This window comes from Schistocerca cancellata, chromosome 2 (assembly GCF_023864275.1).
Source record: "Schistocerca cancellata isolate TAMUIC-IGC-003103 chromosome 2, iqSchCanc2.1, whole genome shotgun sequence".
NCBI classification, from domain to species: domain Eukaryota; kingdom Metazoa; phylum Arthropoda; class Insecta; order Orthoptera; family Acrididae; genus Schistocerca; species Schistocerca cancellata.
The window spans coordinates 1038933401-1039055296 of record NC_064627.1 but is presented as its reverse complement, the minus strand read 5'-3'; the positions used below and the strand labels follow the sequence as shown (position 1 = coordinate 1039055296).

Genomic DNA, 121896 nt, shown 5'->3' with positions numbered 1-121896 from the left:
TAATGAAATACATATGTATTATTTCTTTTACACACGTAAAAAGTACAGGCCTTTCACTTATTCTCATAACCAAAACTGCTACAGCCAATTACGCTCTAAATTAACGTGTGTCTACCTTTGTTCAATAAGAGAGAGCGAATCCTTCTTCTTACTGAGGAACGGGAAAAACATCTTACGTTTTTTAACATTTGAAAATCAAAAATACATGACGGTAGGTGCAGGCTCTATGCTGGGCTACCGCTTCACCTTTTTTTCTTTGCCTTCAAGGGAAACGGAAACACAAAGAAAGCCATGCAACAGATACATCACATGGGGTACGGTCAAATGCTGGATGCCCCAGGGATCAGTTTTGGGGCCACAACTGTTCCTTATTTATATAAATGATATGCCCTCTAATATTAAGGATAACTCTAAACCATTTCAATTTGCTGATGACACTAGCTTATTAGTAGAGGATGTTGTGTGCAACTTTGGCTCAGTTTCATGACGTAAGTTCATAGCTTGTAGAATATAAACAAACTCTAAATCACATTAAGACTCTGTTTTTACTGTTTCTAACAGACAATTCAACAAAAGTCGACGTTTTAATTTCATGGAATGGGCATATGATTAGCGAAACTGAACAGTTCAAATTTCTAGGTGTTCAGATATATAGTAAAGTGTCGTGGAAAGCCCACCTTCAAGATCTTGTTCAAAGACTTAACGCTGCCATTTTTACTATTTGAACAGTATCTGAAGTAAGTGATTGTTCAACACGAAAATTAGTCTACCTTCTTTATTTTCATTCGTTTATGTCATATGGTATTATATTTTGGGATAACTCTTCCCATTTTAAAAGGATTTTCTTGGCTCAGAACCGAGTGGTTTGGGCAATAAGTGGTGTAAGTTCAAGAACCTCTTGTCGACCCTGTTCACTAATCTGGGTATTTTGACAATGGCCTCTCAATATGCTTAATATGTACATTCTTTACTGTTGTTTCTTGTTAACAATATCAGCTTTTCCCCAAGAATAAGCAGCTTTCACTCAGTTACTACTCGTCAGAAGTCCAACTTACATTTGGATTGGACTTCCTTAACTCTTGTGCAGAAAGGCGTACAGTATACTGCTGCATCGATTTTCAATAATCTACCACAAGAATTCAAAACTCTTAACAGTAATCCACACGCTTTCAAATCCAAACTGAAGAGTTTCCTCATGAGTCTTATCATCTATTCTATTGAGGAGTTCCTTGAAAAATTAATCTGATTGTTGTGTTGTATTGTTGATTGCGCTATCTTAAACTTATAGATTGACATGTTTTGGGTTCATAAACGTTTTATTTTTATTATTTGTTACTTTCTTGTTGTAAATTCATCTACTGACATGTTCCATGACCTTGGAGATTTGCTCCTCAATTTGGTACTATGGAACTTGACATGTAAATAAAATAAAAAGTGATCTCCTCCCCTCGTACTGTTACAGATTTATGGACAACCCTTCAGGATTCAAGGTGTCAGGTCCCTCCAGCACTACTTCAGACATTCGTCGAGTTCATGGCTGATTCAAAATGGCTCTGAACACTATGTGACTTAACTTCTGAGGTCATCAGTCGCCTAGAACTTAGAACAAATTAAACCTAACTAACCTAAGGACATCACACACATCCATTCAGGATTAGAACCTGCGACCGTAGCGGTCGCTCGGTTCCAGACTGTAGCGCCTAGAACCGCACAGCCACTCCGGCTGGCTACTTGAGTTCATGCCATGTCATGTTGCGGCACTTCTATATGATTGTGGGGGCCCTACACTATATTGGGCAGGTGTATCAGTTTCTTTGGCTCTTCAGTGTAGTATAGAAGAATTTCAATATTTGTTAGCAAACTTGTGCTAGTCTGCTTTGATGTTGATCTAAAAATAAACTATGCTGAAACCAAGATCATGATGAGTGAATGGAGACCAGAGGGAAATGTACTTGGTGGAATTATGTATCTGCAAAGAGACACAGAATATGTCTATGACATGTTAAATTAGGCAAGTCAGCATAGGGAAGATACTCTTACCTTGAAAATCTTGTGGGCTGGTCATGTTGCTCGAAGAAAAGATAGCAGGCAGTCAATACAAGAAGTAGATTGGAGACCAGTTTATCAAAAACCCAAAGGGAAGACCACTGGACAGATATAAGCAGAGATTTAAGAAAGACAGCTGGATTGAATTGGCAGCAGTCAGCTAAGTATAAGTAGTAATGGAAGAACATGCAGGGATCCTATGTTACATGCTCACTCAAAGTGATTGATCTGTATGATGACAAATACTGACGATGATGGATATTGAAATAGTTGCTAAAATAACCATTTTTTATGAAACCTATGCAGGATGGTCATAAATTTGCACCAGATATAATTCTCATAACACACATATGTATTCTGAAAATACTATCCCTTTGACACGAATTTCCCCAGAAAATGATATCATAACTCATTAGTGAATGGAAATCGCAAAACGAACTAGTTCCTTCATTTTTAACCAAGGTACTTCATTAGTTCTAGGTAGTGTGCGAACTAGCTGAAAATGTGATCTGCCTTTAGTCATAAAAACTTTCTTGTGTTTCATTGTTTCAGAAACATTTTTATAACATGTGGAGATCTCTAAGAAATACTAAACTGTGCGTACTGTGTCTTATCAGAATTCAGTAATCCAATTGCCTTGAACTATATGGACATTTTTCAATATTTTATTTGCTGCTTAACCCTGTGCTTGTGTCGTTTGTAAAAAATACAAAATTTATATCTTCTGAAATCACAAATACAGGATCATTTACGTATATCAGAATCAACAAAGGACCGAAATTCGATCTTTGTGATACACAGTTTCTGATTGCTTCAAATTCTGAGTGCCTGTCATCATGTGATTGACATGACACTGATACACATTGCTTTTCGTGTTTCAAGTCAGATAAAAAACACAAACCATGGTGCCTAGTGTTTGGCAATATTATAACTTTTGCATTAGGATGCCATGGTTAACACAATCAAAAGCCTTAGCCAAGTCACATATCTTCCCATTAGTAGTAAATTCTGATTTACTGATTCTATTATATCAGCTGTCAAGGTCAATATAGCCTGTTCCCTTAGCAGTCCTTTTTAAAATCGAGATTATTTGCTACTGAATATAGGATGAGTCAGGAGGAAAGTTACTCGCTTTGAGGGTGATAGTATAGAGATTCCAGAAAGGACACATCATAAGCTTTATATCGAATGGTTTCCAAGACAGAACACCCTTTCTGTGCATTGTTATTTACTTTCTGTATTATCCAAAATTTGTCATTGTTTAAAATGTGCCACAGTGGTGTAGAGGAAGTTGAGATAAACAATTTGATAAAGGACACTTGTGCATTGTCAAGTCAGGATATCAACTCAAAGTGACCAAGAAAAACTATCTAAGCTGCTGTAATTTTAAACTGCTCTCACGCTGTCTTCACGCAAACTGTTAGTCCTACAGAAAAAAATGAATAGGATCTTTTTTGTAGAAAATTTCATGTTGTTTAATTAAGTAGTGGTATGCGTTTTCACTGGACGGTACGAATTTCGAGTTATTCAAGAAAAATGTACAGAGGTGATATTAAATGTGTTCTACTTCAGTAACCATTTGGGAAAGGGTATATGCCCATATGACGGTTTTGTTCAGAATCACGGATATTATCACTCCTCACAGCATGTACCTTTCCTCTGACTCACTCTGAATGTTTTCTTGTACTAAGAGCGTATAAAATCTGTTGAATATTATCTTTTCTAATTGTTTTTGGAAATACTAACAGTAACAAGATGGGTCAGTAATTATGTAATAATATAATAATTATTACTATATCGCCTCTAAAGCTATTGTTAGAATACCTACAGCCAAGTTTACACAAGCCAGAGTCATGATTAGTGGCAACCCTGTCAAGTCAGTCTACTACCAATGTATAGCATTATGTTCAGGGAAATACAAATTGCAAAGATTTTGACTTCGATTGTTGAGAGCTATGCAACATCTGATAAACTATTTTCCCAAACGTCCAAAGACTGCTGATCTGTCTGTGGAAGATAGATAACTTCCTGTTATAGAAACAATACTTAAAGGTAGCGAGACACTATGAAGCCAAACAATGTAGTGTATAGCGACAATATGTTAGTAAAAATGGCATGTTGTTAACAGTTAATGTGTATTATTATTAAGTAAATAACATTTTTCAGATGCCAGACAAATACTGTGTTGCAGGATGTGCAAGCAGTTATTGTTATGTAGCTGGTAACAGCTACAGCATGGTGTTTCCCTACAAATGCAGACAAGCATTGAGCAATTCCGTGGAAAGGCTGGATAAATTCAACGAGATACATGGTCTATGGGAAACATTTTGAAGAAGAGGACATAAAAACAATTGATGCATTATATATTTGCAAAAGAATGGGCAGAAATACTCACGAGCTCGACAAAAATTATATGAAAATGCGATTCCGATAAATTTTCCCAGTCTGTTACATTATTTAACTGAACCGAATGACTGGAAAACTTTCAGATGAAGAAACACTGAAGCAAGAGGAAGACCTTCACAAGAAAAACAAAGAATGGCTTGTAGAAACAGTCGCTAAAAGCTGAACAAATGTGCATGAAAATGTAGGTGGGATTTTAGGAAATGAGTTCCGTTCAGTGGTAAAATACTGTGATAAACGACTCATTGTGTTTCTGCAGGTTGTCAATGAAAGGAATGTTAAAAAAATCTTACTCATATATCTGATTCTCTAGTTTTTAGCAGCTACTTTTGAAGATTAAGATAAAAGAACACTATGCAAAGCCTTACCCTGACACAAAACTTCTCACACTGTTTCTTAAAGAAAAGTTGTGTTTATGTTTCGTATTTTTTCCTGCATTCCCTGGTTTTTTACTTTCCCTTGCATTAATTTTGTTTGAATGTACAGACACCATGAAAGAATTTATGAAAATAGGTCATTAGAAGTGCGCTGTTTGTCGAACCAGATGTCTTATTGTATCTTATTGTATATACTGACAAAACTGATTATGAAATTCCTAGAAGTTAATCGACCATATAAGAACGTTATAAATCACTTGCCGAGTGAGGTGATAAAGACATACCGTCAAACAACCGACCTGTTTCACTTTTGCAACTTTTCCAGAAATATTTGAAGAGGTTGTTTTCAAACATCTCCTTAAATATTTAACTGCAAAAAATGGATTCTCCAAGTCACAGTTTGGGTTCCTTAAGGGTTCCAATGTAGAGAAAGCTATTTAGACGTACAGTAAGAATGTACTTAATTCATTAGGTAACAAAATGGAGGCTACTGGCATTTTCTGTGACCTGTCAAAAGCCTTTGACTGTGTGAATCACAGCCTTCTCTTAAGTAAATTTGAATATTATGGTGTCACCGACAGTGCTACGGAATGGTCCGAGTCTTACCTAACTAACAGCAAACAAAGGGTGTCGTTGTGATATATCTGAGAAGTAAACAATGAGTCCTCATCTGTTGGAGATTTTCTTGCAGAGTGTGTATAATGTATAAAGACAGGTAGATCGAAGAGGTTGACAGTGTTACATTTCTGGGATTACTATTTGACAACAAATTCACTTGGGCAGGGCATATCACAGAATTGCTGAAGTGCCAAAACAAAGCTGTACTTGCAGTGAGAATGATGTCAGGTGTAGGAGATGTTGTTGTTGTGGTCTTCAGTCCTGAGACTGGTTTGATGCAGCTCTCCATGCTACTCTATCCTGTGCGAGCTTCTTCATCTCCCAGTGCCTACTGCAACCTACATCCTTCTGTATCTGTATGGTGTATTCATCTCTTGGTCTCCCTCTACGATTTTTCTCCTCCACACTGTCCTCCAATACTAAATTGGTGACCCCTTGATGCCTCATAATATGTCCTACTAACCGATCCCTTCTTCTAGTCAAGTTGCGCCACAAATTTCGCTTCTCCCCAATTCTATTCAATACCTCCTCATTAGTTATGTGATATACCCATCTAATCTTCAGCATTCTTCTGTAGCACCACATTTCGAAAGCTTCTTTCTCTTCTTGTCTAAACTATTAATCGTCCACATTTCACTTCCATACATAGCAACACTCCATACAAATACTTTCAGAAACAACTTCCTGACACATAATCTATTCTTGACGTTAAAAAATTTCTGTTCTTTAGAAACGCTTTTCCTTGCCATTGCCAGTCTACATTTTATATGCTCTCTACTTCGACCATCATCAGTTATTTTGCACCCCAAATAGCAAAACTCATTTACTACTTTAAGCGTCTCATTTCCTAATCTAATTCCCGCAGCATCACCCTATTTAATTCGACTACTTTCCATTATCCTCGTTTTGCTTTTGTTGATAGTCATCTTATATCCTCCTTTCAGACACTGTCCATTCCATTCAACTGTTCTTCCAAGTCCTTTGGCGTCTCTGACAGAATCACAATGTCATTGGCGAACCTCAAAGTTTTTATTTCTTCTCCAAGTCTACAAATGCTAGAAATGTAGGTTTGTCTTTCTTTAATCTTTCTTCTAAGATAAGTCGTAAGGTCAGTATTGCCTCACGTGTTCCAACATTTCTACGGAATCCAAACTGATCTTCCCCAAGGTGGGCTTCTAACAGTTTTTCCATTTGTCTGTAAAGAATTCGTGTTAGTATTTTGCAGCAGGGGCTTATTAAACTGATAGATCGGTAATTTTTTACATGTGTCAACGCCTGCTTTCTTTGCGATTGGAACTATTATATTCTTTTTGAAGTCTGAGGGTATTTCGCCTGTCTCATACATCTTGTTAGCCAGATGGTAGAATTTTCTCAGGGCTGGCTGTCCCAAGGCTATCAGTAGTTCTAATGGAATGTTGTCTTCTACCAGGGCCTTGTTTTGACTTAAATCTTTCAGTGCTCTGTCAATCTCTTCACGCAGTATCGTATCTCCCATTTCATCTTCATCTACATCCTCTTCATTTCCATAATATACTCCTCAAGATCATCGCCCTTGTATAGACTCTGTATATACTCCTTCCGCCTTTCTGCTTTCCTTTCTTTGCTTAGAACTGGATAGCTATCTGAGCTCTTGATATTCATGCAAATGGTTCTCTTTTCTCGAAAAGTTTCTTTAATTTTCCTGTAGGCAGTATCTATCATACCTCTAGTGATATACGCCTCTGCATCCTTACATTTGTTCTCTAGTCATCCCTGCTTAGCCATTTTGCACTTCCTGTCGATCTCATTTTTGAGACGTTTGTATTCCTTTTTGCCTGCTTCATTTACTGCATTTTTGTATTTTCTCCTTTCATCAATTAAATTCAATATCTCTTGTGTTAACCAGGGATTTCTATTTGTTCTCGCCTTTTTACCTACTTGATCCTTTGCTGCTTTCACTATTTCATCCCTCAAACCTACCCATTCTTCTTCTACTGTATTTCTTTCTCCCATTCCTGCCATTTGTTCCCTTACGCTCTCCCTGAAACTCTGTACAACCTGTGGTTTAGTCAGTTTATCCAGGTCCCAACACATCTCCTTAAATTTCCACGTTTTTGCAGTTTCTTCATTTTTAATCTACATTTCATAACCAATAGATCGGGGTCAGAGTCCACATCTGCCCCTGGAAATGTCTTAGAATTTAAAACCTGGTTCCTAAATCTCTGTATTACCATTATATAGTATCTCCAGGCTTCTTCCATGTATACAACCTTCTTACATGATTCTTGAACCAAGTGTTAGCTATGATTAAGCAAAATTCTACCAGGTGGCATCCTCTTCCATTCCTTACATCCCCTCTTTCCATATTCACCTACTACGTTTCCTTCTCTTCCTTTTCCTACTATAGAATTCCAATCACCAATGACTATTAAATTTTCGTCTCCCTTCACTATCTGAATAATTTCTTTTATCTCATCATGCATTTCATCAATCTCTTCATCATCTGCGGAGCTAGTTGGCATATAAACTTGTACTACTGTGGTAGGCAAGGGCTTCGTATCTATCTTGGCCACAATAATGTGTTCATTATGCTGTTTGTAGTAGCTTACCCACAGTCCAATTTTCTTATTCATTATTATACCTACTCCTGCATTACCCCTATTTGATTTTGTATTTATAACCCTGTATTCGCCTGACCAAAAGTCTTGTTCCTCCTGCCACCGAACTTCACTATTTCCCACTATATCTAACTTTAACCTATCGATTTCCTTTTTTAAATTTTGTAACCTACCTACTCGATTAAGGGATCTGACAGTTTTCTTTCTCCTGATAACAACGTTCTCCTGTGTAGTCCCCACCTGGAGATCTGAACGGGGGACTATTGTACCTCCAGAATATTTTACCCATAAGGACGCCATCATCAGTTAACCATACAGTAAAGCTGCATGTCCTCGGGAAAAATGACAGCTGTAGTTTTACCTTGCTTTCAGCCGTTCACAGTACCAGCACAGCAAGGTCGTATTCGTTAGTGCTACAAGGCCAGATCAGTCAATCCTCAGGACTGTTGCCCCTGCAACTACTGAAAAGGCTGCTGCCCCCATTCAGGAAACACATGTTTGTCTGGCCTCTCAACAGATACCCCTCCATTGTGGTTGCAGCAATGGTACAGCTGTCTGTATCGCTGAGGCACGTAAGCTTTCCCACCAACTCCAAGGCCATGGTTCATGGGGGGGGGGGGGAGGGTTAGAGATATAAATATAAGAAAAACTTGTGTATTTTGCTGCCTAATGGCATCATATTCTGGGGTTACTTGTCAAACTGATCAGACGTTTTTATCAGTCAAAAGCGTGTAATAAGACCCGTTTGTGGCGTATATTCAAAAACATCATGTAGAAACCTGTTCAAGGAACTTTGTAGTCTAACCACTGCTCAGTATATTTAATCCTTAGTGGAATGTGTTGCAAGTAATATGTCTCTATTTCCAGCCAATAGCTCAATACATAGTATCAATACAAAAGTAAGAACAATCTACATAAAAACCTAAAATCACTTACACTGGGCCAAAAAAGGGTCCAATATTCAGAAACACACATTTTTCAATAAATTTCCAGCAGCAATTAAAAACTTGATTTCAGATAAATAACAGTTTAAACAGAGTTTGAAAGACTTTTTAATATGCTAGTCCTTCTTATCTAGAGATAAATATATTGACAGGGAGTGTTAGACAGGCTTAAGTAAAAAGGTATGCTAGATTTCAGTTTTGACAGCACTTGGTCACAACAGTCAAATTTAAGTATTTTGTGTATGATAAATTTATTAAACGTGCATAATCAAGTTTCCTTCTGACACTGCATTAATTCTGTACATATTAACAGTTCCAGTTTACTGTAATGTATTCACATATTTTGACAATCTCCTGACAAATGACGAGGGTAGTGAGTCTTATACTCTAATGTTTTATGTTTTATATGTTATACTTCCTGCCTTTTTCCATACCCACAGGAATCTTCTCATTTTTGGGCCTATCGAGCGAAAACTGAATGTAATCTAAATCATGTTACATTCGATACATGATAGCAAGTTTTCGTCATCGTGTAGATTTGCTTGGGTTGGAAATTTGTTTTTAATGTGACTTGTATGTGCATACCGTACATACTGCCGTTCATCGTTTTATTTTCGTGTATCATAATTTGAGTCACTTGTAAAAATTGTTAATTTGTTATATATATGGGAATAGTATTACTATTTCTATCATGTGCAAGTGCATAGCATTGCGCTTATGTACCCGTGACACGTCCTTCCATGTGCCTGACTTGTGCAGAAAGGTCCATTCTTCGTTTTCAATGAATTTCGGAAGTGGTTAAATTTCTAATTCTTGCTTAGTAAATAGGAAGGTATCAGTGATTTGTTCTTCTACTGCATGTGTTAAAATTACAACTGCATGTTTTAGAGAATAAAACAGATTTATTTTTAACGTGCAATGAGACGCCATTATGCAAGTTCGGATATTTATTTAACAGCTCCTAATTTTGTCTTACTGAAGGTTCTGGCTTGTGTAGTGTGGCCTACCATGGTTGTTCAAGCTCGTTATTCGTTGCATCTTTCGATACTATCGTCAGTAACACCAAAGTTGATGTAAGAACGTGTAATCGCGTTACTCATATCTCTGAGTCTTATTTATAATGTGATAAGTTAGTTGTCGTCTGCTAATGTTTTGGTTCCACCTTGAAAATTGCTTTTAACAGTGATTTAGCCATGGTTTTCGTATTGTGGAAGAAGGTATGTTTCCCCTATCAAAAGAGATACCAACTGTATGTTCAACGGTAATGGATTCTACGTGTAAGCTAGCTTGGTAGCTAGCTCTTATATGTAGGAGTAATTAGCGTATCGTATTTGTTTGTCTGTTTCACATCAACAATTTAAATGTCTGAGCAGAGTTAAGAAACATCGTAATATCCAAAAGACTGTCAGTGATAATGTTTCCGTTATTACAAAGATTGTAGAATGGAGGAGTACGATGATGGAGAGGAAGAGGTGCGAAAATCTTCCGAAAGCAACAAAACGAAAAAGAAATCGTTGTGTCGTGTGTTGATGCAGAAGAAAACGAAAGTTGGCTGTCTGTCAACAAATTCGGAAGAATTTTTCCACAAGAAATCTATGTGTGAAGAAGGAAAACTTGAGGAAAGGAAAGGTAGTCCAGTGAAAGTTATTACGCCGAGGGACTCGGGTGACTCATTGGAAAACTTCCAGACTAAGGCGAAATTACAAAAGAATTATCAGTGTTCTGAATCCTCGAGTGATTTAAATAATAGCACAAAAGTGGCACTGTGTTGTGCAATGACAGAGCGTTCCAGATCATCAAGCAGCAACCAGCGGTCTGATTATCAGTGTGTTGCCGAAGATAAATCAAGTATAAAAACCGTCGCTCAGTTGGGGACATCGGCTGAAGAAAATACTACCAAAAAAGCCTTCAGCGACAAGAAGTCGGCGTCGTTGGAGGAAACCTTTAGTATAAATTCCGACATTGCGAGTAATAGAAAGCAAAATGAATCAAGTTCTGGAGATAGAGAAGAAACGTCATCTGTGCATCACGAGTTGTCCCTATCACCATCGGCAAGCGAAATTTCTTCTTGTGAATCTTGCTCACCTAAAAATTCTGTTTCACAAGCCCGCCTGAGAAGGCAACTACTCTCTCAGAGGAGATCGGCAGATAACCTTGTATCTTGTGCGGCACAACATTCCTCTCCTGTTTCGAACAGGAGTGCACCAGAACAACGTCGTTTTAAAAAGAGATCATCGTCACATGACGCTGCAGCAGTTCAAGATGATGACAAAAAAGAGAAGGCAGTTCTTACAGTAAATAATGAGAATTCTGTGTCTGGAAATTCATCTTCCACAAGAGGACAGAAATTTGTGGCTTCAATGGATAGTTTGGCAAGGAATTCCTTACTTGCAGCACAAGTTCTGCATTTGATACCAACAATCAAAGCTAGGGAAAGGTTTGTTACTTACATAATGTAAACTGGCTTGTTTTCGTCAATATTTTTCAACTGCATCTGTGCACAACATTTTTTTTTTTTGCCAAGTCTCACTTAACTATAGCAGCTCATTCTCTAATTGATCATTTGTGTTTCTAGATTATATGTAGTATGCACAGGATGCACTCCATGTGTACTAACATTTCTGTTTCATTCTGCATTCTCAGATTGTCACTGCCCACAAATTATCATATTGTCCCATAATATTAGGAATCCCACTAATGGTAGTGTTAGCAGTTTTAGCTGAAGTAGAAATAGCTGTAATTGTGTGCTGGTAGTTTGTCATATGAGTTATTAATATTAATAATATTGCATAAAAACCACTTGTGTGATTGATTCTCGAATATCGCTAAAGTACATTGAACCCATATCAAACATGTCTCAAGGGCTGTATTGAGTGGAGGACAGCATCAATGATGCTATGTTTGTTAGACCCATAGGAAAATTTAAAAAACCTGAACTGGCAGGTGCTTGAAGATAGACACCATATAAGCCTACCTGTGAATTTTTAAGAAACAGTACTAAGTGAGGAATCTAGTAGAATACTACAGGCCTCCTACATATTGCTCCTGTGGTGAATACAAGACTAGACTAATTACTGTGTGCACAGAGGCATTTAAGCGATCGTACTTCTCACGTGATATATGTGTATAGGAAAGGAAGATGGGAAATACATTCTGTCATGCATTTCAATATACCTTATAGTGTATGTATGCAGATGTAGAGTATTTTCATTAAGCTACTGCGATATGTTTTGTTATCTTTCTGGTGGTTACTGAATTTAGCACACACCATGTATGTTGTAGTGGGGCTACGGAAGTTTGGTAATCTGGGGTTCCAGCTCAGTGATACACAACATATACTCTGACAGAAGTAAAGTAATTTCATTTCAGTAACATCACTGAGGCTATGGTCAAGTCACACTCTCAATTATGTCATGACAGGACCTCTGTGCCATTTGTTAGAAATAGAGAGAAGCTATGATAAAGCAGGCACAACATCTCTGGATGAATCAATTATCGGAAGTAACATGTTCTGTTTGCGATTATTGACTGTAAGTTAAACTGTTTAGTTGTTGGTTTCAGTCAGTCAGTGACAAATTCTAAAGTGACTCGATTAGAAGAGCACTGCTTTTGGAAAGCAGATATCCAATTTTCAGGCCCTCACTGTCATAAAATTTTAACTTATTCCTTACAGTATGTTATTTCTTTCACCAGTGTAATACTGCCTAAACTCTTGTGACATCAGTTCAATTTTAGCCCCTAATTCTGCAATTGACTCACGTTTAGCTCACAGTGCCCTTCTTTCTTGTTACCTTTCAGCTGTTTTGTTTCCATGGTCTTTTTGATGCCTGAATGTTTGGAACTAAAATATTCTTTTTAGTGCATTTGTCAAGTGTTTCTCATAACACATGTGGTAGCCTATGTTTATTTTGTACATTGTATTAACTATTCGCCTGAAATATACATCAATACTCTGCAAACCTCTGCGAAGTGCATGGCAGAAGGTACATCCCATTGTACCAGTAGTTAGCAATTCTTCCCATATCATTCACATATGGCACAAGAGAAGAATGATGGTTTGATTGCCTCTGTGTGTGCAGTAGTTATTCTGCTCTTGCCCTCACAATCCCTAATGGGGGGGCACACAGAGGGTTTTACTATATTCCTAGGGTTGTCATTTAAAGCTAGTTCGTGAAACTTTGTTAATAGGCTTTCTTGGAATCTTCAAGAGTCTTCCAGTTCAGTTTCTTCAGTATCTCAGTGACACTAACCCATGGAACAAACAAACCTGTGAACATTTGTGCTGTGTGCTGCCCTTCTGTATATACGTTGAATATCCCCTGGTAGTCCTATCTCATGTGGGTCCAACACACTTGAGCAGTATTCTAGGATGGGTCACATGAGTAATTTGTATGCAACCTCCTGTGCAGACTCATTGCACTTCCCTAGTATTCTACCAATAAACCGAAGTCTACCACCTACTTCACCTATGACTGAGCCTATGCGATCATTCATTCCATTTCACATCCCTACAAAATGTTACACCCAGGTATTCATATGAGTTGCTCAATTTTGACTGTGACTCATTGGTATTATAGTCATAGGATACTATGTTGTTTTGTTTGTTTTTGTTTTGTGAAGTGCACAAATTTACATTTCTGAATGTTTAAAGCTAGTTGCCAATATCTGCACCACTTTGAAATCTTATCGAGATCTGACTGAGTATTTATCCAGTTTCTTTCAGCCAGTACCTTAATATACACTACTGGCCATTAAAATTGCTACACCAAGAAGAAATGCAGATGATAAATGGGTATTAATTGGACAAATATATTATACTAGAACTGACATGTGATTACATTTTCACGCAATTTAGGTGTATAGATCCTGAGAAATCAGTACCCAGAACAACCACCTCTGGCCGTAATAACGACCTTGATACGCCTGGGCATTGAGTCAAACAGAGATTGGATGGCATGTACAGGTACAGCTGCCCATGCAGCTTCAACATGATACCAAGGTCCATCAAGAGTAGTGACTGGCGTATTGTGACAAGCCAGTTGCTCGGCCACCATTGACCAGACGTTTTCAATTGGTGAGAGATCTGGAGAATGTGCTGACCAGGGCAGCAGTTGAACATTTTCTGTATCCAGAAAGGCCCGTACAGGACCTGCAACATGCTGTCGTGCATTATCCTGCTGAAATGTAGGGTTTCGCAGGGACCGAATGAAGGATAGAGCTACCGAGCATAACACATCTCAAATGTAACGTCCACTGTTCAATATCGTCCACTGTTCAAAGTGCCGTCAATGCGAACAAGAGGTGACGGAGACTTGTAACCAATGGCACCCCATACCATCACGTCGGGTGATACGCCAGTATGGTGATGACGAATACAGGCTTCCAATGTGCGTTCACCGCGATGTCGCTAAACACTATGTGACCATCACACTGCCGTGAACAGAACTGGATTCATCAGAAAAAATGACGTTTTTCCATTCATGGACCCAGGTTCGTCGTTGAGTGCACCATCGCACACGCTCCTGTTTGTGATGCAGCATCAAGGGTAACCGCAGCCATGGTCTCTGAGCTGATAGTCCATGCTGCTGCAAACGTCGTCGAACTGTTCATGCAGATGGTTGTTATCTTGCAAACGTCCCCATCTGTTGACTCAAGGATTGAGACATGGCTGCATGATCCATTACAGCCATGTGGATAAGATGCCAGTCATCTCGACTGCTAGTGATACGAGGCCGTTGGGATCCAGCACGGCGTTCCTTATTACCCTCCTGAACCCAACGATTCCATATTCTGCTAACAGTCATTTGATCTCGACCAATGCGAGCAGCAATGTCACGATACGGTAAACCACAATCGCGATAGGCTACAATCCGACCTATATCAAAGTCGGAAACGTGATGGTACGCATTTCTCTTCCTTACACGAGGCATCACGACGACGTTTCACCAGGTAACGCCAGTCAACTGCTGTTTGTGTATGAGAAATCGGTTGGAAACGTTGTAGGTGTTGCTACTGGCGCCAACCTTGTGTGAATGCTCTTAAAAGCTAATCATTTGCATATCACAGCATCTTCTTCCTGTCGGTTAAATTTCGAGTCTGTAGCACGTCATATTCATGGTGTAGAAGTTTTAATGGCCAGTAGTGTAGATAATTACATCATCTGCAAAAAGTCTTAGGTTAGCATTAATACTGTCTGCAAAGTCTTTAATCTACAACATGAACAGCAAGGGTCCCAATACGTATCCCTGGGGCACACCTGAAGTTACTTTTACATCTGACAATGACTCTCCAAACCTCCCTATCAAAAAGTCCTCAGTCCAGTCACAAATTTCACTTGATACCCCATATGTAACATACTTCTGACAATAAGCATAGGTGTGGTACTGCGTACAATAAGCATAGGTGTGGTACTGAGTCAAATGCTTTTCGGAAATGAAGAAATACAGCCTTCAGTATGTCATGTGGGAAAAGTGTGTGTTGGGTTTCACATGTTTGATGTTTTCAGAATCAATCCAGGGTGGAACTGAGGAAGTCATTCTGTTCAAGATACCTCATTGTGTTTGAGCTCAATACGTATCCCTGGGGCACACCTGAAGTTACTTTTACATCTGACAATGACTCTCCAAACCTCCCTATCAAAAAGTCCTCAGTCCAGTCACAAATTTCACTTGATACCCCATATGTAACATACTTCTGACAATAAGCATAGGTGTGGTACTGCGTACAATAAGCATAGGTGTGGTACTGAGTCAAATGCTTTTCGGAAATGAAGAAATACAGCCTTCAGTATGTCATGTGGGAAAAGTGTGTGTTGGGTTTCACATGTTTGATGTTTTCAGAATCAATCCAGGGTGGAACTGAGGAAGTCATTCTGTTCAAGATACCTCATTGTGTTTGAGCTCAGAATATGTTCAAAGATAGTGGACAGTAGGTTGTGGAGATGTTCCACTATCCTTCTTGTAGATGGGTGTGACCTGTGCTTTTTTCCAAGAAGTGGACATGATTTTTTGTTCAAGGGATCTACAACAGATCATAGTTAGAAAAGGGGATAACTCAGCTGCAAATTCAGTATAGAATCTAACAGGGATTCTATCAGGTCCTGGACCTTTGTTCAGTTTTAACAATTTCAGTTGTTTCTCATCACCACTGATACTAATGCTTCTTCCATTCGTCTTTTCAGTGCTGTGAGGATTAAATTGGGGCAGTTCTCTTGGGTTTTCCTTTGTGAAGGAACATTTAAAAATGGAATTGAATATTTAAGCTTTTGCTTTTCTGTCATTCCATTCCTTGCTTGCTGTCTGAGTTTTGGGTTGGTAGTAGTGGACCCAAATTTTATTAGAAATGCCATAGCCTAATACAATTCCTTTTGTTGTAAATGTACCTGTACCGTGAACATATTTATGTGTCTCATCTTGTTTCTCTACTCTCTCTTGTGCTGTCTGTGACTAATCTGTATAGGCTACTACCAATGCACCAAACACACACATCTGTTCGCAATTCTGTCTTATGCCACATAGTTCAGTTATGCGCTCAGTTTATCAGCCAAATTTCCTCTTAAATCAGTTTCCATTACTTCTTGAAGCTCTTACAACTCTGCACAGGTTTTAACCATCATAACAGAAAAATGAGTCTCCAAAGAGTGTGGAAGACCTGCCACATACCATACGAAAACTGATATATGTATATAATGTTAGTCTTCATGTTTATTGATAACATTTCTGGTATGTACTATCCTCAGTACCATTCTCCTTTCGCACATGCATCCATCCTATTCTGCCTCCCATTCTGCTACTTTTTACCTGTTGTTGAAGCTAAAGATGTGACCCTCTTAACATCCAGTTGTAAATGTAACCTACAAAACTCCATGACAATAAGACATTTTCAAAAACTGGGCATTACTCTTCAGATTTTTTTGTTTGATATGATATTCGTATTAAGGATACCTTATCTATTTCACCGAGCCTAATCTGGGAGTATCATATTGCCATTCACAGTTAGCACTATGTAAATCTGATATTGAACACTGCATCTATCAGTTTCATCTGTCATTGCTCCTTTGCTTCATGACAACTCTAAACTGACAGCTATTTAGTAATTCCCAGCATAATCAGGATGTAGCTTTCTGTGTTTGTCGCACGGTTACAAAATATATAAATTACTAAGTGACTATCCTGGAACCAGGTACAAGTTACAAGTTTCGTATGCGATAGTTCTTGCTGACACTCCCACAAAATGATGAAAGTAAAAAAGCTTACCACTTGCTACACTTTTGCTGTTCATGCAGTTAAACTTCAGCATCAGAAATGATGTTTTAATTTATTGCTTCTTTAGTACCAACTCTACTTCCAACTAGTGTGCAGGCAACATTCAGATACACCACTGAATGTATCTGCAAAATTATATGATTGTACGGCACATAGTTCAGGAGATGCTGAGTCGCAGAGAGGCACAACAAAAAGATTATCAAATGAAACTTTCTGCCAAACAGGTCTTCATCAGAATTAGACAGTATACTCTCTCTCTCTCTCTCTCTCTCTCTCTCTCTCTCTCACACACACACACACACACACACACACACACACACACACTCACACATGACCAAAGTTTTTGGCTACCAACGTCGTTACTGAGTCGCCGTAATATCTTTATTTTGGAGATAAGTAAAAAAATTTCTCTTTGTAAGGCACTTAAGTAATACATAGTTAAATAATAATAACTGCATTATTATTTAATTAATAATATTGATTGACATTCATGTATTTGGAAAATGAAGGTATAATTAAATAAATTCTTCATAGTCTCTTTTGAGCATCTGTTGTCACTGTGTATGAAAAAATCTTCACAGTTGACGTGAGAAATCCAGACCTGAATTTAAATGTAAATGTGTAATTCTAATAATGTAATAAATTTATTGTCACTAAATAAAAAATGATTTGTCAGCCTTATTTGGTTTTTGACTTATTACGTCTTAGTAACGTATCCAGAGCCATAAAGACTATGCACTAGGTGCTGCACTTAGCAGTAAAATAAAATGTATTTTAACATATTCCCACTCGTGCACCATCATGAAATTTGGCACACACATTAACAAATAGTGTATGACTAACATAACAATATTGTGAAAATGAAAGTTGCTTCTCACCATACAACAGAGCTGCTGAGTCCCAGATAGGCACAACAAAAAGACAATCACCAATATAGCTTTCGGCCAGTAAGGCCTTTGTCAGAATTAGACGGAAAACACACACATACATACTCGCACAAACGCAATTCACACACACGACTGCATTCTCAGGCAACTGAGGCCACACTCCAAGCAGCAGCACCAGTGCATGATGGGAGTGGTGATTGGGTGGAGGTAAGGAGGAGACTGGGATGGGGAGGGACAGCAGGATAGGGGTGGGGGACAGTGACTTGCTGTTGGGGAGCGCGCAGGGACGAGGTGGAAAGAGGGTAGGGCAGCTATGTGCAGTCGGGAGGTTAGACAAAGTAAGTGGAGAGATGGGGAGGGGGGGGGGATTAGCGGAAAAGGTGAGAAGTAAACAGACTGGGTGCCATGGAGGAATGAGGGTGGTGTAGTGCTGGAATGGAAACAGAGAAGGGGCTGGATGGAAGAGGACAATGACTAGCAAAGGTTGAGACCAGGACTGTTATTGGAATGCAGGATATATTGCAAGGAAAGTTCCCACCTGTGCAATTCAGGAGAGCTGGTGTTGGTGGGAAGGATCCATATGGCACAGGCTGTGAAGCAGTCATTGAAATGAAGGATGTCATGTTTGGCAGCGTGCTCAGCAACAGGGTGGACCACTTGTTTCATGGCCACAGTTTATCGGTGGCCATTCAAGCAGACAGACAGCTTGTTGGTTGTCGTGGCCACATAGACTGCAGCACAGTGGGTGCAGCTTAGCCTGTAGATCACTTGGCTGGTTTTACAGATAGCCCTGCCTTTGATAGGATACATGGTGTTCGTGACCAGATTGGAGTAAGTGGTGATTGGAGCATGTGTAGGACAGGTCTTGCATCTAGGTCTATTACTAGGGTGTGAGCCATGAGTTAAGGGGTTGGAAGCAAGGGTTGTGTAGGGATGGACGAGTATATTGTGTAGGTTCGGTGGACAGTGGAATACCACTGTGGGAGGGGTGGGAAAGATAGTGGGTAGGACATTTCTCTTTTCAGGGCATGACAAGAAGTAGTTAAAACCCTGGCAGAGAATGTAATTCAGTTGCTCCAGTCAGGAGTGGTACTGAGTTATGAGGAGAATGCTCCTCTGTAGCCAGACAGTGGAACTTTGAGATGGTGGGAGACTAGGAAGAAGGAGATTTGTTTTCGTACAAGGTTGGGAGGATAACAATGGTTTACCAGAACCTCAACAACTTCTCCCCCATTTGCTTCACCTGGTCCTACTCAACCCAACAAACCACCTTCCTAGTTGTTGACCTCCACCTCAAAGATGGCTGCGTAAGTACCTCCGTCCATATCAAACTTACAACCACCAGCAATGCCTCCACTTGGACAGCTGCCACCCATTCCATACCAAGAAGTCCTTTCTGTGCCTGATGTTTCTTGTCTCCCACCACTTAACAAAGTCCCACTGCCAGCCACAGAGAAGCATTGCCCTCGTAACTCAGTAGCACCCAGGATTGGAGCAACTGAATTACATTCTTCACCAGGGTTTTGACTACCTCTCAGTGTGCCCTGAAATGAGAAATGTCCTGCCCACTATCCTTCCCATCACTCCCATAGTGGTATTTCGCCGTCCAACAAACCTACATGATATATTCACCCATCCCTACACAACCCCTGCTCCCAACCCCTTACCTCATGGCTCATACCCATTTAATAGACCTAGATGCAAGACCTGCCCTGCACATCCTCTCATCACCACCTACTCCAGTCCAAATGTCAGCTATCAAATCAAAGTCATGTGATCTACAAGTTAAGCTGCAACCACTATGGTGCATTCTGTGTGGGCATGACAACCAACAAGCTGTCTGTCTGCATGAATGGCCACCAACAAACTGTGGCCAAGAAACAAGTGGACCACCCTGATGCTGAGCATGCTGCCAAACATGGCATTCTCCTGGCCTCAACCTTCGTTAGTCATTGTCCTCTCCCATCCAGCCCCTTCTCTGTTTCATCTACATCTACATACATACTCCGCAATCCACCATACGATGCATGGTGGAGGGTACCTCGTACCACAACTAGCATCTTCTCTTCCTGTTCCACTCCCAAACAGAACGAGGGAAAAATGACTGCCTATATGCATCTGTACGAGCCCTAATCTCTCTTATCTTATCTTTCTGGTCTTTCCGCAAAATGTAAGTTGGTGGCAGTAAAATTGTACTTCAATCAGCCTCAAATGCCGGTTTTCTAAATTTCCTCATTAGCGATTCACGAAAAGAATGCCTCCTTTCCTCTAGAGACTCCCACCCGAGTTCCTGATGCATTTCCGTAACACTCGCCTGATGATCGAACCTACCAGAAACAAGTCTAGCAGCCCGCCTCTGAATTGCTTCTATGTCCTCCCTCAATCCGACCTGATAGGGATCCCAAACGCTCGAGCAGTACTCAAGAATAGGTCGTATTAGTGTTTTATAAGCAGTCTCCTTTACAGATGAATCACATCTTCCCAAAATTCTACCAATGAACTGAGGACAACTATCCGCCTTCCCCACAACTGCTATTACATCCTTGTCCCACTTCATATCGCTCTGCAATGTTACGCCCAAATATTTAATCGACGTGACTGCGTCAAGTGCTACACTACTAGTGGAGTATTCAAACTCCATTCCAGCACTACACTGCTCTCATTCCTCCATGGCACCCAGTCTCTTTACTTTTCTCCTTTTGTGCCACCCCACCTCCCCATCTCTCCGCTTCCTTTGTCTAACCTCCCGACTGCACATAGCTGCCCTACCCTCTTTCCACCTCGTCCCTGTGTGCTCCCCAACAGCAAGTCGCTGTCCCCCACCCCTATCCTGCTGTCCCTCCCCACCCCAGCCTCCTTCTTACCTCCACCCAGTCACCATTCCCATCATGCACCGTTGCTGTTGCTTGCAGCGTGGTCTCAGTTGCCTGAGGCTGTAGTTGTGTGTGTGAATTGCGTTTGCGTGAATGTGTATATGTGTGTTTGCTGTCTAATTCTGATGAAGGCCTTACTGGCCAAAAGCTATATTTGTGACCGTCTTTTTGTTGTGCCTATATGCAACTCAGCATCTCCACTATATAGTGACTAGCAACTTACCTTTCCATAATATTGTTACATTCCATCCTGGATTTTCCATTTTTGTGTGACTAACATACATTTTTTAAACAAAAAATTTTGATTTTGAAATTTTTAAAATTAAAAAATAATTTAATATTAGAAAAAAATGATAATTGTTATTAATAGAGTTAATTAGCACATACTTTTAAAGCTTATAAGAAACTGAATGAAATGGTACAAATATTAGGTCTGTAAGTCAAATAGCTTTTTAGATATGGTGATTTTAAGATTTAAAAGCATAACTTTGGAAGTTTTAAAAATTAATAACTCTAAAATGAAAGGCCCAAACAAATTTTAATGTGGGATTTTTCGTGCAGATTACTACCACAAATGTACAAAAAATTATCAAAATCTGAGATTTCAAGAACCAGACCATCGGTTGATTTCACATGGACTGACCCTAGTTTCTAACCAACCTTTTTTATATTCTGTGTTCTTGTTTGCAAGTAATTAATTGCCAAACAGTGCACCATAACAGTAGTTTATAACCAGGGGGAAGATGGAAGATTTGGCAGGGTCTCAGTTATGAGAAAAAAGTGTAGCTTGTGTTCTCTCCCCTCTTCCTCTCTCTCTCTCACTCCCCCCTCCTCCCCCCCCCCCCCTCCCCCAAACACACTCTCAAAGAAAGCACTAAGTATCATATACTTCTAGTTTGAACTTGTATATTTTTTGTGATTGTTATTCACAGCTGAAGCATGTGATTGTGGAAAATAACAATTTGCCAGTATTGTTGAATTAACTTTCTATTATTTAGCTGTATGAGCATGACTTTTTGTAGAATAATGCATTCAGTTTTGATGAACTTTTATTGTATGGATTGCAGAGTGAATTAATTTCTTACACTTCTTGTTTTCTCTAATTTTGAGACTCATTTATTCTTTATATTGTTATGGATTTTTTCACAGATATTATGTGGACTGCATGTTTCATTTATCTGTTTACAATTATTTGGCTGCCTTCTTGTGTACTTGCTCACATGTTATTTAAAAAAAATAATGTAATAGAAAATATGTCATTTGTACATGTTACTTCATGCTAAAAGCTACTATGTGTGCCTAGTTACTTGCTAACCATTAAGCTTTTGTTAGCTATGGTATATAATTGAACAATTATGTCTAATACCTTGTTCATTGATGTGTCCACAAATAAAGGTATTTTATTTGCTTTTAAAATTATGTTTGCTGTCTGCTAGGCATTTTACATCCTTGGGTAGGCTATGAAAGAGCTTGATAGCCGCTACTGAACTTCACTCCTAAGCCAGAGTCATATTCAGTATAGAGTTGTGAAGCTGTTTTCTTTTTACTGCCTATGTTAATCTCATTTTCTAAGTGGAGTGACAGATTTCAACAACAATAAATTTATTGTGACATTATTTTTGGTTCACTTGCTTGTTTAAATGGAAGACACTTAAATATATATGCATGTGAATCTGACACCTAATATCAATTTCTTTGTTTTATGCAATAAATACTTTCTGTTTAAATGGTGACCTGTCCCAAAATTGTACTATAGGAACAATGAAATAGGGAGTATTTTTGAGAAAGAGAACCAAAGATTGTGTCTTATTGGCAGAACACTAAGAAGATGCGACAAATTTATCAGACTGTCTACACTATGCTTACCCATCCTCTTCTGGAGTATTGCTGTGTGATATGAGATCCTTGCCAGATAGATTAATAGGTGACGTTAAATAAGTACAAAGGAGGACAGCTCGTTTTGTATTACTGCGAAATAGAGGAGCGAGAGACACAGGGGTGATAAATGAATTGGGGTGCCAATCATTAAAACAGAGGAATTTTTGTTGCAGTGAGATGTTTTCATGAACGTGCTATTAACCAACTTTCTTCCCTGAATGCCAAAATATTTGTTAACTCCCACCTTCTGAGGGAGAAAGGTCTATCATAATAAAATATGACAAATTAGAGCTTGTTTGGAAAGATTTAGGTATTCATCTTCCCACATGCTATTTGAGAGTGAGTGAGTGAGCTAGTTAGTTAGTTAGTGACATGTTCGATAAATCATTTGAAAAAATCTTATATGACTCCCTCTCCCCTCTTTTTTTATTTCATTTATTTGTTTTATAAACAGGTGACCAGATTTTAAATAGAAATTCGTCCATGGGATAGGAGGAATTGTACAGGAGAAATGATTTTAGGTTAGATTTTAAACTTGGTTTGCTACATGTCAGATATATTATCTTACAAGATAAATGATCAAAAAGTTTTATTGCCACATATTTAACTCCTTTCTGAGCCATTGACAGCTTTAATAATGGGCAATCCTTTGTTCTAGTGTTATATGTGTGGTCAATTGTGATGGTTTGTATCTGACAAATTTCATTAGTGAATGCATGTATTGTGATGGTGTAGTTAAAATGTCTAACTCTTGGAAGAAGTACCTGCTTGACATCTGTGGGTGAGCACCACACCACATATTATTCTTATTGCTCACTTTTATACAGTAAATACTTTCATTCTAAATGATGATTTACCCGAGAAAGTTCTTCCATATGACATTATTGAGCGGAAATACGCAAAATATGTCAGGAGGTTGGTTCATTTGTTTCTAAGGTTAGCACTTATACAAAGAGCACAAGTAGCTGGTTTTTTGGCAACTCAGTAATATGTGTCTTCCAGTGCAAGTTTTCATCATTATGTACACCAAAAAATTTGGAGCAATCTGCCCTGTTTACTGATTCATATGGAACCATCTACCTTATTTGCTGACTCATGCTCATATTCTACATCAGTTGTTGGCATGACTCTATTTGTTGGGTAGAACTGAATATGGTGTGTTTTCTCAAGATTAAGGGAGAGTCCATTTTCAGAAAACCACCATAAATCTGTGAGAAACATCATTAGCAAACTCTTGCATTTCTTTCTCTCTAGTGGTATTTATTGTAAAACTAATATTGTCTGCAGAAAGTACCAGTTCTATTTGTTGAATGTTAAGCAGAATGCCATTGACATGTGCAAAGAATAGGAGTGGACCCAAAATTGAACCCTTTCTGACTCTCTTCCTGATGAGACCATTATGCAGCTCATATTAAGAAATTGTGCTTCATGGGAATTTCATTGCTGTCTCAAGTCTATCAATAGGCATGCGAAGTATCCATCATGCATTTATAGACATTGTTGCAGAAAACGGTTATAATATTTCAGTTTCTAATCTTAGCAAGCTGGCTTGTCAAGGTGACTGATAGTTGGGAGGGAGGCAGAGGTACATGGGACAGGAATGGGACATGGACACTGGTGAATTCACACTGTGGAAAATGACAGAAGCTCTCCAGTGAACCTAGCAGAACTAGCACTCCTGAAAGAAATGATATGCAGAGACATGGCTTAGCCACAGCCTGGGGGATGTTTCCAGAATGAGATTTTCACTCTGCAGCAGTGTGTGCGCTGATAGGTTCGCAGGAGAGCTTCTGTAAAGTTTGGAAGGTAGGAGACGAGGTACTGGCAGAAGTAAGGCTGTGAGGACGGAGTGTGAGTCGTGCTTGGGTAGCTCAGTTGGTAGAGCACTTGCCCGTGAAAGGCAAAGATCCCGAGTTTGAGTCTCGGTCCGGCACACAGTTTTAATCTGCCAGGAAGTTTCATATCAGTGCACAGTCCACTGGAGAGTGAACATCTCATTCTGGAAATATAAAATGTTTATGAACCCGAAAAAAGTCAGTCCATAAGTTTAAGTAAATGCAATCAGCAATACAACAAGAACCAGCTTAATTTTTCAAGGACCTCCTCGGCAAAATAGGAGTGACCCATGAGGAAAATCTTCAGTTTCATATGGAAAGTGTGTAGATTACTGCTAATATTTTTGAATTCAAGTGGTAGCTTATTGAAAATGTATGCAGCACTATACTGCACACCTTGCTGCACAAGAGTTATGAAAGTCTGATCCAAATGCAGCTTTGATTTCTGCCGATTATTAACTGAGTGAAAGCTGCTTATTCTTGGGAATAAGCTAATATTGTTAACAAGAAAAGACACCTAAAAACAAAGATGATGTGACTTACCAAATGAAGGTGCTGGCAGGTCGACAGACACACAAACGAACACAAACATACACACAAAATTCACGCTTTCGCAACAAACTGTTGCCTCATCAGGAAAGAGGGAAGGAGAGGGAAAGATGAAAGGATGTGGGTTTTAAGGGAGAGGGTAAGGAGTCATTCCAGTCCCGGGAGCGGAAAGACTTACCTTGGGGGAAAAAAGGACTGGTATACACTCGCGCACACACACACATATCCATACACACATATACAGACACAAGCAGACATATTTAAATATGTCTGTATATGTGTGGATGGATATGTGTGTGTGCGCGAGTGTATACCCGTCCTTTTTTCCCCCTAAGGTAAGTCTTTCCGCTTCCGGGATTGGAATGACTCCTTACCCTCTCCCTTAAAACTCAAATCCTTTTGTCTTTCCCTCTCCTTCCCTCTTTCCTGACGAGGCAACCGTTGGTTGCGAAAGCTAGAATTTTGTGTGTATGTTTGTGTTTGTTTGTGTGTGTATCGACCTGCCAGCGCTTTTGTTTGGTAAGTCTCATCATCTTTCTTTACTGAGCCAAAAATCCACAAATATCCTCTTAGAATGGGAAGAGTTACCCCAAAATTAATTCTGCATAACATAAGTGAATGAAAAGAAGCAAGGTAGACTAATTTTCGTGTCGAATGATCACTCACTTCAGATACCATTTGAATAGCAAAAATGGCAGCATTAAGTCTCTGATAAAGATCTTGAATGTGGACTTTCCACTACAGTTTACTATCTATTTGAACACTAGAAATTTGAACTGTTCAATTTCACTAATCATATGCCCATTCTGTGAAATTAAAATTTCTGGTTTTGTTGAATTGTGTGTTAGAAACTGTAAAAACAGAGTCATACTGTGATTTAGCATTAATTTATTTTCTACAGGTCACGAACTTAGCTCATCAACCACACTATTTGAAACTAGGTCAATGTTGCACACAACTTCCTTTACTACCAAGCTAGTGTCATCAGCAAACAGAAATATTTTAGAGGTACCCATAATAGTAGAAGGTATATCATTTATATAAATAAGGTACAAGAGTGGCTCTAACACTTATCCCTGGGGCACCCCCCCCCCCCCCCCCCACCACACACACACACACACTTGACTGTACCCCACTCAGACCCCTCATCACAGCCATTCTCAACATGGTGAATAATGACCTTTTGCTGCCTGTTGCTTAAAGTAAGAGGTGAACCAACTGTGAGCTACTCCCTGTATTCTGTAATGGTCCAACTTCTGGAGTAAAATGTTGTGATCAAGTGAGAATATAGCAGTTTCAGTTGTTAAACGACTTCTAAATCCGAACTGTACGTTTAATACAAATTGTGTGATATAAAATGATCAATTATCCTTACACACGCAGCCTTTTCAATAACTTTAGCAAACACTGATGGCATAGAAATAAGTCTAAAATTGCCTACATTATCCTTTTCTCCCTTATTAGAAAGTGGCTTTACTACTGAGTACTTTAATTGTTCAGGGAACTGACCATTCCTAAAGGAGAAATTAAAAATATGGCTAAATACAGGGCTAACATGGGCAGCACAGTACTTCAGTATTATGCTAGACATTCCATCATATTCATGAGAGTCCTTAGTCTTCAGCGATTTAATAATTGGAAGCTTTCTCTCACAGTTTTTTGTTGTGCCTATCTGCAACTCGGCATCTCTGATGTTTGGGGAGGAGCGACTATCCTTTTTATAATATTGTCATTATTCCATTCTGCATTTTCCGTTGTTTAATTGTATGTATGATATGACCAAGTGAGGATTTGAGCATCAATCATGCCAATGTGTGAACATCCCTCTCCCTTGAGCAGTTTTCCAAGTTGTGCATTAACATACTTCACAGAACGCTTTATCCAGAGCTTATCATGCTGCTTACAGAGTGACACAACTTTTGCAGTAGTGTAAAGAGAGCGCTCACCAATGTTCTGAATGTTGTCCTCAGTTGTGTAGTTAAGATTATGGTGCATACTGTAAACTGCACCTCCAGTTATTGTTACAATATCTCCTTTTCCAAGATCCTTCCACAAAGTCCCTGAATCACAGGTGGCATTACTGTGATATGCTTTTAGCTTAAAGATAATTGTTACCTGGTAGACACTGCCTTAAAATTTCTATATCACTTCTGACATTCCACCTCCCTCCCTCCCCCAATTAATGTTGTTTGTTGTTGTGGTCTTCAGTCCTGAGACTGGTTTGATGCAGCTCTCCATGCTACTCTATCCTGTGCAAGCTTCTTCATCTCCCAGTACCTACTGCAACCTACATCCTTCTGTATCTGTTTAGTGTAATCATCTCTTGGTCTCCCTCTATGATTTTTACCCTCCACACTGCCCTCCAATACTAAATTGGTGATCCCTTTGTAATGTCTCTTGCAGCGGTCTCTCCGCGACATTTTCAGAAATTTTATAAATTATATAACTCAGTACATATCTCGAAATATCTCTTCTTATCTTACCGATTATCAATGCAAAGTAGTTTCAAGCCCAATTATTCCTTGGAGCGTCCATTTACTCCATGGAATAGCTTTTCTGCTATCTATGTTTTCTCTTATGGAAAAGGAGGAGGACTTCTTGCCGATTAGTCGTGAAAGGAGGATGTATATGTATGTATTGTTGGGCTAGTCACCATCTTGATGAGATTCTGTATGAGAAGGAATTTAATACATGAACTAAAGTAAGTGTGTTCGCGTATTATTTAACTGTTTATTATTGACAGTGTCTGCTTACTACGCTGTGTTGCACGGGATCAGTGGGGAACGTCTGATTTACACTGGAGAAACCTGCCGTTTTGTATGCTCAAGATATCCAGTTACTTCAAATAAATAGGCTAACATGGTCTTACCAGCAGATCTCCGGTTTTCCCCATGTGATCACCGAAAGTTAATAATTATTACAAATGTTTCCAGGACATCGACTGACAATTTTCGTCGCACCGAGACTTCGAAATTGCTTCACTGCCTTATGGAATTTAAGTTAAGCTCAATTTCGTCAGGATAGAACAGTATTGAACTGTGTGAATGTGATAAGCCTGCTTTGTCAATGAAACTTCCCTTAATATACGCATGTTTTTACTATCCTGATCAGTGAAGCTAAATCAGGCCGGTGTGAGAGAGGTTTTTAAATTTTAGATCCCACAAAAAAAAAAATATTAAACCTTGATGCCTCAGAACATGTCCTTACCAACCTATCCCTTCTTCTACTCAAGTTGTGCCACAAGCTCCTCTTCTCCCCAATTCTATTCAATACCTCCTCATTAGTTATGTGATCTACCCATCTAATCTTCAGCATTCTTCTGTAGCACCACATTTCGAAAGCTTCTATTCTCTTCTTGTCCAAGCTATTTATCGTCCATGTTTCACTTCCATACATGGCTACACTCCATACAAATACTTTCAAAAACGACTTACTGACACTTAAATCTAAACTCGATGTTAACAAATTTCTCTTCTTCAGAAACACTTTCCTTGCCATTGCCAGTCTACATTTTATATCCTCTCTACTTCGACCATCATCAGTTATTTTGCTCCCCAAATAGCAAAACTCCTTTACTACTTTAAGTGTCTCATTTCCTAATCTAATTCCCTCAGCATCACCCGACTTAGTTCGATTACATTCCATTATCCTCGTTTTGCTTTTGTTGATGTTGATCTTATATCCTCCTTTCAATACACTATCCATTCCGTTCAACTGCTCTTCCAAGTCCTTTGCTGTCTCTGACAGAATTACAGTATCATCAGTGAACCTCAAAGTTTTTATTTCTTCTCCATGGGTTTTAATACCTACTCCGAATTTTTCTTTTGTTTCCTTCACTGCTTGCTCAATATACAGATTGAATAACATTGGGGAGAGGCTACAACCCTGTCTCACTCCCTTCCCAACCACTGCTTCCCTGTCATGTCCCTCGACTCTTATAATTGCCATCTGGTTTCTGTACAAATTGTAAATAGCCTTTCGCTCCCTGTATTTTACTCCTGCCACCTTTAGAATTTGAAAGAGAGTATTCCAGTCAACATTGTCAAAAGCTTTCTCTAAGTCTACAAATGCTTGAAACGTAGGTTTGCCTTTCCTTAATCTAGCTTCTAAGATAAGTCGTACAGTCAGTATTGCCTCATGTGCCCCTATTAGTATTAAACGCCAATAAGCTTCTGACTTTCATAGGTTGTGTGATGCTTCTGTCCTCTGTCTCCAAAGCGTAGAAGCTATTGGAGACAGCTAGAGTGAAGCTATTGGACATGCAGCATCTCCTGGATCTTTTCACTGATCTGATGATCTGAAAGGCTTTGCTGTTGTCTTCCAGTCTAGCTTTAACATTAATGGTGTAGACAGCAACTCGGAAAACTGCTAACTCGTCTAGTGTTACTAGCAAATCAGCTTAAAGTTGCAAGATAAGCTGCCCCCTCCCCCTTTCTTCTTCAATATTGTGTAGCAGTAGTGATTCTGTGACCAGCTTCATTCCTCATGTGGATTTTATTGCAATATCCACATGAAAATAATGCTGACATTTACCACACAAATCTTATGTTTTATTATTGAAAAATCATTCTGTTGTATCAGTGTGTTACGAAACAGTCATCTGTTATGGTTTCTGCTGACAACTGAATTTGAATGTGAATACTTATAAACATGAGTAAGGAAAAGTTCCATCTAAACCTAAATTACTGCTAAATAAAATAAGTTATCATACCTTGTGGTAACAGTTTGACATACAAAAATTGGCATTCACTTTCATCTGGCTCACTGGGCTTCTTTTGTGGACAAGGTGATACAAAAAGGTTGCAACAAATGAGGCTTCACAAACATTAAGTAATAATATAGGGCATATCAGTAGGATGAGAGAGACTGCAGGGCAAGACAAAAAGTACACAACACTGAGATGCCAGTAGAAGATGAGATTTGAAAGGTGAGAAGTGGATGAATGGGCAGTTAACTAGTCACAGCAAGGGGAAGGAGAGGCTTATAGTAAAAGTGTAGATGAAATTAATCCGATCAGAGAGATTTCTACTCTTTATTGTTTCCTCCTCCTTGTATTCTCAGTCCGTCTTACCTTAACCTGTGAGTACCTTCTCTACCACTTCTTGCTATTTAGGTTTTGAGATATCATCTCATGCTGGCATTGCATTTTTATTTTCTTGCATCCTTTCCTGCAGTCTCTTGATCTAGTGTTTTACTTGACTTCCCTGTCTGATTAGAGTAATCTCTTTTTTCATGCAAATTATTTCTCTCATTTTGGTTTCAAGAAGATTTTGAATGCTTGTGTGTACTTCAGTTTTTTTTTGTGTGTGTCAATAAATTGTCACTTATTAAGTGGACATTTTCCCCATAAATTTCCATGATTATTTATTTGCAGGGCACATTGTCTGATGTTTCTAATATTTACTTTGTGTGACTGTTTTGCACATTTTGCTTTTATGTAGGAACTTTTTACACGGCCGTATTGCCGCCAATTCACTTCTTGGATCAGTGGAACTGGAACGCACACTGCCCCACCGTGAACTGCGGATCTTTGTGGGAACATGGAATATGAATGGACAGGTAAAAAAAAAAAAAAAAAAAAAAAAACACCATTTTATTTTTACTTTGTGATCACTAATGCTGTACAGTTACTTCTGTGAAGAATAAGTGGAGGGTTATCTTGAAAAACTTACCGTTGTATTACTGTTAATAATTGGTACAGAATGTAAAAGTATTTTTATAGCTATACCATTGTGTTAATATGTATCTTGAAGATTCTCATTTATGCTGATATATCTGGATCATAACATGCCATGTGGGTCCAAGAACTTCCTGGCTTGACTTTCAGAAATTATGCCAAAGTAGTTAGCGGTGGATAGAATACAGCAATAATTGCAGGGATCTGTTGCTTCACAGAAGGAAGTTAATTGAAGAGGTTGTTTCGTGTGTGTGTGTGTGTGTGTGTGGTTTTTTTTTTTTTTTAATAGAGACTTTCTTCAACTGTTATCAAAGAGCAGTTAGATGCCGGTTATGGGGAAGTCCCTGAGTCATATTAAGTGAATGGGCTGAACAGTACAACTTAGGAAAAGCTTATGTTGAGTAATACAGCCTTTTGATGTACAACCACTGGCAATAATTAAGAAACCATGTTCTTTGTTGAAGAACAACAGCATTATTATTAGGGAGCTGAAGCTAAATGAATTTTACTAAGCTTGAGATTTTCTGTAACAATTGTTTATGGACCACGTATGATAAACTTCTAAGAGGAAACATGAATGTAAGAAGGTGCAGAGACTTCTCTGTAGAGATGATGAGAAGGAATTCCGGAGAGATTCTCCCAGTTTTTAGAGCTGTGTCCAGAAAATGAGCAAGAAATTTTTAAACTCGGTATTGTATATGTGCAAATGAGGTGAAGCCCTTCTAAGAGACAATCTTCTGGAATTATGGTGATGGTAAGATTTTGTGGATGCATGACAGTAACATCTTTAGTGCCTGTTTTGGAATTAGAAGGGAACTCTCAGTTGACTTCAGGAACAGAAATATCATCATAAATGCCAACTATTATGATTGAAGTTTGCACAAATTGCAATAAAAAGGCAAGGAGAACTGAGTGGTGGTACTTGCTTAAAGCAAGACAATACTCCATTCCATACATCTGCTGTTCTTAAGGTTGCAGTGAAGAACTTTTTTTCCCTGGAGTTATATCATTTGCTTTACAGTCCAGATATAGTGTGCAGATATAGTGTGAGAAAGAAAATATGTGAACAGAGTTGAGATAAAATTGTAAACAAGGAGACAGACAGAGGATTCTTGCTATATCAGATGTTTGAAAAATGTATTAAAGTAAGTGGAGATAATGTTTAATAGTGGCACTGTTGTTTACTTTGTGTCAGGTCAGAAATTTTTTGAGATACTCTCATGTGAATTAATGAATGAATAACAGAGGTAAAAGATGTTAAAGGATAAGAGAATTCACTGCCCTACATCATGAAGGATATCAACACAGAGGAAAATATACAGTAGAGTAGTTCAAATTAATATGAAATGTGGTAACTGGCATCTAGTTGAATGTAATACGAGGTTTGTTCAAAAAATTTTGGAACTTTGTCCACAAAATTTTTGTACATGTACCTTTTACTTATTGTGTGTGGTCTCCTTCAAAATACTCTCCTCCATAATTGGCACACTGCTCCCAAAGCTGTTTACACTTCTGGAAGCAATATTGCTACACCTTTTGCTGGATCGTGCTAAGTGCTGTCTGCGAATTTTCTTTTATCTTGTCGATTGTTGCAAATCTCAGTCCTTTCAATCTATCATTATCATCATCATTGTAGACCCACATCTCATTACCAGTTACCATTCTCTTAAGGAACACCTCATTCTCATTTGTGCAATCCGGAAGCTCTTCACAGGTTGCGAGGCGAAGGTCTTTCTTGTCTTGACTCATGAGCCGTGGGACCAAATTGGCAACAACACAGTGCATTCCAAGATGTTGTGTGTGAATTTCATGACATGATGCAACTGAAATGTTACATTCTTCTGCAATCTCTCAGTCAGTCAGTCTTCAGTTGACATGCACAAGTTCATTGACATTCTGGACACGAGTGTTGTCAGTAGACGTCAGGACGTCCTGAACGAGGATCATTTAACTTCCATCTGGCCATTTTTAAACCATGTGAAACAACATTTGTAACACTGAGTATGGCTTAAGCACTCATCACTTGAGGCTTTCTGCATAATTTTGTGTGTCTATGTAAAGGTTTTCGTGAATTTCACATGAAATTTAATGAAAACATGTTGCTCCTCTAACTCTGCCATTTCAAAATTTGCAAACTGTGTGGCACAACATTCTGCTCAATACAGCACTGAACAATAACTAACAAACATACTACAATGAAACTTCTGGCAGTTACACAATAAACAAAGAAGTGTGCAGGGGAGCCAACTGCATTTAGCTCCAGCAAACCATCGGCACGAAATTACGTATGTTCCAGAATTTTTTGAACAGACCTCATACAGTATTAGGGGTAACTGTTCTTCCTTTCTGCCACTTGGAAGTTTTCCCTCTACTTTTTCTGTATCCTGTTTGCCTTTCCCTGAACACAGTATCACATATCTCAATCCATAATTAGCTCCAGTTCCTTACTTCGCCAGTGGCATTATGTTTTGTACTCTCCATCATCTTAATGTTTCCTTTATCAAACAATGGAAAATCCGGGATTGAATGTAACAATATTAGAGAAGTAAAGTTGCTACTCACCATATAGCGGAGATACTGAGTCACGATAGGCACAACAAAAAGATTCACACAATTAAAGCTTTCGGCTGTTAAGCAGTCAAGGTGTCAGTTGTCTGGGACTACAGACATGTGTGCAAGTTGTGTGTGTGTGTGTGTGTGTGTGTGTGTGTGTGTGTGTGTGTGTGTCTTGCTGACAGAGGCCTTTATGGCCAAAAGCTTTAATTGTGTGAATCTTTTTGTTGTGTCTATCGCGACACAACATCTCCGCTATTTGGTGAGTAGCAACTTTCCTTCTCTAATATAATTTTTCCCTTACATTCACTACTTCGTATAAACCTTTTCCTCATGAAGGAGGACTGTTCTAAATCAATACAAATTTAACTTGTATTTATCCAATTTTTTTTTTTTCAAATCCTCCCCTCCATTTCATTCGTAGGTGCTCCTCACATGCTCCACAAGGGGATAATGTAAATAAGTGCGAGTTGATACAGCAGAGATATCATGTTCTTTCAAAAAGAAATTATTTTGCTGTGAAAAAGTATATTTGGATTGATTAGGAAGCTTATGGGAAGCTTCACTTGCGTTACTCATAAAGAAATGCCATGAATTATACAGGGAAAAGGGGGAATTACCCAGGAAAAAAGGGGAAAACAAGGCATTTAAAGCCACATATTTCAACTTTGCCTTCTTCTCTCTCTCTCTCTCTCTCACACACACACACACACACACACACACACAGTCACGCAAACACAACTCTCACACACATGACCCTTGTCTCTGGCTTTTGACAGCCAGCATAAGAAAAAGGAGAAGAAACAGAAAAATGCTCTGATAGGAAACAATACTTGTTACAGTGAGATGCAGGCTACTATGCAGAGACATGTTATTTAGTTCACACACTGAGGGCTGTTGTCCAAATGCTCACGTTTAGCTGCGCAACAATGCATGTGGGATGGAGCCACCAGTACTCAGGGTATTGCTTCAGAACTTTCTTTTGAGTCAGCATAAACTACAATATACTGTCCCCATTTGATCCTGTTAGACACTAATCTATATGTGTGTTTCTCTTGAAGGAGCTCTACAAGAATATGCATCAGTACTCAGTTGGAAATACTGTTTTTCCTCTGCCAGTGTAAAAACAATATTGTTTCAAAAAGAGGATAATTAAGCTGCTTGCAGTTTTGATACATTAATCAAAATTCCATAGTGGAAACAAGAAGCAAATATAAGGAAAGCAAATTAAGTACACATGTGAACAGTGGCATTTATATAAATTCAACTTCTCGGAAAATGTGAATAAATTTTGACAATACTATCACTCTTCTCTTCCCTCAGCCATAGTGGTACGCAATATGTTGGCCAAATACATGGCTCTTGAAAGAGAAGAAATGATTGTGGCAGTTGGGGAAGTGGGTAGGAGTGTTAAAAGTCAGGAGGGGGAAAATTGTAAGCTTTCAGGGGTAGTAGCAAAACTGTCATTAATTATAGCATCAAATGCAAAACTGAGGGACTGGAATCGAAAATCGAAGATCAAAAGAGAGAGAGAGAGAGAGAGAGAGAGAGAGAGAGAGAGAGGAAGGAAGGAAAACTCAGCTCAGTGTAATGACAGGGAAGTGGCTGTGGTGCTGAATGACACAAGAAGAAATGCAGAGGTGTAGGGAGTAGGATAATAGGAATGCTTATGTGTAGCATCCTCAGTTGCCACCATTTCATTCCCTTTCCATCATCCATATCTCTGCTGTATTTTTCCATGCTACTCCTTTTCCATGTCCCAACAATGACTCTCTCTCTCTCTCTCTCTCTCTCTCTCTCTCTCTCTCTCTCTCTCTCGCTCCACTCCACCAGTTCTATGACTGCTATCATAATTAATCCTCATTTTGCCCTAGTGCCACTGAGAGCCACATGTCTATCATCCTTCTCTTGGGTGCAACTAACTTTGGTATCTCCTCCTTACCTTGAGTACCTCTCTCCCCTTCTTCCCAATCCCTGTAATCCCTTACTCTCCCCTCACACCTACCTCCTGAAGCAGTTTTTCATATACAGCTAGAGTGGAGAGCAGCTACGAAGGTGGGTCAGGACTGTGTGCGCAGAAGCATGTGGAAGTGTACCACATGACTCACAACCAATTGCGCGCCAGTGACATTTTTGTCCTCGTTCTGTGCAGGTCGTGCTGTGTTCGGAAGTTCTAACTGTTTATTTCAGTTACGTTCTGTGCTGTGTGCTGACTGCCTTCATAGTGTTCATTGTGAGTGATGGTAAGCAATCACACCAAGTGCTACACAAACAGGCAAGAGGAATAGTGTTCCTTGTGTACCAATACTTTCAGAGACAATCTTCTGCTGAATCCATGCTGGCACAAGGCACGGGTCGCGCCATTGCCAAATGCCAGGAGCAGACAGCTGAAGCCTGTGGTGTCGGTTTGAGGATCGTTCAGACTATATCTGGCGAAGCTAAGATGTCTATGCAAGCCTGCGGCTCAGCTGTTTTCAAATCACCAGGGAAGCAACACAACCACAAAAAAGAATTGGGTGAGCTAGACGATTTCGCAAAAAATGTTTTGTGGCGCATAGTGTTTAGCAAGAATGCTGAAGGCGAGTATCCGACAGCAGAGAAACTAGTTTTGTGTATGAAAAAAACTGAAAATTTTAACGGAAACAAATGGACCATGTTGAGGATATTGAAAGACATGGGGTTCAGGTATCAGAAAACGAACAATGGTAGGGAATTATTAATGGAATGAAGCAGTATTGTAGCTGCAAGGACTGTGCTTTTGAGAACAATGCAAGAGATCAGAGGAGCTGGCACATCTTGAATTTATTATGGAGATGAAACTTTCATTAATCAGAACCAAGCAAGGGCTATGTCCTGGAAAATGAGCGATGGGTACGATGGATCAAAAGTTCCTGTTGGTATGGGTAATGATGATGATGATGATGATGATGATGTTGTTTTGGTTTGTGGGGCGCTCAACTGGGTGGTTATCAGCGCCTGTACAAATTCCCAACCCTTGCTCAGTCCAAACTCGCCACTTTCATGAATGATGATGAAATGATGAGGGCAACACACACACACACCCAGTCATCTCGAGGCAGGTGAAAATCCCTGACCCCGCTGGGAATCGAATCCGAGACCCCGTGCCCGGGAAGCGAGAACGCGACCGTGAGACCATGAGATGCGGATGTAAGGGTAATAGAATTATAGTGCCCCATGTCGGATCAGCAGATACTGGCTTTATTCCCCAGGGTAAGCCAATTTTTAAGGCATCAAAGGCTAAGAATTCTGAAGATTACCATTCTGAAATGATGTACAGTGTCTTCAAAAGGTGGTTTACACAACAATTATTGCCACATATTCCCGCATCTTCAGTTATAGTCATGGACAATGCAAGCATCCACACAGTGCAAGTGAACAAAGCTCCAAATATGAACTCCAAAAAGGCAGACATTATTGCATGGCTGTCATATAATGGAATACCTCATAACTCGTTGCATACCAGAGCAGAATTGCTGGTTCTTGTCAATCAACAAGAGCCTGCATACAGAGTTTATGAGATAGATGAAATTGCAAAGCGGTATGGACATGGACACTGTATCATTAGATTACCCCCATACCATTGCCATTACAACCCAATTGAATTGGTATGGGCTCCAGTGAAAGCATGTATTGCGGAAAGGAACAATACAGTCTTAATTGCAGATGTTGAGAGACTTGCACATGAGGCAATAGGCAGCATCTCAACATCTGCATGGGCAGCTTGTGTAAGATATGCAGAAAAACTGCAAGCTGAAGATTACAGCAGGGAAATTCGCAGGGACATGGTTATGGAACCATTCTGTGTCAGACAGTGAAGACGATGCTGTGAATTTCTTGGTGTGAAGTATGTAAGTACCAGTTACTGATACTTATGACTTTATTTGTATGACTGTGCCTACAGAAGCAGCATAAAAAATTATTAGTAGCTTAAGTTTCATCTTTGACCTCATAACAATGCCGTTTTCTTTGTAAAACATATTTTGTTCAATTAAGTACACGTACTATAACGCTGTCGCAGGTTGCTCAGTGAAAGAAAACTAGCTCTTAGTAACACATTAAACGATCTGTTTCTGATATTCTTTTGGTCATAAATGATTAAAACTTGTAAATGCTTTAAAAGTATTCAATTGCTATGGGTGCTAATGTAAGCAATGCAAAAATTCCTTTGATTAACAAAACAAATCGTTGTCATTCAGAAGATGGAACATTAAACGTTGACAGTATTTCGAGAAAGAATGAAGCTACATCATGATTACTGACAAAATAGCGTGTGTATCGTCTTCAGGTTGAAGTCTTCTGTCTGTATTTGCATTACAAATAAACTGGTCTTCTGGAAGGGATCCACCTTTAGCAAAACACAATTGTTTCTTTGCTATCAGCCAGAGATGTTTCGTTGATGTTTCAGCATCATTGCTGGGCTTTCATTTGCTATCTGTTATACAATAGGAAAAAATATTTGTTACTATAAATTAGAGTTTTTAAGAAATTTTTTACAAACCTGAAAGCTTCATAAAGTATTGCATATATACCTTGTTACCACATGCAGTGGTTTTCCTGGTTTTTTATGTTTTTCTTTACTTCAAACATATAGAACTTAATGTAGAGAAATTATTTATCTTGATATTTTATGTGATTGGGAATGTTGTGATTGAGTTCAACATTAATTAATTCGATGTGGAAGGTTGTGTGTGCTCGCACATAAGGATTCTCATTACTAAGAATGCAGTTCTTAAAGTTCACTGTGGAACAATGTGTATGCTACCGCACTGTCAGCTTTCTGAACTGAAATAAGGATATTGGCAGTGTCGCGACTTATCTTCCCTCTCTCTGTGTGCAGAATGCATGATGCACCCGCCTTTGTAGCTGCTCTCCATTCTAGTGTTATCTGTGCATGTGTGTGCACATAGCAATATCCTGAGCTATTGCATGTGTCCACGTGTCACTCATCGATCAACTCCGTGTGTGTGTGTGTGTGTGTGTGTGTGTGTGTGTGTTCCCTGGTTTTTGTTTTTATTTGTGTTTTTATGTATTTATTTACATTGTTATGTCTGTTTATTTTTCTTTAACGTGCATTATGTGGTGGACAGCACATTTCCGTTTATTGATTCACAATTGTTACATATTAACCAATTCTGAAACAAATACACTGAAGTTTGTTGTTTTTGGTTGCCAGTTTTTGTGATTTGCCATTGTTTAATATTTGTGCAGGGTACAGGGTCATTTCAAATGATTCATCAGTTTTCATTATTTTCTTTCTTTTCTTTCATTCTACTGATCATGAGAAGGAATGGAACTTCTAAAATTGTAAGATTCACACTTGCAATCTTCCTCTTCAAGTGTTAGAAGCTGGCAAGTGCTTTATTTGCAAAATTGTGACTCTTAAGTGGAAATTGTAGCTAGGTACTATTAAGCTGATGCTGTAATTTGCCTGACTTAAGGTTTGTCAGTATGTGCATGTCCGTACTTGTTGAAGGATGTGCGTATGTTGTGAATTATTCTACTACAAAATAAATGTCTTCATGTCTGAAGGAAGCATAATAACAAAGCTGTACAGTAACGAAAGTGTAAAATATATTTTAAAAGTTTGAGATAGAAAGTGTGAAGAAAATGTCTAATTATTTACCACAGCAAGTGAGGTAGCAACAAGCACCAAAAGTGTCAAGAACAGTTAAAATGATATTGAAAGTTGTGGGTTGAGTAGTCTATTACTCCAAGATATAAAAAGATGAGACAGCAAAATATATAAAATACTGGCAATAGAAGCTGAAGGAAACTTGCTTCATCCCAAATTCTGAGTTAAGAGAAAAACACATTATTTACAGTATGAACAGAAAGTAAAAGAACAATTCAAAGAGCAAAGCAATATACTAAGTACTGGAGTTAGTTGACAGATTAGCAGGTGTGAGTAAAAACAAATACAAATATTTTTTGAAGACAGTGATGTATTTAAAATTGTTTTCAACAAAGGATCGTGGTCAAAGAAAATACTACCTTCTGGAATGTTGTCTGTGTCTGTAATGGAAACTGTCTTATGTTTGGAGCTTCCATGTTCCCTTATTCAAACAGGAACTGTAAACCTTATTTCAGATTCATTACTGTTGGCTTTAGTTAATTGCTGATAACCGACCTCTTCAAGCACCTGCTTGCCATTACTTGTCTGAATGTGTTAAATTGCTATTTGACTTTGTGTATATTAGGTGCTAAATAATTTTGTGTCTGCATGTGAAGCTGTTGATTCCTTGTGGAGTGGTCAAGGCTGTAAATTGTGCAGTTGATATTTTTTATAGGAGCTGAGGAAATTATAGACACAATGGATAAGGAGTACACAATTTTATGCTTACTTATTATTATTATTTCTGTTCTGTGCTGTGCCATGAGCTTCAGCTGTGATGCTTTCAGCATGACAGAGTTGATTATGGACTCAAATAGTTTGGAAATTCATTATAACAACACCTAGTTGAATTAGTACAGTTAGATCAATAGTCTGGGGTGAGGGGTCATGCTGGGTGGAGTGAATGAGGGGAAGAAAGGAGGGAGTGGGAGGAAAGGTTTGGGGAAGAATGGTTGGCAGCTCAGAGGGAGGCAGCAGTTGTGCGAGATAGGAATGTGATGTATGGGCCCTGGTGCTGGTGAGTTCGTACAGCACCTGGCTGTGTTTTCACAGTTGGCCCTTCCTATAATGGAACTGGAGTAGGATATGCTGGGTGGGTGAATTGGGCAGGTCTTGCATCTGGGTCTTCCAGAGGGATATGGCCCACGAGGGAAGGGGTTGGGAATGGTAGTGGCATATGGTGGACGTGGTGTAGGTTGATTGGGCAGTTGCTTCAGACCAGGATGATACCGACTGATGGGAAGTCTATTCCTTTGCAGCTGTGTTTTTGGGGGTGGTGGGAGCATTAGGGGTATAAGAGTATATTGCATGGGAAATTTTTTGCAGACTAGGTTTGGGGAATAGTGCTTGTCTGTGAAGGGTTCAGTGAGATCTTCAGCATAATGGACACTCCAGCTCTCAGCTTGTTGCCATATGGGTTGTATCCCTGCAAAAAACCCAGGAGGAAGACCTGTCCAATTAACCTACCCAATACAGACTAATCCATTCCTGTCACGGGCTTGTCCTGTATCTTCACAGGCAGGGCCACCTGTGAAAGCGGCCATGCCTTATACCATCTGGATCCTTCCTCCCCTTCCTCTGGTACCATCTTTTCTGAACTACATAGATGGAAGTTTTTTCCTCTGTTCAATCAGCTCTACACAACCCCCCCCTCCCCCTCCCCCTCCCCCTCCCAATGTCATTGTATGCTGCTTGAAATCACCAGCTCTCAAGCCCGTGTGTTACATTTCTATCCCATAGGCCTGCTGCATCTCCCTCCTGCATTCCCATCTCTCACACCTGCTGCCTCCCTTTGAGCACTCTTTCACCCTTCCCCAACCCTCCAGGCTGCTTCCTGCCTCTTTTTCTCCTCACCAGTTCCATGCAACACAGCCTCTCACCCCAGCCTAACTTCTAACTGCAGTCCTGGCATAGTGTATTCAGGTGACATAATGTAGCTCTCTCTCTCTCTCTCTCTCTCTCTCTCTCTCTCTCTCTGTGTGTGTGTGTGTGTGTGTGTGTGTGATATATATATATATATATATATATATATATATATATATATATATATAGAGGGAAACATTCCACATAGGAAAAATATATCTAAAAACAAAGATGATGTGACTTACCAAATGAAAGTGCTGGCAGGTTGACAGACACACAAACGAACACAAACATACACACAAAATTCAAGCTTTCGCAACAAACTGTTGCCTCATCAGGAAAGAGGGAAGGAGAGGGAAAGACGAAAGGATGTGGGTTTTAAGGGAGAGTGTAAGGAGTCATTCCAGTCCCGGGAGCGGAAAGACTTACCTTAGGGGGAAAAAAGGACGGGTATACACTCGCGCACACACACACATATCCAACTAATGAAGAAGGGTGAGTGAGTTGCCTTTCCGGAGGTGGGAAACCAGGAGATTGGATAGTTTTTTGAGGTGAAGGGTGGCATGCTGTTCTAATTTGCGGTTGGCCTGTAGGAGGATGCTCTGAATCGCCGGTGTGGATGTGGGAGAGGAAAGATTGAGGACTTTTATTAAGGATAGGAGTTGACGGGTGTGTTCATTGGCTGAGTTGATGTGTAGGTGAAGGATTAGGTGGGTGAGGGCAATGGATTGTTCAGTTTGGAACTGGTATAGGGACTGATGGAAAGAAGGGTTGCAGCCAGAGATGGGAACTTTAAGTGTGAGGCCTTTGGGGATTATGTCAAATGTCAGACAAGCCTGAGAAAATAAAATATGCGAGCATAATCTGGCTAGGGTGAAGGCATGTTTGTGGAGGGAATGTAAATAAAACTTAATGGGGTCGTTGTGGGGGTGTTGTGAGGGTGACATGGTATTAGAAGGTGGAAAGTTTAACATGAGGTTGAAATGAAAATGAAAGATAGAAATATATGGGGAGAGATAAAGGTGAACTAGAAAGCAACAGGAGATCTGGTATGAAAAAAGGCGAAAAAGTGTTGGTTAAGTTGATCCTGTGGTGAACTTGGGTTGGTAGACAGCGATGTGCATAAAGGACGGAGAAATTCGGGAAAATTTCGAAAAAATGTATTAAAAGGAGTGGTGTTGTGGTGAAAGATTACGAAAATGGGGCTAACAATTGTCTGACGAAGAAATAACGACGTTAAAACCTGTGGGGAGCGGCTAAAATGATCAGTGATGTGCGAAAAACGGAAGTGGAAATAAAGTGAAAGTTATTAGAACTAGCCGAAATGGTTGTTTAATACGTGAAAGCAGCTGTTATTGAACTAGAAACGGTGGATTTTATAGCAGCGGTGGTGTTGAAAGCGGAAAATAAAATTTTTTTGGTTATGGTTTGGAAGTGGGTTACGTATAATTGAGTATATATAGGCGGGATAAAATTGTATAGTAGATTACGGTAAAAAGGGGAAGGTGAATACAAAGTGAGACTACTGGTAAAAACAGAAAGAGAAAATAAGATGACAGGAAAGATTTCGTAATGCGACAGCGACAATAACAAACGTAATTGTTGGGTTCAAATTAATGATATGGTTACAATAGAGGGAAACATTCCACGTAGGAAAAATATATCTAAAAGCAAAGATGATGTGACTTACCAAATGAAAGTGCTGGCAGGTCGACAGACACACAAACGAACACAAACATACACACAAAATTCAAGCTTTCGCAACAAACTGTTGCCTCATCAGGAAAGGGGGAAGGAGAGGGAAAGACGAAAGGATGTGGGTTTTAAGGGAGAGTGTAAGGAGTCATTCCAGTCCCGGGAGCGGAAAGACTTACCTTAGGGAGAAAAAAGGACGGGTATACACTCGCACACACACAAGCATATTTTCTAAACTCACCATATAGCAGAGATGTTGAGTTGCAGAAAAGCACAACAAATAGACTGTCACACAATTAGTTTTCAGCCAATAAGGCCTTAGGCAAAACTAGACAAAATTTACACACGCACAAAAATGCAACTCACACACACATGAGAACAACCTCTGACTGCTGAAGCCAGACTATGAGCAGCAGCACATGAGGAGGCAAGTGGGAGAGAGTAAGGAGGAGGCTAGGGAAGGGAGGGGGGGAGAGATAGCGGGGTTGGGGGGTATGGGATGCTAAGTGCTGCTAGTGGAAATGTGCAGGGATGACTTGGAGAGAAGTTAGGGCAGGTTTGTGTTGTCAGGGGGTGAGATGAAGGGTGGGGAAGTGAAGGGGGGTAGTGGAAGAGGAGAGAAGTAAAAAGACTGGGTCCATTGGTGGAATAGAGGGCTGTGTAGTGCTGGAATGGGAGCAGGGAAGGGGCTAGATGGGTAAGGACTATGACTAACGAAGTTTGAGTCCAGGACGGTAATGGGAACACAGGCTATATTGTGAGAATAATTTCCATTGCACAACTCAGAAAAGCTAGTGATGATGGGAAGCATTCAGATGGCATAGGCTGTGAAGTAATAATTCAAATGGAGGGCATTGTGTTGGGCAGCATGCTCGGCAACAGGGTGGTCCAGTTGTTTCTTGGCCATGGTTTGTCAGTGGCCATTAATGCAGGCAGACAGCTTGTTGGTTGTCATGCCCACGTAGAATTCAGCATGGTGGTTGCAGCATAGCTTGTAGATCACAAGACTACTTTCACTTTGATGAGATAGGCGATGTTTGTGACAGGACTGGAGTAGGTGTTGGTATTGGTGGGAGGATGTATGGGAAAAGTCATGTATCTAGGTCTTTTAAGGGACATGAGCCATGAGGCAAAGGGTTGGGAACAGGGGTTGTGTAGGATGGACAAGGATATTGTATAGGTTTGGTGGGCGTCAGAATACCACTGTGGGAGGAGTATAAAGAGTAGTTGGTAGGCTATTTCTCATTCCAGGGCATGATGGAGGTAGTTGAAACCCTGGTGGAGAATATAATTCACTTGCTCCAGTCCTGAGTGGTACTGAATGATGAGGGGAATGCTCCTCTGCGGCAGAATGGTGGGACTTTGGGAGGTGTTTGGTGACTGGAAAGATAAAGCATGGGAGATCTGTTTTTGTACAAAGTTGGGAGGGTAATTATGATGTGTGAAGACTTCGTTGAGACCCGTGGCATCTTTCGAGATGGATCTCGAGGGGACACGGGCATCTAGGCTGTGCTGAAGGGCCTTCTTGGTATGGAATGGGTGGCATCTGTCGAAGTGGAAGTATTGCTGGTGGTTGGTAGGTTTGATATAGACAGAGGTACTGATAGCCATCCTTGAGGTGGATTTCAACATTAAGGAAGGTAACTTGATGGGCCGAATAGGAGGAGGTGAAGCGAATGAGGGGGAAGGTGTCGAGATTCTGGAGGAATGTAGATAGGGTGTCCTCACCGTCAATCCAGATCATGAAGATGTCATCAGTGAATCTGTACCAGGTGAGGGGTTTAGGATTCTGGGTGTTTAGGAAGGATTCATCTAGATGGCCTGTGAGTAGGTTGGCATAAGAAGGTGCCATGTGGGTGCCCAAAACTGTACCCTGTATTTGTTTGTAGCTAACGCCTTCAAAGGAGAAGTAACTGTGGGTGACGATATAATTGGTCATGATGACTAGGAAAGAGGTGGTTGGTTGAATCTGTTGGGCATTGGGAAAGGTAGTCTTCAGTAGCAATAAGACCATGGGTTTTGGGGGTGTTAGTGTAAAGGGAGTTGGCATAAATAGTGACGAGCAGGGCACCGTTGATAAAGGAACGGGAACTGTGAAGAGAAGGTGGAGGAAATGGTTGGAATATTTTCTGTAGGAGTGTAGGTTGCGGATAATGGGCTGAAAGTGTTGGTCTACAAGAGCAGATTTTCCCTCAGTGGGGGCACAGTTACCAGCCATAATGGTGTGTCCTTGGTTGGGTTTATGGAATTTAGTAAGCATGTAGAAGGTAGGAGTGCAGGGAATGGTAGAGATGAGGAGAAAGATGGACTCAGGGAGAGGTTCTGGGATGGGTGTAAGGATTTGAGTAAAGACTGGAGATACTGCCGGATTTCTGAAATAGGGTCACTGTGGTAGGTTTTGTAGGTGGATGAATCTTGACAACTGGCAGAATCCTTCTGCCATGTAATCCAGGTGGTTCAAAACAACAGTGGTGGAGCCTTTGTCAGCAGGTAGGGTTGATAAGGTGTGGATCAGTTTTTAGGTGGTGGATAGTGGATCTTTCTCCCACTATCACCTATTCCAGTCCTGCTAGGATGAAACCACTGAGCTGCATTCTACAGGGCATGATAACCAAGGAGCTGTCTGTCCGGATGAATGACCATCGACAAACTGTAACCAAGAAACAACTGGACCACCCTGTTGATGAGCATGCCGCCCAACATGACATCCTTCATTTCAGTGACTGCTTCACAGGCTGTGCCATCTGAATCCTTCCCATCATCACCAGCTTTTCTGAACTGCACAGTGGGAACTCTCTGTGTCATATATCCTACATTCCCATAACCATCTTGGTCTCAACCCTCATTAGTGGTTGTCCTTACACATCTAGTCCCCTTTCCTGTTCCCATTCTAGCACTATACAGCCTTCTGTTCCGCCAATGCACCCAGTTTTTTTACTTCTCTCCTTTTCTGCTACCCCCCCCCCCCCCCCCACTTTCCCACTATCCATCTAACCTCCATAGCTGCCCCACTCTCCACCTTGTGCCTGCACGCCCCTAGCAGCACTTTACCATCCCCCATCATATCCTGCTATCTCTTCACTTCACTGCCCAACCCAGTTGTCCCTCCCATAATGCCCTCCTGCTTGCAGCCTGGCTCCAGCTGCCAGAGACTGTGGTCATATGTGTGTGAGTTGCGCTTGCATGAGTGTGTGAATGGGTGTATGTTGTATTTTGACAAAGGTCTTGTTGGCTGAAAGCTAATTGTGTGACAGTCTTTTTGTTGTGCCTTTCTACGACTCAGCATCTCCACTATATGGTGAGTAGCAACTATCCTTTTCATTATACAGTTACATTCTATCCTGGATTGTTTGATTTTTTCTGAATTACTAGTTTGCAATTTGACAGACAGGAAATAACTCTTCGTCTTCTTATAGTTACCAAAATTTGTGGTGGCATTATTTATATGCATCATACCAAAATTTGTCTCTATGCTCTATGCACTTACTTGTAGTTCTTCAGATTACTTGCTTAGACACAATGTAAAGTCTAGAATTTACTGTTGTTGGGTTATGTTATCTGCTGTTCAAAATCTGTCTTTTTGGCAAAGTTTTTAGTGTGACAGTGTTCCACCATTTGCAAATAATTTTAATAAATGAGCTATAATTTTCCAATGTTCATCGTGTTTCTTTGGACTAAATTAATTAAGAGCAATGGCTGTAGGTAAGTAAAGAATTTGGAGAGCAAGTGTAACATGATTTTTCTAATGGAGCTGTTTACATATGTTTCTGTGTCAATGTTTTACCAAATTTTAACAACTTCTCTTTTGCAAGAGTGCAATGTTTTCAGTTGCTACCGTTATCACCAGAATATAAAAATAAGATTTTTTACATTGTACTTTAGTTATGGAAAAACAGCACCTCTCCCATATTCAGCTTACTTAGCAAAGTGTTCATCTCATGTGTTGTCACCACCAACGATTACTTTTCCTTTCTCCTCATCTTTTTTACACAGTCAAGTTACAACATTTGCGACACAATGTGAAATTTCCTCATCCAACCCTTATCTCTCATTTTTTACTATCAATATTATTATTATGTTGATGATGAAAGATCAGTGATGATGAAATTACTTATTGTATCTAAAACTAAGTTCAGCAGGAAATTAGTTTTATGTTAATGATGTATGCCTTTGACTCTGATGAACTTATGATCTGTTATCAACAGGGTGGTTGTCTCAACTTTCGTGCTGACATAATTTCTTTAGGTTACCCAACATTTCACTTGCACCAGTGACGAGCATTGTTGTTGATTGGTGACCTGCTACAACTGGTATCTAATTGAAATCACTGCCAGAGATGGTGGTTGTATTAACACAACATTTAACTGTTAGCCTCTGTTGAATTTACCTTCAGTTAATATGTAGTGCAGCAGTGGTTTGGCGTAATGGAGCCCCATGTTCTGTTTCTTCCTTCCTGTTGTTACTATGTGGGGAATAATTTTTTTAAGACTGCCATTTACCAATACAATCAACTTTTTCCTCGCTTGTACTGGGAGATCCCGTAAGTGCAAAAATATTGTGATACTTTCAGCAGGAGAACTGTAGGTGCAGGCAGTAGTCCTACATTTCAAAAAAATATTTGAGCCAACAGAGTGGTCTCAAGTAACAGCTGTACGTTGTGTGCATTAAGATGAGATCCCAGAAGCAGTTAAGAAAATCTACTTATGTTTCACATCTCTTGATAAAATAAAAGTTGACAAAACAGTAGTGTGTTTCTTTTGTCATTGTCACTACACCTCGAAGGTATTTCATTTTCAGAACTAAATATTATTGGTCAGCCTGCATTTTCGTGCTATGTGCTTGCTTTGGAATTTGAATCTTTATTATGGCTCTCCATGGTTTTTGGTTATTCATTCCTTCATACCATAATGTCACCAATAATTTACCACTAAATTAATTGTTTTTCAAGTTTATCTTTTTGCTGCTGCAACAGATGCCCTTGTTTAAAAGAACTTGTTATTTTCTAACAAACTGTCTTTTTTCCAATGTTGCAGAAACTGTTCTGGTCATTCCCTTTTACATACACCCTGTACATCTTTAGTCTAGTTTCCGTTTATGGCATAAATAATGAATGGTCAATGATATTTCAGCCTCCTCCACATGAACTTAATGACTTCATGCTCCCAGCAACTTTAGAACACGTCCCAGATGTTGTTGCAATTGGCACTCAAGAGAGCTATTCGGAGAGGTTTGAGTGGGAAGTGAGTTTACAGGAAACGCTTGGACCTTCACATCTCCTGCTACATTCAGCAGCACTAGGGACACTGCATCTTGCTGTGTTTATACGGCGTGATCTCTTATGGTTTTGTTCTGGTAAGGACTGTTTTCTCATATTGCAATTTTTTAAAGAGAAGTACTTATTCTCTATACAGACTGAGTCAAAAAGGATTTTACAACTTTGGAATGATACAGAAATGTATTGAGATAACTTACAGAATTGGTAAATGTGTCATTTTGTAGCAAACAGCCTCAAGTTTGATTCACATAATGCCTCAGTACCACATTCCGGCACCAGGAGCACCAGTGTAGTTCACAGTAAAAATGGCTACTTTCACCAGTGAAGAGCCTGGTCGCTGTGTGTGTCATGAAGTGAAGCAGTCCTACAGATTACTCTTGGCACAAGAACTTTGTTGAGACAGTTTTTTCACTGTGACATGATAAATTACCAGGTTACCCAAGTGTTGATGATTGCATGGCCAACTCACTTCCCATGCTTGGCATCACTGAATTTGTTTCTCCAGGGTATCATTAAAGACTATGTGTATGTTCCTCCCATGCCAGACAGTTTAGCCAACCTGAAAAATCGGATCTCTAAGCCGCTGTTACACATGTTACATATGATTTGCTGCAACAAGTGTAGGAGGAAATTGATTACTGATGGGGTGTTTTCCACATCAACAAATACTAGTCACATGACACTTGACACTTTTATGTGAAACATGAGGTTGTTTGTTACAAAATGACACATCTACTGTTTCTGTAAGTTATCTCAATAAATTTCTATATCATTCTAAGTTGTAAAGTTCTGGTTGACTCACACTATATTTAAAACTGTGTAGAAACTGCAGATACTTTTTTGTCTTTGTATGAAATTTCTTTCTTTTCAATTTGATGCTTTATTTCCATGTGAATATATTTTTTGCAATATAGTTAAGTCGTTCACATTAGTTTTGTGATTATGCACCAAAGTGGTTATTATATTAACCCTTCATTGGAATATTATTTATTTTTAAAAAATAACTCTCACAAGATAGGTGGTTACATTGTTAAGAGAATGACAGATGTCTATGTGTTATGACACTTAGTGTAGCTAGCTTCTAACTTGGAGGGCACCACACACTGCTAGCTAGGTTTAAAACAGCAGTAATAATATAGACTCTTGGAAAGAGAAAAGGCAAGAGAACATACATGAAAACCTGTAACAGAGAAATTAGTAAAGGAAATGAGTTGATGTAAATATTGAAAGAGCATAAACATCCAACCTGTTGGTTTTTATATGCTAACTGGTTTTTGATGTTAGGCAGTGAGTAAGCACTAACTGTCATTGCAGCCTTCCACTACAGTACACTCATGTAAAATAATGGATAGTCTTGTTACCATTTGAGTGGTGCAGTGGACTGGATCCACATTCAGGAGAAGCAAGCTTCAGATTTCCATCCACTCATCCTAATTAAGTCACTAAACTAAATAGTGATGGTGCTCTTAATAGCTCACAACCACCACTACTTACTTTTTTCTTCATTTTCCTAATAAGCTAGTGTTCTGTGTATAATGACCTCATTATTGACAAATTGATTTTTCCCTAGATTTCATTGCACATGCAACTCATGCTGATAGAAACTGTTTTCTGTGCCAGTCGTGGAAATCCACCTGTCAGTCGTATGGTGTATAAGGATTAATTGTTTCACAGATTTTTTGATAGTCGAGTGATGGCACTCTATGTGACACATTCTAGGATACTTAGATTGGTAGATTTGATATTTTTTGACAGAAGAATACTCTTGCAGAGAATGTGGATATTATACAAAGGGCTATCTGAGGAGATTTAGTGTGAGCATGCATTTTATTAGTCGGGTTCTTCATGTAGTATTTGATCACACATTTGAGTCTAATGACAAGTACTTCACATTTGATACTCATCTTTAAAATGAATAATGTGGATATATTGAGTTGGTGCATGAATCAGTAGTGCTTTTCCATAAGTTTAATAAACATAACAGATACTTAAGTCATCAATAATTATTCTTCTTCGCTATTTACAACAATCTGCCAGTTCTGGGGTAACTTTTCTATTCTGAGACTGTAGAAATCATGTGGTTTTGAGGTGAAGCCCTCGTAGAGTCACGTTTGGAGTGCAGTTTCATCTGGAAGGGAAGTTCTTTGAAGGTTGTTCAATAGAGAGCAGAAAAAGTGAAAATCTGAGGGTGCAAGATCAGGTGAATAAAGTGGGTGTAGAATGACTTCCCAACCCAACTCCTGTATAGTGTTTGCCAGTCTAGCAGAATGCATGTGGGAATTATCATCTAGTAGCATCATTTCACACAGTCTTCCTGGTCATTGTTCTTGGATTGCATCTGCAAGACGTCTCAGATGTTGGCAATGATTATTACACCTCAGGGAAACAATTCGTAGTACTTCACACCATTGCTGTTCCACCACATCCATAACATTAACTTTTGTGGATGTGCACAAGTCTTTGTAAGGGGAGTTGCTGCTTTGTTTGGGCTCAACCATTCCTTCCTGTTCCTTTTGTTAGCATAAAGACAATTTCTTGTCGTCAGTAATTTAGCATAAAGACAATTTCTTGTCATCAGTAATGATACAGGATAGGAATGGTCAGTGTTGTGGACAAGCCATTCAATGACAGGCAAGCAGAGATGCACATATATTTTGGCTTACAGTGCACGGTACCCGTAAACTTGATTTTTGAATCTTCCTCATTGCAAGCAAAAGTCACACAACAGTGGAATGATCACAGTTCATCACATTTTACAGTTCTTGAGTACACCATATTTGGCAGTTCTTGAGTAGACTGATATGGATCATTGTGGATTAATGCATTTAAACCCCGAAGGCCTTCCTGAACATGGAGAGTCACTAACATCGAATCGATCCTCCTTGAAACGAGAAAACCATTTTTTTCTCATGCTCTTTCCAATGGCCTATGCCCAAGCTCAGTGCAAATGTTCCTGGCTGCCTCCACTGCTGTCTTCTCCCTATCGAATGCAAACAGAATTAATGTTCCAATTTCTCAGTTAACACTCCCATCTTCTAGCGTCTGCAGCTCCTATCACTATCTGAAAAGGACAGTGTATAAAGGACCAAAACGTGAAACAAAAATGCTACGAACTTATGTACAAACCTAATAAATGGTACTGGTGATAAGGAGAAAATCTCATATAATGTTTTAATTTGGTGTCTGATCTACATTTGAAAGAGGATAATTCAGATAAGCCGGAACTTGCACCCTTGAGAAGATTCATATCACAGATGCTCATAAAATTTCAAGAAAGACTCAATGCAAAACAGAAAATACTGTCACTGAGGACAATAACACCATAATCATAATGCAAATTAATAACTGAGATTGCCACCCCCCCCCCTGCCCCCCAATGAACCATGGGCCTTGCCGTTGGTGGGGAGGCTTGCGTGCCTCAGCGATACAGATAGCTGTACCGTAGGTGCAACCACAATGGAGGGGTATCTGTTGAGAGGCCAGACAAACGGGTGGTTCCTGAAGAGGGGCAGCAGCCTTTTTAGTAGTTGCAGGGGCAACAGTCTGGATGATTGACTGATCTGGCCTTGTAACACTAACCAAAATGGCCTTGCTGTGCTGGTACTGCGAACGGCTGAAAGCAAGGGGAAACTACAGCCGTAATTTTTCCCGAGGGCATGCAGCTTTACTGTATGGTTAAATGATGATGGCATCCTCTTGGGTAAAATATTTCGGAAGTTAATTACTCCCCCATTCGGATCTCTGGGCGGGGACTACTCAGGAGGACGTCGTTATCAGGAGAAAGAAAACTGGCATTCTACGGATCGGAGCGTGGAATGTCAGATCCCTTAATCAGTTACATAGGTTAGAAAACATAAAAAGGGAAGTGGATAGGTTAAAGTTAGACATAGTGGGAATTAGTGAAGTTCGGTGGCAGGAGGAACAAGACTTTTGGTCAGGCAAATACAGGGTTATAAATACAAAATCAAATAGGGGTAATGCAGGAGTAGGTTTAATAATGAATAAAAAAAAAATAGGAATGTGGGTAAGCTACTACAAACAGCATAGTGAACGCATTATTGTGGCTAAGATAACCACGAAGCCCACACTTACTACAGTAGTACAAGTTTATATGCCAACTAGCTCTGCAGATGACGAAGAAATTGAAGAAGTGTATGACAAAATAAAAGAAATTATTCAGATAGTGAAGGGAGATGAAAATTTAATAGTCATGGGTGACTGGAAATTGAGTGTAGGAAAAGGGAGAGAAGGAAACGTAGTAGGTGAATATGGATTGGGGCTAAGAAATGAAAGAGGAAGCCGCCTGGTAGAATTTTGCACAGAGCATTACTTAATCATAGCTAACACTTGGTTCAAGAATCATAAAAGAAGGTTGTATACATAGAAGAAGCCTGGTGATACTGACAGGTTTCAGATAGATTATATAATGGTATGACAGATTTAGGAACCAGGTTTTAAATTGTAAGACATTTCCAGAGGCAGATTTGGACTCTGACCACAATCTATTGGTTATGAACTGTAGATTAAAACTGAAGAAACTGAAAAAAGGTGGGAATTTAAGGAGGTGGGACATGGGTAAACTCATTAAACCAGAGGTTGTACAGAGTTTCAGGGAGAGCACGAGGGAACAACTGACATGAATGGGGGAAAGAAATACAGTAGAAGAAGAATGGGTAGCTTTGAGGGATGAAATAGTGAAGGCAGCAGATGATAAAGTAGGTAAAAAGACGAGGGCTACTACAAATCCTTGGGTAACAGAAGAAATATTGTATTTAATTGATGAAAGGAGAAAATAAAAAATGCAGTAAATGAAGCAGGCAAAAAGGAATACAAACGTCTCAAAAATGAGATTGGCAGGAAGTGCAAAATGGCTAAGCAGGGACGGCTAGAGGACAAATGTAAGGATGTAGAGGCTTATCTCACTAGGGGTAAGATAGATACTGCCTACAGGCAAGTTAAAGAGACCTTTGGAGAAAAGAGAACCACTTGTATGAATATCAAGAGCTCAGATGGAAACCCAGTTCTAAGCAAAGAAGGGAAAGCAGAAAGGTGGAAGGAGTATATAGAGGGTCTATATAAGGGCGATGTTCTTGAGGACAATATTGTGGAAGTGGAAGAGGATGTAGATGAAGATGAAATGGGAGATATGATACTGCGTGAAGAGTTCGACAGAGCACTGAAAGGCCTGAGTCGAAACAAGGCCCCCAGAGTAGACAACATTCCATTAGAACTACTGACCGCCTTGGGAGAGCCAGTCCTGACAAAACTCTATCATCTGGTGAGCAAGATTTATGAGACAGGCGAAATGCCCTCAGACTTCAAGAAGAATGTAATAATTCCAATCCCAAAGAAAGCAGGTGTTGACAGATGCCAAAATTACCGAACTATCAGTTTAATAAGTCACGGCTGCAAAATACTAATGCGAATTCTTTACAGACGAAGGGAAAAACTAGTAGAAGCCAACCTTGGGGAAGATCAGTTTGGATTCCGTAGAAATATTGGAACATGTGAGGCAATACTGACCCTACGACTTATCTTTCAAGGGAACCTCCCCATCGAACCCCCCTCAGATTTAGTTATAAATTGACACAGTGGATAGGCCTTGAAAAACTGAACATAGATCAATCGAGAAAACAGGAAGAAGTTGTGTGGAACTATGAAAAAATAAGCAAAATATACAAACTGAGTAGTCCATGCCCAACATAGGCAACATCAAGGACAATGTGAGCTGAGGAGCACCGTGGTACCGTGGTTAGAGTGAGCACGTGTGGAACGAGAGGTCCTTGGTTCGAGTCTTCCCTCGAGTGAAAATTTTACTTTCTTTATTTTCGCAAAGTTACCATCTGTCCGTTCATTCATTGACGTCTCTGTTCACTGTAATAAGTTTACTGTCTGTGTTTTTTGACCGCACCGCAAAACCGTGCTATTAGTAGATGAAAGGACGTGCCTCTCCAATAGGAACCAAAAACATTTGATCGCAAGGTCATAGGTCAACCGATTCCTCCACTGGAAAACACGTCTGATATATTCTATACGACACTGGTGACGGCATGTGCATCACATGACAGGAATATGTTGTCGACCCACCTAACTTGCACACCTGGCGAACGGATAAAAAGATTCTTCTACCTTGCCCGATTTAGGTTTTCTTGTGGATGTGATAATCACTCCCAAAAAAGTGATGGAAAACATAAGAGTTTGTCACATAAACTGCAACAAATGAATGCAACAGAATCACAGTCGCACAGTTTTCCCTGTGCTCTGTCAAAACATATGTTTTTTACGTTTTCGAATGTTTCCGTGTGTAGACCGTCAAATCCTGCATATGTCCAAGCAAATCTGAACATGTCCTGGAATTTTGGAGAGCGAAGTTGATTACGTGTGAGTGCCTGAACTTCGATAATTGTCTGAAAATAAAAAATTAAATTTTTCACTCGAGGAAAGACTTGAACCAAGGACCTCTCGTTCCGCAGTTGCTCACGCTAACCACGGGACCACAGCGCTCGTAAGCTCACAGTCATCCTTGATGTTGCCTACCTTGCGCATGGACTACTCAGTTTGTATATTTTGCTTATTTTTTTCATAGTCCCACACAACTTCTTCCTGTTTTCTCGATTGATCTGTGTTCAATTTTTCAAGGCCTATCCCTGTGCCAACTTATAACTAAATCTGAGGGGGGTGCGATGGGAGGTTCCCTTGTTAGAAGCTAGATTAAGGAAAGGCAAACCTACGTTTCTAGCATTTGTAGACTTAGAGAAAGCGTTTGACAATGTTGACTGGAATACTCTCTTTCAAATTCTGAAGGTGGCAGGGGTAAAATACAGGGAGCAAAAGGCTATTTACAATTTGTGCAGAAACCAGATTGCAGTTATAAGAGTTGAGGGATACGAAAGGGAAGCAGTGGTTGGGAGGGGAGTGAGACAGGGTTGTAGCCTCTCCCCAATGTTATTCATTCTGTATATTGAGCAAGCAGTGATGGAAACAAAAGAAAAATTTGGAGTAGCTATTAAAATCCATGGAGAAGAAGTAAAAACTTTGAGGTTTGCCGATGACTTGTAATTCTGTCAGAGACGCAAAAGACTTGGCAGAGCAGTTGAACGGAATGGGCAGTGTCTTGAAAGGAGGGTATAAGATGAACATCAACAAAAGCAAAACAAGGATAATGGAATGTAGTCGAATTAAGTCGTGATGCTGAGGGAATTAGATTAGGAAATGAGACACCTAAAGTAGTAAAGGAGTTTTGCTATTTGGGAAGAAAAATAACTGATGATGGTCGAAGTAGAGAGGATATAAAATGTAAACTGGCAATGTCAAGGAAAGCGTTTCTGAAGAAGAGAAATTTGTTAACATCAAGTGAGGAAGTCATTTCTAAAAGTAATTGTATGGAGTGTAGCCATGTGTGGAAGTGAAACATGGACGATAAATAGCTTGGACAAGAAGAGAATAGAAGCTTTTGAAATGTGGTGCTACAGAAGGATGCTGAAGATTAGATGGGTAGATCACATAACTATTGAGGAGGTATTGAATAGGATTGGGGAGAAGAGAATTTTGTGGCACAACTTGACTAGAAGAGGGGATAGGTTGGTAGGATATGTTCTGAGGCATCAAGGGATCACCAATTTAGTATTGGAGGGCAGCGTGGAGGGTAAAAATCGTAGAGGGAGACCAAGAGATGAATACACTAAGCAGATTCAGAAGGATGTAGGTTGCGGTAGTTACTGGGAGATGAAGCAGCTTGCACAGGATAGAGTAGCATGGAGAGCTGCATCAAACCAGTCTCAGGACTGAAGACCACAACAACAACTGAGATTATTTCAGATGATATGAAGTTGATGGGAAACAGGAAAACATTTTACTAAAAACAAAGGTGAACAGGTGGAAATGGCATTCCAAACCCCATTTCAGGAGAGATGAAACCACAAAAAGGAAATAGAAATTAACATAATGAAATATCCTAGATTTAAATGCAACAGTGCTAATAGTAAACTTGACGCAGGTGATAGGTCAAATATGAGAACTGAAAACTGGGAAAAAACCAAAAAATGCAGGTAAAAATAGGATATAAGGTGATCAAAGTAATAAATGATGACCAATTAAAATATCAACAAAACCTTGTAAAGGTTTGGAGTAACTTACTTTTTTGTCATGTAGTTATATTTATTTTCTTTACCTTTCTGGTCTCCTGTTATCTCTTTCCACATGATGCAGAAATTCTTTGAGTTACAGTAATGTGAGGTGTAGTGCGACTCTTAGTTTTCTTATCCCTTTTTCAGTGTTTGATATGTTGATGCTTCCTTTCTGTCTCCAGAATATTCTTCTGTGGTTTTGAAAGAGAGCCTGGTCCTTATCCTGTTTTGTGACTGTTCTGTTCAGTAAATTTTGCAGTTAGACTTGCTACATTTTTGTAGTTTTTGTGATAAGTAATTGTATGTATGTAGACATGTACATATTAATAGCAAGTTGTTTCAGTTACTGTGATTCATTGTATTTCATTTGTATGATTTTGATGATTTTTTTTCCATTCACAGTTGCTGAGGAGGCAAGCTACAGTGTTCGACCTGGAACAGCATTCAGAACAAAGGGTGCTGTAGCAGTGGCGTTTATGTTGTTTGGCACATCATATTTGTTCATTACTTCACACCTTACAGCACATATGGAGAAGGTCAAGGAAAGAATTCAGGATATCAAGAAAATTGTGCGTTCATTAGATCTTCCAAAAATTCTGCCGATTCGTCACAAGAGTAAAGGTTAGTGATTGGCCTATTCTGTTGTGTGTACTCTTATATCTGTCATTTGAAATCTACTGTATCATTTCAAGCAATGTATTTTATTCTTCCATATATTAGATATCTCAGTGCAAAATGAACATGTCCTTCTTAGGTTATTTTTCAGGAAATGGAGAAAACATTGTTCAAACAAAAATTTGCTAAAGTGCAATAAACAATCTCTGTTGTATAGTAAGGATGGATGCACAGTTATCACTTGACAGTTCACAAAACCAGTTCACATCGGGACATCATAAAGTTGTGGACACAGAAGAGAAGAATCCAGATATTGTGTGATCATTCAAGTTTGGCAAGAGACTGAATTTGCAATCTGAAGTGTTGTTCAAGTGAAATCCAATAAACAGTTTGATCATGTATGTATAGTTTCAGTGAGTTAGGTACTAGAGTGCAGCATAATGCAATGGGAGTTAATGCTGACAAGGAGGTCAGTTATATTTGTTGCACAATGTCAGAGGCCAGGCCATTTTATTGCTTGTGGGCACCTCCTAATGGCCGCAGGTGACATCTTTGGCAAAGTATATTACAGACTATTGATCTCACTGTTTGAGGAAGCAAATATAGCATCCCTCTTGCCTTTAGCTGGCCTGCAAGGTTGAAGTTGTTCTCGTCAGTAGCCAGATCACTATAATGGTAGGGGGGAGGAGAAGGGTGGTGGTGGGGGGGGGGGAGAGTTCATGTGGGTAGGCAGGCCAGCTAGGGGTTCGTCTCAGCATCAATTGGTGTCTTTGGTTGTGCTGCACCTTTCGCTTGGTGCTGGAGGTGGGAAGTGGTGGTGGTGGTTAGTGTTTAACATCCCGTCGACAACGAGGTCATTAGAGACAGAGCGCAAGCTCGGGTTAGGGAAGGATTGGGAAGGAAATCAGCCGTGCCCTTTCAAAGGAACCATCCTGGCATTTGCCTGAAACGATTTAGGGAAATCACGGAAAACCTAAATCAAGATGGCCGGAGACGGGATTGAACCGTCGTCCTCCCGAATGCGAGTCCAGTGTGCTAACCACTGCGCCACCTCGCTCGGTGAAGGTGGGAAGGGGTTGTACTCTGTGGAGGCCCTGCTTCAACATCACTGGACCTGCAGCTGTTGCCCTGTCTCTGTCTGATTTCTAGAGTTATACAGAGCTGACTTCAGGGTCAGTGGTGGTTGGCTTGAGGTGTGAGCTGCTAGGCCCGGGAACAGCAGGTTTGCATACCAAACTGGCGAGGTTCCAGGCTTCTAAGGTACACACCTGACATTGGCGGGCAGTTCTTATGAGGCTTGCTAGCCATCCTGGAACTCTCGTGAAGGTATGAGCCCATACCTCTGCACCCAGAGAGTATTGGGAATGATAGTTGGGTTGGCATGGGTGTGTTGCAGGCCACTGGAGATCATAGTGTGTGTGGTGGTGATGCAGCAGTTCTACAAAGTGCGTCCCTGGATTAGTGTGGTCCTGTAGGATATCAAGAACTTGGCTTTTGGTTGGCCCATATCCTTTTTCACATCTACACATTAAAGGTGCTCAACTTCACCATTGGAGGCTTGGTGGAATGGTATAATGGTGAGGTGTGTTACACCATTCTGAAAGAAGAAATCCTTTAACAGACTAGATGAGAATTTAGAGCTATTGTCCAAAACAATTGTTTCTGCGGAATATTTTCTGCAAGGCATTTATTGTTCACTCACTGTGGTATTCGCCATTCGAATGACGTGGAAATTTGGAGTATGAGTCAGTGATGATGAGACACATCTCTCCGAGGAATGGGCCAGCAAAGTCTACATTTACTTTCTCCTTGCAGCATGAACCATGTGTGGAATTACTGCAGGGATGCTGACAGAGTTGGCACACAGGTCACGCAGGAGTGGACTGTCCTCCCTATGTCACATGTGATGCCAAGTCAGTAGGCAAGCCACCTTGCAAGCATCTTTATGTTTGTCATCCCCCAATGGTCAGTGTGCTTGAGGTTTATAACACAGTGGCAGTGGGATGAAGAGCTGACAGTTGTCATCGTCTGTTGTCAGCATTAGTACTTCCTGCTTTTAGAGAAAAGTATGTGCTGAGTTATGGAATCGAGTGGGGTGGGAGGTGTTCTGGCCAACTTTGGCAAATATATTTTGGTTAAGAAGATGGTCCTCATCCATGTCATTTGCAGTTATGGTTATTGTGAGGGAAAATAATACAGACCATTTTGCATGATGCCATTGGTTTGTAAATACAGTGTTTCCTGCGAGTCAGATGTGGAGTCTGTCCACCTAGGTAGACCGGATAGGGCCACCGACATTAACATGTGCTGTCAGCTGATAATGAATTGTATAATTTCTTAGGAAGAAGACTCAGCTGTGGCAGCATTCATCCTTTTTTTCCCCAGCAAGTCATCTCTTAGAGCCAAATGAGTAAATCTACATCTACATCTACATTTATACTCCGCAAGCCACCCAACGGTGTGTGGTGGAGGGCACTTTACGTGCCACTGTCATTGCCTCCCTTTCATGTTACAGCCGCGTATGGTTTGCGGGAAAAACGACTGCCAGAAAGCCTCCGTGCGTGCTCGAATCTCTCTAATTTTACATTCGTGATCTCCTCGGGAGGTATAAGTAGGGGGAAGCAATATATTCGATACCTCATCCAGAAACGCACCCCCTCGAAACCTGGACAGCAAGCTACACCGCGATGCAGAGCGCCTCTCTTGCAGAGTCTGCCACTTGAGTTTGCTAAACATCTCCGTAACGCTATCACTCTTACCAAATAACCCAGTGACGAAATGCGCCGCTCTTCTTTGGATCTTCTCTATCTCCTCTGTCAACCCAACCTGGTGCGGATCCCAAACTGATGAGCAATACTCAAGTATAGGTTGAAGGAGTGTTTTGTAAGCCACCTCCTTTGTTGATGGACTACATTTTCTAAGGACTCTCCCAATTAATCTCAGCGTGGCACCTGCCTTACCAACAATTAATTTTATGTGATCATTCCACTTCAAATCGTTCCGTACGCATACTCCCAGATATTTTACAGAAGTAACTGCTACTGGTGTTTGTTCCACTATCATATAATCATACAATAAAGGATCCTTCTTTCTACGTATTTGCATTACATTACATTTGTTTGTGTTAAGGGTCAGTTGCCACTCCCTCCACCAAGTGCCTATCTGCTGCAGATCTTCCTGCATTTCGTTGCAATTTTCTAATGCTGCAACTTCTCTGTATACTACAGCATCATCCGTAAAAGCCGCTTGGAACTTCCGACACTTATCGACTAGGTCATTTATATATATATTTTGAAAAGCAATGGTCCCATAACACTCCCCTCTGGCACACCAGAGGTTACTTTAACATCTGTAGACGTCTCTCCATTGAGAACAACATGCTGTGTTCTGTTTGCTAAAAACTCTTCAATCCAGCCACACAGCCGGTCTGATATTCCGTAGGCTCTTACTTTGTTTATCAGGCGACAGTGCGGAACTGTATCGAATGCTTTCCAAAAGTCAAGGAAAATGGCATCTACCTGGGAGCCTGTATCTAATATTTTCTGGGTCTCATGAACAAATAAAGCAAGTTGGGTCTCACACGATCGCTGTTTCCGGAGTCCATGTTGATTCCTACAGAGTAGATTCTTGGTTTCCAGAAATGAAATGATACGTGAGCAAAAAACGTGTTCTAAAATTCTACAACAGATCGATGTCAGAGATATAGGCCTATAGTTTTATGCATCTGATCGAGGACTCTTCTTGAAAACTGGAACTACCTGTGCTCTTTTCCAGTCAGTTGTTTATGGACAGTAAAGGGGAGAAATTTTGTGCTACAAAGAAAACTACGGAATTTCTGAATGCCAAGTATCATTACAACAAAAATAATCAGTTCTTGACAGTATAATGTATCTGGATGAATAAAAAATTACTTACCAAGCGGCAGCAGAACAGGCACACAAAAGAAGGTTATACCTATGCAAGCTTTCGGAGCCAGTGGCTCATTCGTCCAGCAATAGGGTTGAAGGGGAAGGAAGAGGGGTGAAGAAAGAGGCAGTGGAGAGGTGTAGGAAAAGCAGCAGACTTCGGAAAAGTCACCCAGAACTGCGCGGTCAGGGGTGAGAAGGAAAGACTGATTGTTGGAGACTGCACCAAATGATATTGGAAAATTTGGAAAATCTGAGAGCTTAGAGGTGAAATGTGGGGCAATGTGCAAGACAGAGAGTACTGCTAATACATCATATACGAGTTAATAAGACTGATAAGCTGAGTGCATTGTACGTAGCATAGGTGGGGGAAAGGGGGGGGGGGGCAGTGAAAAATAGACAGGACAGCAAATGAAAGATGTATAAAACTTAAATAGAGTGTAGAGTGAAGAAAGGAGTATTTACTGTGAAGAAATGCTGAGACAGAAGAAATTAACGTAAATAAAGCCATGTGGGTGGTGAGAACCAAGGACATGTTGCAGCACTAGCTCCCACCTGTGGAGTTCTAAGAAACTGGTGTTTAGGGGAAGAATTCAGGTGGTGCATGTGGTGAAACAGTCACTAAGGTCATGACTGTCATTTTGCAGAGCATGCTCTGCAACAGGATATTGTGTGTTGTCAGTACACATCCTGTGCCTAACTGATAACTTGGTGGTAGTCATGCCGACCTAAGAGGCCGAACAGTGTTCACATAACAGCTGGTATATGACGTGTCGTTTCACAGGTATCTCTCCCTTTGATAGTATATGTTTTGCCAGTTACAGGGCTGCTATAGTTGGTGGTAGGAGAGTGCATAGAGCAAGTCTTGTAGCAGGGATGGTCACAGCGGTAGAAGCCATAGGGGAGGGACATGGGTGCAAAAGGAGCATAGTATCTGACCGGAATATTGTGGAGACTGGGAGGGTGACGAAAAGCTATTCTAGGTGTGGTGGGCAAAAATCTCAGACAGAATGGGTCTCATTTCAGGTCTTGATTTTAGATAGTCATGACCTTGTCAAAGTAGCTGATTAATACATTCCAGACCAGGATAATACTGAGTGACAAGTGGTGTGCTCCAAAGTTGTTCTTTTGAGAGATCAGCAGTACCAGGATTTGGTGTGATGGCACAGAAAATCTGCTTTTGAACTAGGCTGGTGGGGTAATTAGGTTTAGTGAAGGTTGAGGTGAGAATGGTGGTGTATTGCTGTAAAGAGTCTGCATCTGAACAAATATGTGTACCTTGAATACCAAAGCTGTATGAGAGAGAACATTCAATGTGGAAAGGATGGTAACTGTCATAATGTAAGTAATGTTGTTTGTTAGTGGGTTTAATGTGGACATAAATGTGTAGGTGACCTTCGGTGAGGATGAGATCAACATCAAGGAAAGTGGCATGGTTTTCAGAACAGGAAAATGTGAAATGTAACTGGGGGAATATTTAAAAATTCTGGGAATTTAACACTAGAAGGACAGAAGGGGGTCAAAATGACCCGTCATACATTTTTTATTCATTGTCATGTCCAATTTATTCATTTTGTTAATGAAAGTATATGACTTTTCTGATTTTTTTCTCCTCTTTCTGAAGATGTTTTAGTATTTAATAATATTTTAATTTTCTTCGGCGTTTCATTCAGTATACCTAGCATGGTGAAAGGGGTCAATTTGACCCCACTGTAATTTCTCTTCTGAATATAAGTAAATTATCCAACAATACAGTGGCAACAGTGAACAGTAAGGCAGAGCAGTTGCTCCTCTTTGTTGCAACTTGGCATGTTTATATTCCAGTCTGCCACAGCTTATGTTGTGTCACTCTGGCAGTCTTTGTCCGTGAAACACGTTTTCGAACATGTATCGTCAGTGTGGACTTTCTGATGAAGTGTTACACCTCTTAGAGAATCCCGAAGTTGAATCGGAAATTGACTTCACTGACGATGATTATGTACCTGACACTTGTGAAGATGAAGACATTGTGAACGAGGGGCACTTAGTGGAAGAGGATTCAGATGCTGATACACATCAATCATCACCTCTTTCACCACAGCAGGTACAGTTAGCAGGATCTACAAATGTGATTGCAAGGGATGGAACTGTGTGGGAGATTGGAAATTGTTCATCTTCTGGAAGGTGGTCAGCTATGAATGTTCTGAAGGAGAGAGGAGGTCCTACAGCTCATGCTTGCCAACCAGTAGACAGCTCTGTCATCAGTGCTGTCTGTCTTATTTTTGCTGAAGCAATGCTACATGTCATGAAGAAATACACAGAATCAAATGCTCGAAAAGTACTAAAAAACAATGACTGGACTGTGTCACTTGAGGAAGTGGAGAAACTGATAGCCATCATGTATGTTCGGGGTGTATTGCGCACAAAAGGTATGTCTGTGGATGATCTCTGGTCGCACTCTTGGGCGCCTGCTTTCATCAGGGACATTATGCCAAGGGACAGATTTCAGGAGCTGCTCAGATTTCTCTGTTTTGATGAAAAATCAACCTGGTCTGAATGCCTGGCAGCCAACAAATTCGCTCTTGTATCTGAAATTTGGGGAAAGTTCATTGAAAACAGTATTCGTGCTTCCTGTCTTGGAGAAAATATAACCATTGATGAGCAACTGTTCCAAGCAAAGCAAGATGCAGGTTTACTCAATTCATGTCCAACAAACCAGACAAATATGGTCTCAAATTCTGGTTGGCTGTTAATGTAACAACAAAGTATATATGTAATGCTTCCCCATACCTCAGCAAAGAGGACACGCATAGAGAGAAATAACCACTTGGAGCGTACATCGTTCTGCGTCTCATGGAGGTATTTGTAAATCAAGGAAGAAATGTGACCACAGACAACTTCTTTACGTCTCTTCAGCTTGCTAAAAAACTCAAAAAAGGAAAGAAAACTTAATTAGTTGGTACAGTGAACAAGATCTGCCATGAAATCCCCAATGACGTAAGGAAGCTGAATGCTGAAATACACTCCACCACAATACTGCACAATAGTGGCAACACAGACTGCGCTTTGACTGTATACCAAGGAAAGAAGAATAAAAATGTGATTCTTCTGAGTATTTTGCATGCTGAAGTAGCAATAAGCAAGGAAGGAAAGAAAAAATATGAAACTGTGACGTTCTGCAATGCAACAAAGTATGGGGTGGATGTGGTTGATCAAATGACACATAAAATATACTACAAAGGTTGCATGTAGGAGACGGCCAATGCATGTCTTCTACAACATATGGCAATAAATGCTTAGGTCATCTGTAACATTGTAATGAACAAGAAAATGGAAAGAAAGATGTTCATACTTCAACTGGTAAATGAACTCAAGTGAATGAAATAGCAAGAACGTCAGGCAAAGGAAGAGGATAAGGGACTGAAATCACCTGGAAAGCGGAGGCAGTGCCAAATCAGCCTCTGCAAAGGCAAGAAGACAAGCGAAAGCTGTGTGAAGTGCCACAAAGCCATGTGCGGAAAATGTGCGCGTGAAACAGAAGTCACATGTGCTAAGCGCATCTAGCAGCTTCAAATGACTTGAGTGAAAATTAATACAGAGCTGTTTGTAAAACACATGTGAGAGTAAAATGGACCAAATATACTAAATGTGTCTAGAATGATGTATGAATAGTTAATAAATTAAAATCTATAGTTAAGAAACATGTATGCAGTAGCAACAATAAATTTGTATGATACATTGTTCATATAAATTAGTAAAATTAGTAATTATAATTGTAAATAATTGTTGTGATTACAAGTATTAAGTATGGATTAATGAACACTAAAAAAGTACTTGTTTAAGTCAAATATGAAAATAATTTATGTGGGGTCAAAATGACCCCTTGCGTCATTTTAGGAATGTCAGTAACTCCACTGTTCTAGTGTTAACAGGTCACCCTCACAATGATCCCATATGGCAAATATGTCATCAGTGTATCTAAACCAAACCAGGGGCTGAAGACTTATGGATCTCAGCAAAGCCCCCTCCAAGCGGCCCATGAAAAACTTGGCATAAGAAGGAGCCATCCTGGTTCCCATGTCCCTATCCCTGATCTGTTTGTATGCCTGCCCCTCAAAGGTGAAGTAGTTGTTGCTAAGTATAAAGTTGATCAAGGTGAGCAGGAAGGATGTCATAGGAAATGTTCAGCAGGAGACAGTCCGTGTACATGGGGGATGTTGGTGAAGAGGGAGATGACATCAGTGGTGACAAGCAAAGCTGTGTGGTGGGAGTGGAACGGACATGGGTTTCAGATGAAGTCTTTGTACTGTGTGTTGCAGGTGCTGATCAACTAAGGCAAATATATGTTTGGTGGGTGCTTTGAAGCCAGCAACTATAGGATGGCCAGGATGACTGGGTTTTTGAATCTTAGAAAGAAGGTGAAAGTTGGGGATGAGTGGTTTGGATGGGGTAAGAATTTCTATGGATTGAGGCATTAGTCCTTGTGAGGGGCCAGAGGTTTTAAGGAGGGACTATAGGTCAGTCTGAATCACATTGAATATGATTGCATGGACATCTTTTTAGATCTGAGAATAGTTTATTTGGGCTGCAGTTAGCATTTTAGATACATTTTTTTAGATACATTTTCAGTGGGTCATTCATACAAATCAGTGCTTTTGAGAGAAAGGACAGCTCCGATGCTGTGTTGTGTGGCATTTGGCACAAATTTAGCATAGTAATAGACTTTGCTGAGAAACTATTGGAGGTTTATTCATTTGGTTACACATCAATTTTTTCTGTGGCTTCCACATGTTGCTGAAGAGGTTGCAGTCCTTTATGACTCAATATGTGGCCTAAGTAACCCACTGTTTGAAAGAATTCACACTTTTGCACTTTATTCCATTTTGTTTTAGTTTCTAGAATGGTAGACATAAGCTTGCAAGGTGTTACTGGCTTGTAGTGCCACTTGCTAGAGTATTGTTCAGATAGTTTACTGTATTTGTCATCTTACGAATCAGCTGTTCCAAAAAAGTTTAAAAATTAATGGTGCACTAGCAGCTCCAAATGGCAACCTGTTACATCTGTACAATCTACATGAGTGTTAATAACCATGAACTGGTGTGACTGTTCATTTAATAACAGTTGCAGTTATGCTTCGGATATATCAGTTTCGGAAAAATACTAGTCACCTGATCGTTTTGACATGAGGTTTTCTGGGCTTGGGGTGGGATAGGTATCAATCTCTGATTGAGCATTTACGGTTGCTTTAAAATCACCCCAACCATGGAGGGAACCATTTGGTTTACTAAAGCTACCAGTCATGTTGTCCATTGAATTGATGTAATGGGTATGAAGATGCCCTGTTGCACCAGATGATCTAATTCCATCTTGAGCTCATCTCGCAAGGCTTCTGTCACTAGTCTCGCTCTAAAGTAGTGAGCTGTTGCAGAAGACTTTAACTGAATGTAAGCTACATGATTACCTGCATACCCTAAGTGTGGTGAAAATAGATCTGAAAATTCAGTGCATAGGGAATCAAGATCATTGAATGGTACTACATCAGATATGATGTTGATTTTGTGTACTACTTAAACCAAAAGATGAAAAACTGTCCAGCGCCAAAAATGTTTTGTACCTGAGGTGTTGGCACAGCTAAAATTCTCCCTTTGTCAGAAAAGTTACAGGACAGATTTTCTTATTTCTGAGTTTGCAATACTAAAAAGGACCAAATATCATTTCTGTGTAACCTGGTGTGTGTACATACTTGAAATGATCTTGGCCATGTTTCTGTGCAAACTCACTAGATGGCAGGGCAGTGCTTAGCAACACACTATTGGGGTTATTGACACATTAGTTATGGTTACACAATGAATGCTGATTGTGAGCAAAGAGCGAACATTAAGTTCTGCATTAAGCTCGGGAAACCCCTAGTGAAACGTGGACATTGATTAAGAAAGCATATGCTGCAGGTAAGGTACTTTCAGGAAATCATGTTTTCAAGTGGCGCAAAAGGTTTCGTGAAGGCAGAGATTCAGTGTAAGATCATCCCAGAGCTGGTCGCCCATGTACAGCACATACCGCATACAGCAAACAAGGAGCATGTAAAGCAGTTATAGCAAGAAACCCATCATGTAACTGTCTGTGTGATATCAGAAGAACTTAATTTTAATCATGATGTGTGTCATAAAATTTTACACAAAGATTTGGGGAAATGGAAAATTATTGTTGGGGATGAAAGTTGGTGCTACCAGTCTGACCCTCATCAAAGTGCTGAAAGGCAGAATCCTGGATCACCAGCCTCAAAAAAAGTCAGACAACCTTTGAGAACAAAGACAATGTTGATAGCATTCTTTGGTAATAAAGGACTATTTCACCATGAGTACATTCCTCCAGGTCAAACAGTGAACCAAACTCTTTACAGTGAAGTCGTGAAATGTTTGTGACAACTGATTCAACACCACCGCCCTGATTTGTGGCATTTCCAGAATTGGTTCTTACTGCATGACAATGCAAGACACTGCTTTAGCTGTTACCGAGTATCTGGTCAGACATTCTGTTATTGCCATCTCTCATCTGCCATATTCGCCCAACCTCTCACCTTGTCATTTTTTCTTGTTTCCATGAGTGAAAAGGTGACTGAAAGGAAAGCTTCATCAATATATTGCAGACATCCACCTGATCTGTGACAAATGAGCTTACAAACATTGCAGTTGCAAATTTCCTTGCTTGCTTCGAAGACCTCATAATGGAGCTGGGAGATGTTTTATTTCCTACCGGATTTGTCGATACCAAATCTAATGAGGGAGGTTGTAAATGTTTTCTTATATTTTTGTCAGAATATTTTTTGTGAATTGTCATTTGCCTTATTTTATGCTAATTTGCTTATATGTTCGAGAGTGACAGTATATTGATTAATATTAGTAGATGTGACGAAGAATATCAAAGAGACTGGTTACAAGTGGAAGCTTGTGTGTTGTGTGAAATGTCTTTGACGCTGGAGTCGTCTTTGACCGTAGTCAGTTGACAGTGAACTCTCGGTGTGTGTGACGGTGGAACAATGTGCAGGTCACCATTATAATAATTTGCCAGTGAACAGGAAAAATAAATTATGTTACTACTTTTTTATATAAACATCAAGAAGGGACCACATTCGAAGAAATAGTATTTGAAGCACCAAAAATGAGGCAAACGCATTGAACCAGGTTATTTCTGCAACAGACGAAACAGCATTGTGGACAGCATTGTGGAATCAAACTTTAACTAGACGACTGAAGCCAACACAGAAAAGTCAAATATCATCTTATGAACATTTCACGGAAAAGTGAGTACTGTCATGAAATATGCTACATTCAAGTATATAAAAATAGTGAGCATATTTCAACCTCCAGAAACATTGGCAACTGAGTGTAGAGAGCCAAGAGGGACTGCTTTGATAGGATCTAGGATCATTATTTGGCAAGTGCAGTTTTCTATTTTTTGAGAAAATCTATCCTGGATCTTTTCTGACAAAGGGAATAGTAATCGAACAACTGACTTTTCATGTACAACCCCATTTCTGTGCATCTGCCATGCAAAATTGAGCTGCTTACTCTAGGATTGTAGCCTTTGTGATATCAGCTGAAGATGCAAGGGATCAATATGTGCCTAGATTTATTCTTTATTATAGAAGCTGGCACACTGGTATCATCAAGGAATATTTTCACCTGGTTGTAAATAGTTATTATGAGAGAATGCTCTTGCAGTTGTGCTGTGAAGGGTTTCAGCTGTGGCTGTAAGGTGTTCACACTGAGGTATTCATGTTTTACCAATCCAAAGAGCCGTCCAGGTGAGATCGAATAAGCAGCCCATTCACATATGCACAGTATTAGCGAGGTAGAAATTAGAGCACAGCTCGATACAGAGTTCATGCTGTTAGGGTGGCTGATTTTATTTCCTGCATGATATCAAAGGCCCGGCCCATGTGATTTCTTGCAGGCACCTCATATAGGCTGCAGATGTCTTTGGCGGCTTATATCACAGACTGTTGACTTCACTGTTGAGGACATAGATATAGCAGACTCTACTTGATAGACACTTACAATGTGATGATATAGACCTAGTCACAGTTGTTGGAGTTTGTCAAAACAGCTGCTAAAGACAGTTTGGTTACATAATCTTTTTTGCAAAAGTTTTATTCATTTGGCACACATTCCACTGTAGTTCAAAGGAATGTCCTTTTTATATTTCTGATGGTCTAAGGGGTTTTATGGAGACATGAAATTTTCATGGTTTCATTGTAGTTTCTGCATATAATAAAATCAAGTGTTTTTTTTTCTGTATAGTAAAATCAAGTGTTTTTTCTGTTTTTATCTTTACCAGTTAAATTAGTGAAGATTAAATTTCTTATTTCGTGTTATTTTATTCCTCTTAACTGAATTACTCTGTCAGGCTGCACGTAATAGTATGTCTTGACAGTCATATTAATTGACAGTTTTATTTTACAGATGTAACACAGAATTTTGATTATGTGTTTTGGTCTGGGGATTTGAACTTCAGACTTTCTCAGCCCCGTGATGAAGTTTTGCAGTGGGTATCAGAGCAAGAATTCCCCTTGCCCTTGCCACATAGTTTACACAGTGATCAGTTGAAAGCCATTATTGCAGAAGGTAAGTGCTCAGTCATCTCACACTTTTAACTTGCATATCTGGGACTTGACTTATAAAGCAGCTAACTGGTGGGAGATGTACCATGAGTTTGCTGTAAAAGTAACGGATTTACTCCCAAAATTCAAAATTTTTGGACATTTCAAGGTTCACTAAAAAAGGAAAATGATAAAAAGTGAAAGATTTACAGTATTATAAAGGTGGGTATTAAATCAGAAGCCTAAAAATACAAAACAGTTGTACTTTATTGCATATATTTTTCTTTTTGCAGGAGTGGTACACCTAACTATGGTTGAACACTCCATGTGTGTCCAGCAGATTTGTATGCTGAGCAGTTATTATTATGTAAGATGATGTTATCAATCGCAGCCATTGACATATAATTTTCAGCATTATCCATCTGATTAGGCAATTATTTTTCTAACTTTCATAGTCTAGTCCCAAATAATTGGATCTATATTAATGTAGTGCATACATGAAAGATGGTGTATTCCAAAGCACTATTGCCATCACCAGCATTGTGGCCTGCCATTATTTCTGGCACTCATGGTAACTTATTCTATTGATTAGAACTGGCAAGTCTCCATAGAACACTTGCACTGCAGATTGTCTACTTTGACAGGTACTAATGTTAACAAGTGGTGGACTCACCATATTCATGAACTCATTTGCAAATTGTTGGTCCACACTTCTGCCCTTTCTCAAAGTCACCTAAATCAACAGCTTCTCCTCACACTGCAGTAACTGCAAGATTTTTCTGTGTCCCCATCACCTGTTGTGATGCAGTATGCTTTCATGCCATGTACCTTCTTTCATGACCAAAGCATACTTTCCAAATAGCTGCCCTGATGTGAAATCTTCATACTTTCCTTGAATATTTCTCATTTTTCAATAATTGTTAAATCTGTATGCATACTAACTTCTGAATCAACAGGCTCTTAGTCAGATTTTAAACTTATGTTCTCAAGTAAAAAAACAGTTTATTTTTAGAAGATTTGTTATTATTTATCAGTATTGTATAAAGCTATTAAGGTCTGTAAGTTTTTAGATCTCACACTGGGAAAAAAGTCCTGCTAAGGCTTACATTGGCCATAGGTTAGATCCAGGCACTCACTCTCACTAATAACGGGAAAGCCAGACTCCCACATTCAGTATTCAGAAAGTACTTATGAAAACCTAGGATCTGATCAGAGTTATGGATTGTATTCACTTATCAAAAGATTTCTCTCCATAAGAATGAGGATTAGTGGGAAAAGAATGTATTGTGTTTTAAGTTAAGTATTAAACAGAGAAAAAATTCTGTTACTTATAATGAAACTTCATAAAAGAATTATGTTCATGCTACAATATTATTCAGCTCTACATAACAGTAGTTTCTTTGCATATATTACTGGTTTTGCAGAATAGTCCTATTTTTTTATAGTGTTGGTATACTAAGATTCATTATAGCTACAAAGAAAAATGAGGAGTTAGCATGCAGGCAGTCAAAATTAAATTTATTTTTGTCATATTGAAATTTCCTGAAAAGAAAGAGTGTTTATACTGCATTGCTTACTTATTTTAAGGAAGTGTCTTCCGAGATTTTGAAGAAGGTCCTATAACATTCCCACCAACGTATAAGTATGATCCGGGAACGCAGATGTTTGACAGTTCGCACAAACAGCGCACACCAGCATACACAGATCGCATCTTATACAAATGTCGAAGTGGTCGTGGCGTTCTGCAGTGTTTGCTGTATTCATCAGCTCCATCCATCTGCACATCAGATCACAAGCCAGTGTGGGGCCTCTATAGCAGTGCTGTGCGACCTGGGATTGACACGTAAGTTACTATTTACATTAAATGTGTTCATTTAGGTTAGAGAAAGAAAGATGTAAAACAATTACAATATATTTCCATAAAGCTGTAATGGAAGCACCTGAGTGGAAAAATACATAAAATCAGAAAAAGGCAATTACTTGCCTATAGAGGATTGGTGTGTAGCACACAGAAATATGTAATAGGAAAAGATAACTCTAACTTTCAAGTTTTTGCTCTATTTCTAGTTAGAGCACACACATTCACAGAGGACCACCCAAATGTACATGCTTGTGGTATCAGCGAGACTTATAATTGAATATTGAGTATCAAAAATAGTTGCCTGAGTAGATGGAGGTGGGAGGGGGTAGGGAAGGATGCATGAGACAAGAAGGGGGTAGCAGGGTAGTGTGAGGCAGGTCTTTCACCAGATGCCTCTGTGGCTGCACAACAAGACAAAAGGAGCTCATAGTGCATATAAGGGACAGAGCGGAGGGGGGAGTGAGGGAGGAAGCGAGAGAGAGGTGGTGGTGAAGAGGGAGACCAGGAGGGGAAAGAGTAAGGGAGAGGGAAGAAAGGGGAGAGGGGAGAGGAAGTGTGTGTGTGTGTGTGTGTGTGTGTGTGTGTGTGTGTGTGTGTGTGTGAGAGAGAGAGAGAGAGAGAGAGAGAGAGAGTGTGTGCTCACGTGGGCGGGAGGGGGAAGAATGGTGGGAGAAGGCAGTACACGATCTGGATGGAGGAGTGATGTGGCCAGAAGAGAGAAGGGAAAAGGTATGATCAGGAAATGGGAAACAAGTAAGTGGAGGTTTAGCTCATGGGGATTTGTGAGAGCACAAGATATGCTGGAGAGACAATTCCCACAGGTGTAGTTCAGAGCAACTTATGCCGGAAGGGAGTATCCAATTGGCCCTGTAGTGAAACAGCTGTTGAAGCCATTTGTGTTGTGGTGTGCATTGTGTTCGGCAACTGGAATGTGAAGTTTGCAGTTTGCCACAGTTTGGAATTGACCATTCATGTGATTAGACTGTTGGTCACTTGCCGAGGACAGCCTTTGCTCCCTTCCTCCATAACTTTTAACACCTATTCCCAAATCTGCTTTGCCTTGTCCTTCTCAGCTCAGTGAGCCACTTTCCTAAACGTTGATCTCCTCCTCTTATATGGCTCCATAAATACATCGATTAATATCAAGCACATCAACCTCCACTTTGACAGCTGTGACCCATTGCATGTCAAAAAGTCTCTTCCATATGGCCTGACCACCTGCAGATGCCAAATATGTGATGCAAAGCAGGAGTTGTCAAAATTTACTGTCAGTTTTACCAGAGATTTTACTGACATATAGTATCCTAGTCATCTCATCCATAAACAAATCTCCTGTACCATATGATCCTCTGACACCAGTAACCATGTTAACTATCCTCCAGCCAGCACTCCTATAATCACTAATCACCCAGTGTCACCCTGACATTTAGAAGCTCAACTACATCCTTCACCAAGGCTTTGACTACCTCTTGTCATGCCCTGAGGTGAGGAATATCCTACCCAAAATCCTACTACCCACATCACGCAAAGTAGGGTTCTGCTCCAGTACTGCTCCCAATCCGGCACCCCTTCAGTCATTCCTTTGTGGTTGACCCATCATTCCCTTTTGGTTGACCCAGATGCAAGACCTGCCCAACACATCTGCCCCTCACTTCCTAGTGCAGGCCAGTAACAGGCATCTCCTACACAGTAAAAGGAAGGGCCAAGTGTGAAAGCAACAGCCATATTATGCATCAGCTATGCTGCATTTACTGTACAGCATTCAAGGTGGACATGGTAAGTAACCCACTGTCCATTCACATGAATGACTACTGCCAAACTGGCAAATCGCAACTCGACCATCCAGTTGCCAAACATGCTGCATACCACAACAAAAATGACTTCAGTAACTGCTTTACATGGACTATTTGGATACTCCCTACCCCCATAAGTTTCTCTGAATTACATGGGTGGGAATTGTCTCTCCAGCAAATCCTCCGCTGTCGCAGTCCCCTGTCCTAAATCCCCACTAACTTGTTTCCTATTGCCTCACCATACCTTTTCCCCTCTCTCTTCTCTCTACACCACATTTCCCCATCCAACTTGTGTACTACATTCTCCCACTACTCTTTCTTCCTCTCCTCGTCAAAACATGTACAGTCTCTCTCTCTCTCTCTCTCTCTCTCTCTCTCTCTCTCTCTCTCTCCTCGTTTTTTTTCCACCCTTTCCGTTCCTGCCTCTCTGTCTCTCTCTTCTCCACTGCCTTCCTCTTCTTTCCTCTCCTCCTCCCCCTTTCAACTTCCTCCTGTCCCTATCACTGTCCCTCACATACTCTACTCTCGGAACACCTTTTGCCTTGCTGGGCAGCCACTTAGTCATCTGGCAAAAGACCTGCCTCTCACTACCCTGCTGCCCCTCCTTGCATCATGTCATGTGTCCTTCCTGATCTCCTCCCCACCCCCGTCTACCCAGGCAACTAACTTTGTTAATTGATATTCAGCAATAAGTCTCACTGCTACTGAAAGCATGTGCAGTTGGACATCGGTGTCGATGTACATGTGAATGTGTGTACTTTTATTAGAAAAAGAGCAAGAGCTCAAAAGTTAGTGTTAATTGTTTTCTATTATGTGTTTCTATGTGCCACACACAGATGTTCTATTGGGAAATGGTTAAATAAGTTTCCATTAAACTGCTAAAAATATAATGTATAATGTACAGTCTTAGACATAAAAACTGACCGCCAGCCGGCCGCCAACGAGACTAAGTCCGAGTCGTCCACTTAAGGTGGCCAATAAAACTGACTGCCCCTGACAATGCTAAGTCCGGCCATCTGCACAATCTGGCAACACGGTAAGATGTGGAAGTGTTAGGAGGACTAACAAAAACTTCCAGAAACAATTCTGCAGGACAGCTCGTTGCTGTGTCGTGATCAGAACAGCTTACATTCGAGCATTTCCTTGTACTGCAGCAGCTATGGGCCACCGGCCAGACGCCACCCTCTGCCTGAAATCGGGTGCCGCCCAGGTGAACGTGGCGCAACACTGTCAGCATGTGTATCAGCTGTCATTTTCGAATTTGATGCCCTAGTTATCATCTTGCAGTTAAAGATTGGAGATTACATACTTGAAAATCGTGAACTACGGTTAAGCGCTGTAAAATTGGGTCGCAAGTGAAGAAAGGTGTAACATCTGCAACACAATATTTACTTTTGGTATAATAGAGGGGTAAATACAGAGGAGGCAGCTTGAAGATTTGAACTGTATGTAGCGAGAGTGCTTTTGGGAAAAATACGCCAAGAAAAGATGTTCTTGTTTTAACAAAGATCGTTCTGGCATTAATGATTTTCCACATTAAGGAAGTCTCTACTACTGATATAAGAGATGCATTACCCTTTAACTATCATGTGACATTTGCATTCAACAGGCAAGGTTCAGAAGTCTGGTGTAGGAGTACTGCACCCTCTAATTTGAAACAACAAAAACCAACAGTGACTATTATTGCAGGTCGCTCATTGAGCATTTCTATGCAATACTGTTGCTGGTGACAAGTTATGATGCCTTTACTGTTAATTTACCAAGAAGAAATGAAGGGCTGAGTCCTACCAAAAGACCTAAACTCGAGCAAAGAGTAATGTGAACATAATATTTTCCATCTGATAACTCCAAAAGTGTGTTTTGCACCAAGAATTCTTCCCCGAGGATGTGTCCATCACAGTTGGAATTTGATGCCAACAATTGAGACACCTTTTGGTCACAATGCAAGAAAATTGGCCGAAAAAACTACATCACGTGTGCTACTGCATGATAACGCACTCTGTTGATTTGAGAAACAAAACTATCCAGGAGAGTGAAGTCATGTCTCAGGCATTTGTTCCTCTGATCGCATACTCATAAAATTTTACCTTTCCTGCTCCCAATCAATCAACTGCCAAGGCAACTCATTTCTAGATGAAAATGCTCTTCAAACTACACGTGTTTAATGACATCATTAGAACCAGTAGGTTTCTACAGGCATAGAATTTGTAAACTACTTTAGCATTGTCAAATTGTTTTAGATATTGTGAAAAAAAAAATACTGTTGCTAATTAATTTCTTTCTGATGATTACTGCTGTATTCAATAAACTAATGGAAAACGCAATTAAAATATTCACTGTACTAATACAAATTTAATTCAATTTACTATAGAAACATTACGGCGACAATTTATTTTAATAAAGCATTAAGTGTCTGTAAGACGATTGTGCCTATTTTAACACGAATTAGTAGGATATTACCAACTTCTGACTTCGAGGAACTCTGTATTTACATCATGTCCTGTATCATACTCAAGTATAATAAAAATGTGGCAGTTCATAGATAAAATTATCTATTCACAACAATGAAAAATATGTCAGCAGAAAACAAAAGTGGCATTATGAGTTTTGCAGTACCATAAGGTTTTCGCTCTGACACTATGGTGTACTGAGCCCGCCCAGTTGGCCGTGCAGTCTAACGCACGGCTTTCTGGGTGGGAAGGAGTGCCTGGTCCCCGGCAAGAATCTGCCCGACGGATTTGTGTCGAGGTCTGGTGAACCGGCCAGTCTGTGGATGATTTTTAGGCAGTTGTCCATCTGCCTCGGCGAATGCGGGCAGGTTCCCCTTATTCCGCCTCAGTTACACTATGTCAGCGGTTGCTGTGCAAAAATGTTCTCCATGTACGCATACACCACCATTACTCTACCACGCAAACCTGGGGGTTACACTCGTCTGGTGTGAGACGTTCCCTGGGGGGGTCCACCGGGGGCCGAACCGCACAATAACCCTGGGTTCGATGTGGGACGGCGGAGGGGTGAAGTGGACTGCCGCAGTCATCGTGAAGTTGTAGACCACTGCGGCTGCGGCGGGGATGGAGCCTCTCCATCATTTCTAGGTCCCCAGTTAACGTACAATACATACAATACAATGGTGTACTGAAGGTAGCAAGACGAATTTTACTTGAGCGTTGTCTTCCGATTCGCTTATTGAGTTTCTGTCTGACTGCTTGTAGCCATGCTGCAGAAGAATTAAAAACCTGGCGTTCAGCGACTCTCGAAAGGCGAACGAAAGCTGCTTGTAGCTGGTAAGCTGACACATTACCTCTGAGCTAGCGAAGAGGTGCAAGACATAGAAAGGAGGATCCTTTATTGTATGATTATATGATAGCGGAACAAACACTGGTAGCAGTTAATTCTGTAAAATATCTGGGAGTATGCGTATGGAATGATTTGAAGTGGAATGATCATATAAAATTAATTGTTGTTAAGGCGAGTGCCAGGTTGAGATTCATTGGGAGAGTCCTTATAAAATGTAGTCCACCCACAAAGGAGGTGGCTTACAAAACACTCGTTCGACCTATACTTGAGTATTTCTCATCAGTGTGGGATCCATACCAGGTCGGGTTGACAGAGGAGATAGAGAAGGTCCAAAGAAGAGCGGCACATTTCATCATGGGGTTATTTGGTAAGAGTGATAGCTTTACGGAGATGTTTAGCAAACTCAAGTGGCAGACTCTGCAAGAGAGGCGCTCTGCATCGCGGTGTAGCTTGCTGTCCAGGTTTCGAGAGGGTGTGTTTCTGGATGAGGTATCGAATATATTGCTTCCCCTTACTTATACCTCCTGAGGAGATCACGAATGTTAAATTAGAGAGATTCGAGTGTCTGGGGAGGCTTTCCGGCAGTCGTTTTTCCCGCGAACCATACACAACTGGAACAGGAAAGGGAGGTTATGACAGTGGCATGTAAAGTGCCCTCCGCCACGCACCGTTGGGTGGCTTGCAGAGTATAGATGTTGATGTAGACATGGGGGCTTACTTATTGGCCCAGTAGCTGCTATGGTAGATAAATTGCAACACAAGAGATGAGAGAAGTTGTATTTTCTGTGTGGGACGACTTTCGTGGACTCAAAAAGCATTAACTGATATCCTTATATCACATCTCAAGAGAAAATCCTCACATTATTCAATTGAAATTGAACAATAATATCAAGTGAATTTAGTAGGATAGTTCTGCGCCATCAAGGAAGTAACTCGTCCGTCACAGAGTTGCCAAACATATTCTGCGTTGTTGCAAAGTTTCAGTTATACTACCGGGAAGGATACTAACTTACTAACTGATGTGTTCTGTGACTGACCTCGGAAGTGACTGTAACTTTGTCTCAAAGTTGCAGGTGGCAAGCACTGGCAGATCCTCATTATATGTCAGTCTTTTTTGGATTTCTGTAACTAGGTTTAAGGGCTAGAGTGTAATTGCTTGTAATACATCGATGCACTGAGTGTAAACGAAATGAAACTCCACCTGTCATCTGATAATTGTGAAAAACTACATTTTGCATCTGCACAGCACCGCAGTATGAAGAACTCATGGGTTTTGTAGGATTCCTATACTTAATTTCCTTGTGTTAGTTTTCGATGACAGTAGGTGAGGAGCAAAGCCGTGTGAAATATACTTTTCCAGCGGGGTTTGAGTCTTTGGCTACAGTTGCAGTAGCACATCGAGTGAGGTAACACGAATTTGACATTCACTCATTGCTGTAGTATAGGCCAGGTCACGAAGAAGCAGGTTCCCCACAAAGTAAACGATGAGAGACACTGTAATTAATGCCTAAAGTAACCATCTCGCAAACTTAAATTTTCCAAATTGCTGCTTCTCTTTCGGACATGTCCAAAAGAAGAGACACCACACGTATATGCGTATACAGGGTGTTTCAGGAGGAACAGTAGATATTTTAGCAGGTGGTAGTACAGACGAATTACATAAAAAATTCCATATAAATGTGTCTACTTTTTATTGAGTACAGAGGTACAGCTGTCAGTACGTAACCCTAACAAGCTCAAAGCTAAGGCAAATGAGGACATTCAAAGTTAATTTTCCAAAATTCCCCCACCAACTTCAATGCACTTTTGACTTCTCTTGCTAACACCAAGTGTAGCTCTTCTGAGGTTGTCTTTGTATTCTTTTGTCCGCAGCTCGTGGTCGTGCGGTAGCGTTCTCGCTTCCCACGCCCGGGTTCCCGGGTTCGATTCCCGGCGGGGTCAGGGATTTTCTCTGCCTCGTGATGACTGGATGTTGTGTGATGTCCTTAGGTTAGTTAGGTTTAAGTAGTTCTAAATTCTAGGGGACTGATGACCATAGATGTTAAGTCCCATAGTGCTCAGAGCCATTTTGTATTCTTTTGTGAGTGCTGCACTACTCGTAATACAAATGATCAAATCAGTTCTTGGGTTTACTTTTTCTTTGTAGATTTCGCCTTTTAACCATCCCCACAGGCAAAAATCCAAAGGAATAAAGTCCGGGGACCTTGGTAGCCAAGAAAAGTGCCCATATCTACTGATCCATCTTCCGGGAAATGTTAGGTTTGGATGATGTGTCACCTGACGGCTAGAATGTGCTGGAGCCCTTTCATGCTGGAGGAACATACGCATTCTTGTAGCCAAAGGAACCTCATCCATTAGTGCTAGCAGCTCATTTTCAAGGAAGTATAGACAACGGCGTCTTGTAACGACCAACAAACAAAACGAAAATGCATTGAACCCAGCTGTATGTACTCAATAAAAATTGGACACGTTATATGGCATTTTTTTCTGCAGTTTGTCTATACTACCACCTCCTACAACATTTACTATTCCTCCTGAAACATCTTCGATGGGCCATCGAAACTTTTCAGTGCTAGATGCACGTCATCGTCCAAACCCTCGTGGGAATACAGTGTGGCTGCGAGCTAGTGGAATAATGGATGGAGGGATACAGTGTATGTGGTACGCAGCAAACATGGGAATTTGTGTCTGACAAGGAGCGTGTGTAGACAGGTCCTGCAGGCAAGTTGGTCATTGTGTCCTGGTAGCCCAGTACTCAACGCATTTGCCTAGTAAGCAGAAGGTTCGGGTTCGAGCCTTGGTTGGGCACAGATTTTCATCTGCTGCTGTTGCTGTGTTTCAACACCCTGTGATAGTGTGAACATCTGTCCTTCGATATTTAAGATGCAATTGTTTTTTGAGGCAATACAGGTGATATGCGAACATTTGTCTTGCCATCAACATAAAGGGACTTCAATTACATCCATTCCTTAGTCATTGCTTCGTGATGTCGCTAACCCTTGTCATATGCTTGCGAATCAGATAGTAGAGCATATTTAGTCAAATAATGAATGGTCAGTATACAAGTATTTATGAACAGTAGAAGCAGAATTGCAGCAAACTGATCACTTAACCAAGTGCAATGTAATGTACCTGTGTAGTGAGTCATTTTAGCTGCATAGCTGATGATAATATCTGTCAAGCAATTCACTGCAGATTTAATGTAATACCCGCACGATGATCTCTGTAGTCATGCTGTATCATTAGCAGCTCGTGAATGGAATACTGTGTTCATTAAATCAGATTAGTCAAGCTGATGCCAAATAAAGAGAAGCGATGATGCCACCACACTATCTTTACTAAGGTAGTCATCGCTAGATTATGTGCACGACCATTAACGTTACTGTAAGCAGTTTGACAGCATAACACCACAACATCCACGGATAACCTGTACCATTATTATCATACGTGTGGTGAATACAATTCTGGATGTTTGTCAAGAATAGCGGAAAGCGCCTCATGAATGTGAAGTTCCATTTGCATTATGCCTAGGACAGAGAGAATCTTAAATAACAGTAACAGGTTACCCAATGAAGGGAAGAGGCCGTGTACTGTCTTGAGTTCTTGCAGTTTGATATTAGTGTATTTCCCGATGATTTCACATTAACAGGTCCTTTTGGCTATCGGTATACTCATATGGGAATTATCAAAGTGTAATTATCAAAGCGTAATTGCTAGAACACTCAGCTATCGTAGTAACACCTCATTTTGGATTGAATATGACTCAGAAAGCAACGTTAATTTGATGTTTCCGTCCATCTCCTGACGACTTACACAATGAAGTCTGGAGTGCACTCACAGTTGTGTTGCTTGCCACATCAATTCCGTTAAGTGTTAGGGCAGCTGGCAGCCATTGCTGAATACAGACATGTGCAAATATCTTCACTGCTCTAGGGAAACTCGTCTTTGTTCCATTTTTTCCATACCTTAATTAGCACAATAACGTAAGGTTCATTCTGCTGAAGAACTTGTTGCTTGCAAGGATTTAAATAAGAATCTGCTAGCGGTAATAATGCATGAAAGGAAACAGACTGTTGGACAAAAGAATGGAGAGCTTCCTGCTTTTTGCATTTTTGATAGGTCCTACTGTAAGAATATGGTGTCGTATTATGCGTCATAAATATAAACTGTTTATTTTTTCGCTTCATACTAAAGCAAAAGCTATGATATGAGAAGAGGAAATGACTTATATGCTTCTCAGAAACTTCAGTTTTTTATTATTTTTTTTCCCTCACTTCATGCTAAAACAAGGTCATTGATATGATAGGAGGAAATGAAGTACATGCTTCCAAGACATATCATTTTCTTATATGCTACTAATGCGAGCATGAAAGCTCTGTAGTTAATTTTTCTGTTTGGACAAATTTTTATAGCACATCACATTACTTTGTGAGTAATTCTTGGGATTCAAATAGAATGGACATTTCATCACTGGTTAATATTCTGATACCCATTCCAATTTCTCCACAGCACCTGTGAGTAGAGTCTCATGTTGGTTACTATAAGAACATGCAGGCAGTAATGTCCGCTCACTGCAGTCAGAGCCAAGATGCTTTCTTTCTGCTTATGGCAAAGCGTCTCCTGCAGTGTCCACACTCAGCCAACATAAACAAACCACGGCGACAGTAGTCACTGCTAATCACTGACTTGTTGCGAGCCATGACAACAAGTGCGCACTGTGTCTGCTAACGATTTTATGGTGTTAATACATCTTACTTACTTAACTAATATGCAGGACGTGGGTTGGGTAAATATTCAGTTTGTAGTAACTAGCCATTGCATTAAAATACTTTACAGTAATTTTGATGCAATATTTATTGTTGCTTGTCTCTCTAATATTAATAGTATTGATTCAGATTGTGCGTGAACACGAAAATGGCACCTGGACTTCCTGATTCTGGGGAGTCCAGGCTAGCACAGCAGAGAATATCAGAGATCTCTAGTCAACTTCCCTACAAGCAGAGCACATTAATTGGAACACTAAATATAAATACATTGATCCAAACAAGAAAACTACGTAATCTCACATCAAAAATCGACCGACAATAAATTCTCATCCTTGCTCTTCAAGAAACATGACTGAAAATGAATCCTTGCATTGTGAAAACTATGGCGTCATAAAGAAGAATACACAACAAAATGAAGCGAAAGGCGCACTAATCTTTAGCATGACATTTCTCGTACACAGATCCATCATCAGCTCTGTCAAAGAAATCACACCCATCAACAATCGACTTGTGACTATGAGCATTCAGAGCACCAATAAAAAACATACGCTCAACAATGCACATGCCCCCACCAACATTGAAAATAAGAAAAATCCTGAAAATGTCTAAAAATTCTGGAACACGCTTGAAAGAACCACAAGCAAAATTTACCAAGATGACATGAAATTCCTAATGGGAGATTTTAACGCTCAATTTGGGGCAAAAAAAAAAAAAAGTATAGGAAAATTGTCGGTAAAAATTCAGCACACCAAAACACTAACACAAACGGCACGTGTCTGATATACATTTGCCAACAATTCAACCTCAAAATAATGTCTACCCACTCTAGGAAAAAATCCGATCCCCGATCCAGCATCTTGGTGAATACCAGATCCACCACTTTGCCATCTGCTACGTCCAATACAGAGCCATCCACGATAATGAAGTCCGACGAGCCGCGAACATTGACTCAGACCACTACCTCTCACAAGTTCAAGTGAAATTCTCTCTGAAGAGAGTTCACCTCAGAAATATCAGCATCCAAAATTGAAGAAGAGTGGGAAAAAGGACCGACAAACAACTGGACTGACTTCTGCAGTAAAATTATCAGAAAAGCCAAAGAATTAATCCCACTTAAGAAAAAGGCAACACGCTCATGGTGGGACTCAAACTACGATCAAGCAATCATCAATCATCGACTCGCCTTCCAAAAATACAACAGCAACAAATCGACAGGAACCATATAACACTTCCTCAGCATCCACAAAAAGACAAACAAAACCATCAGAAAAACCAAACGCAACTACATCACCAAAAATCTGAAATCAATTGAGGACAACTTCGGAAACTACAACAGCAGAAATTTCAATAGAGCATCCGCAAACAAAATTAAAGGTTACTCACCACAAAATTTGACCTTAAAAAAAAATGGAAAACTATAACTGCATTATTAATTGTTGGTTTACATGAGCTTTTATGCCATTTATTGTAACTATTTTTTGAATGTTAGAGCTGGAACAATAGAAATCTCATGATTTTCGCGATATGGAATATTTCAATTCACCTTACATCTTCACGTTTCGAGCAATGGCAGAATATCCATCACAAAAGCTGACACCAAGAAGTCAGGTCATGCCTGTCTTCTTGCAGGTGTGACGATGCCAGTGATCTCAATAACAATATTGTATAGCAAAGATAAGTTGCCAAATCAGCCGTTGAAGAAGCTCCAAAATTGTGAAACTTGTCTGGTGAATACACATTCAAGGTTTCAGTCCGATTAAGACAGTAAAACACAAATAATTGTCGCAGTTATTAATTTATGATGTTTCGTTTGCACTCAGTGCAGCGATGTATTACAAGTAATTACACTCTAGCCCCTAAACGTAGTTACAGAAATCCAAAAAAGACTCATAAATGAAGATATTCCGGCGCTTGCCACCCACAACTTTGAGACAAACTTATAGTCACTTCAAAGGTCAGTCACAGAACACATCAGTTAGTATCCTTCCTGGTAGTATAACTCAAAACTTAGCCACAACGCAGAATAATTTTGGCAACTCTGTGACCGATGAGTTACTTCCTTGATGGCACAGAACTATCCTTCTAAATACACTTGACATTATCAGGTCATTTCAATTGAATAAAGTGAGGATTTTCTCATGAGATGTGATAAAAGGATATCAGTTAATGAATTTTGAGTCCACGAAAGTCATCCCACACGGGAAATGTGATTTATCTGTCATAGTGGCTACTGGGCCAATAAGTAAGCCCCCATGTCCTGCACCATGTTCTGCCGCTCTTCGCTAGCTCAGAGGTAATGTGCCAGTCTACCAGCTACAAGCAGCTTTTGTTCGCCTTTCGAGAGTCTACATCTACATCTACATCTACATTTATACTCCGCAAGCCACCCAGCGGTGTGTGGCGGAGGGCACTTTACATGCCACTGTCATTACCTCCCTTTCCTGTTCCAGTCGCGTATGGTTTGCGGGAAGAAAAACTGCCGGAAAACCTCCGTGCGCAATCAAATATCTCTAATTTTACATTCGTGATCTCCTCAGGAGGTATAAGTAGGGGGAAGCAATATATTCGATACCTCATCCAGAAACGCACCCTCTCGAAACCTGGACATCAAGCTACACCGCGATGCAGAGCGCCTGTCTTGCAGAGTCTGCCACTTGAGTTTGCTAAACATCTCCATAATGCTATCACTCTTACCAAATAACCCTGTGACAAAACGCGCCGCTCTTCTTTGGATCTTCTCTATCTCCTCCGTAAACCCGATCTGGTATGGATCCCACACTGATGCGCAATACTCAAGTATAGGTCGAACGAGTGTTTTGTAAGCCACCTCCTTTGTTGATGGACTACATTTTCTAAGGACTCTTCCAATTAATCTCAACCTGGCACCTGCCTTACCAACAATTAATTTTATATGATCGTTCCACTTGAAATCGTTCTTTACGCATACTCCCAGATATTTTACAGAAGTAACTGCTACCAGTGTTTGTTCTGCTATCATATAATCATACAATAAAGGATCCTTCTTTCTATGTATTCGCAATGCATTACATTTGTCTATGTTAAGGGTCAGTTGCCACGCCCTGCACCAAGTGCCTATCCGCTGCAGATCTTCCTGCATTTCGCTGCAATGCTGCAACTTCTAATGCTGCAACTTCTCTGTATACTACAGCATCATCCGCAAAAAGCTGCATGGAACTTCTGACACTATCTACTAGGTCATTCATATACACTCCTGGAAATTGAAATAAGAACACCGTGAATTCATTGTCCCAGGAAGGGGAAACTTTATTGACACATTCCTGGGGTCAGATACATCACATGATCACACTGACAGAACCACAGGCACATAGACACAGGCAACAGAGCATGCACAATGTCGGCACTAGTACAGTGTATATCCACATTTCGCAGCAATGCAGGCTGCTATTCTCCCATGGAGACGATCGTAGAGATGCTGGATGTAGTCCTGTGGAACGGCTTGCCATGCCATTTCCACCTGGCGCCTCAGTTGGACCAGCGTTCGTGCTGGACGTGCAGACCGCGTGAGACGACGCTTCATCCAGTCCCAAACATGCTCAATGGGGGACAGATCCGGAGATCTTGCTGGCCAGGGTAGTTGACTTACACCTTCTAGAGCACGTTGGGTGGCACGGGATACATGCGGACGTGCATTGTCCTGTTGGAACAGCAAGTTCCCTTGCCGGTCTAGGAATGGTAGAACGATGGGTTCGATGATGGTTTGGATGTACCGTGCACTATTCAGTGTCCCCTCGACGATCACCAGTGGTGTACGGCCAGTGTAGGAGATCGCTCCCCACACCATGATGCCGGGTGTTGGCCCTGTGTGCCTCGGTCGTATGCAGTCCTGATTGTGGCGCTCACCTGCACGGCGCCAAACACGCATACGACCATCATTGGCACCAAGGCAGGAGTGACTCTCATCGCTGAAGACGACACGTCTCCATTCGTCCCTCCATTCACGCCTGTCGCGACACCACTGGAGGCGGGCTGCACGATGTTGGGACGTGAGCGGAAGACGGCCTAACGGTGTGCGGGACCGTAGCCCAGCTTCATGGAGACGGTTGCGAATGGTCCTCCCCGATACCCCAGGAGCAACAGTGTCCCTAATTTGCTGGGAAGTGGCGGTGCGGTCCCCTACGGCACTGCGTAGGATCCTACGGTCTTGGCGTGCATCCGTGCGTCGCTGCGGTCCGGTCCCAGGTCGACGGGCACGTGCACCTTCCGCCGACCACTGGCGACAACATCGATGTACTGTGGAGACCTCACGCCCCAAGTGTTGAGCAATTTGGCGGTACGTCCACCCGGCCTCCCACATGCCCACTATACGCCCTCGCTCAAAGTCCGTCAACTGCACATACGGTTCACGTCCACGCAGTCGCGGCATGCTACCAGTGTTAAAGACTGCGATGGAGCTCCGTATGCCACGGCAAACTGGCTGACACTGACGGCGGCGGTGCACAAATGCTGCGCAGCTAGCGCCATTCGACGGCCAACACCGCGGTTCCTGGTGTGTCCGCTGTGCCGTGCGTGTGATCATTGCTTGTACAGCCCTCTCGCAGTGTCCGGAGCAAGTATGGTGGGACTGACACACCGGTGTCAATGTGTTCTTTTTTCCATTTCCAGGAGTGTATATTGTGAAAAGCAATGGTCCCATAACACTCCCCTATGGCACGCCAGAGGTTACTTTAACATCTGTAGACGTCTCTCCATTGAGAACAACATGCTGTGTTCTGTTTGCTGAAAACTCTTCAATCCAGCCACACAGCCGGTCGATATTCCGTAGGCTCTTGCTTTGTTTATCAGGCAACAGTGTGGAACTGTATCGAACGCCTTCCGGAAGTCAAGGAAAATGGCATCTACTGGGAGCCTGTATCTAATATTTTCTGGGTCTCGTGAACAAATAAAGCAAGTTGGGTCTCACATGATCGCTGTTTTCGGAATCCATGTTGATTCCTACAGATTAGATTCTGGGTTTCCAGAAATTACGTGATACAAGAGCAAAAAACATGTTCTAAAATTCTACAACAGATCGATGTCAGAGATATAGGTCTATAGTTTTGCGCATCTGCTCGATGATCCTTCTTGAAATCTGGAACTACCTGTGCTCTTTTCCAATCATTTGGAAACTTCTGTTCCTCTAGAGACTTGCAGTACATGGTTGTTAGAAGGGGGCAAGTTCTTTCGCATACTCTGTGTAGAATTGAATTGGTATCCCGTCAGGGCCAGTGGACTTTCCTCTGTTGAGTGATTTTAGTTGCTTTTCTATTCCTTGGACACTTATTTCGATGTCAGCCATTTTTTCGTTCATGTGAGGATTTAGAGAAGGAACTGCAGTGCAGTCTTCGTCTGTGAAACAGCTTTGGAAAAAGGTGTTTAGTATTTAAGCTTTACGCGTGTCATCTTCTGTTTCAGTGCCATTATCATCCTAGAGTGTCTGTATATGCTGTTTCGATCCACTTACTGATTTAACATAAGACCAGAACTTCCTAGGATTTTCTGTCAAGTCGGTAAATAGAATTTTACTTTTGAATTCACTGAACGCTTCATGCTAGCCCTCCTTACGCTAACTTTGACATTGTTCAGCTTCTGTTTGTCTGAGAGGTTTTGGCTGCATTTAAATTTGCAGTGAAGCTCTCTTTGCTTTCACAGTAGTTTTCTAACTTTGTTGTTGAACCACGGTGGGTTTTACACATCCCTCACAGTTTTACTCGGCACATACCTGTCTAAAATGCATTTTACGATTGCCTTGAACTTTTTCCGTAAACACTGAACATTGTCAGTGTCTGAACAGAAATTTTCATTTTGCTCTGTTAGGTAGTCTGAAATCTGCCTCCTACTACTCCTGCTAAACAGATAAACCTTCCTCCTTTTTTTTATATTCCTATTTACGTCCATATTCAGGGATGCTGCAATGGCCTTATGATCTCTGATTCCCTGTTCTGCACTTAGAGAGTCGAAAAGTTCGGGTCTGTTTGTTATCAGTAGGTTCAAGATGTTATCTCCAAGAGTCAGTTTTCTGTTTAATTGCTCGAGGTAATTTTCGGATATTGCACTCAGTATAATGTCACTCAATGCTCTGTCCCTACCACCCCTCCTAAACATCTCAGTGTCCCAGTCTGTATCTGGTAAATTGAAATCTCCACCTAAGACTATAACATGCTGAGGAAATTAATGTGAAATGTATTCCAGATTTTCTCTCAGTTGTTCTGCCACTAATGCTGCTGAGTCGGGAGGTCGGTAAAAGGAGCCAATTGTTAACATAGCTCAGTTGTTGAGTATAACCTCCACCCATAACAATTCACAGGAACTATTCACTTCTATCTCACTACAGGATAAACTACTACTAACAGCGACAAACACGCCACCACCAGTTGTATGAAATCAGTCCTTTCTAAACACCGTCCGTGCCTTTGTAAAAATTTCGGCAGAATTTATCCCTGGCTTCAGCCAGCTCTCCGTACCTACAATGATTTCAGCTTCAGTGCTTTCTATTAGCACTTGAAGTTCCGGTACTTTACCAACCCAGCTTCGACAGTTTACAATTGCAATACCGATTGCTGCTTGGTCCCCGCATGTCCTGACTTTGCCCCGCACCGTTGGAGGCTGTTGCCCTTGCTGTACTTGCCCGAGGCCATCTAACCTAAAAAAACGCCTAGTCCAAGCCACACAACCCCTGCTACCCATATAGCCGCCTGCTGTGTGTAGTGGACTCCTGACCTATCCAGCGGAACCTGAAAACCCACCACCCTATGGCGCAAGTCGAGTAATCTTCAGCCCACACGGTCGCAGAACTGTCTCAGCCTCTGATTCAGACCCTCCACTCGGCTCTGTACCAAAGGTCCGCAGTCAGTCCCGTTGATGATGCTGCAGATGGTGAGCTCTGCTTTCATCCCGCTAGCAAGACTGGCAGTCTGCACCAAATCAGATAGCCGCCAGAAGCCAGAGAGGATTTCCTCCGATCCATAGCGACACACATCATTGGTGCCGACATGAGCGACCACCTGCAGATGGGTGCACCCTGTACCCTTCATGGCATCCGGAAGGACCCTTTCCACTTCTGGACTGACTTCCCCCGGTATGCACACGGAGTGCACATCGGGTTTTTTTTCCCCTCTCTTGCTGCCATATCCCTAAGGGGCCCATTACGCGCCTGATGTTGGAGCTCCCAACTACAGTAAGCCCACCCTCTGCAACCTCCCAGATCTTGCAGACTGAGGGGCAACCTCTGGAACAAGACAAGCAGCCATGTCCGGCCGAAGATCAGTATCAGCCGGAGACATAGCCTGACACTGGTTCGTCAGACAAACTGGAGAGGCCTTCCATTCAGCCCTCCGGAATGTCTTTCGCCCCCTGCCATTCTTCGAGATGACCTCCCACTATACCACGGGTGAGGGGTGAGCCTCAGTGTGTGCAGTATCCCGGGCAGCCACAGCCGTAGTCCGATCGGGGGATGCGTGGGACAAGCTGGCCGTTCCCGACAAACCCCCGTCCAAACACCCACAGTGATGCCCATTGGCAACAGCCTCAAGCTGTGTGACCGAAGCCAACACTGCCTGAAGCTGGCAGTGAAGTGATGCCAACTCAGCCCGCATCCGAACACAGCAGTTGCAGTCCTTATCCATTCTAAATACTGTTGTGCAAAGAATGTCTGAACTAATCTACGGAGAGCACAAACAATTCGACACAAAATTTAAATGATTATTAAAATACAAGAATGCCTAGTAATTGCAGTAATGCTGCTACTTGCGCACTGCTGACACACTGCTCGGCGGCAGAAGGCTAACTGTACTGTCAGTAACGTACAATGACTATTTGAAAGAAATAAACAAATGACAGACGACTATGCGACTTTACACGTCAAAGATATTAAAATGCAAATCTGCCCCTGCTAAATACGAAACTACAGAATGATTTGACGGATTTAACTAAACAAGTGCACTAAGAACACTCAAACAAATTTTCAACTTGACTACTACACTTATATGAATGCTAAATAAGCCACTTGTTGCTACTTGCGCACTGCTGACACACTGCTCGGCGGCAGAAGGCTAACTGAATGCCAGGTTTTTAATTCTTTTGTAACACAGCTACAAGCAAGCAGATAAAAACTCAATAAGTGAATTGTAAAACAAAGCTGGAGCAAAATTTGTATTGCTACTTTCAGTATCCCATAGTGTCAGAGCGAAAACCTTATGGTACTGCAAAATTCATAATGCCACTTTTGTTTTCTGCTGACATATTTTTCATTGTTGTGAATAGATAACTTTATCTATGAACTGCCACATTTTCATTATACTTGAGTATGATACAGGACATGATGTAAATACAGAGCTCCTCGAAGTCGGAAGTTGGTAATATCCTACTAATTCGTGTTAAAATAGGCACAATTGTCTTACAGACACTTAATGTTTTATTAAAATAGACTGCCGTCGTAATGTTTCTATAGTAAATTGAGTTTAATTTGTATTAGTACAGTGAATATTTTAATTGAGTTTTCCATTAGTTTATTGAATACAACAGTAATCATCAGAAAGTAATTAATCAGCAACAGTATATTTTTTCACAATGTCTAAAACAATTTGACAATGCTAAAGTAGTTTACAAATTCTACGCCTGTAGAAACCTACTGGTTGTAATGATGTCATTAAACCCGTGTAGTTTGAAGAGCATTTTCATCTAGAAATGAGTTGCCTTGGCAGTTGATCGATTGGGAGCAGGAAAGGTAAAATTTTATGAGTATGCGATCAGAGGAACAAATGCCTGAGAGATGACTTCCCTATCACTCTCCTGGATAGTTTTGTTTCTCAAATCAACAGAGTGCGTTATCATGCAGTAGCACATGTGATGTAGTTTTCTCGGTTGATTTTCTTGCACTGCAACCGAAAGGTGTCTCAATTGTTGGCATCGTATTCCAGCAATGATGGACACATCCTTGGGGAGCAATTCGTAGTGTAAAACACACTTTTGGAGCTGTTAGATAGAAAATATTATGTTCACATTACTCTTTACTCGAGTTTAGGTCTTTTGGTAGGACTCAGCCCTTCATTTCTTCATAGGAAATTATCGATAAAGGCATCATAACTCGTCACCGACAACAGTATTGCATAGGAATGCTCAATGAGTGACCTGATGACGTTAAAGCAAAACTGTAATAATAATCACTCTGTTGATTTTTGTTGTTTTGAATTAGAGCTTGCAGTACTGCTACATCAGACTTCTGAACCTTGCCTGTTGAATGCAAATGTCGCATGATACTTAAAGGGTAATCCATCTCTTATATTAGTAGTAGAGACTTCCTTAATGTGGAAAATCATTAATGACGGAACGGTCTTTGTTAAAACGAGAACATCTTTTCTTGGCATATTTTTCCCAAAAGCACTCACGCTACACATAGTTCAAATCTTTCGAGCTGCCTCCTCTGCATTTACCCCTCTATTATACCAAAAGTAACTATTGCATTGCAGATGTTACACCTTTCTTCACTTGCGACCCAATTTTACAATGCTTAACCGTAGTTCATGATTTTCAAGTATGTAATCTCCAATCTTTAACTGCAAGATGATAACTAGAACTTCAAGTTCAAAACTGACAGCTGATACACACGCTGACAGCATTGCGCCGCTTTCACTTGGGCGGCGCCCGATTTCAGGCAGCAGGTGGCGTCTGGCCGGTGGCCTGTAGCTGTTGCAGTATGAGGAAATGCTCAAATGTAAGCTGTTCTGATCGCAACACAGCCACGAGCTGTCCTGCGGAATTGTTTCTGGAAGTCTTTGTTATTACTGGTGAGTAGAATGTGAAGCACATTATGTTAGGTGTTCTGTTGGACTCGTAACTTTAGACGAGGGCTGAAATGTGGCTAAAAAAAATAAGAGATACAGTCAGATGTGAACACGCGACTAGAAGTTTAGAATGCACGACGATTACCACTAGACCACGGGCTTACACAACACAACAACATCTCAGAAGTAGCCAACACTTCCTCCTAACACTTCTACATCTTACTGTATTGCCAGATTGTGCAGATGGCTGGACTTAGCATTGTCAGGGGCAGTCGGTTTTATTGGCCACCTTAAGTGAACGACTCGGACTTAGTCTCTGGCGGCCGGCCGGTGGTCAGTTTTTATGTCTAAGAGTGTACATTTTATGTTCTCCCAAGCAAAAACCTCATTCACATTTATTTATATGGTCTTTCTACACACATCAAAAAAGTTTTGCATCACCCCAGTCCCCAGAATTCCTGAAGATAGACGTTGACTATGGATATTCTATCACAGACACAGTCCCTTTGACTGTACAGAGATGTCACTAAACCTGCCCGAAGACGTAAAGAACCACGCATGTGCAGTGCCTATTAGATGGAGGCGGTCTGACAGCCGATCAGTTCCAGTCATTCCATCAGGAAGGAGGTACACAGCTCTTGTTGTCTGTAGTTCAACCATGCCTAGACGGTCAGTACTGTGGTTCGATTGCATTTACACTGTTACTTTGTGCCAGGAAGGGCTCTCAATAGGGGAAGTGTCCAGGCGTCCCAGAGTGAACCAAAGCGATGTTGTTCGGACATGGAGGAGATACCAAGAGACTGGAACTGTTGATGACATGCCTCGCTCAGGCCGCCCAAGGGCTACTACTGCAGTGGATGACAGCTACCTACAGATTATGGCTCATAGGAACACTGACAGCAATGCCACCATGTTGAATAATGCTTTTCGTGCAGCCACAGGATGTCGTGCTACAACAAACTGTGTGCAAGAGACTGCATGATAAACAACTTCACTACTTCCAGAATGAGATTTTCACTCTGCAGCAGAGTGTGTGCTGACATGAAACTTCCTGGCAGATTAAAACTGTGTGCCCGACCGAGACTCGAACTCGGGACCTTTGCCTTTCGCGGGCAAGTGCTCTACCATCTGAGCTACTGAAGCACGACTCACGCCCGGTACTCACAGCTTTACTTCTGCCAGTATCTCGTCTCCTACCTTCCAAACTTTACAGAAGCTCTCCTGCAAGTTTCACAGTCAGTCAGCAGATCATTTCAAAAGACACTAACAAGGTGGTTGCACAGTGTTCCACTTCACTTACTGTTACAGCTAGCCAGGATACAGTTTTTTGTAGTCATGGAGTGACTGCTTGACCAGAGCTGACTAGGCCTCAGTTCATCAGTGGAGAAGTTCACAACTGCCACTTCTTCAAATGGGAGACATTGTCTGATATTTATGATTTAACACCAGGTATTGACAAAATGCACTGCACCTGTTGGGAGATCACACAGGGAATGTTAAGCACAACCTTCTAATCTTCTTAATCCAATTTGAGACATAGAATATTTCTATACCTTGTGATAAGTAGCTATCTTAGGCCCATTCCTCAAATCTGGTGACTGGTTTGTGAGTCACACTAGTTGTGATGATGGAGTCATGTTCAGAAGGAGTAGGCTTCAGAATTAGTCCATCCTACTTATGTGTTTCATAAGGACATTAACAGTTGCTTCCTCCCATTATTTTTCAACTGCCTTGGTGCTCCATTTCTAATATATTCATTCCACACACACAAACACACACACACACACACACACACACACAGAGAGAGAGAGAGAGAGAGAGAGAGAGAGAGAGAGAGAGAGAGAGAGAGAAAGAAAAGTGGCCTTCTATATACATCCATACAAGCACTAATTTCTCTTATTTTATCTCTGTGGTACTTATGCGAAATGTACATTGACAGCAGCGGAATCATTCTGCAGCCAGCCTCAAATGCCAGTTCTCTAAATTTTTTTCAATAGTGCTTCATGAAAATTACATCGTCTTTCCTCCAGGAATTCCAATTTGAGTTCAGGAAGCATCTCTGTAATACTTGTGTGCTGACTGAACCTACCAATAACAAATCTAGCAGCACACCTTTGAATTACTTTGGTGTCTTCCTTTAATCTGACCCGGTGGGCATCCCATACACTCGAGCAGCACTCAGGAATGGGCCACACTGGTGTTCTGTGTGCTTTCTTCTTTATAGATGATCTACACTTTACTAAAATTCTCTCAATAAACCAGAGTCAACCATTCACCTTCCCTATTACTGTTCTTACATGCTTGTTCCATTTTATATTGCTCAACAAAGTTATACCCAGAAATTTAATCTACACAACTGTATCAAGCAGAACACTACTAATACTATATCAAATCTGGGAAATAAATTAGCTTAAAAGTACAAATACTGAAAGTAATATCAGGTGGGTCAAAACTCCAAGTACAAATAATTACTTAATGAATTTCCAGAGAAAATGAACTGGTTTCTGGGAATAGTGAAATTAAGCCTATCCAGTGAGCTAGGTCTTTTCATGAATGAGCAGTTATTAACTCACAACATTTTCACTATCACATGGCATGGGAATAACTCCAGTTACGGATTTATCTTTAAGAAAAATGTTTAATGGAAAACTGTGTCTTTGGGATTAGCAGCACTCAAATAATTTAGTGAACTAGGAATGTTGTTGCAGCACTGCTTAGATAGGACTTTTGACATTTCAAGTGAATGAGGTACATCTGCTATAGTGTAATAATTGAAAGAGGAGTAGAATGATAGCAAATAGAGTAATTCCATCTTGAAAAGATCCAGAGCACACTCTTTGCCTATTAATCTTTCTGGTAAGCTGGTAACTGCCAGTTCCCAGTTTCCTCCTCTCCCTCCTGCTAATGAAGTCACACCAAAAACTGTTATGAACTCCCCCCCCCCTCTCTCTCTCTCTCTCTCTCTCTCTCTCTCTCTCGCTGCTGTTCAAAAGCAAGGTGGTGTAATGTTTTGGGTCTTAAAGTGTGAAAGTTTTGCTTTTCTGTGTATAAAATTAGCTGCAAGCAGTCCAGCGAACTTAGAGATGACATGATGTATGCTGAGAAAAACAGCAACAGAAAAAGCACAGAAAATATGCTGCAGACAGTGACACCAAGTCCTGAAAACATGCTATAAAGTACAATAAATAAGATTTAAAGAACCCATTGATGATGGCGATATTTGTTGCTGAAACTAGTTTGGGGTATAAATAAGTAAATAAATGACAAAAAGTGTTTTGCATCAAGGCAGACTCACAATTCCTATATTGTTGTTTTTATATGAATGTTGATTGGAACACACTGTTAGTTAGATAGGATGATTTGTTTGCAAATGGTATGCTCTTGATTTCATCTGAGATTTGAGTCTTCCAACCATTCTTAGGGGAGCAACAATGTAATGTGAAGTCCAAAGCGCTGTGAAACTATCTACATTGCACACACAAAAAGTTTCCTCAAAGGGGAAAGTCACACTGTGTGTTAAGGAAAAACTAGAACTGGAGACAAACTCAAAACTTACGAGTTTGTTATCTGAAACCGGGATTCTGTAAGCAGATATCACTGATACATAAATCAAGGCTAGTAACAAAACATAACAAAGTTTAACACACACACCTGTTGTTATCAGTACAATCACACTAACATATTTGCTACTGATGGTCACTATGTATGAAACTTTTAGTTCCTAAGCTGTAGAATTTACTAATGATGCTTGGAATGACATGCTGAAATTTAAAACATACGAATATGTTACTTTTTTCCAGGTAACTCCCCTTCATTCTTTAATTCTGTACTTACCTCACTTCTTCATAGTTCACACCACTTGCTCTGCCCCAGACAATGACAAGTCTAAAGTAAGACAGCTGGATAGTTAGAAAGTAATGTGTTAGTCAGTTAATTCCTGTAACTGAAACATGGAAGTACTACTGCTGTATCTTTCATGAGAGTGAGCAGATGTTCTTCCTGTACATCAGATATTGGTAATATTCATGTCATACATTTTTTTGTTTTAGTATTCCTTTGGCAGCAGGCCTCTTCAATCGTGATGTGTACCTTGAAGGCATCAAGCGACGTGCTGCTGCATTGGATAGAAGCCAAGGAACCTCGGCTATTTGTAGTATGCAATGAGGAATATGTTTATAAGGCATATGATGATATTTACAAAATCTGAATCATCAGTTTTATTTTTACTTCTTTTTATCTATTTTTGAACTGTGAATTTTGTCTGTTTTTACTTTTTTTTGTAATGAGAACTGAATGTGAACTTGATTCCCAGAACTACATAACATGCTGAATGATCGCTGAGTGACCTTCAGTATTATTAGGATCTAAATCTACAACTTTTGTAATCTGTTTGGATAAAACTTGTTAAAAACAGGTTCTGTGTCGCAGTATTATGACAAAACAGTTAGTTCATTCTAGTCATGTGACTATAGAAGTTTTCTATATTGCGAAATTATGTAACAACTTTCTAGTCTTTACAGTGTATACAGTAAGTTTTGAACTATTTTTACTAAAATACACATTTATGTGCTAGTTGGTACACTAGTAAGGAACAAAGCAATACGTTTCTTGATTTGTGTCTGAGGATGTTCATGAGCTTTAGACTACAACTGTATTAATTTGTTGCAATGCATGCTGCTTTCTAATTGTCTTTTATTTTTAGCTATGTAAATGAATGCACCTAATGTAAAACAACTCTGCATATCACTCATATTTTAACTGAAATTTAAGTGAGAGCATATTGCAAAGATATGATTTTGTTATAAAGAAGAAGCGCACTAATTAATTCTGATTATTGTAAAATAGAGCAACATTTCATGTTTCAAGTCTCAGAACTTGGGGCCATTTGCAAGGAGTTGTTATGCTTGAGGGCAGCAACCATTACATACAGTACATTTACTGGACATTTTGCAGCTGTCTCCTTGTTATACGAAAGATGGTTTTTTGCTCCCATGGCTTTGTGTTCACCACAAGGGTCATTAATTTACTTGGATTTAATCTTTATTTTTTAAAGGATTTTTTCTGCTTTGAGACATAGTATCAGTGTGCTCATAGTTAATGTGTTGTAAAAGTAACAATTTTATGTTTACCAGTATTTTATCTCACTAAGTTTACCAAAGAGAGGAGGAATCTGTTACGTTTGCCAGGAAGAACTGCATATAGTTTAGGTTACAGTACAGGTAATCCAAAATTGGAAGTTCTGTCTTCTGCAGTTATGAGACAGAAAAAAATGTTTTAAAATTAGATAAAAGACAAACTAGAAGTAAAGTTTTGGATTGCATTACTAAAGAATCAGATTCTTAAGAATTTTATGTAATTTTGGAGATAAGGGAAGCAGTATTCAGATAAATGTAATCAAGATCAAAAACAGCTTAGTAAAGAGAATTATAGTAAGAAAAATGATTAATGCAACATTAACAGGATAAAAGTAACTCAGAAGTTGGACAGAAAGAGAAGGAGAAATGAGAAACACAAACTGTAAAGATGAGTGTAAAAACAATAAGCAAGGTAAAAATGAATAAGATTCAATATAAATAGAAGATATACTGTATTTCTGGGGATGGGGGAGTGGGTGTAAGGTAGGATCAGAGAAGCTAAAAATGAAATATCAAACCAGAAAAGAGACACGAACTGGTTGCCAGACAGAATGTGAAGGAATAAGGGAGTAACACAGTTGGACATTACTATAGGTTGAAACTGCAAGAGGAAGCAGAAGGAAAATAAGATATAACTGAATACTACTAAATCTTGAAGTGGTGACAGTCAATTCAAAGAGTGGAGGTGATAGAATAGAGACACAAGGATTTGTGTTGTGAAATATGCTTCGCAGGATGATGCCAGGGTGTTGTTTCTTACTGCAACCATAGAAACATAGGGAAGCTCTTTGGAATCAGTCTTGTATAGCTGTGTTGATGGATATTACTCCTGTGAGATGTACTTGTCTCACACTATTGGGCTGGCTTTACTATTGTATTGTACTTGCCCATTTTATCTTGTCTTTCTCATTGATCCCCCCCCCTCCCCCCTTTACCCATCCCTCACTTCAGGCTATCCTACATTCCATCTCTGGGGTCTCTCTTTCCGAACTCATTCCCGATTCTTCTGTTGTCATTCACTTCTTTTAATTTTTTTCACTTTTTCATATATACATTTTTTGCATATGTTTATTCTTATCTTATCATGATTCATGATTAGTCACATTAACATGTTAGTTGTTCTGCACCTTTATACATCATTTCTCTTATCTCAGTCTGTCGGTGTCATAATTGGTAAAAAGTAATTTTTGTTTTTGAAAAAACTGAAATTTACTTTCAGCCTATTTATGCTGTTCTACTACATACTTTAATTTTGATGTGTTTGTTTATTTTATTAACCTGTGATGTAGGTTGAAACATTTTTTCTGTGTCACTTTTAAATTAAGCTGTACTTTGTTTTAAGACACATTGGTCATGTAATGTGGAATTACATAATGACATTTAATTTGTTTTATTTTCCATCCTCTGTCATTCCTTATTTCTGTACCACTTAAAGGATAATTGAGCTGGAAAGCTGTAGAAAGCATCCACTATATTGTGAATGTACTAATCATTTTTAGAAGAAAATTTGCAATGCAAGTGATGACCTGGCTTTTCATTATTATGTATTTGCTCATATTTTGTGTACTGACATTTTCTGTACAAGAAAATATCTTAATAACCATCTATTGTGTGATGAAAACCATGCTTTTCTGTATCTCCTCTGTGTTGCTTATCATTCCTCTTTCAGTGACTGTTCTGTCTTGTGCTAGTCATTTCCTGTTAGCAATTTAGTTCCCAAACTTATATAACACAAAACATTCCATTTTGTACCTGGTTTCCTGCTCATATGCAACATAGTGTGAGCTGATTTTCCTAAGAGACTAATTTCTTGTATTTTTGACTAGCAAATGTGTATTCTCGTACAAAGTTTTGAACCATGCACACACTTTTTATTTTTATAGCAGTTGGTCATTGTGATTGTGTTTGGTAGTTACATATAGTCAGAATGACAGTTTTAATGTTCCTATTTGTTATCCTATCTAAAATAATTACCTCTATGACTGACATATATGCTACATTTATTGGTTGTGAAAACTGTTGACAAATTCTGTGCAACATCCAACTTGCGTGAGATGGTAGGAAAGAAAAACTAATAGTAGTCTGTATTAAAATTCTTTCTATGAGCTCATCAGATGTCTTTTAGAACAAATGTAGCATGATAATTAAGCTCTCCAAATTCTCATTAGTTGTGCATTCTTCTAAAAATATATTTCATGCATTGCTCATATTTAAAAATAACATCACATTGTTGATTCCTTGCAATTTTCTTCCTAATTTTTTATAAGTTGGAGCCTATCAGATTATTTATCTTGCACATATCGATACGGGTTTTCTTTTTTATGTACTTAACAAAAGCAATAATAATTAAGAAATATTTTGTTTGTGTTATGTTAGTTGCAGAAGTTTCATTTAATGTCATTGTGAGTTTGTGAATGTTCAACATTTGTTGATTTCATTACTCACAAATAAATAAAGTGGAGGCCTAAGACAGCTTTGGCAAATATTGGCAGTGGATGTGTTATTGTGTCTATCATATTATTAAGGTAAGACTACAGAATAATTTTCTCATATCTGTTGCCATACAGATATTGCAGAATCTTGTGAAGTGTATTCAAGCACACATGAGAACATAGGTAAAAAAATGTAGTATCATCAAACGTTTATGTGTATTAGGTTAAACCACATCAAATAAAAAAGAACCAAGATTTTCTTCAATAAAAGTTACTTGCACTGTATAATATATTTAGACTATATGTATCTCTACATATCAAATTCCCTTCATTCACAGCAGATAGTCTGAAGTTTAACATGTTATGGGACACAGTGTTTTTATACTTTCTGTGCACAAGATCAGATGCTTTTCTTTTACTCTTCAGCATTTGCTTTGCTTCTGATATAAAAAACAACATTTTTAATAGAGATGTCAGGCTTGGATTAATAATTCAGGGCTTTGTGGCAATCACCTGCATTTTTCCAATGGATTATTGTTTCAGACTAGTAGGCTACATTTGAATAGCATTGCCTGGAACACTGATACATTAGGAATGCTGCAAAACAACAGTCATGAAAGTGTGAATCAAAGTAGCCGCTTCCATTGTCCTATGACCAGTAGCTTTATATATTTAAGAAATTTTGTGATGTTCTAATAAAGTCTTTACTGAATCTTCACTGATAACTTCATATTCTGTGCCTCAGCTATGAAAATACTGTACTAGTCTAGCATGGTGATACATCTTGACTTATATATGCATGTGTTTTTTAAAAACGTTTCTTAACCATGTTAGACATTGCAGCTATTTTCAGACCAAATAAATGTGATATATATTATCTATTCTCTGTATATGTTTGTACTGATATTTCATTCTATTTTTTGCTCAGGATTCAGAATACTTATCCAAGTCAAAAGAAATATTTTTTTGAACAAAATGCCTTTTATATTAATAATATCTGTTTCTTAAGTATGTAAATAGTCATCAAAGAAAATGTTAAATGTTCTCAAATGTTTACATTGTTGTCTGTGTTAACTGTTAGGCTGTAAAGAATTGACTGTGAAAATGAAGTTCTAAAATGTATCATTCTCAGTAATTGTGTTCAGACTTTGGATTTATAAATTCCTTATTTGTATATAGAAACGCATGTTTGAACACAGTATTGTGAAAATATGCTCATGATAAAATGAATTGAACTACTATGAAATAAATATTTGACAGACCATTTGGATTTGGATTTTCAAATTGATAAAGCACAAAATAAGCTGCAGGACTTGTAACCAATTCTTAGCAGCAATTACACAATCCAGAATACTATTTATTTTTTATATGTAGTTACATTGAGAAAATGTAGTATATAGTAATTCTATCAAAGGAAGCTTAAATAAAGCAAACTAACAAATTGTGAGACAGGCCAGGTCTACCATTGAACTCAATGCAGGTGGGTTTCAGTGACCTGCCCTTCCTTTTAACCTTCTCCAACCTTCCCCCCCCCCCCCCCTCTCTCTCTCTCTCTCTCTCTCTCTCTCTCTCTCTCTCTCTCTCTCTCTCTCTCTCTCTCTCTCTCTCTGCCCTGAAGAAGGAACTATTAGTTCTGATACCTAAGTCTCTTGGCAGTACTACGTATTGTGCCTCCTCAAGGTAAGCAGAGGCAAGAAAATCTGTCTTGTGAAGTATATAATAATTTGTGTTGGCATGGTAATAACTTTTGAATCATTCGAGACTCAATCTGGCACCAGTGAAAGTGTGCCTGAAGTCCAAAAATTATGTGAATGTTCTTTCTCAATGATAACTATAAATTTTCTGCTGAATGTTTCTGTCTGTTAGATACAGAAACTGCTCTTCCACTTTACTGACATAAACTAAAAAGGCTATTGAATGAATTTGTGGACCAATAAAGAGATGTACATAAACACTCCATTCCTCCAAAAGCTATAATCGGAAGTGTTAAATTAGTGATGTGCTTCCAGGTGTGCAACCAAATTGTTTCCATGTTATGCACAATATTTCAGTGATTGACTGACTAGTCTTCTTCAGGTGTTGCAAGTTGTGCTACTATGTGTACTTGCAGCCTAGACAACAATCAGACTGCACAAAAAGTGAAAACACAACTCTGCTGAATATCTGGAAAGTAATCATTACTAAATCACACTGAGAAGTCTCAAATGAGTATTTTCTCAGGTAGTGCTTTCGAATTATTCTTGTTTGTTTATTGTCATCCATTCCTCTGAGCAATACCAAGAAACGCCGCTAATAATATTCAGTGTCTACTGAATTGCAAATTATTCACAGTATTTTTCTTGGTTTAATGATTTCTTTTATTTCAAAATTTTCATTTTTCTGCAAGCTTTTTTTACTTGAAGTTGACTCAGTTATTTATTACAATTTCTTCAGCCTATTCTTGTAGCTCTTTACAGAATTCTTGCTTTCAATCCTCAGCTATAAATTTTTTTCATGCAGTTGTTAGTGAATACTCTAAAGAGGCTGAGGTGTTACAGAGGTTTAATTTCTCCTGCGCATTTCTTTTCCTTTGTGCTTAATTTTCTGTTTATGTATCCCTCTTTCCCCTGTGGCAGTACTGAGTTATTAATTAATGATCATATGGATTCATCTCCATGCAAGGATAATTGCAACAGACTGAAGGGTTTCTAATTGTTTTAGGCTTTGAGACCTCACAAAGTGATCTACAAACAACTTTTTTTTTCCCACTCTCGATTATTTGTTGAAACACATGTTCATGTCAGAAAGGTTCAAACTGTTGTGCATCTTATTGTTAAATATCCCTCTCCTTCAGCTCTCTCTACATCTTTTTGGTTGTAGCTTTTGTTACAGTAATGGAATGAGTGTAGGTATTGGGCTTCCTCTGTATTATATCTTTATTCATTCCATTGTTTCCAGCTTTTCCCTTTCTGTCATATTTTCCTTTTTTGCTATGCAGTCTTCATTTTGAAACCTGCTATTTTGACTGAGTTTGTGAGAAAAGTCTGATTATTAATATTACTGAGAATGAAACATCAATGGCATCTTGTCCTAATATTATGGGTACCTTTACAGTGAAATATTGTATTAAACTGCATCTCAGAGAAGTATTTTTGTTGCTTTTGTTAAATTTGACTAAGATTTGTACTCAGTATACTTTCTTGATATGCTTGTAGACTGTGTGTGTCTGACAAGCCCAGGAACATGTGTCTTAAACTGATCAATCCATTAAATGTGAAATTGTTAAATAAAGAAGAATTTGTGTTTAAATAAAATAATGAACTTGTCATCTGTTCTGTGTTTATTTTTAATTTCAAAATGTCCACTTGGCCTTAAGAATGTGTAATTCCATGTTACCAGCTTCAATACTCCCACATTGTTCATAGGAACAATTAACAAGAATTCAGAAGGGAGCAAACTAATTGTGGTGAAGGTTAAATATTCCAAATTTTTGCATCATGAATAATCTGTGCGCGTCAATTTTTTTCCTCGTGACAAACAATCTTATGCAAAATATTTGATTTGTTAACAATAATAGTGTACCCACTGGCAAAATTGGAATGTGTAATGATTATTTTCAAGTCTATTTTGATTACCTCCCCTCTTTTGTTGTTATCTGCGTTTCTTTATAAGCAATTATATTCCTAATTTATCATACATAATGTATTTAGGCACTTTTTTGAATGCACCCAAGGTGATGTACCACAAAGTCTCCATTTTTGTTTTGCAAGTTACTTGACAGGTTTTATTTCTGGCAACATTTAGCGTTACGTACTTGAAGTACATTGAATTTATAATTGCAGTTCTCTATATTGCACTTTCTGAATGATGTAACTGATGGAGAGAGAATTGGTTTATTGCCGAGTGGGAATAAATAGTATTTATATTTGAACATTATTTCCCACAGGATGTTCTCAGGTTGATGTAGCTCTACTCAAATGAAGGCCTTGAACAGCGTGTGCCATGTGCAAGACCAACAATGTGATGGGGAAGTCATTTTTGGGTAAGGAAGTAACCTGCTCGCCTGCTAATCATGGGCACAACACTGGCAGTGTTAACAGCAAAGGTTATAATTTGTAGGACACTTCCTTTAGAAATTCCATCTCCTGCCCAAACTCATGACCATGAGTCACCAACTCAATAAATGAAGTAAAATATAGCAGGAAAGCCTCTAATAATCTGAGGAAATGTCACTAGAAGCGCCTTGGCAGGTCTCTTTGATTAGCTTTAAATGCGAACATTTTAGGTTAGGCTTTATCAGACTTTTATTGACATTAAATGGAACAACAAGCTATACTAAATAAATGTAAATCCACCTGATGATGGAGGTTTAAACCTTTGAAACGCATCATGGAAATAAATAAACAGTGATTCTTTGATTATATTATATCTAGAAATGGTTGCTCATGGTGAAGAGAGGGAAAAAAAAGCATGTGTTAGGTGATTATTGTGTACAAAAGCCTGTTGTACAATCATTTCCAGCAATGTTGGGTTTTCACTGCTGGAGTTTTACCTTCTGGAGGAGACTAAAATGTTGTCTGGTTTCAGGAACCCAAACAAGATTGCATTTGTTAGAATTGTTCAGGGGTAAACTGCCAGATGTCTGTGTCCAATGGGCACAACATTTAGGCAAATGACCACATTGCCCCCCACCCCCCTCCCCTGCGGGTCCGCGGTAAGAATAGGCCCGAGGCATTTCTGCCTGTCGTAAGAGGCGACTAAAAGGAGTCCCTCCCCCTCAAGGGGGTAGTTTCTGCCTGCGTCCAGAGACGGACGATTCAACGACTTAGATTTATGGTCGTTTTGGTTTTTCGCTTATTTTGGTTTCCTCCTTCCTTTGTTTGTTTCCTTTCTTTGTCCTTCTCCCTCTCTCACTGTCTTCCTTACTTTTTACCTTGCCTTCCTCTCCTTGCCTCCTTCTCCTTGCCTTCTTGTCCACCCTATGGTCTCCGCCTCGGCGTTTGAGACAGTCTGTCCTTTCTCTCCCTTTTTTCTCTTATTCTTCTTTCCTTCCTGTGCATGCCTGAAGGCTGACCCATGCGTTCACACATGTAGCCGGTGACAAGGTACAGCGTAATTCCCCGCCCTGGGTAGACAAGTAGGGCCCGTGCGTACCCCCTGGTAAAGGCCAGGCCCGGGGACGGGTGATTGCCCGAGCTGACACGTTCCGACCTTGCCGATTGGTCCTTCTGTCCGTTTCTCAGGAGGTGTGACCTGAGGTGTAAACATTCACCTAAGGCGGGAGCGCCCTCTGAGAGGGTCCCCATAAGGAAGGAGCGCGCCATCGGAGACCTGGCAATCATGGGGGATTCATCTGCAATGGATTTCTCTTCTTCTTCTCTCTTGACTTATGCACAAAAATAGAAACTTGACCAGCGACCAGTGACAAAAGTACTACCGCCTGCCCCAAAGTTCCTCACAGTTTCTAGATCTGAGGACGGAAAGGATTTTTCATCTGTCCACCCTTTTGTTATTCAGAAGGGCGTAGATGCCATAGACGGACCTGTCAAGTCTTGTACCAGTATGTGTAATGGTACCTTGTTGTTGGAAACTGAGAGCACCTTTGAGGCACAAAAACTCCTTTGGGCCACACTCCTGTACACGTTCCCTGTCCGGGTGGAGGCTCACCGCACTTTTTATTCGTCACGTGGTGTGGTATATACTAGATCACTCGACAGATTGACTGACGAGAAGATTCAGTCTTTCCTCGCTGAGCAGGGCGTGATGGCTGTCCATAGGGTCATGAAAAAGGTCGACAATGACCTTGTACCGACCCGGACACTGTTCTTGACCTTTGATAGTGTTCAGTTGCTGTCGCGCATCGAAGTGGTCTATGGGGTTATTTCTGTTCGCCCCTATGTCCTGACACCTACGCGTTGCTACCAGTGTCAGTGTTTTAACCACACCCGCCAGTCTTGTTCTAATGCGGCTAAATGTGTCACTTGTGGCAGGGACACCCATGAGGGTGACTGTCCACCTCTGTCCCCTCAGTGCGTAAACTGTCAGGGTGCCCATGCAGCGTCCTCTCATGACTGTCCCATCTACAAGGATGAATGCTGTATACAGGAAATTCGGGTCAAAGAGCAAAGAGAAGGTGTCCACATCGGCTGCTCGCAAGCTTTTTGCTAATAGGAAGCCCATGCTGCTCCCAGTGGGGAAATACAGCACCGTCCTCGCCTCTCCTCAGCCTACCACGGAGGTATAGACGCAGACATGCGATCTGACCTTTAACGTTACGGTCGTCCATTCGGCCAGTGCTAAGATCGCCCGGTCAACGTCTCCTCTTCCTCCAGTCACCCCTAAGACACTAGCACCTTCATCACCTTCTGCCAAGACTGAGACCCAGAAGTCAGATGCACGGGCCTTCAAGAAGGAACCGTCCCGTGAAGACTTCTTACGTAACCCGACCTGCCAGCCATCGCCCAGTATTTCGACTAAATGACCTTCCAAGAAGGCTCATAGGAAGAAAAGTTCTCCTTCTCCGCCACGGCGCGTTTCTTCTCCTACACCACCCAGCAGTTGACGCCCCAGGCCGTCATCTGTTTCGCCTGGCCGCACTGCTGGTAGCCGAACATCTGGCCATTCACCAGCGGAGGATGCTCCCCCTCCCGACCATCTTAACATGGTGGACGAAGAACCTATTGAAAAAATTGACGATGACTCTCCACCTATTGATAGCGGCAGCAGTGCTTGCTCGATGCCAGGCCCTCAGCGGCCTTCGAGGTGATCCCTTTATGCTTCTCCTTTTTCTTTTTCTTCTCATGATGGCACTTCTTCATTGGAATATTCACGGCATTCGCTCCAACTGAGAGGACTTAAAGTTGCTGCTACACTTGCACTGTCCGCTCATAGTAGCTCTCCAGGAAACGAAGCTACGCCCATGCGATCATATTGACTTGGCACACTATACTTCTGTGCGTTCTGACCTGCCCCCTGTGGCAGGTATTCCAGCTCATGGAGGGGTTATGTTGCTGGTCCGGGATGATATCTACTACGATCCCATTGCATTGCACACCGATCTGCAGGCAGTTGCCGTCCGAATTACTCTCCCCACTTTCACATTTTCCATTTGTACTGTTTACACTCAATTTTTGTCTGCCGTTACTAGGGCAGACATGATGCAAAATATTGCTCAACTACCTGCACCATTCTTGTTGATTGGAGACTTAAATGCCCACCATCCCCTTTGGGGCTCTCCAGCCTCCTGCCCGAGAGGCTCCCTGTTAGCCGACCTTTTCAACCACCTCAATCTTGTCTGCCTCAATACTGGCGCCCCTACTTTTCTTTTGGACCTCACACCTATTCCCATTTAGACCTCTCTATATGTACTACCCAACTTGCACGTCGGTTTGAGTGGTACGCTCTTTCTGATACATATTCGAACGACCACTTCCCTTGTGTTATCTATCTCCTGCATCATACCCCATCTCCATGCTCAACTAGTTGGAACATCTCCAAAGCAGACTGGGAGCTCTTCTCTTCTAGGGCGACATTTCAGGATCAAAACTTCGCAAGCTGCGATAGTCAGGTCGCACACCTCACGGAAGTCATTCTCACTGCTGCTGAATATTCCATCCCTCTTACTACTTCTTCTCCATGTCGTGTACCAGTTCCCTGGTGGACCGCAGCCTGTAGAGACGCTATACGTGCTCGTCGACATGCTTTAAGCACCTTTAAACATCACCCTACAATGGCGAATTGTATTAATTATCAATGATTATGTGCACAGTGCCGTCGTGTTATTAAAGAAAGCAAGAAAGCCAGATGGGCTGCTTTCACAATCTCCTTCAACAGTTTTACTCCTTCTTCTGTTGTCTGGGGTAGCCTGCGCCGGCTTCTGGCACTAAGGTCCACTCACTAGTTTCTGGCTTGACAGTCGCGAATGATGTCCTTGTGGCCCCTGAGGATGTCTCCAATGACTTCGGCCAATTTTTCGCAGAGGTTTTGAGCTCCGCTCATTACCACCCTGCCTTCCTGCCCCGACAACAGGGAGAGGAGGCAAGCCCACCTAACTTCCACTCCTCGAATCATGAAAATTATAATGCCTCATTCACCATGCGGGAACTCGAAAGTGCACTTGCCCGGTCACGGTCCTCCGCTCTGGGGCCTGATTCTATTCATATTCAGATGCTGAAGAACCTTTCTCATGCGGGTAAAGGTTTTCTTCTTCGTACATATAATCGCATCTGGATTGAAGGTCATGTTCCCACATGCTGGCGCGAATCTGTTGTTGTCGTCCCGATTCCTAAGCCAGGGAAGGGCAAGCACTTGTCTTCTAGTTATCACCCCATTTCCCTTACCAACTGTGTCTCTAAGGTGATGGAACAAATGGTTAACTCTCATTTGGTTTGGCTGCTCGAATCTCGACACCTACTTACCAATGTACAATGTGGATTTCGTAGGCGCCGCTCTGCTGTTGACCATCTGGTTACCTTGTCGACCTTCATTATGCATAACTTCTTGCGGAAGCACCAGACAGTGGCAGTGTTCTTTGATTTGGAGAAGGCTTATGACACCTGTTGGAGGGCGGGCATTCTTCGCACCATGCATACATGGGGCCTTCGTGGTCGCCTCCCTCTTTTTTTTTCATGCATTTTTAATGGATCGAAAGTTCAGGGTATGGGTGGGTTCTGTCCTGTCCGATGCCTTTCGCCAGGAGAATGGGGTGCCACAGGGCTCAGTTTTGAGTGTCGCTCTCTTCGCCATAGTGATCAATCCAATAATGGATTGCCTCCCAGCTGTTGTATCAGGCTCCCTTTTTGTGGATGATTTTACCATCTACTGCAGTGCACAGTGTACATGTTTCATGGAGCGCTGTCTTCAGCATTGTCTTGACCATCTCTACTCCTGGAGTGTCACCAATAGCTTCAGTTTTTCTGCCGAGAAGATGGTCTGTATTAACTTCTGGCACTACAAAGAGTTTCTCCCATCATCCTTACATCTCAGTCCTGTTGCTCTCCCATTCGTGGAGACAACAAAATTTTTAGGTCTTACATTTGACAGGAAACTTAGCTGGTCCCCACTTGTGTCCTATTTGGTTGCCCGTTGTACCCGTTCCCTAAATGTCCTCCGTGTTCTCAGCGGTTCATCGTGGGGAATGGATCGAACCGTCCTACTTCACCTATATCGGTCGATCGTACGCTCAAAGCTGGATTATGGGAGCTTTGTATACTCCTCTGCACGGGCGTCCATCTTACGCTGCCTCAACTCTATACAACATCGGGGGTTACATCTTGCGATCAGAGCATTCTATACTCATCCCATCGAGAGTCTTCATGCTGAAGCTGGTGAGTTGCCACTAACCTACCGATGCGATATACTGCTTTGTCAGTATGCCTGTCGGCTATTGTCACTGTGTCTTATCGTTCCTTTTTTGACATCTCTCTCGACCGTCAATACGGAATGTATGTATCTGCCCTGATACCCCCTGGAGTTCGCTTTTGTTGCCTCCTTGAGCAACTTGATTTTCCATTCCCTGCAACCTTTAGAGTGAGTGAGAGCCAAGCTCCAGGCTCAGGTTCGCGTTCACCTTGACCTCAGCTCGCTCCCAAAGGAGGTTACGCCAGCTTCGGTATACCGCTCGCGGTTTGTCTAACTTCGTTCGAAGTTCATTAATACAATCTTCATTTATACAGATGGCTCTAAGACCAATGACTGTGTCGGGTGTTCTTTTATTGTCAGGGCACACAGTTTCAAATACCTGCTCCATGGCCATTGTTCGGTCTTCGTAGCTGAGCTATTTGCCCTCTGTCAGGCTCTTCTTTACATCCGCCGCCACCGCCATTCTGCTTATGTCATCTGCTCTGATTCCCTGAGCGCCATACAGAGCTTCAGTGATCCGTATCCAGTTCACCTTTTCGTGCACCGGATCCAATGCTCTCTTCAGCAGCTGGCGGCCGACGGTTCTCTGGTTGCCTTTATGTGGGTTCCTGGCCATGTCGGTATCCCTGGGAGCGAAGCTGCAGATGCCGCGGCCAAGGCTGTGGTCCTCCAGCCTCGGACAGCTTCTTGTTGTGTGCCTTCATCTGATTTTAGCAGGTTCATTTGTCAGCACATTTTATCGCTGTGGCATGCCGATTGATCTACACTTACTGAAAACAAGCTTCAGGCCTTGAAACCTCTCCCCATGGCTTGGACGACCTCTTCACGCCCTTCTCAGTGGGAGGAGGTCATTTTGGCCCGGTTACGGATTGGACACTGCCGGTTCAGCCACCGCCATCTGCTGACGGCTGCGCCGGTACCGTTCTGCCCATATGGGCAATTGCTGACGGTACGCCACATTTTAACGTCCTGTCCGAATTTTAATACACTGCGCATTGATCTTGGCCTGCCATGTACTCTGGACAAAATTCTAGCGGATGACCCAGGAGCAGCTGCTCGCATTCTTCGTTTTATCCACTTGACAAACCTGTCTATGGACATTTGATTATGCTGTTTCCTTTTAATCCCTTGCCTGTTAATGTGCCTTTTATAGTGTTGTCCTTTTTAGTTGCTGTTTTAACATTGTGCCTTGCAGTGCGCTCATAATTTAGTCTGGGCACTAATGACCACTGTAGTTGTGCGCCCTCTGATCGGCTGCTCCATCAACTGTCTGCACCCAGCATCCCTATCCCCATTCCCCTGCTGGCTGTACCTCTGCTGTTCCTCCATCTCCCTCCGAAGTCAGTTCAATATCGATTATCTCATTTCTCTTCTTGACCATTCTAAGAGCGATGTCCCATACATGACTAGGGATGAACCTGTTGTCATGATTTATCAGTGGTTCCCTTACCACATATCAATTCCTTAATGACTGTGATAGTGAAGTTACCTGGTTGTGCATAACAGGTCTAAGGGAAACCAAGTTAATTGTTGGATGTTTTTACCGACCACCTGGCTCCACGGTGACAGTTGTAGACTCATTCAAAGAAAGCCTATGTTCAATTGTGCGTAAATACCCAGATCATGTGGTACTAGTTGGTGGTGACTTTAACCTATGGAGTGTAGACTGGAAAGTGTGTGGATTTATCGAAGGGGGTACAGACAGGCAGTCTTGTGAAGTAACTATATATGACGGTAGTATCTGTTCCCGAAAGAACAGTTACCGTCAATGACGATGCAGCTTTGCTAGAAATGAAATGATAATTAAATGGACACCCTAGCTGCAAGCAGGCGTTGATATACTTCATTGCGGACATGTTGAAAATGTGTGCCCCGACCGGGACTCGAACCCGGGATCTCCTGCTTACATGGCAGACGCTCTATCCATCTGAGCCACCGCGGGCATAGAGGATAGCGCGTCTGCAGGGACTTATCCCTTGCACGCTCCCCGTGAGATCCACATTCCCAACATGTCCACAACACTACATTCGTAGTGCGCCTAATAGATGTTTGCCCATCATACTCATTACTCGTGGCAGATTAATCTACCAAGTCCCGTACGAGTTCGGGCATAGCGTGTGCGTTCGCACAAGAAGGTCAAAGGCCGGGAACCCATATTTTTAACTATATAGTCATATATAGTCATATATAGTTAAAAATACGGGTTCCCGGCCTTTGACCTTCTTGTGCGAACGCACACGCTATGCCCGAACTCGTACGGGACTTGGTAGATTAATCTGCCACGAGTAATGAGTATGATGGGCAAACATCTATTAGGTGCACTACGAATGTAGTGTTGTGGACATGTTGGGAATGTGGATCTCACGGGGAGCGTGCAAGGGATAAGTCCCTGCAGACGCGCTATCCTCTGTGCCCGCGGTGGCTCAGGTGGATAGAGCGTCTGCCATGTAAGCAGGAGATCCCGGGTTCGAGTCCCGGTCGGGGTACACATTTTCAACATGTCCGCAATGAAGTATATCAACGCCTGCTTGCAGCTAGGGTATCCATATAATTATCATTTCATTTCTTGTGAAGTACTTTTGAATACATTTTCCGAAAACTGTCTTTAGCAGCTACTTCAGCAGCCCACATGCATTGGAAGCATCTTGTTCATTGTAGCTATAAACAGGCCGGACCTTATCGATGTAGTCGGTATAGAGACGGGGTTAGTGATCATGATTTCATCATAGCAACTATGATTATGAAAATTAATAAATCGGTCAAGAGGGCTAGGAGAGTGTTTCTGCGAGAAAGAGTGGATAAGCAGTTGTCAGCATCTGATTTAGACAATTAACTGCAATCATTTAGTTCCAGAATGATGGAAGTAGAGGAATTATGGGCACAGTTTAAACAGAATGTAAATCTTGCTCTGGTCAAGTATATGCCTATTAAGTGGATTAAGGATGGAAAAGACCCACCATGGTTTAATAATGAAATTCGGAAAATGCTGAAGAAACAAAGACTGTAGCATTCTCAGTTCAAAAGAGGGTGCACAAATGACAACATGCAAAAATTAGTAGAGATTCATGTGTTTGTGAAAAGATCTATGCATGAAGCATACAACAGCTACCCACATCATACCTTGTCTAAAGATCTGATGGAGAACCCAAAAAAATTCTGGTCCCATGTAAAATCACTAAATGAGTCTAAGTCTTCCATCCAGTCACTTGTTGACCAGTATGGTTTGGCAGTAGAAGATAGCAAAAGGGAGGTTGTTTGGTGGATTTGGAGGGAGGAGACCCTGGAGGGAAAAAGACATTCATTTTGAAGAACACTACTGAGAAAGTTTGGAGAACCAACATTTGAAGTTGATTGCAGAATGATGCCACTGCCACCAACATACATTTTGCGTATGAACTACGAAGATAAGATATGATAAATTAGGGCTCATATGGAGGCATATAGACAGTCATTTTTCCCTTGTTCTATCTGTGAGTGGAACAGGAAAGGAAACTACTAGTTTTGGTACAGGGTAACCTCTGCCATGCTCCATATGGTGGCTTGTGAATTATGTATGTAGATGTAAACGCAGTCCAAGAAGCTGGATCTCTGTGTCATAACCTTGATGTGGTCATAATCCATTCCATGTAACTCCGTCAGGCAATGTTCTGTGACAGCTGACTTGTTAAGCTGCTGCGTCCAGTGTGCCATTGGTGTTTTTAGTAACAATCTTCAACAGTACGCACCTCAAACCTGTGTAGGTCTTACTACATTGCCAGGGTATTTGATAGACTTTGGATTTCCGTAGTCCAAGCTCGTATTTCACACTGTAGAGTAGTGGTTGTGTCTGGCTGGTGGACATAAGACCATCTTCACTTCATGTTTGTGGAGAACTCGTCCTATCTTCCTGGACGATGCAATGTCCTGACGATTCTCTTCCTTGTCCCATCATTTGCGCAGAGGGTGTAGGACATTGGGCTCTCTGAATTTGCCACTCCTTGTAGCTATTCTTGCAGAAAACCACTTCAGATGTTCAAGTTCATAGTTTATACTTCCATTGTCAGAGAAGGGAGCCCTAAATACCAAAATTTTGAGCATGCCATTCCTCTGAGTCGGGTGGTGGCAGCTGTTGGCATGTAAACATAGGTCAGTGTAAATCTCATTCCAGTAAACACTGTGGCCACAAGTGCTGTCCACTCTTTTTTTAACCAGGACATCCAGAAAGGAGAGCACTCCATCCACTTTGACTTCCATGATAAAATTGACATTCTGGTAGATGGAATTCAGGTGTATAAGGAAGTCATCAGCTTGTCTCTTCCATTTGGCCTTATAATGAAAGTGTCACCTACATACCAGAAGAAACATGTAGCTTTCAATTGGGCTGATTTCAGGGCTTCCTCCTCAGAGTAATCCATATGCATATTGATGACAACTGGTGAAAGTGGGTTCCCCATGGCTACTCCTTCCATCTGCTTGTAGGAGCCACCATCGAAAAGAACGGATTATGATGACACTGAGCTTCTGACACAGACGACCAACCTCTGGAACTGCGTCACTAAGGAATCTATTGAGATTCAAATAAGGGTATCACTGATAAATCATGAATGCGGGTACACACCTTAGGCATGGGATTCTGCTATTAGAATAGCCAATAAGAGGAATGATATACAAGACATCTTAAACTGTTTTCAGGGGCAGGTGGAGGAGCAGCTGAGGTACCGCCAGCATGCGCATCTATGTGCTCACCTAGGACAGAACACTGTATCAGTGGGAGGAATGGGGCAGAGATGCTGGGTATTGCTGGCCAATAGAGCAACTGATAAGAGGTAGATGGGGAGGAGATAAAATCATGGTGCTGGCCCTCTCCCCATCAGTCAGTTCCATCAGCACATCTGATGATGGCAATATGGTCATTTGCCGATATTGTGCCCACTGGACACTGGTATCTGGCAGTTCACAAGTGAACTAATTTGACATGAAGTACACCAGGAGAAGCTAAAGAACCACAAGATAGCATTTATTTGTTTACACCAAAATTTTTACTATGCTGCTTGTGCTGCTGACACAATGATAAATACTTGGTCTGAATTCTATGTCAGTGTGTTGGCTGCTTAGATCATTCTGAGTTATATGACTTAGTTCAAGAAGTGGCTGAGCATACATAATCCTTAAATTGTATTGTAGACAGTTTCTTTTGATTCACAGCAGTATGTAACTTGTCTCGGAAAGTGTCCATTTGTAGCTCATATTCTGATTTTAGTGATACAACAATATTAAGTTATGTTCCTGCTGCACAGGTTGTTTTGAAATGTGATTACAAGGCATTGTCTAAATCAACATCAAAATAACATGCGAGGTGATCAGAGGTATGTGTAGGCATGCTGTGGCAGGCAGGGCACATTGAAAAAGACCATTCAAGGATTCCAATGGGGCAAGGTACCTGGCCGAGGAATCTTGATCAGACAGACCGGGATGCTGCAGTCATTGATTGCACGCTGTGGTCTGTGGCATATTTCCATACTTGATGTTTGTCTCTTCCTTCAGGAGGCATCCTCAAGGGCAATGGATGTATTCCCACAAAACTGATGCCACAAAGGGTCCAAAGCTGGCCATGGAAGCCTGCATTGTATGATCAATTTAACGTTAAGTGGGTTTTATTGTGAACTGAGTTGTGGTACGGTGAAAGTGTTGGTTAAGAGATGTCTTCTTATATTCATTTCTTATGTTATTACTTAATTCCTAAATAAACTGTTGTTTCTTACCCTAAATGATAATTTACATCACTATGGCAGCAGTGCTCTTTAGATGTATCATATTTCAGGATGTTATTAAATCGGTTTCAGTTAGCATAAAACATTGCTCTAAGAAACAGAATGTGGCAGAAAAGAATAACACGAGAGTTGTGTTCTAGTGATTTAATTATTTATACTTTCTCAGTCCAGACAGAAAACTGAAATGAGATTCTATGACTGTGAATACACCACATACGCGCAACAAAAAGACTGTCACAAATAAAGCTTTCAGCAGCCAGTAAGGCCTTCATCGACAATAGACGACACACACACACACACACACACACACACACACAAATGCAACTCACACACATGACTGCAGCCTCAGGCAACTGAAACCACATTTTATCTATTGTTGACAAAGGCATTACTGGCCAAAAGCTTTATTTGTGACAGTCTTTTCGTTGTGCCTATCTGCGACTCAGCATCTCTGCTGTACAATAATATATCTGCTTGATAAGAAATTACTCTACTTCAATTTATGAGCTATTTAAAATGTACTCTGGCTTGTAACTGGTTCCAGGTAATTTTATAAAGCCCTCGAAGCACTCATTCTAAGACTCTTCTATTATTTCATAAGGTAACATATTGACCATAATGAGTCCTCAGTGGTCTAAATTATTTCAGTGCTCAGTATATGTGAATAAAATCACTAAATACTGCACACCATATGAGGATGTTGCTCTAAAGTTAGCAAAGTGAAGAAAACTTGTTTTCATTACACTCTCAGGTGACAAAAATCATGGGATACCTCCTAATATTGTGTTTGATCTCCTTTTGTCCAGCATAGTGCAGTAATTCAATGTGGAATGGACTCAACAAGTTGTTGGGAGTCCCATGCAGAAATACTGAGCCATGCTGCCTCTATAGCTGTCCATAATTGCGGAAGTGCAGCCAGTGCAGGATTTTGTGCATAAACTGACCTTTCGATTATGTCCAGTAAATATTTGGTGGGATTCATGCTGGTCAATCTGGAGGGCAAAATCACTCCCTCAAATTGTCCAGAATGTTTTTCAAACTAATCGCAAGCAATTGTGGCCCGGTGACATGGTACATTTTCACCCACAAAAATTCCATCGTTGTTTGGGAACAAGAAGTCCATGAAGGACTGCAGATGGTCTCCAAGCAGCTGAACAGAACCATCTCTGGTCAATTTATTGGTTCAGTTGGACCAGAGGACCCAGTCCATTTGATTTAAACACAGCCCACACCATTATGGAACCACCACCAGCTTGCACAGTGCCTTGCTGACAACTTGAGTTCATGGCTGCATGGAGTGTGCACCCCACTTGAATGCTGCTATCAGCTCTTACCAACTGAAATAGGGACTCATCTGACCAGGCCATGGTTTCCCAGTCATTTAGGACCCAACCAATATGGTCAGAAGCCCAGGAGAGGCCCTGCAGGCGATAATGTGCTGTTGGCAAATGCACAGGCAATAATGTGCTGTTGGCAAATGCACTCTTTCGGTCGTCGGCTGCCATAGCCCATTAACATCACTTTTTGCCGCACTATCCTAACAAATACATTTATCATATGTCCCACATTGAGATCTGTAATTATTTCCTGCAGTGTTACTTGTACGTCAGCACTGACAACTCTATACAAATGCCCCTGCTCTCGGTTGTCAAGTGGAGGCCATCAGCCACTGCATTGCCCGTTGTGAGAGGTAATGCCTACATCTGGTGTTCTTGGCACTCTTTTAAGACTGTGTATTTTGTTGTATTGAATTCCCTAACAATTTCCAAAATTGAATGTCCCATGTGTTCAGCTCCAACTACCATTCTGCGTTCAGAGTCTGTTGATTCCCACCATGCAGCCATAATCACATCTGAAATATTTTCACATGAATCACTTGATTACAAATGACAGCTCCACCCATGCACTTCCTTTCATACCTTATGTACATGGTACTACCACCCTCTGTATATGTGCATATTGCTGTCCCATGACTTTTTTCAAATCAGTGTACCTGAATCTTGTTCACAAGAAACGATAATATACCATGTCACAGCTAGAAAAATAAGTTTTTCAGAAACTTAGTGCTCACTTCTTTGGAATGGTAATAGTTTTATCACTAAATATTATTGGATGGAGCTTGGCAATAGCTGACTCTGCTGTCCCACAGGTTATGCACACTAAGGGCACTTGCAGTTTAAAAGGTTCAGGGGTTGTATGTATATTTAATGCATTATTTTTCCTTTGCTAATCATCCTGATGTTCCCATATATTGGGCTGTAGAGGACAGGCTGAAGTACCTCCTGTTGGGGGGGGGGGGGGGGGGGGGGGGGGGAAGGGAGGGTAACCAGACGTAGGCAACTCAAATTGCTTCCAGAATAAATCTTTCACACTGCAACTAAGTGCGTGCTGTTCTTGAATAGCTCAGCTTGTAAGAGAATTGCCTGAGAAAGACAAGGTTTGGGTCCTGGTCTGGCAACAATTTGAATCTACCAGGAAGTCCCAAAAATAGCAATGACTCTGATGCATAGTGAAGGATTCATTCTGGAAACAATCCTTTAGACTGCAGCGGAGCCATTTCTTTGAAATATCCATTCTTCCAGGACTGCTAGTCCAGAAAGGTATGCAGAGGAGCTTCTGTTAAGTTGGGAAAGCGGGAGAAGAGATGAAGCTATGAGGTAGGGGCATGTTGTGTGCCTGCCCATCTCAGTAAAAGTATTTACAGCTAAATGCAAGTTCCAGGTTCAAGTCACACACAGTTTTAATTGTGATGAAGTTTAGACCCAAATTGCTGTATTACTGTACAGTTTTCTTACTGATTCGCAGCACAGTTCCTTGTATTATTCCTCTTCTCCATTCACACGGATTCTCTGGGTAGCAACATTGATGTGAATTTATGTTGCAAAGGTCCTTCAATTAGCAAACAGTCCTTGGCTATTGCAGTGGCCTAGACAAGGATCAGGGGAAATAGCATGTGGATACTCCATGAATCACCACTGTAACACATCGATATACTGCTGACACTCCATGTCCAATGTTGGGGGATATTCTCCAGGGTGACTATCCATCTTCCCACATGACAGCAATACAACTTTGTTAAAATTTAGTTAATCTGTGTCTACACCTACACTCTGTAAGATGCCATGAGGCTATACAGTGTACCTGTTTCATTTTTCTGTTTTCCTTTTCTGATGGGGGATGGTGCATCAGAAGCAAGATTGTTAGTAACTTTTTGTTAGAGCTGGAATGGTGGGATGTGTGTTGGAGAATGTGGTACATTTCTTGTACTTTAGGAATATTTGTGATTTGTAGTGTTTCTTACTCCATTCTGTTGTTCATCTCTGTGACACTCTCATGCTGACTATAACAAAACTGTGATGCAACATGCAGCTCTTCTTTCAATATTTTCTATACCTTTCATAAACCCAACTTGGTGAGGGTCTGAGACTGGCAAACATCACTCAATAACTGCTTGAACAAGGGTTTCGTTGGTGGCCTCTTAGATGCTTGAATAAAGCCACATCTGATATCAGCCTTCACCCATGATTACTTTTGAGTGATTGTTCCATCTCAAATCTCTCAAGACAGAAACTCCTAGGTATCATACTTGAAAATTGTGAACTATCACCAATTGCGCAGTCAGATAATATCGGATCTTTCCATCTATTTACATGCATTACATTTCTTTATGATTATGGCCACCCTCCAATCCAATCTTTGCACCAGGCATTTGTAAGCTGTGTATAGTTGTACGCCATTATCAGTTACTGATAGCAAGGCTTTTGTGTATGCTTATAACAGGTTGTTACGTATAAAATCCTGGAGGAGACGGTTCCTCTGCCAGAGCAGGAAGCAGAGTGTAGCAATAAAAGTCTTATTGTGGTGGTAATAAATAACTGATGGTTGATCTCTGTATGAATATGTCACAGAACTGACAGGTGATGCATCTCCATATTTATTTTGAAATGGCTTGCTCAAAGTGATTTATATTGTGAATACCTACCACGCTACTCTGACTACACTATAAGCATCAAACTGTGAACTGAATCACAAAGATTAACCATGAATGTAGTGTGTTGTATGATGTATGCTGTTCAGACACATATTATCGTGGTTTCTGAAGTTGAACTGAATGATTATCGCAATGGATAAAAAATTTTTATGCTTACGAGAAATTAGTTTTTAGACTTATGGCATCTGGCTATATGAGAGATTTAAATATATATATAATATTAGTTTCTGTACGGAGGGGCCAACCAAAGTAATATTTCAGAATAGAAATGGAGTTTGTGATCTTGCTCTCCCACATATCACCCGTAATTTTTTTCAATCTCTTCAAAAAGATTAATAACTTTGTTTCAAATGCTTTGAGAGGAGTAAGATGTACAAAATACTTTTTTTTTTTTACTTGTCTTCATTTTCTTGTTGTTGGCTGCAGTATGTCTAGGGGTAGATTGTTGAGGATGAAATTTTTTAACTTTGTGGGTTCCAGATGACAAGATAAATATTAAGAATGCCTGTTGCATGATTTCTGATTGCGCCTGTTTATTATTATTATTATTATTATTATTATTATCTTCTGTATCACACTGACTTTACAATCTCCACTTCCATAAAACCAACAACTACATTGTTATTGCCAAAATTAAAAACATGTCCGATTCCATCAGAGGCATGCCCACTACTACTCTTTATTCTGCAGTACTAACAATTTTCCAAAGAGTTTACAAAGCAAGAGAGTTTACAAACTTTCTTGACAGAAGGAGAATCTTCACCAAGTTCTATCATTATTTTACAAATGAGTCCAGAAATAAATTTAACTATTATCATCAGACTCTGCAAATTAATAATAGGAATTTTAAGTATGTCAGATGTTTCATGATTTCAAATATTTCTAAAAATAGGGTGATTTTAACTGTACATACAGTTAGTACATATCAATTATAATAAATTAATTTCTTTTTATACACTTTAGCCTGAAATACATTCGGAAGGACAATGGTTCAATCCTGCGTCCGGCCGTCCTGATTTAGGTTTTCCATGATTTCCCTAAATCGCTCCAGGCAAATGCCAGGATGGTTCCTTTGAAAGGACATGGCCGAATTCCTTCCCCGTCCTTCCATAATCTGATGAGACCGATGACCTCACTGTCTGGTCTCCTCCTCCAAACAACCCAACCCTGAAATACAATACATCATGTACAAAATCAAATGACATTCATTTAGTTAAACAGCTGAAATAATGCTCACCTATACAAGATTTGAAAATATTCCTGGTATCGACTATTTCTATATATTAAAAATAGGTAATGTTAGAGGAGGGTGTCCCATTATAATATCACCCTCACAAAATTTGGAAACTGTGTTTACAACATTTTGTGACAGACTACAAGGTTTTCCAAATGGTGTACAAAATGATGCCAAATGATAGAATACAGATGTATAGAAGCGTCTGATATATAACATATCATGGAAAACATAAGAAAAATATCTACTATACGATTCATAATCTGTACATATATCAGGGTATGGTATTCAGATTTTCAGATCTGTGGAACATACTGTCACAAGACAATTGAAACAAGATCAAAACTACAACTCTGCAACACAAAACTATAGAAATAAATACAGGGACAATGTAAGTTACTAGAATTACAAATTATTACATCCATACATTCAAACCTTCAAAATCTGTAAAACAGAAGAGAAAAATTTCAGAGCTTACGTATATGACGAGTGAGCCAACTCGAAAAGCTCACGACGGGTACAGATCAGAAGAATATACTCAATCATGAGTAGGAATATAGTACAAAATCAATCCACCACACAAACCATAGTATTTAAGCATATGTTGACTCATGGAAGAAGAAATATAAAATAATGGAAAAATATTAGGGCCTAAGTTTACAATGTGGGGATTGATCCATGTCAGGTACAAACCAGCAAAAACTGAATAAAGCTCATAATCATATCAATTAATTAATTCATATGCAAAGAGTAATTGTAATAAGCATCCAGTCTCAGTCAATCTAGATTTCACCCATTCCAGCAGAAAGAGCTGGAGTCTGTTGAGGAAATTAGGCAGTGCTACAGTACTTAAGAGACTGTCACTTGGCACAAGTGCTACCGAGATTTCAGTTGTTCTGAAACACACCTCCAAAATCCAACTAAAGGCACGTGAAAAGAAAGAGGTTTCAGAAACCTGAACAATTTATTAGTCAATAATCCAACCAACACGGACATTGTGAAAGAAGTGGAGACAGAAGAGATTACCCAGTCACTGAAGCTAATGAGGAAAGGAAAAGCAGCCAGACCTGATGAAATCCTACCAGAAATCTTGAAGGAACTGGTAACTCTAGGAAGAAGGTGGCTCGCCAAGCTCTGCAAGGAATATATCAGTACAGTTGCTCTCCCCAAGATCTGGAAGGAAGCAAAAGCCATTGCTGTGTTGAAACCCAGAAAGACTGGAGATAACCCAAAGAACTACAGACCAATATCCCTGCTATGTACCTCCTATAATTTATTCGAGAGAATATTACTGACTAGATTAACTCCGTAGATTGACGCCAACCTTCCAACATATCAAGCCGGTTTTCGAGCAAGCAGAAATTGTTGCGATCAAGTGCTTGCTGTCCCTCACAACTTACATAGAGAAAGGCTTCCAAAACAAGATGAGAACCGGATTGGTTCTCATAGATCTTACATCAGCTTATGAAACAGTGTGGATCGAAGGGCTATTGTTCAAGCTAACTAGAATCATAAAATGCAAACAGACCTACACACAACTGAAGAACATGTTAACAGGCAGGAAAATCAAAGTCTCACTTCATGGTATGAACAGCAAGAGCATGGTTCTGAATAATGGTCTGCTGCAGGGCTCGTCACTAGCACCTGTTCTCTTCAACCTGTATATAGCTAAGATGCCAGATAACAAATCAAGTAAATTTGCATATGCTGACAACCTGGCCATCGCGTATCAAAGTAAAAATTTCAACAATCTTGATGAAACAGTGAATGCAGACCTGGATGTCCTGAACACATATTACTCCAAGTGGCACCTACACCTAAACCCTAACAAAACAACCAGCACAATAATGCACCTTAACAACAGAGAAGCACATAGAAAATTACAGCTTTCTATGAATGGACAGCAGATCAGACACAAGAATAAGACTAAATACTTGGGTGTGAAACTAGATCGCTCTCTAATGTACAACACACACATACAAGACACAAAACAGAAACTAAAATCCCGCAATGCTATCCTTTCGAGACCTCTCTATCTACAAAGATCTAACAGTTATAAACAGGCTTAAATCAAGAACAGCTTTCTGGAAAATCAGCAAAGAGCTTTGAGGCTTCAACTCGGAAACATGGAAGGAACTATGGGCTGCAAGTGCACACAAGAACTGCAATTTAGTGGATGACCCCAACAAGAAGATTAAAGGACTCAACCTCCCAAGGAAACTGTGGACAACTTTGAACCACCTAAGAACAGGTGTCGGCAGATGTAAGCAACTAATGAAGAAATGGGACCTGTCAGACAGCTCCGAATGTGAGTGTCATGAAATCCAAACAATGGACCATTTACTCATGTGTGAAGTATACAGATATGATGGTGATTTGAAAGACGTACACAGACTCAGTGACTCAGCCTTAAAGTGGCTTGAGAGTATTTGTAATGTTGTATAGTATTATTGCCATAGTTGTATAAGTTTATGTTAATTAATGTAAGAATGATTGCCTTTGTATATGCCAAACAAGTAAATAAATAAATAAATTGTGTTACTCATGATAAATACAGGTAAACAGATTCATAATTAGCTATGATGGTGGCACAATCCAGTAGCTTGTATGAAAGCGGACATGTATACATCTTGTTATATTGTCTACACTAGTAAAAGTCTTCCACACCATTTGCTAACTGTCCATACAAACTAACCTACATACATAGATACCTAGAAGATTCATTCACAATTGATAAAAAAATAAAATACCTACTGATTTAAAGTTGCATAATGTACTGGAAGGTCAATCCCCCTACTTGAAAAATCATACATTTATGTGAAATAACACTGTCTTTAGTAGTCTTGGATAAAAATTCACATATATCAGTCACAATACTGTTGCAGTTGACAGATGCTTGAGCATATTACCCAACACCTATGATCTCTTGTAAGTTGACTGGTCCAGTAGGGTACAGCCATTCAGCAGTGTGGGGAGTGGATCCACCCAAATCTTTCAGTTTTCTCCCTAAAGTTCTCATCACACACTTCAACAGACAGGTAACTTCCTGCCTAGCATTCACATCAAATCATGAAACATTGTTGTGTGTTCTAAAAATGCTGTTCAATACCTTCTTCACATCACACAAGATATGCTCTCCCTATTCATTTTTCAAAATCAGTTGTATGGGATTTATGGTAAGTGAAATTAAAAAGTGTTCACATATGAAACTAATAAACAAAGTTAAATGCAATAAAAAAAATGAACTAACAAGGTGATACACACAGATATACTAAGATACTATTCCTAATTTTTACAGCATAAATTAT

General features: G+C 40.5%; 1 protein-coding gene and 2 non-coding genes across 3 annotated transcripts; 2 read left to right on the top strand and 1 right to left on the bottom strand.

The window, feature by feature from the left end:
- Positions 1-10156: 10156 nt before the first annotated feature.
- Positions 10157-94871, top strand: LOC126163013 (inositol polyphosphate 5-phosphatase E). Its single transcript, XM_049919877.1, has 7 exons — positions 10157-11422; positions 30713-30830; positions 47821-48043; positions 56495-56713; positions 69054-69215; positions 70778-71033; positions 94757-94871. The coding sequence occupies exons 1-7, from the start codon at positions 10428-10430 to the stop codon at positions 94869-94871; spliced, it is 2088 nt and encodes a 695-aa protein (XP_049775834.1). The 5' UTR covers positions 10157-10427.
- Positions 94872-109481: 14610 nt separating this feature from the next.
- Positions 109482-109556, bottom strand: Trnat-ugu (transfer RNA threonine (anticodon UGU)). Its single transcript has one exon. It is a non-coding gene; the product is annotated as a tRNA-Thr (tRNA).
- A 468-nt stretch (positions 109557-110024) lies between these two features.
- Trnat-ugu (transfer RNA threonine (anticodon UGU)) lies at positions 110025-110099 on the top strand. The gene has a single exon. It is a non-coding gene; the product is annotated as a tRNA-Thr (tRNA).
- Positions 110100-121896: the final 11797 nt, after the last annotated feature.

What these genes read in the sequence shown, in the direction of transcription:
- LOC126163013 (XM_049919877.1), top strand. Translation starts at nt 10,428, where the DNA reads ATGGAGGAGTACGATGATGGAGAGGAAGAGGTGCGAAAATCTTCCGAA. An exon ending in CATGGAATATGAATGGACAG is followed by an intron (nt 30,831 to 47,820) that starts GTAAAAAAAAAA and finishes ATGATATTTCAG; the next exon opens with CCTCCTCCACATGAACTTAA. An exon ending in TCTCTTATGGTTTTGTTCTG is followed by an intron (nt 48,044 to 56,494) that starts GTAAGGACTGTT and finishes TTCCATTCACAG; the next exon opens with TTGCTGAGGAGGCAAGCTAC.